This window comes from Perca flavescens, chromosome 7 (genome assembly GCF_004354835.1).
Source record: "Perca flavescens isolate YP-PL-M2 chromosome 7, PFLA_1.0, whole genome shotgun sequence".
Lineage (NCBI taxonomy): Eukaryota > Metazoa > Chordata > Actinopteri > Perciformes > Percidae > Perca > Perca flavescens.
In genome coordinates, this window is record NC_041337.1 from 15,358,715 (window position 1) to 15,502,893 (window position 144,179).

The following is a 144,179-nucleotide window of genomic DNA, read 5'->3' on the forward strand; positions in this document are numbered from 1 at the left end:
GAGGGCAGAGGGCAGCCTAAGGTCTTTTGGGCTGTGCCTATGACCTTCTGCAGAGCCCTCCTGTCTGCCGCCAATCACCCCGCATACCATGCTGTGATGCAAAAAGTGATTACACTTTCAATGATTGACCGGTAAAAGGACACCAGCAGCTACTGTTCAAGATGTTTTTTCCTGAGAACTCTCAGGAAGTGTATTTGCTGCTGGGCCTTCTTAGTTATTTCTTTAGTATTTGTGGAGCAAGAGAGATCTTCAGAAATGTGTACTCCCAGAAATTTTCCACGCAGTCGCCGTTCATCTGCAGTCTATGATGACCTCCTTGTTTTTATTGTGTTCAGCAGTAGGTTGTTTGATGAGCACCAGGTTGACAGTTGCTGGACCTCGTCTCTGTACTCTGTCTCATCTCCACCTGTGACGATATATGCTAAATTTAACATCTCTTTCACATTAGCACGTGACTGACCTATCTTGGTGCCACACACCGTGTGCGTAGCTGTTCGCTTACTGCTACTGTTTACGAAGTTATTGAAAGCAAAACTAATGACAAAAGGCACAACTCTGGGAGGACTTGGTGACACCATCGTCAATGCATTTATGTGAGTGTGCGCACATAGGCATAGCGCATGCATTACATTGCACATTATGGCAAAGGGCAGGGGACATGCAGCTCGTCATACGTTACCCCAATGTATATGCGGCAATAAAAGAAAATAGAAATACATGAATGAATTTAGATTTAAAAAGCAATAATGAAAACAGGTTGTTGATGAGTCTCGAAGCTCGAATCCGAGTCAAGTCTGAAGTCTTTTGGGTCGAGTCGCAAGTCAAGTCTGAAGTCAGCTGTTTGTGCGACTTAAGTGCAACTTGAGTCCGAGTCTCAGACTTGAGTCCCCATCTCTGGAAACCAGAGTATCAACCTGAAAATTAGCATAATATGGGACCTTTAAAACAATTTAAAATGTTAACCTCAAGTTGGCGCTAGATGAAAAGTCAGAAGATCACCGAAGTCAGTAGGCTTCATCCTCTGAGGACCATTAATGGCTGTACCAAATTGCATGGCAATCTACCTGATGGTTGTTGAGATATTTCAGTCTGGACCAAAGTAGTGGACCTACGATTGGACCCATAGCCATCCATAGAGCCGTGCCACTTTCATGGGTTAAAATGAATATATTTAGGTAACATGCAATATCACAGTCCCATCATTGTAATCCTGCCAATCATCTTATTTAAATTATTCCTTTTTCATTGGAAAAAGAATTACAGCCACAACTGAACTAAACTATGTTTCTAAGGTAGTAGCTATTAGACTGATTACTACTAAACTTGTCCAAATAAGGAATTGATGAGAACTGGTAGGTAAATATGGTATCATAGTTCAAATGTGCAAAGGGTTTCTAAGGACTAACAATTATGACTGTGTAATCACATAACAGCACTGACAGATTGAGTTAAGGTATTTCAGGCAACTGCTAAAGAGTTGCAGTACACATTCAGGGGCTATTGAGTATTCAGTAATTGGGTTTTATATTGATTTCTGTTCTTCATTGGGGTCATCCTGTGGCCATGCCATTTGCTGATTCCTATATTTGCTGATATCCTCTTGATGTGTTTCACAGTCATTGGGCCTGTTTGTCTCTGATAAGAAAAGTATTACTCAAGTCACAGAGGCCATTAGAAGCTTTTCTCAGACTAGCATGAGGTCTCCTCAAAAGCTGCGTGTTGACACTATAATGGAATGGCCCAATGCTAATGTCCAATCCCCTGTAATTGTCTTCGGGGTCTCTGATGGACGGTGGATTAATTATGCAGTGTAATTTGTGAATTATCGGCTAGCTTGCCTCAGCAAGACTTTGATGGGATGAATTTACGCTGAGATACAAGTAAATACAAGTACAAGATGAAACTACAAGTCCCAATTTGCTTTTCAATAAGACATAATATTTGGTAAATAATTGTTTTTTGTTACACTGAAGAGAATGTTTTTACAGAGCAGTGGCTTGCTAACAATATAAATTTATTTTAGTATAAACAATCATCAGTGATGATGGAACCTCTTGGAAAACCTTATTTGTGCTGAGCAGCAAGAACAGATAACTGGGGGAAGGCAAAAACAGGAACTTTATCCTGGTCTAGGTGCCATGCTGTAAGGATATCCTCCTTTCTGTTCTATTATCAGCTCAACATAACAAGTGACGGAGTAAGCAGACACCCACTGCAGACCAAAAACTAAACTTAAAAAAAGGGAAATGATGAGTTCCTGAAACATTCTTTGAAGCATTTCGATGGTTATTGCAATGAAATGGCCCTTACTGTAACGCTGTGAGAACAAAAGGTTGTGGGTTAAAAAGAGAGATCCTTGAGCATAACATACATAAAGCAGAATGGGTCTTTCTGTTGTCGTCCCCCCCTCTGCGGTCCAACAGTCCGCACAGAATAACCATTCTAATAAGTCACTTGGAAGAAAATGTGGGGAGTCAGCTGATTTGTAATCCACTCTCTTTCTCGGTCTTTGCTCACACTTCAAGAGTCAGATTGATATGTGCAATCACATGAAAGCCCCTTGGCGCTACGGCTATCATGGTCTAGTAGACCTGCAGGTGTTTTTGTGTATGTGTGTTTTGGCAAAATGAGAGCTGGCTGATGCACTTGCAATGGAAATCCTTCATCCATAATATGTCTCAAGTGTAAACAATGAGATGAGAGAACAGCAACTGCTAGGAAATGTCTCTGCTGACATCAATACAATTTACATATTAAGCTTATGCTGCTGTATTCATTACATTAAGAGACAATTATAAGGTACAACACAATTACAACAAAAGGTTCTCATTACTCTGAATGTGTTATGTAATGTGTGAAAGCAACCTGCGATGCAACATCTATGTGATAATTCATTCTTTACATGTATTTAGAAACTAATATCATGACTTGTGCATGTTTTCTTTGAGTAAAACATTAATTTAGATACTTAATTTCCAATTTATTCTTTCAAATCTACATGCAGATACAGCACATGTGCACTTTGTCCATACTGTCGCCTTGCAGGGGCGATTCAGATGATTGACAGGTCTATGAACTATTACAGACAAGCTCAGTTTTTCCATCTTAAAATCCTAATCAAGCTCGCACAGTGTTTTATTGGTATATAAAGTCTCTTTCTTTGTTGCCATGAATTTTTGTTCCAAGACATTCACACAGTTTATAGTTTATGACAATGTATGATGATGGCATCACATAAATGGTACATATTTCACGCAAATATTTTCTGTGAAGTAAAAGACATCTAATCATTTGTTGGCAAAGTGAATGATTTTTACTGTGCTGCTTCCCTCTTTTTCAACACCAGTTGTCAGTCTGGGAGACGTTCCTCTTTCTTTAAACTTTTCCTTCTTCCTTCAAGTAATGTTCCCAATAGAGCTCATGCCCTATTTAAAAACCATAATAATGCAGGCTAATATAACCAGTCATTCATATTAAGCTCAAAGAGATCTTAACAAAGAAATGTCACCTTCTTCGTGTGTCTGTTTCACCTTTAAATGGGAAGGTAGGTAGTTGTCAAGGTGAAGAAAAGTTATCTCAGGGAATCTTTTGCAGTGCATTTGTGTATTTTACTTAGAAATCATTAATACGTATACTTCAGTAGAGTACTTGGGTAACAGACAGTATTTATGACATGTTATTACTTTTTTTGTTGAGGAGTTAATATATCACATTAACTAAATATACTTTAACAATAACAATATAACATGACAACGCTTCATTTTTGAATGTTTGAACCCTTACACAACCACATGCTTGAATCTTGTGACTAATATCAGAGTTGCCTTCACTCAGCAGCCTGAATGCACTGATGCAAATGCACATAACTGTATGCAACATGGTTGATAAGCCTTCTGTGCTAAGACACCCTACACGCCTTGTCAATAAAACCCCACAATATTCCTCATCCAGCTGATGTTTTTTTCCTCACTCATGACATTTTGAGTATTAATACCAAAGTTAATATAGAACTTTTGTATTAACATAGCAACTTTAATTTGAAAAAAAGTGATGTAGACATGTCTTAAACATAATTTTTAACCTGCACAAACAGAAAATAAGTCACTCTGCTGTTTACTTATTTCAGCACAGTTCTTTGAACAAATATAACCTTTAGAGTGTGAATGGCCCTCATCTTTACTGTGTGACTTTGACTTTAGAAAACATGAGCAAATACAACAAAAATGACATTTGGCCAATCTGAGTCTGTTACAAAAAAAAAAACATGGAAGACACTATGAAGCACAGATACAGTATCAGAGAGATCTCTTCAGGGGTGTATTTAACTTTTGTCACTATAGGACATTAATTTAGGTGTAAATACCTTTGAGTTTGGTGTTTTTAATCATCATAGAGACATATTTTCATAAACACAAAGCAGGCTTTGCAGAAACTTGTCTTCACTGTCTACGTTTATATTGCCTGAAAGGCTATTAGGTTAGATTTTACAATAATTTATGTCTTTCAAACTTGCTGTTGTGTGTCTTGTGCTTTGTGTAATTCACTTTGTTGCATTTATCCTGCATCATTTTATTCTGTGGTGATTTTTTTGTCAGATCAAAGTAGGCCCATTCTCTGTAAAATCATTTCAGATAGTGATGAAAGGCTCAATTAAAAAAGACTTTTGAATGAGATACAATGGATTTTAACATCCCTTGAGAAAGGCCAATACTTAAGTAACATCTACCAGCTTTAAATTGTCAAATATGATAAGAGATGATTATGTCTGCACAACTTTGTACTACATGCTACAAATGTAATGCTTGTAATGCTTCATTGTGAAAATACAAACATAAGAAATCTGTGTGCATGGCAGGAAATAAAGCCATGAAGGTCTTGGCATGTTTGTTGGCTGATAGTTGCTATGCAAAGTCACAGGAGAAGGAAGAAAGGATATGAAACTATTCCATTGTCTAATTGTTTTATTGATAAGATGATGACTTTCTCACAGTCAAAACGTTAACAGAAACACTAGTTTTATATTACATTTTTACAACCTGAAAATGAATAGCTTGCTAATGGATTTTATATGTCAAGGTCCCAAAAGTATAAGCATGCCATTACTAAATTGTGTTGAATGTTCTCAGAAATATGATGAAGCTGTCAACGTGTGTAATGCTACCTGAATATAACTTTTTTTCTACCAAAAAACGAGACAAAAGGTTTTCTCTGTTTACCAGCGAGTAGCATGGTCCAGTCGTCACCTTTCATCTCACTAGTCCACCTGCGTTCATGTCATGACAGTTCAAAAGTATTGCCTTACTCAAAGTTGGAGTAGCCTACTAAATTGTGTAGCCCATATACCTGTGATGTTATTCAGCGCAACTAAAGGCACTGTGCATCTAAACTCTCAATTTAAGTGTCCTCAACAGTTTATCTTTTCACCTGCATGTCTCCAGATAAAAGGGAGGCGGAGTCACGCTGGTACACACGATTGGCCTCAACCTGTAGACCTGTCTGGGAAGAGGACAGAGGCAGCAGGGGAGGGGTTGCTACAGAGCAGTGAACTATCTGTAGATTAAGTAAACCACTGATTGATCTGTTCCCTTGACTGTGCCCAGATCTACTTTCTAAATGCTAGATATGTGTTTGTGGCGTTGAGGGAAAGCGCATGTTTAATGGCATTTTGGAAGTCTCCGCGGCGCTCTCCGGGTAGAAGAGGAGGCATTACAGCGCGAGTTAGCTAACGTTAGCTCGCTAACAAGGTCAGTTTGAATTTTGGGTTCAGTCGCTGTTTTAGCAGTAGCATCGTTAAAAATGCCACCCTCGTCATCTTTGCTAACTCTGCTCATATACAGAATTAGCACGGACTCCCGTCCGCTGACAGGACAGGTAACCAGCTATTTTTGTCTTCAGCATAACGTTACTCTCTTGACGTTACCTTGTTAGTTAGCCTTACTCGGTGGCTATCATCAGTCCATTCGCTCTTATTCGACTTTGAAAGTGATTGAGCTGGCTCATGTTAACACTGCCTTTATGGAGGTTATTGCCGAAAAGCAAGCTTTTGTTAGTAACAGAGCTTCAACAGCCTAACTGAGCTAACGTTGGCTGCAATATTTTGAGAGAGCTGGTGGATGCAGCAGCAGCTCGCTGCTTGTTTCCGCCTAGAATAAAACAGGTGCATCTAGCTAGCTATGCGCTAGCGATGTAGCTAGAGATGCAGGATATCACTTAACACAGCTAGCTAGCTAGCTAGTTATTGGATTTGCAGCTTTTATGGATTCATATTCAGATAAAGACAGGGTTTACTTAGTGTAGGCTGTTAAATGATTATCAAGGTTGAATGCCGTAGGTGGCGTTATCATTAACAAAGGCCTCGTCTACATACTCTAATAGAAACTGGGGCAATGAGACGGGGCCCCGGTAGCTAACGTTTTAGCCAATGTTAGCTGTAAGACAGTACCGTTGGCCACTGGGACACAAATGTCTGTCCTGAAACCTTTGGATTATTATATCAATGTCGGTGATTTTGTTTCATCACAAGATACAAATCATCATTTGCTGTCCTCAACCACCGGTTTATATCGTTGCTCGTGTAAAATTGGTAACGTTAGCGTGAAATTCCCGACGAGTTTGACGTTATCGTTAATTCCAGGAGATTTGCTTTAACCTTATGCTGTCATTTTACGAGTTAGAACGTGTGTAGATAGTGATGTCACAATCATTAGCACTTCGGAACCATAATCAGTTTAAACAAGAATTAAGAAAATCAACCGTTACATATCGTCTAATTTTCAGATGCAAGTGTTACTTGTTGGGAAGCTTTACAAAGCAGAGATTAAGCGTTGGCATTGTTTTGCACTTGAAACTTTACTGTTGCTTCAGAGACCTCTGAATTGATAGAAATACACAAAAGAAATGTGTTGACTTCCAACACTGGGTTTTGACAGCATACAGTAGTTTTTCTGTAGCTTTAAACGAGTTGCTGTCAGGTCATCATGCCAGGTTAGACTTTTACTCAGCCAAGGCAGAGTTTGTTTTCTCACCACATATTTCATTACTTGGTTGAACAGTGTAGAGGGCAACACAAGGGAAACATCCAATTGAAAAGCAAGCTTGTCTTGTGGATATATGTTTGTTATTCAGCTCATGCACTATCTAGATGCTGCTGGATGTGGTACGTCAATTCAATTGGCCCTGAGTGCCACTGTGCATCGGAGCCCTAATTATTTTTGATGGTTTTCAAGTTTTAACTACTGTTGAACTGCGGAAAGCATGGATACCGTGGTTGTAAACGGTTTTGTCCCCCTTGGTAGTGAAGGCGTCATTGTGAAATTGAAAGAAGTCACCTACACTCAAGCCTGTGTCATTGCACTGTTTACCATACATAAAAAAGGGCTTGTCATAGAAACGGTTTGGTTTTAATAGGTGTTAAATAGGGTAAATGAAGTTGTTTCAACTACCAAATCTTTTATAGAACATTTGTATCAGCACTTTAGCTTTTGAAACTACAGGTCTTAAATATTTTAACAAGAGCGCTATAGCTTAGCCCAAATGCTGTTGGAAATTGTCATGATGATAACAATGTGGCAGAGTTAACCCCTCTATTAGCAATGTGAAATGTAATTAAGACAGGTTGTGTTTTTCAACAAATAGGCCTAGGCTTTGTTTGTGCTCTCTTAGAGTGATGGTGATGGAAGTACAGTTTTATTTAAGTTATACTTAATGCTTTTAAGATCAATCCTCTTAATAACAGACATGGTTGGGCTTTTTCTCAAATGACAAATTACATTTTCTATTATGCACATTTCATTTTTATGTTTTCATTTGAACATTGTGTTAGAACACTCTAAATCAACATTTTACAACGTTTCATATTTTTCTTAATGAGATGTTGTTTGAATTGGATTCTGATTTACTTGCACACTGAAATTAGAACGTGATAGAATCTAGGCCACATTGTAGAGAGCTTACTTTGATGCTCAGATGTAGCCTTTTTCCGTGTGTGTGTGGCAATAGCCTGAGGTGTGCTCATTCTGAATTAAGTTTATGTATAAACCCTATTTTCATGTTAATATTCGTGTTTTACATAACCACCAATTGATAGATGAATCATGCAATACGTTCTGCCTTTACAGTTTGCATATTGTAGTCCATTGAAGATTCAGCCTTTTGCTGATAAGGGACTACAGGAGTTTTAAAATGTTAACTGGTTTTAAAATCAGTTTGCACCTCCCACATAAGGACAATCTTCACAGATTTGATCTTTTCTCTTATGTCAAACATTCACACACTACAAGATTTGAAAATAATGGCACATTGCACACTACAGAATATTTAGATAAATATTAAGATTATCGTGCTGGAGGGAGCAATGCACCAACCCCTTGTTATTTCTCTCAAGTTATCTCATGGGGAAACGGATGTAGACAAAACAAAGTCTAAAGTGGGGTTACAACTTGCTGTAGCGTTAATAATACTTTGCAGTGATTTTAAAAAAGAAACGCAGAGGCAAGTCAAATGTGGATTCGAAAGTCGTTGGGGTTTGTGGTCAACATGGGTTGTCTGTTCTCGGTTCTTCAGCAAGAACTGGAGATGAATTTAACTGTTTCCGTCTCCTGTTTACCGTTGCTTGGCAACACTGTCATTTGCCGCAGGACTCATTGGCTATAGTGAAAGTACTGACTTAATCATACAGATTCTAACCAAGGGGGTAAGCTTCGCTTCAGAACTCGAACCTCCTATGGCGCCATTTTGATGCTACAAAGAGATCACCTCCCGTTAGCATTCCACTGACTAGCATTCATTTTGACGTCCCTTGACAGCGAATAACTTTCTGAAGCGTTTAAAGACTCTATTTGTCTGGTTTTTATTTCTAAAGAAACACGACAATGTATAAAAGGCTCCATTACCTTGTACCTCACGTTATGGCTCTGTAGCAGACGTTTTTGTAAAAATAGGCTAATGATTGTTTCACATAGTAGAGGAATTACCGTATAGTATAGGAGAAGCTTGCAGGCAGTTTCGACTTACATGAGCTGTTTAGGTGTAATTACTAATGTTAACTAGCATGTTAGTTAGCAATAATTAGCCTGTGTCTATGTTATCTCCTTACATATACCTATGCTCTTAGTCTCTGTAAGATTGGGAATGATTGAGATTTCTCTTGGCACAGCTACCGGAACACTTGCAACTTTCAGATACGTTGCTTACGTCACATTTACGCTGTCTCTCTCAGTTGGAGGATGCGCAGTAAAGCAAGAGATCACTGGAAAAGTGCTTCTAATAGCCTCCACTGGTCTCCGTCCAGAGCAACGGGCTCTGTTGGTCCATTCTTATATACTTTCTGATTCTAACTCCTAAATATCAAACATTTGAAATTATCGGGGGGCGCCCCCGTTAGGGCTGCAAACTGTTGGTTTAAGATTGGTTCTGTAAACCGCTCCTATTACCAGATAATCTGGGCCAAACATCAGTACCGACCCAGGTCCTGTACCAGATTTCTCCCAGATTATTGTGACAGGTGAATTGGGGATAAAATGGCCCGAATCTCTAGTCTGGCTATCACCAGACCAAGCTCAGTGTTTTAAGATTGAACATCTTCTGGGGAGTCTGCTCTGTATTTTCTCTGCAAAAGAGGCATGTTCAACAGGTATAGTTCAAATGACTCTGTATGCAATTGGATAGTCCTTCAACCAATCGGACCAATGATCCGGGTGACGGGACAGCGGCATCAACGGGTTGCTGCCATGGAGTGCTACGCTTCGGTGGCCGGCTTGTTGAATGTCAACAAAAAGCTGCTTGGTCGCTTCTCTATCGTCATCGTGTTAAACCTGCCAATAGCGTGCCAGGTGGATAAGCCAGTTATTGATTGGTTCCCGCAAAATTGTGAACGGAAGCAGGATAGATAAACGATAAACAGCCTGAGCTGCAGGGCGAAATCAAATCGCCGGCAGATCGGGCGGGGGTTACCCAGTAGAGGTGTTGAAATTAATCAAATAATCGATGCATCGAATCGTGGACATGGACGATGCTACATCGATAATCGGACAGGCCATAATTGATTATTTCTGTTTACAATTTAATGTGTGCCTAACAACAACCTTTCTGTTTACATATTCTGTTATGTTTTGCACATTCAGGAAGTCCCATGTGCTCAGTGTTGTAGTTTTTTTATATCTGATTTATTTAGTATTAGAGCACTGTAGAAGGTTTTGTTTTAGAAGCTTGAAAAGCTGTGAATTATATATATATATATATATATATATATATATATATATATATATATATATATATATATATATATATATATATATATATATATATATATATATATATATATATATATAGATAGAGAGAGATAGATAGAGAGATAGAGAGAGAGATTTAACAGAAACATTTATTTGACGCATCGAGATATCGAATCGCTGACATGATAATCGAATCGGGAGATCATTCAAGATTCACACCTCTTATTACCCAGTCTACCGAAACTCCTGACGCCAGTACTACGAATCCAGATCAACATGCCCTGGATTTATTTCAGTTACCCGGCTTCACCTAACCTAACAACCGCGGTCCCGCATAACCTGTGTCATGATGGTGGTTAACAACTAGTTCAATCAATCCAGGGTTTCCCAATCCAGCGATGCACGCATTCACATAAAAGAGGCGGTGTTTGCACAGCATGACCAATCGCAAACATCTACCAGAGCTGCATATTTTAAATAAGAAGAGCAAACCATAATACTACATAAATATGAAGAACACAGACACGGTTTTACAGGCAAAACACAATACAGTCGCTGCTTCCTAAAACGGGAAGGAAAGCTGGCAAAAAAATGGCCGACGTTGTAAATGTGTAAATCACAGAGCTCATCTGTATCACTTCCCAATCAGTCAGGCACAAGATCTGAATATTCGGCCACTGAAAATTAAAATACTTTTATCACTGAAACAATACGGCCGAAATGTTGTTGTGATGACGCAAACCGAAACCGCGACCTGCACGTGTGTCAGTACCCGTTCCACCTGCAAAGCGTCTCCTAAGCAAATAGGATGAGACGGACCACTGAGTGAAAACAATGAAAAGTACGCTCTTAGTCTGTCAGCACATGTTTCAGTGAGATCTATTTGGATCCTCTGCACTTCATCGCGACTGTACTTGATCCGCGTTATAAAGACCATTACTTGGATGCGGAAATAAAGCAGGGCGCATGAAAAAATGATCCAGGCCGCGATGGATGTGGAGACGGAGCGCGCACGGAGCAGCGCCCAGTGCAGGAGGAGATCAGAGCGCAGAAAAAAAGACTAATCTCTCTGCACCAGATGAGGGGCATACACCCTCGTTGTCTATGTTCAGTGAAATCCTGCAAGAAAGTGCCAATAATAATAATAATAATAATAATAATAATAATAATAATAACAATAATAGGTAAGCTATTCTGTTCTTAGGCTACTATATACTGTATGTGACTATCAGATTGTAGCCATATTTCTGCTAGATATTTTTTAAATTAAACTTTAATATAAATTTATACAATTGCAATGCCTTGATTTTAGTAAAGTTAGTACACAGTCATAGCCATAAATGCAATGGTACTAATAATTGGCATAATTTCTTTTGGTGTTTTGGTTTTCGGTCTTGGTTTCCGATTTTTCGGTTTCGGTCAAGAATTTTCATTTCGGTGCATCCCTAAATTACACTTCTGCTTTCCATAAACTTTCATTGCTTTAGCCTATTATTTCAGTTGCAACCCTGGCAGTGGTAAGTGATTGTGAGAGCAAATAAAAAATATCAAACGCTATGACAACGACCTACACCACATCAGCTGTGCTGTGTGTTTAGCCAGTTTTGTTTAATAATATAATAATATTGATAAATCAAACCGATGTGTGCATTGGCGACACACGGCAAATAGCCTATACGTAATTACCTCCGCTGAAAATCTATATAGCTTTCATAAAAATACCCATCAGGGAATGTTAACGCGGTTGTCGGTCTCTAAATATTTTAACTTGTCTGAGCGCACCTCTCTCTCTCCGCGTGCCGAGCTCCACTGGATCTTCTAAGAACGGTGACACTGTTATCAATCGAGTTTTGATTGGTCAGTAGGCGGTGCTTTTACAACGGTTGATCTCTAATCTCCAACATAACTTGCTCCCCAAGTTACCTTGTTAACGCCAAATCTTGCTTCATAGTACAGGCCTCTGAAGTCTGAGCCTGGCTTAAGTGTTTTATTTTGTCTAGGATCTTAAGAATCTGAGGGTTGGTGGAGTTGGGGTAAATACCCCACTAAACTGACTCAATAGATAAAGATGCCAGATAAGGTACATGTCTCAACCTGGTTAATGGGTTAGGTGAGACTCAGTACACTATTTGTGAGTTAGGTGGCAAAATGTCACATTAGCCAAAGCAGTGTGTCACTACTTTTTCATGTTTCAAAGTGTCTTTTCTTGTTGATACAGCTTATGTTTTGTATTTGTATGTAATGTCTTTTGATAAGTCCATCCAGCATTTCAAACCACATGCAGCATGGTGGAGGGTACAGGAGCCCTGTGGATGAAAATTGATTGTATGTTCTAGTTTTCTCAGCTGGCAGTCTAGTCATAACAATTCACTTCTGTGTCAGAAACAACACACCCTATACCCGCTGTAGATATTCATCATCGTAATTTACACTTGCATACATAGGTTAGTCAATGTGCTCGGAGTTGTTTTGTCTTGCATATAGTAGCCTACGTGTTTTTATTAGTCTCTGACCGTAGATGCTCTACTGACAAAATTGATTTTCCCAGCAAACAAATAACTGACCGTAGCTGCCTTAGTATGTAGGTTTTTGTCCAGTGATGAACCATACATTTTCTAATGCAAAAGCAGTGGGTTGGCCTGTCTCCATAGCACTGGCTGAGCTGTACACCACTATTGAGATACTAGCTTCTTTGAATTGTATGATTAGATCAGAATAAGGTGGGCAGTTATTGTAAAAGCGAGTGAAGGAGAGAGACTGTACTTGAATACATAGAAACCAAAGTTGCAAAAGGAGCTGTTAGTAGTATGAATTTGGCAGGTTAACAGAAGGCTTAATATTGATTGTCAAGAGAGAATTTCAACTACATAATTAATAACTTACTAAAGTAAGAATAAATTGACTGAACATTGAATGTGTCTTTGCATCATTTAAATGTTAAAGTCCACAGTAACACAATTACAGAAGGCTATGTTGTTAAGAACTGTTTGTGCCAGTACCATACGATTTATGTTTTATCAGACAAAATTGTCAATCATGAGGTCTGACACCAATGCCTTTTTTTTTTTTTTTTTTTTTTAAACTACATTTGATATAAAAATGTATGTATGTTTAGAATTTGCAGGGTTTCTGACCACTACCCCCAATTCCCACATATATTCTGATCACTCCCTCCTGCAATGTTTTCTATTAAAAATCGTTCTGCCCCATTCAGCAGGGCAAATACAGCCGCTCAACTGTAGCCTTTTTAGAATGCACAAATTGCAAACGAGCTTGTTAAATGGGTTTTGAAGGAACAAATACAAACCAGATGTTTGAATGTTAGACATCACAGCAGTGGAGTAGAGAGTAGTAGAGGGAAAGCTTGTGGATGAGTGAGAGAAGCAAACTGATCTTCTGAAGCTAAACTTTATTTGCTACAGCATTTGGTGGTATACAGTTTACAGGAAGATGCATGGTTGATTTTAAAGACTTCCTCTCATTAAGTTCATTACATTTTATAGCTTATCCCAAACCAATGAAGGTTAAGCGTCTGTTCATGCCTGCATTAAGGTAAATAAATACATGTACATTTGGTGATTGAAACATTTGTATTGGTTCCCACGAGGGCCCTATCCCATTGCAGTGCAGCCCTCTTTACTGTCTGTTTATTGTATGAATCATCCAAATATTGTGGGGGTGAGTTCAAACAGCATAATATTCTTAGAAAGATGCGTTTTGTATAAATTGACTGATTTCAAGACGCAGGTTGTTGATCAAAATGTTGGCCAGTGAAGGACATGTATTTACTACTTTTGGATTTGGAGACGTTTAGAACAGGCAATATTTTGTTTAAGTTGACGTCACAGCCTTGTGCTAGTCAGGCATTAGGATTCCAGGCAATTGGATGACTCTCCTCTGCCCATTTGAGTGCTACAGGATTGAGGTTAGCTGGGTCAACACAATAGAGACTCTAATTCCAACCCCCAGGGCACCTAATTAAAATTTATAACCAAGACAAACAACCTTTGACACTTGCACATGCATCTCATGAGAATCGCTATTACTGAAAATGCCATGATATATAAGTGAAGATCATAAGGAGATCAATGTGTCCTTTTTCTAATAATGTTTATTACTTTGAAACTACATGTGTAGAATCTAAATTGAAAGTGGAAATATATATCCATGCTATTGGCACAAATAACTAATTGCAAGCATTTTTGGATCAGTGTTTTCGGTTTGCTCTATCCAAAATCGCTCCTTCCTTCACTTATCACTAGTCCTTATATAATGAACTAGACATGGAGGTTCATACAAGGCCATCTCACTCCCTCCTTATCTTGTTTTCTGTCTAATGGAAAAACTAGTTTTGCTCTGTGTTAAGTTGTTACAAAGTTGTTAACACATGAAATGCATAATTAAAAATTTGCTTAAAGTCAGACTTACAGGCATTTATAGACCAGAAAGTGAATTTCACAGTTCAGACAATTTAGTTTGTTACTACTGGCAGGGGAAAAAACAATTGGTAATCGTCTTTTCGATACTTGATAGAATTCCCAATCGGCACAAGCCTAGTAAATATATTGCACTAGATGGTAAACGTGATAGAAATGTATAAAAGTGATTTTAGGACTCAGCAAAGTATAATGCCCTATTAGTTCTTTTAAAGTAATAGAACAATGGAACTGCACCACCATACTCTACAGGGCTCGACAGTAACTGTTGCCCTTGGCAACCAGATTGAGTCAATTGGCAACCATTTCGTGGCCTCTGGTTGCCAACCACCTGTTCATTATTATTTTTATTTTTTTTAACAATAAAAACAAATCAAAACTGGAAAGTCTTATTTCAAAAGAAGTCAATATTTATTTTAATCTGATTAATTATTTGAGCTTGTAAGGACGGGTTTGGGAGGGGAGAGGGAGTGAGGGAGTTTAATTTTGTGTAAAATGTTCTAAATAAAAACCAAAATGAAATTTATTGTTTTGTTATTAAAGAGGGAAAGTACAGAAAAAGGTCCTGTTGGGTACCGGAACCGAATTCCAGGTATTGGTATCGTGGAAAATAGTGAACGGTACCCAACCCTACTGATTACTGATCCGACACAAGTGTTTAATTATTAGGCTGCTTGCCTCAGTGTGTGGAAGTGACTGGGATCATTCTTTAATGTGTAAGGCTTGACTTAAACATTGCTTTCCTAACTTTGTAAAACTAAATGTAATAAATAAATGCATAGATATACATTTACTGAGTTGTTTTTATTATTATTATTAAAATAATAAATTGGATTGGTGCGTCCTTAGTTTAAGTCACTAACAGGGCTCCAGACTAACTTTTTTTTCACTAGGAGCACAGTGGCCCCCAACTGAAAATTTTAGGGGTGCAACCAGAAAATTTAGGGGCACACACCGTAAATCAACATGCTAACCAAATATTCACATTTCTACTAATTTCCACTGTATTACTAATACATACTTTGATAATAGATGCAGAAATTACAATGTGCTGTTTCAAATTCAATGTCACTTTTGAAGATTCAACATAAAAGGTAAACTGAAAGCCCCATAGCTGTCATGACAGTAAAAGAAAAATAATATTTTATTATAAAAGTATATTATTTTTTAGCCTGTTTTATTTTCATCATGACGGTTTTTAATTGGTCTTTAATGTTTCATGTAAAGCACTTTGAATAACCTTGTTGCTGAAAGGTGCTGTAGAAATAAAGTTGCCTTGCCTTACAAGCTCAGCCAACTCAGTCAGTGAGTCACCAGGGCACAGAAACCGCTGTTGTCTCTGAGGAAGTGTAACGTCAACAGCACTGCGACCGCTTTCAGTTCGCCATTAATATTATATTGCAGCAAACGCTGTCTGCGTGAAGTTATGAAAAACTGTAACCACACTTGAAACCACTTTATCGGCATTTCCGTGACTCACTGTGACTTCAACAAAACTTCAGAGCCGACGTAGTCTGCAGCTCTGCATGTGTTTGTGTCAGAGCTCTGCTCTCTGTCAATTTTCAGAGAGGACAGATAACCTCTCAGGTACCGAAATTTCAACATTTAACATGCAAAAAAAAAAGGGGGGCACATGTGTGACTGGATGTAAAATTCAGTTGCACACTCTGAAATTTGCAAATTGCGACCATTTGGTCGCAGTCTGGAGCCCTGACTAAGCATGAATTGTTATCAGTAGAACTTTACAGTGTAAGTGGTTATACTACTTGAATGTTTCACTGTTTTTTTTTGTCACTTTGTCACACTCATGTTTTGTTTTTTTCTTATGTAGCTGGCTGAAATGGCTGTCTAACAGGCTGCCAAAGATCTCTTCATGGATCACCGAGGACAACAAAGAGAAACCACTGCATCTGTGAGCATAGCCAATAATTAGGGAATCTGACCCACAAGCATATCATCAGACTGACGTCCATGCATGTGGCCTCTTAAGTTGTTTATAGACATCTGTTGGGCAGCCCTAAAGCCTATTGCTATGCACTATACACGGAAAGACATGAGCTGTGGGAATGCTGGGAGAAGCAGGCTTCTTTCTTGTAGAACTATCCCTCTAGTAATAGGGCTTCTGGTGACCATGGCCCAGGGCACTGTGCCAGAACAGAAAGAGACACTGGTGGAGATGATATCTGTGGAACTAGAGGCTTCTATGCAGTCATCTGTGCTCTCTGAGCTCCAAGCCGCAGCATCTTTAGTTGGCGAGGGGCCGCCTACAGCTATCCCAGATTCCTCTGCAAAGAATGGGGGAGTGCACACTGGCATTCCTGACTCCTCGGCAATCGTGGGCCAGGTGTTCCAGTTGAAGGTTCCCCCAGGACCTTCCAATGCAACCTGTAATGTCCATGTAAGTAACCTAAAGATTAGACCTACCGGTAGTAGGAAAAATTTAAATCTGTTAATTTTATGTTTGAAATATTTGACATGTAATATTGAATGCCTCATAATGTAATATTAATGTTAGTATTAACAAATACATATCTAAATTCTTCAACAGTAATTTAATGAGATCAGAATTAATCAGTTAATGAGAACAGCATTTTTGTTGAAAAAAGAGATAATAAAGTGGGGTGTATGGGAGGACTTTTTGTATTGTATTTTGTTGTACTGATTGACTGAAGTTTTTTTTTTTTCCCATTTTATATTTGGGAGGTGCCTTTTTTATTAGTTTAAACAGACCCAACCCCAGTATCATTTGTGAACTTTAGTATAATGAAAAATTAATATTAGAGGATGTGTGTAAACATTAACTACCTTTGTGTTCTTCTTTACTGTCCCATATGGGGACACCAGTATTTTTCTTACCTGTAGAAATGCATAATATATATTATTTATCCCATCAGTTTTTATCACTGTATCACTGCAGATTGAAGCTGATTGCTGATTGACTTATGCAATTTGTTCCAGTCTGAGTGTTGATGCAGAATGAGATCCTGCCATACATTAATAACTCAACATGTAGAGTGATAACTCACATATTTATAATGAATACAAGCTCACCTTTCTTCCTGTTCATATGGTGAGACTTTATACACTGAATTGAATATGGAGGGGTTGGGGAGATGGTGAAAGCATTTCTGCTTTTACTCTAGATATTTGAAGGTTTTGCATTCATCTATTCTGTTTGGTTTTTCTAGTTTCTGTTTCACTAGCAACTTGGTCAATACCAAACTGAATTAAATACAGGGTTATTTTTATGTTGCAGTAATTCAGTCACCATCTATCTATAAATTGCAGGAACGTCTGTCTGTCTATCTGTGTTATGCGCATATCTCTCAAACCGTTAGTCTGATGGATTTCAAACTTGACGGGTGTCTTGCCAAGTTTGACGTTGTTTGTATTAGAAATACAAGATATCGTTAAATATATCGGTAAAAGAAGCACACATTGGCTTTTGCCGCTCTAGCCGCTGGCCACTCCCCCTCTCACCCTGAGGACCAGAGACAGAGCAGCAGAGCTTTGGCAGCTAAAATGTGACCTATACCTCGGACCCACAAAAATGTGCAAAGTTGCACTACTGTCTTTGACTTTGAATAAACAAACGACAATTCCCGAATTTAAGGACGTTTCAGAATTCCACACATGCAAAGCACAACCAGCTACAGACAAGTGGCAGCGAGACATATCTGTATGTGTGTGTCCATGTTTGGGTGGAAGGTAACCTGCACATCAGTAGATGCCACATGCAGAACGCTTTAGAACAGCAGGAGGACTCTTTTCCTGCTATTGTATTAAATTGCTGTCAGAACATAACCTAAACTCAGAGATTATTCCTTCAGAGCGCTGTGCAATGCGAGAAAATCTCAGAGTTGAACCGGGCAGACACATTTTCATCAGACTCGCCCTGGGTCGGGTTAATTAAGCCTACTACTAAATAATAACAATTTCCGTCGCCAAAATACCCACGCGGATCAAATCCCCTACTTCACCGTTAACCATCAAGCCACCAAACCTTTATGGAAATGAACACCTCTGCTGAAATGTTAAATTTGTTAACGATCATAGGACACGAGATGGGTCTGTCTGTCTGCAAACACACACACACACACACACACACACACGGTCCAGTTCTGGTGGTTGATTAACGCAGATAGGTGCTGATTAACTCTCATAATGGGCCGGATGGTTAGCGCACTGCCATGAGTCCATGAGGCTAATGTCTGATTACTCAACATTGTGATATTTTGTGATTACATTCTGAATCTGTCCCGTTCTCCGTCAGGTAAATACAGTAGTACAATGTCTTCCTCTGATGTAGCCTACACTGTAAGTCAGTAGTAGGCTATACAGTGGCGGTGCATATTTAAGTGGGTTGGGGTCCTTCTTTAAGAAATTTGGGGTACAATTTGGTTTTGAAACAAACGGGCACTTGCACTAGTTTTAATAATTGCCAAACATTTCCTAGTTACAACTTCACAAATGCCAATATTTACTTGCTTTTCTCTGTTTCATCTTATTTAAAAAATCATAGTCCAACTAATTTTAGGACATCACTTGGGTCCTGGTAACTTGTAATAGTCATTCATAATTATTTTCAAAGTGAATTATCACTTGAATGAAATAAGTAATGACCTTTTCTGACTTAACTTACATCTCAGAAGTATCTTTGCAGTACAAAACAGTAATAGTGTTTATCTTTTTCCTCTTGTAGCTCACTGAGATGGGAAAGGAGACTTTACCCTCCTGGCTATATTGGGACAAAGAAAGCTGCATTCTGAGAGGCTTGGCCCTGGAGAAGGATAAAGGTGTGTATCATATCTTGGTGTCTGGAGAGGAGATAATTGAGAAGACTGGCAGCCAAGTGTTCCCCAGTACGGTCTTCTCCATTGAAGTCTACCCAGAAGAACGGGCAGACACTGAGCCAGCCCTGCTCACTCTACAGTCTGATATCAGCGGCATCCAGCCTTTCACCTGTGGCTCTGAGGAGCTCGTAACGGTCCTTACTGTCATCTTGGATGCTGACTTGACAAAGATGGTTGCTGAACAGAGGGTCAACTTACTGGGCATTATGAGAAAATTCTCTCATGTGCCCCTAGAGCACATGAGGGTTGTCCCTGTTGTCAACAATCGCTTATTTGACATGTCTGCTTTCATGGCTGGACCAGGGAATGCCAAGAAGGTGGTGGAGAATGGGGCCCTACTGTCATGGAAACTTGGATGTGCCCTTGACCAGGGCAGTATTCCTGACATTAACACCGTCCATTCCTCAGCAAAAGATGGGACCATGTCAGCCAGGCTGGGATACCCAGTGGTTGGCTGGCACATTGTCAACAAAAAGCCCCATGGAGTGAAACGGGTCAGACGGCAGTTGTACAATACTCCTACTCCAGTGCCATCCCTGCTTCCTCCGACTACTCACCCAGAGCCCCCTCTACGGGTTGTTCCCACCCCAACCTCGCCTTCTATTGCCCCAGCAACAGACAACTCTGCTCCCCCTGTCCGAGGCCCTTTGCCTCTTCCAGTGAAGCCCACTATGAAGGTCAGAGATCAGATAGCCCACACACCTGTTTTTGGACCTCCCCAACCCACAAGAGTACTAGGAACTACAAGCACCATCCCTATTCAGCCTACCATGACCCGGCCTACATTTGTGGAGGCCACTGCTCTGCCAACACCACCAAGCACCACCAAAAGACCCAAACCCTCTACCACAAGGAAACCCAAGAAACCCAAAACCTCCACCCCAGCTCCCAGGGAACCCAAGTCCACCACTACAAAACCACCCAAACGCACCACTCCTCTCTCTTTGGCTCCAGACTTGAATCAACACCCAGAGATCCGCAACGCCATTGATCAGGTGAATGCATGGGTTGGCACATACTTCGAGGTTAAGATTCCTCCTGATACATTCTTTGACCGGGAGGATGGTACTACTGATAAGCTGCGTTTGACTTTGAAAAGGACCCCCAAAGAAGCAGTGAGTGATACATCCTGGATACAATTCAACAGCACAATCCAGCTCTTGTACGGCCTCCCAGAGGAGCAGCATGAGGGGAAACATGAGTACTTCATGTTGGCCACTGACAAAGGTGGGAAGAGCATCATGGATGCATTTGAGGTTCAAGTCAACCGTTGGTCTACTAATGACAAACCATCAGTTGTGTTTGCTGCTCGTTTCCATGGTGACCCCAAAACGTTAAGCAATGATGTCCATAAGAAGATTCTTTTGACCAAAAAGTTAGCTTATGCCCTTGGTGATCGCAACAGCAGCACAGTAACCCTGGGAAGCATCACTAGAGGCTCCATTGTGGTGGAATGGACGAACAACAGTCTGCAGCAGAGTCCTTGTCCAAAGGACCAGATCACAGTTCTCAGCAACAGGATCTCTGATCCCCAAGGGACACCTAAATTGGCCTTCATCAAAGCTATGGAGCCTGAATTCAAACCCATAAACATCTCCATTCGTGGCACCAATAAATGTCAGAGCTACATATTCATCCCACCAGGAGAGGTGCCTATGCCTGTTCTTCCTACAGCTACACCTTCACCTGGGACAGGTCGTAGGAGCACTGATGATGTTTACCTACACACTGTCATTCCCGCTGTAGTGGTAGCTGCCCTGCTGCTCATAGCTGGGATCATTGCCATGGTCTGCTACCGCAAGAAGCGCAGAGGGAAGATGACCATAGAGGAGCAGGCCACTTTCATCAAGAAAGGTGTTCCCATAATATTTGCAGATGAGTTGGATGATTCCAAGTCACCACCGTCCTCCAGCATCCCTCTTATCCTTCAGGAGGAAAAGCCCCCACTTCCCCCTCCAGAGTACCCTAACATGGCTGGCCCCCACAGTACCCTGCTTAACCAGGATCTACTGGAGGAGTATTCCATCTATCAAGATGATGATCCTAATGCACCTCCTTACCAACCCCCACCACCATTTACTGTCCCCATAGAGGGCAAAGGCTCTCGCCCCAAGAACATGACCTCATACAGGTCCCCACCTCCCTATGTGCCTCCCTAACGCATGCTAGAGCTTTCAGTTCGGAAAGCAGGTGCAATGTAGGGATGCTTGTTGAAAACTACTACAGGAGTAATTTTACGTGTGTTTGATGAAATGGCTTTGACTTTGTAGAGGAGCAGTCAACCATACCCACATATTTGACCATCATGGATAAGACACTGTATCGTACAATTCTACAACTGGCACAGGGCAAATGGATGGGGAACAGTTTATAATTCCAGCACTTTTTTTTTTTTTTTTTTTTTTTTTTTTTTGTGTTGTCCTTCAGATCTGCTTTTGACTTCTTGCATATTCTTTGTCTGTTTTTTGCCAAGAAGAGTCAGTTTTATCTTCAATGATGTACTATTTCTATTGTATAGAAAATAATAAAGAAGCCGGAGAGACTGAAGCCCACAGGGCCATTGAGCAGATGTCACCATGACAACTGACTTGAGGCTCTCCCTCACAATGTTAATCTTTATGAGTTATATCACTCTTATCTGTCCTTCGGCTAGGTTTACTAAGATTTTGCACCTGTTATTTCTAGAGGGGAATGAGATACAAGAAGCCAAACTGAAAGCATGAAAAACTTTATTTACACAAAAATCTGTTTGTTTCCTAGACTTTGATTCCTGTTTTTTCCTCTGCTTTGCTCCCTCTTGACAATAACATGCAAACCTTGCACTTATGCAACTTCTTGTTAAACCTTGCACTATGTGTCTTGCGCATAATTGAACGCAGGAAAGTGGTAGTCCAATAAGGAAAAAATATTTTCTTTTTGTATCCTTGAACTTACCACATGACTGAGATTTCTCTGGTACTTGATCACAAAGGACATCACACTGATCATGCCTGTTGTAGATGTAGCCTAATTAAGTTAGAAAACAAATAATTCTTATTTTTTCCTCCTTTTTGTTAATGTGTGTGCCACTGAACCTGCCTATGAGATGATTGGTTTTGCTGTTGCCAAGGTGATGTCTGTGGTCTCACAGAAAACCATGTGGGGTTGTTACAACAATAATGAAGGGGCCAATGGAATGCTGTGGTTCATAGCGGGGTGAGAATGGTGACATCGAGCTGGATCCACTGTCTTATTTCAGTTAGTTTTGTTAGTATGAGCGGTGTGTGGGCTTAGAGTACTGTATTATCACTGCTCTGCCTCTAGGTGTTGCACTGTTATGTTAAGTGCACTGCCTGTTGTCAGGTCAGATGAGGCATGGGGACAAGGGGATGTACATAATTGTGTGCCTGTGAAATTAAACAACTCCATAATGTTAGTGTTTTATCAGTAAACCTAGTAGGGAAAGGGAGGGCTGGGGTGGGAAATAATTTTATTTTTTAATTGTAGGTCTAGATTTATGATCACAATCATGGGGGAAAAAAATGACTTCATAGTTTGTAAGGGTACAAATAATCGTTGACCTGCCCATCACAAAAAAGAATGCATTATATCAATATGATGGGGAACAAAGAAACTACAACAATATGTGAATTATGTACATTTCATATCTGAAATCACCATAAGAAAAAATGGTTAAAAATCTAATGTTTTTACTGAGTTTTTGATACAGTCTTAAACTTGTTTTATGAAAATATATTAATAAAATGTAATACTATTTGTAAAGCCTCAAAGATGGTGTATAGTCACTTTTTTATTTGAGAAAATGGAACTGGATTAAACATTTTCAATATATATGTATGTGCATACGTGTATTGAAGGGCTGACTAACACAATTCAAAGAAATTAGAATGCAAAATACGTTAAATTCAAAATGTGATAATATAAAATACATCTTATATTTACATGGTCAAAATCAGTAATGGGCTTTGTTACAAGTGGGAGAATTAAGTGCAAACTATGAGATATGTTAGGGTTAGCATTTTTAAGTTAAATAAGTAGGTTTGAAATAACACACCCCACTTTGCTTTCCAAATTTATTTTGTCATTAAATATAATTCCTGTGGTCATTCGTAGCCTTGCTTTACAGTATGTTGTCACATTGTTGTTCATAGAAGCTACGATGGGGTCCAATGGTTAGCTGGTTTTGGCTATAACATGAGCTGTACACTTGTTGTAATAAACCAAATACACAGCAGGCAGCCCCTGTGAATGCGATATTTTAAGAGAAGCGCTCCCTTTCTGTGGCATTATAGGTGGGCAGTTTTTATTTTTTTTGGCTCTGTGCTCCTACATCTCTTGGAGAAATATCAATAACGATGACTAATATCTGCTCTCAAATTCTTTTAGTACAGAGCTTGTGTAATGATGGCTTATTCGGGAGAGGTCAGAAACAGTTTCACTGGTTGGTGACCCGTGCTGCTGTGACAAATGTACATTTTCAGTACAAGTTGCAATACAAGACATTTTGATTGTTTTTTTTTTTGTGTGTAGTGCTAGAAATAAATCCTTCAACTGCTATGAAGGCTTCTGGATGGAATTGTAGCAATAATGTATATGTGAAAAGTTGCTTTAGGAATTAATCAAGGCATTAAATATTGTTTCTTTTGTATATTTAAAGAGCATTCAAACTGACACCCAAGCATGTTATTTTACCTTTTTAAGAGCATACAGAATCACAGATTATTTCCAGACCCGTCTTCTCTAGACAATGACTGACTGCAAAGAGAGAACAATCTGTTATTTTTTACACATACCCATAACTTCATACATGCCAGATGTGGCGGTAGTTGTATGTAGAATGTGTACTGTACCTTTTTTTTTATTTCTTCATTGTCAGTGCTGTAATTATGTTATCTGCCCTTCTCTCATTTGTTCAGTCTTACCAGTTATTGGGACACATAATTGGTGATTATGAGGTGGGTTATGTTGCAAATTGAATGTAATAATCATTTATCAACAAGCCAACAATCCTCTAACTGTGGGCGACTTACTCATTTACATATTTTCATAGATATATACAGTATTCGTGACACTGGATTTAAAGGCCCTGTTTCTTACAAACACTGATAAATACAGTTTTTACTGTTCAAAAATATACAGACTGAATAACGTTAAAGACATTTCAACCCTTGTTGCATAAATAACAGACATGATTTCAGATTTGTATTGCCATGGTTACATGTCATGGTTACAAAATAATATATACAATACAGAATTGACAAAACAATGCAACTCGGCACCAAAGTAGTTAAAATGAGGAACATTCTTCAAGAAGGCACCTAATTTACACATACCTTTTTGTAATTTTTTAACCTACATATACAGTACTGTGCAAAAGTCTTAGATGTGGAAGAAATGCTGTAAATTAAGAATGCTTTCAAAAATATAAATGATTGTTTATTTTTATCAATTTACAAAATGCAAAGTGAGCGACCAAAAAAACATCTATGTCACATCAATATTTGGTGTTACTACCCTTTGCCTTCAAACCAGCATCAATTGTTATAGGTACACTTGCAAAAAGTCAGGGAACGTTGAGGATCGTAGACGCAGTGGTCGACCAAGGAAACTTAGTGCAGCAGATGAAAAACACATTAAGCTTATTTCCCTTCGAAATCGGAAGTTGTCCAGCTGTGCCATCAGCTCAGAACTGGCAGAAACCAGTGGGACCCAGGTACACCCATCTACTGTCCGGAGAAGTCTGGCCATGAAGTGGTCTTCATGGAAGAGTTGCAGCCAAAAAGCCATACCTCCGACGTAGAAACAAGGCCAAGCAATTCAACTATACACGAAAACATAGGAACCGGGGTGCAGAAAAATGGCAGCAGGTGCTCTGGACTGATGAGTCAAAATTTGAAATATTTGGCTGTAGCATAAGGCAGGTTGTTCACCGAAAGGCTGTAGAGCGGTACAATAATGAGTGTCTGCAGGCAACAGTGAAGCATGGTGGAGGTTCCTTTTGGTTAGTTTGGGGCTGCATTTCTGCAAATGGAGTTGGATATTTGGTCAGGATTAATGGTGTCCTCAATGCTGAGAAATACAGGCAGATACTTATCCATCATACAGTACCATCAGGGAGGCGAATGATTGGCCCCAAATTTATTCTGCAGCAGGACAACAACCCCAAACATACAGCCAAGGTCATGAAGAACTATATTCAGCGTAAAGAAGAACAAGAAGTCCTGGAAGTGATGGCATGGCCCCCACAGAGCCCTGATCTCAGCATCATCGAGTCTGTCTGGGATTACATGAAGAGACAGGATTTGAGGAAGCCTACATCCACAGAAGATCTCCAAGATGTTTGGAACAACCTACCAGCCGAGTTCCTTCAATAACTTTGTGCAAGTGTACCTAGAAGAATTGATGCTGTCTTGAAGGCAAAGGGTGGGCACACCAAATATTGATTTGATTTAAATTTCTCTTCTGTTAATTGACGAAAATAAACTATTAACACTTCCATTTTTGAAAGCATTCTTAATTTACAGCCTTTTTTCATACCTGCCTAAAACTTTTGCACAGTACTGTACCTCTGAAAGCGTACTGTAAAATATAGCAGGCGTCAGCAACTGCCGGAATGATTGCCTCTGGCTGTCTTTGTTTGACACCTTTGACACACAGAATATGCTGTTGTAGGATAATGTTTTATTCTGGGAGCACATGATGGAGTCATTGACCACTGACAGACCGGAGTTACATCCGATGCTGACACCAACTTGATGGGACTGAGGTTGGACGAAGGCACAAAACTGCTCACTAATATTACTAAGCACAGTTGGGATTATAAACACTGCCTTATTCATGCAGTGACCTACTGTAAGCTTAAACTTTTAAAACAGCACATTGCTAGGTAAAATGCACCAATCACCTTCAATTTGGCGGCATGGTGACTCAGTGGTTAGCCCTGCTGCCTCACAGCAGGTAGGCACTGCTGAGTGCTAGGTTCGAGGGCCTTTCTGTCTGAAGTTTGCATGTTCTCGCGTGGGTTTCCTCCCACCATGAAGACATGCGTGCTAGGTAACTCCTGCCATTGTCCTTGACATAGGCACTGGCATTACAGCTGGAGGTGGTCTCCAGGCGCCAGACTAAGGCTGCCCACTGCTCCTAATTAGTTTTGATAGTCTCACAGCACAAGTTTCATACACCTTTCTGCAAAAGTACACAACCGACAGCACATTTACTGCAAGAAGGTATATGTTTTTTATTAATACTCTCCATAAAGGATCAGATAGCTGCTACAACAGCAGTTGAGTAGTTTGAATCTACAAATGTAGTTGACCTAATCGGTAACAGCAGCCAGTAGTAGGTAATGAGGGTGTATCAGAAAGTAGAGTTGAGGCTATTTTATGCTCTGTTATTCTATCACTCCCCCATTAATAATGTATTGAGAATGAAAGTTAATGTATATGATGAAAAATGTATAACCTCGTGAAAACCTACTGACCTTTCAGTTGTTGATGTGTGTGAAGCACTGCACTTGAAAACCGGCTGTGGATGCTTTGCAGCTCTGCACACCAACCGTCTTATCTGTTTTAATTACTGAAATAAGAGTATACCGAACGCAAATGCTTTGCTTTATAGTTGTTTGAAATAGTTTCACAGATTTCTATATATCCACAATCAGTGTTTATAAAACACCTGCTGTATCTTTTTATTTTATTTCAGACAGTGGCAGAACACTAATCAAAACGGGTGTTTTGTAAGCGTGTTTATAATACCTGGGGGTCATAACAAATTCTAATTAGGCCTGTAGCCATGTCAAGCAAGGCTCTCGTTGCAAACAGGAGGCTAATTATTTCCACTGCACAGTATTATTGACAAACTTTTCTCTTGATTAAAAAATGAAAAAGTAATCAGCCTTTGTATGCACCCTAGCGCTTGAGGAGGCGGTAAGGTGATCTGCTACTTAGCCGTGGAAAAAACAGAAAGGATATGATGGTGGGCAGCACCAGATGATATGGACAACTCAGTAATTGGCCTCATTAGATGCCCAAAGCCCATGAAATGTGGCACTCTGTTTCCCATTAGGCTGAAAGCGCAATGATAAAAGAAAACATCATATTGATGAAGGATAATTGTTAGGGAAGCAAGGAGTATATATTTCATATTTTATAATGGGTAATCCAAAAAAATCATATTATACATAGATCATAAGGAGTGCTCTTGCAGTACTGTGCAAACAGACTTTACCCTTGACTTAATAATATAAAGACATACTCCCATAATAATAAAAAAAATGAAAGCTCAATGCCATTTTCATTTTGCATAATCCAGAAATGTAGCTATGGTCTATACCAATTTTACTTTTTGTATAACATTTAATGTTTACAAGACCAATCGTGTGACATTTTAAGCAACAAATGTGTCGGTAACGTTACTGTTCTGAGTATAGCACGTATTCCAGTTTTTTCCCAATTGGTTACACGTTTGCTGAATCCTTGGCTCATTTTCCCGAAACAGTAAACACAAAATGGTAACCTGTGCCTCAACCTGTGATCGGAGAAGTGAGCTTCAATGGTGAGTAAGAATATGACATCCACTTCACTTTTGTAGGGTTTACAAGTGTAGCTAAAGTTACACAGGAGGGTTGGAAGCGCTGTGCTACCGGTAACGTTAGCTGCTTGGTAATGTTTTTTCACGTTTTTTTCCGTTGACATGCTGTGTGTGTTGCTGTGTAGTTCGGACAACAACCTGTTCAGGGCAAAATGCGGAAGAAGGTCATTTAGGTTACTGTAAGACTAAGATCAGGTATAACTAGAGTTGGGTATGTGTACATTTAGGTTTAGTATCCGGGAAATTAACCTAATCCAATGCATTGTCCTCCAAGGTGAAAGTGTGTGATTACAATCTCTCTTTGCAGCACTGGAAATGATCAAAATGAAGTTAAATCCTCACCTCATCTGCAGGCTGCATCTTGCCCTCTCACCAACAATGACCGCAGCGCCATCTTGTGAAAGAATAAAGTAAGTTCATTTGAATGCGTTCTAATGCCGACACAATGAGCTGCCTTGCCCTGAGTGCTGAACAGGAAGTCTATTCGGAAGTACATTTTGTAATCTGTCGGGACTGGTTGTACAGATCATATATTCTGAGACAGGGTCGTGAGAATACAAGATACAGAGGGAAAGCTGGAGATCGCTGCGGTTATCAGTAGATGGCAGTAGCATTACACCATGGCAAATGTACTGACTGATAACCTTTGCATGAGATCATAATATCTTTTGTAGACGAAAAAAAAGTAGCCTTAAGCTTTGGTAAACAAAATACAGAACTGCAATTATCATTTATCAGATACTGTGTGTATAGGCAACAAGATCCCATTATAAGATACTTGAGTTTATTTAAATTCATTACTTTAAAAGTTACCATAACGCCACATGTAAATCAGTGATTGTATCACTGATGGCTGTAAACAGTGCATCAGCAAAGAAGTGATCTTCGGTTAATTCCCCCTGATAACAAAATGGGTCGGCTCTCTCTTAAGTCACACTCATAATTAGAAAGTGAGATAAGTTATAACAACTGCGAGACTCCCATAATTCAGTCACAGATTTAGAAAGTGTAGACTAATTGCATTTTGCTTCTTATCTCATAAATTGGATCCATTCCAGAGCTAGGATGGAAATCCTCGTCTTCAGTCATGGAAGAAGCCCGCTCCCGTGGATGCGGCGGATTTTCGCAGGCATGACAAAGCTAAGAAGTTGGGAGAGTTTCATAAGGGCAGATGACAGATGCTGCCTCGTGCTGGCTGCTTGCACTGGCTTTAATGGTGTGAGCAGCATTTTAAGCTTGCTGCAGGGGCTGAGGGCAGCGGTGGAACACTTGGCATTTGAGAGGTTATTAGAAACATTTACATGGCTGTGCATTGTAGTGTAGAGGAGAAACCGCAGCACTGAGGTCAGGTTAACTAATGTCATGTTGAACCAACCTCTGCATGACTTGCGAAGATCACAGCTCAGTCAACATGTTGTTTTTGCTCTAAATTATACACAACACAGTAGGAGAATCGCTGTCACTTTATGCACCATACAGCATATTCCTCTTGGCAGTGTGCGTTTAGCTGGAAACTCTTTGCCCTCTCTCCTTATATGCAGTTCAGACAACACGCAGGATCTCAAAATAAAACATGAAGGTTGCTCAGTATGTGGTTGCTGTACACCATGTCTACCTTTTACTGGCATTGTGTGATCCGCCAGTCTCATGTTAGCACAGGATGTTTGTGCAGAGCTTTGGTCTCTGCATCCTGCGTGCTCCCCGCTGGCCTGTTGGCCAGATGGGTCAGTGACTGTGTAGTCGGGGCTTGGCAGGCCCCTTCTGTTCTCTGCGAGGGCCCACTCAAGAGACCTGAAACCCCAGAGATCAGAATTATAGAAGCTGGATCCCAAGGTAGATGGATTGCAAGCTGAGCGGAGACATTCACACATATATGCATTCGGTGCACACACACACAGGTACATTAAGGAATATACACCGCCTCTTGCGTGGCAGAAAGTGTATGTTGCACACACGCACACATCGACATGTGTGCTACATTGAACACTCTCCTGGAGGAAACCGATCTGTCAGAGGGTGTAATGTCTTACTGGCTACTGGAACAGGGAAATTAACACAAGAAAATGTGATTTTATTTAATAAGCTAGAAGCAAGCCTGATCTTTTATTATTTCAGACAAGCTGTTCAGGAGGGTTACTGTACATTACTCAAGTGAGATTCTTCTTGCCATGTCATCTGGAAATTTAGTCAAGTCATCTTCAACTGTTATTGCAGTCCATTAACTCCATTGTGAAGATACATAATTGATGCAGCCTTTGGGTAGAGTTTAATCAAATGGAGAGTGCTCCACACTCCACCGACAACTGAAAAATGAGACACGCAATCTTTAGCGATGTAGTTTGCGTGGTAAGACTATAATTCACACTTTGAATTGATTTATTATCATTTGACAGTACACTTCTTGCACAATGCCCACAGCAAAACTTGTAGCTTTTAAGTGTTTAAAGGTGGATTCATGTGGAGGATTTATGTGCCTGAATTAGATCAGTTTTAAGAAGAAAGACTAAATAAAAGCGCAACACCAGACAGCTGATTCTAATCTACTCCTTAACAAGCGAACAAGTGTGGTATGTGATTCATTCTCTGTACCTTTCAGGTTTATCTTTGTTTGATGTTGATTTCTATCACTCTTCCTCAACTATTTATTTCCATTTCAGTATTTTGCTTTCTCTTTAGGCATTTACTTTTCTTTGAAATAACAACGATCTGTGTGGGATGTGGAAATGCATTGTTTTTGCCATGCTCCTTGAAATCAAGGGCTTAGCTTTCCAGTTAAATTCCACAGCCAGCAAGCACTTATCTCTGTCAACTCCTGTTTAAGCCACAGGTGAACTGTCTTGCTTTAAATGCTGTTGGCTTTTGTTTGTGCCGTGAACCTGAGCTGAGCACTACTTTATTTTAAACAATCTTATAAAAGTGAGTTGGATCTTCATGCAGACAAAGCATAACAATTATGCAACATATTCACAATATGTATGCCGGTTCTTCTTTTCTCCATGAATGCATTTTTCTGACAGGGGAAATTGGGGGAAAGCAGCAGATTAGTGCACCTACTCAGCTGCAAATACTGAAGAGCATTCGTCTCAGTCAGCCGTCTTAATAACACAGCAGTCAATTAAAATCCATGAAGTCAGATATGTAATTTTCAAATAAGCATTAGCTGGGGGAAAGATGGAATTAGAAGTTTGGATATCGAAGAGATGGGAGAGGAAGACAGAGAGGGAGACAGCGAGAGAGGTATAACAATTATTACAGGAGAGGCAACACGTACTAAATCCCTCAGCCAAAGATGAGTGAAGATAAAGGAGGTGACTGAGCTAATTGTGTACTGTCAAAATCCATATCTCTAATGACTGTCAAATGAGCAAATTTCAAATGTATTCTCTCCACCCACCCAACTCCCCCCAGGAGTAAAAGTGGTGAGAGAGAGAGAGAGAGAGAGAGAGAGAGAGGAATAAATACCAGGAGACACTAATGTGATGAGAATGATGCCTGGTCTCTTCCGCTGATTAAAAATGCAATAATGCTGTGGCAAGCACACTGACGCACACACTCGCTGTGCAGCCGAAGCAAAGAAGCAAGGTGTAGGTCTATAGACCCAGGGATAAGAAATGACACCAAGTGAGCCTACACTAATTTATTCACATAGAATAAGACGCCGTATCTTTTCTCATAGAAAAACAAACAGCATCTCAGCTGCAGAGCCTGTTCAGATGTACTTTTTAGATGGTAATTAGTGGCTACGAGGAGATGTGGATGTTATGATTCATGTCTAACCAAGGGCTATCTTACTGTACAACTAATTATAAAATCTTGGTGTCACCATGTGCTGGTAACAGTAACTGGCCTGATTTCTTCTTCAGAGCAGAGCAGATGGAGGAAGAAAAAAAGATGCTGGTAAACAAAAAGCATCATAAGGAGGTTTTGAGTACAAGGTGTGTGTGTGTGGACGGGGGGTGGGGGGAATAGGCGTGTAGTGAATAGTGTCTTTATCCACCCCACGTTATATCAGGCCTCCGTTGGTCACTGACGGGAAGCAGATAAGGTTTCACTCTGGCTGGAGTTGGATAATTGGACATTTATGGAGAGATAGGAGAGCCCAGGGCCCAGGAGCCATGAAACAGAGCTAATCTAGACTCCACATCAGTAAATTGTCTGTGAAAGAGCACATCAGGAGTTCTGACAAGATAAGGCAGGCTTTCTTCAAAGGTGGAGCTGGACCAAAGTGACATGAAAACTCTAGAACCCTGAGCGTTTGGTGCTGAGACTTCTACACATCACACGAGGCGCACGCTGAAATGTACTTTTCGTATAGCAGCGGTGTCACCTTGTCATCCAAATTGGGTCACGCAGACTTGTAATTCCTACACAATGAGGACACTTTTGACAACTTTATAACTAGACAGCTCTTAAGAATCAGAACTTGTGGCAAGTCTGTGTACTATTGTTCAACTTCAAATGTTCCACCCATAATAATCTGCGATTGACAGCGCTTAGAGTTTGAAACATTTAAATCCTCCTGGAGGAGTGTGCCTTGCTCTCGGTCCACCATGATTAGTTTCCTCCCTTTGATGTTTTCCCAGGAAACTGCTGCCTACGGAGCAGGTGCATACTGAGCAGGTGGGCTCTTACGTACGAGCCTTGAGAGTTTGGAGCTGGAGTAAACCATACTTCACACTATTTTAGGTAAGTGGGAAAAAAAAGCGACCTTCCTGAACATGTTTTCATAGTTATGTTTAAATATTTTCTGCATATCAAAGATTGCGTCTCTCAAAGTTTTGTCAAGATCCCAAATAGTATTGCTTGAGCGGTTTACTATTTATTTTCTTTTTGCTGAGCTGCAGATCCAAACTCTGTTCAGGCCCGACTGATTACTTGCACACAGACACTGAAACAGGCAATTAATTTGGTGGGGGAGAGGCTAGTCTTAATTGGGCATAAGTGGGATTTTGCCTGGCTGTGTGCAACAGAAAATGACAGACTGTGTGTATGAGAATAAAGACCATCTGGTCCCACAGGAGCTGAGAGAGATGCAAGACAAATGGAAAGAGAAACAAAAGAGAACCTGTGTGGGTAAGGACCTCATTCCCTCTCTTTCCCACTATCTCGCTCTTTCTTTCTCTCTCACACATACACACATATACACACACACACACAGAGAATAGAGGAATCAGCATCTCTTGGTCATATATCATTTGCCCATGTAACAGCCTAGAGGGAGATGCTTACCGGGTGAAGAAACAGAAGTCTCTCATGCGTGGCCTATTCATGTTTTTATATTATAATCGATATTGAAAATAGTAACATTATGCTTGCGGGCAGGCACAGGAATAAAGAGCGGTAAGCTCGTAAAGCTCGGCCATCAGCAGGACAAATTGATCTGACATGTTATATTATTCATGTAGGGTGTTGGTGGTGGGACTTGGAAGGAGCAACAGTGAGAGAGAAACAACGGATGAGACAGAAAAGAGCAAACGGTGAGTAAAGGAGTCAGCTAGTGGACATCCTCTCCTCTCGCAGGGTCTCCTCTCTTTGCATGACAGCACTGCTCAGTGAGCTCACTAATGTAAATGAGCACATGACATTTCCATTGGTTTACAGAAAACCCATAACACAGTGATTAATTTCACTTATTCATACAGCAGTTTAAATACGCCAAACTCCCTTGCGCTACAAAACACAAACATGCCCACTCATACGCACGCACAAGCAAAGAAATAACTATGATATCCTGTCTGGTTAATTGTATAAAAGATAACAAAATGATTTTATTACATGTTCATAATTTGACGGACATCACAACATACTTGCATGATTGCTCTGATATGAATGTTGCCCACACCATAATTAGGCATAATATACCCAGTACGAAACTATATAAAACAAACATGCTTGCAGATACAGGGGGAGGTGGGGGGGTCAATTCAATTCAATTCTGAAGCGTATTATCATTTTCAGAATTTATTTCTTTTTTTGTTGTTTACATCAAATAGAACAAACATACATTGGCACATGCAAAGTGAACACTTTGTGGTGCTTTTCATTACCATCCAAATCCAATTGAACAAAGACTGGATATCTATTTTTGTACTCCAAACATGAAAATACTCTCAAATATTTACAAAAAAAAAAAAAAAAAAAACATACTTACAATGCCCATCACTCTGACATAATAATAATAATCATCTGGGACTGATTTGAGTTGGTTTCAGTAAAACAAAGTATACTCTATGTGGCAGAGCTTGCTGTTCAAGGTAATTAAATCAACTGCAAGAAAAAGAGGCACAGAAGAAAATCACTGAAACAATACAAAACAAAAAATCTGATAATGGGAACCCCAAGAGAATATGGCTTTATGACATTTCAAAAGAAAATATCTTGAAAGCAGATCCACTGTCCTTTTTATTTTGCGGTATGTCCTCGTTCACAGTGACCCCTTTTAGCAGGCAAGTTGTTCTCGGTCAGAGAGAAAAGGGGCCACAACACAAGTTTAAAACCTACAGTTTGGTTGGTTATGCCAACCCAGCCACACTGGCCTACAGCTGTGCTAGTCTCTGTCAGTACTCATGTATCATGTCTGGATGAAGGTTGGATGCTATCCACAGTCCTGGAGTGCATAGGTACTGCAGGTGGTGCTGTGATGCCTGCGCTCGCCCTCCTGTCTCTCTTTCTCTGTTCCTCTAGAGCTGCCCTCCCTTTTCAAATCACAGATAAAAGGACAAACAGCATTCATTTTCAGCAGATCAGATCCTGAGGTTGTTGTAACTCACATATGTTTTCTTGGTTGCTTGACCTGAGAACAGAGTAAAACAAGATTAGGATTTACTTTGAGGACTGCTTAAAACAAAAGAGGCAAATGCATCTTAAACCAACTGCTTTTGGAAACTCGTCCTACTGTGCATTCTTGCCACCAGATGTGTGCAATCAGTTGCAATATTTTCTGGCCTAGTGTATAATTTCAACTCACAATGCCCCCGCGTACAGCCTTAGTTTCTATTTTCAGATGTTGACTAGTGATAAAAAACACAAACGCCACACAAGTGAGCACCGAACAAATGCTAGGGCATGCAATGTGATCCCAGCCTGGATTGCCATGGAAACCTATCAGAATGTGGCTGAGTGCCTAGGTGCTGTGTGTGTTTGTGTGTGTCCTTCTGTGTATCTATCATTGTGAGAACCAATTGGAGGTTCAAACCTTCAGAGTGAAGGCATTTCTGGCTCGTCATGACTTCTGTAAAAGGCTGTTTTAGGGTGGGCATTGTTGTGGTGGTTAACATGAAGTCAAATGTGAATGGAGTCAGTGAACCAACATCAAGGATGTGTGTGTTGTCCTTTCTGTGCGGAGAAGAAGGACCATGTACATTTTCTTAATCACAGACATTGCTATAAATTGTCATTCTGTTGCTTTAATCTTGCTATAGCGACCAGCTCCAATGAGCTATGCAATTAAAGTTGCACCATTTCTTTACAGCTGCACTTTGTAGTCTTGGCCAGCAAGTAATGATGAATAAAACATAAGTAAACGTAGAACAGATTATTGCTTTTAACCACATCTTCAGGAAGATCAGTTTTTCGTGTGCGTGTGTGTTGTGTCGTGTCATCTGGGATCTAGATCTCTTCCTACGCTATCATCTAATTTTTAATATGGATAGCTTATTATTCATCTCATCTCATCTCAACTTTTCTTATATTTTGTTCTGCGGTTTTTGTTAGGTTCAGTTTTCTTCCCACAGTACTCATTGTTCATGAAATGAAATTGATCTGAAAAGTCATCCACACATGCCCGTTTTGATTGATCTATATTTGAAACAAAAAAAAACAGTACAGGATAGTGAAGCATTTCATCATCTCTGATTTGCAAAGTCTTTTAGAGGCGTAATCATGAAGATATTACACCGTATCAATACCAATGTAAAACTGCAGAACTGCTAATGCTCTTAATGCTATAAATCACTCTGAGTCATCTCATACAGGCCTGATGGGCCCTGAAAGGGAGGTATTTGGCGCTCTGATGGTTACAGGACTTGACGGACAGTCTCCAGGGATGGTCGAGGCACAGTTCAGGTTTCGGAGCGGTCATGCACATAAATTCGCCATTAATAAATGTCACTTCTTCTGCCGCTAAAAAAGAAGGGCAAGAGGAGAGAGGGTGCTCGGAGGTGAGACGAGGTGTGAAGATATTCATGTAGGAGAGACAGAAGGTGAGAGACACACAGAGCAAATGACACGGCACACTTTTGGGAGGGCCTCGCAGAGACCACATGTCCTGCTTGGGGACTTTTGATGTGCGGCTGCGACAGATGTTAAGGCTTCACTCTCAATGCAGAGTGAATTAGCTCATTGAGCCACATGTGTGACTGGGAAGGATTTGTTCCCCATCCCCTGATACAATTGCATCAGCTATCTGATTTATATGTGAGTAACTCACACATTCAGTCACACACAGATACACACATTGAAAACCACACGCTCACAGTTGTACACATACACACATACACAAAGCTTATTCATCTCCTGACAGATGAGTGTGACAACTGTTTGGGGTTTTGGAGAAACTCCCAGGAAAATCTGTCATCTCGTAGGCATAATTCAAAGAGGGGTTGAGGGGCTGGTGCACCTGTGGGTGCCATGATCGCTCTGTGTGATTAGATGCGTTGCGGGAGAGGAGGCCTTTGGAGACTGTGATGTGTGATTTGCATGAGCTGTCAATCCTCTCTGTCTTCATCCTGACAACTAGAGACGAGCAAAGAGCTTCCATGGCAACGATGGTCTAAATTCCACTTTAAAAAAAAATCCAAAACCCTTTTGAGATTTGTTGTTTCTCACCCCAGACAAAACGCTCTATCACCTAACTGTGGAAGTATGTAGGCTTCCCCACTCACGTACTAATATCCAGTATTATCTTTGCTAACAGGATCACACTTGCTGTTTCAGATGAAGGGTGGTATGAGTAACACACAGTCACAGAGACAGATTATCTCTTTCCATTCCTGGCGACAAAGCCCTGCTTCTTCAAATCTCTTGACAGAGCAAGTCCCCCCCGCCCCCACCCCCCCATCTTCTTTCATGCTCACTGCTGTGCACTTGAGCTAAAGGTCTAACCATTTATCAGGAACCCGAGATAACTGGGTCCATTCTATAGGACATTATGCATACTTTTTACCCAAGTAGCCACCCAATTAAATTGCTGGAATGGGACTTTCTAGTACAAGAAAGGAAATATGAGAAAGACTAGAAAGACATTTCATTCGCCCCTTTTTGGGAAAATAAGATTTAAAACCTAGAAACCTCCAAAGCACAGATGTTAATAGATCTCAACTCCTGGCTCTCTGTGGTCTGTATAACATCCTGATTTGTATATAAGTTTTATTAACTCATTGTAGACTAAATGGACAGACTGAGCATGAATGTGTTAATAGATTTTATGATGGCCATTTTGAGACAAACGCTGGTGCATAGATTGGCATAGAAAAGCATTCATGTTGTGTTTTACAAATTACTTAATATTGCATTCTGGGCTTTAAAGCAGTAGATTACATTGAATAAACATGAAATGTGGTCTAATGTAAAGTTAAAGTGCTCGGTTCTTGGTGCATACGTATGAGGCTTTGTGATTCTCTCACCGGGCTACTTACTCATGGGGTCAGCAGCAGGGTTCTCACACAGCTCAGTCTTAGCCTCTCCATTGGGCCTCTCGTTGGGCTTCTGGGACAGACGTGATGACATTGTGGCAGCTGTGACCACAGCCTTGAAGCTACGCTTCCTCTTCTGTACGTTCATCTCAGGGTGGAAGATAATGATGTACACCTTGGGCATGTAGAGCATGCCCAGTGCTACTGAGGCACTGAGGTTCATGGAGATGGTCAGGGTGGTTGTCTGAATGTATAGCTGGAAGAAAGCACAGACAGGTAAAAAATTATTTTAATACAGACTAGAATAGCAATCGAAAAAAAAAAAACAGTTCTATGAAGCGGATAAATTAGTCACTTTAAAACCTTGTCAAGACAAATAAGAGGCAAGACAGCTACGATGGCTTAACATCTATGGCCAATTACAGAACAGTCACACTGTTGAGCACAGGAAGAGGCAAAACCTAATAATAACCATCGCCTGATAACAGAATATGAGCATCCAGCGAATAAAGTTCATTACTCGTACTTTTTTCATTCCTGGAGTGTAGAGAAGCTCCTCTAAAAAGGGCCCACGTCATTAGATGGTTGTTTGACTAATTTAATACACAACCTGATAATTCTATTCAATAGCAAAATTGTCTCTCTTTTATAATCTAACAATATTATCAGATACGTACAGTAGGTGGTGTGGATATTTGCTATGTGTAGATGTGGGGAAAAGAGCAGTCATGCGTACGGTAACATATTCCAGCAGCATTTATTAAAGCCTGACCTGCAGCTACTCCGTCAAGTCCAAGTCAGTTCAAGCGTATTAATGACAATAGGAGAAGCATCCCCATGACTTTGTCAAAATGTCCTCACATGGCCTCCTTTCTACCAGTCCGTCCACTCGGAACCTTGACTAGACTGATAGAATCTGCTGTCCGTGAAATGTTGCAGTCACCTTTCCTTTCCCCTCATATCAGAACCTTTATCTTACCACTCAAGCATTCATTAGACCAATCTACAGCCGCGGAGCTACTTCTTCCTCCACTAACAATTCCTGTTAGCCCCCCGCAATTCAATGTAAATTCCTCTTCAAATAGAGCATGGACCAAGAACACTGCATCTCGCTGCAGGTTCACATTTGTTTTTCTGCAGCTTTGCACGCAGTGGAGTGCAGCCTGTGAAAGGCTCTCACTGCATTAAGTGGTAAAATCATTCACAAGATTTCCATTCATGTGAGCCCAACACACATAAGCTTTAAACGTTTTCTCCTTAACATTCATTTTCAGAGGCAACATAACACCCTTCACATGTGGTAATTACAAGCCTACATAACCCAGATCACGCTAACATTTAGGTTAACACAGTTATTTCATCAAAAGGTGGTGATTTCATTAAGAGGTAGTGAAGACAGTAATTCAGCACTCAAGAGCCTCTTTTTATTTAAGGAGGAGAGAATCGCTTCAAGAGGGGACATCATTGTTTCAAGAGCAGATCACCAAAGCCCTCTCATTAACGTACTGCTCTTGAAAGCATCGGATGTCAGTTGTATGCTGCCAGCCACTGGTAATGTGAACGGGGAGAGGATACATTTGTAAACACATTAGCCACCACAGTGTATCTGCAGAGCAGCGAAATGCTCACTGAATCAGTGAGAGGAAGAAATGAAATGTCGCGATTTGCACATAGTTTTTCGTGGTAAATAGCACAACTAATGGTTATATATTTCATACAAGATACTTATTTACATGGCAGTCATGCCTTTGTCATCCAATCTCCACCAATCATTCAGATGCCTGATACCATCAACATGCCAATACACTCAGCTGCCTCTTTCTCTCTCCATCCCCTCCCGTTTCTGTGTGTGTGTGGAGCAGCATCAGACGCAGTGATCTGGCCATGCATAAATAACTGTATGAATATCACAATGCTCTCGGTGCCCTCTGTTCTGAATCGCTTCAAGCCAGGGGAGAACGGAAATGTTGTGCTTTCTCTCACGTCTGAGCTGTGAATTTACAGTGTTTGTCATTAGATAGATATATATTGGGGCGACAGATCAAAGCATTGCGAGGAGTACACATGGCGTCGAACATAATCACCAGAGAATCTCCGCCCTGTGCTGCGTTTCCATGTTTGGTTGTTGGTAACCTGTCTGGTATCCATAGCAACACTACAGTTTGGTGCGAGCAACTAAACACGGTTGGAATAAGCTTTTAATGAGCTTCTGATACCTTAGACGCTGCAATGCTGACCCTATCAGAACTGATTTATTGACCATGCAGAATAGTTGATTCGGGAGCAGGCGCACAATGAGTATTAGGTGCTTACTCATACTCATCACACACAAGAAAAACACACACACACACACACACACACACACACACACCATAACAAATCCTTTTTCTTACGGCCTCTAATCACACCGAGACAGGGTTTTTCATTGTGCCTCTCGATGAGCTTGACCCAAATTCATAGCCCCTCTCACCCACCACTTGAATGTTTAGCTTGTCAAAGAACATTCATAATTAATTCCTATTGCTTTAACATAAATAAATACATGAAGTCATTTTCACAACTGCTTGGCAACTCTCTATTTTTAGCCACATTAATGATTTATTAACGTCCTCGTCAAGAATCAAATCAAACGGTTGCTTTTGAGTTCGACATCTCATTGACAAGCCAAATGCCAACATCCAGCCACAACAAGCGCCATGTCTTCCATTTAAACAAATAGCTGTTGAGGGTAATCCTCATAATTATACCCACTAGGGATATACTTACTTCAAAGGCAATTTAGTTGGGTATGGTTGAGTACTATAAATGCACACAGCAATAAGGACTTGATTCAGTAAGTGACGATTAGGATTCTCTCTGCCCTGTTAGAGAATGACTTCAATAATGGATCCAGGGGATTTGCGGTCTCCTCTCAACTACCTGGATGTGTCTCTTGTTGTTTTGGGTGGCCTACTTTCTAGCCGGGCTCATGTCATGAATAACTCTCTGGCTTTGTGCCGCAAAGTCCTATTCCACATTGGAGACACTGCTTTCTGTGTGGACGGTCTTCCCACTCATTTTGACTCTGTGCAGGAGGTCCCAATTTCTGGGTTTCAAGATAAAGAGGTTGTGACACATACTGTATAAGCCACTCTGCATTGGTTAGAGCAGGTTATTAATAGTCAAAACAATCGGAGGATGGCGCTATTCCTTGACAAGATGTTTTTGTAATAAGTTGTTAACATCTGTCTGATGATATATTGCTAACTAAGGCCTGTAGTCAAGCGTCTCAAAGTTGGAAATCAGAACAGGCACATCTTGGGCCAACCTTTTAGCACTAAAGGTAAATGTGCATTATATTTTTTTTTACTTAAATAACTCAGGCAATATTTAGGAGAGGAGAGATGTTTTGGTAATGCTTGATGACAATGAGCTTAGAAAAAAAAGATACCATTTTAACAAAACCAGCATTTTTTGTTACTTTCTGCAGAAATAGCTGTCCTCACAACCTTAGGCTTTTGTGTGGCTTTGATCGCTCAAATCAAACTTTAAAAATATCTTCATGAGGCAAGGTAATATATAATACGGGGTCTTATATGTTATTTATTATTTATTTTTTCAAATTATAGCAGAGCTACAATAATTGAGAGATGTGTTTACGGTTCATTTCCTAAGACTGGGTTGCATTACAGAAATATATTTTCTCCCAACTGTAAAGAACATAAAGTGGAAGATTTGTGTTCTCAGTGGAGAGACATGCCACAGCCCACAGAGGGTTTCCAACATCATTGCTGAACAATAGATGCAGATTGTGTGTGGCATGTTTTGTAAAAAGATGTGGTTGGATAGGGCTGATATGATAATTTCACGCAGCTGAGTCAAATTTCCTGCTACTGTAATTTGCATACTTTTTAAAAAAGCCAAACAGGTGTTTACTTAAAACCAGCTAAGTAAATGGTGTTTAGGTTAATATCATTATGGGATTTATGCTATTTATTTATTTTGGCATCATCTTTTTGCAAACATTACTATGGCAATTAACCTTGTCTAATACTCCAAACTGCAAGTGCAATACGTTATAATCATTTCTACTTTGGGACTCTTGGAGTGATGTAAAACCGCAACATCAACCACTTCAGCTCTTCATCCTAAGGCTGGGCGTTAATCCAATATGATAATTAATAATTTTTTATGGAATGGTATCTTGATTTTATCATATATTGATATATCGTGATATACAATTACATTGTCTAAATTGATAATTACAAGCACATACTAACTCAAATTTCTCAGAAAATCTGATGGGAAATATTTTCAGGGTATATCATTTGAAGATTGCGTTTTGTTATTTTTACATCAAATTATTTGTGTGCATGCATGTAAACATAGTCAGTGTATAGTTGGAAAAAGCATTTCTTTCTCTATAATTTCACTTGAAACTTCTTCTGAAAGTTCTTAATAAAGGACAGTACTTTTTATTTGTCAAGTATTTCATTCACACAGGAGTATAAAAACACAGGCTTTAACATGTGTTTTTGAAAATGAAAATGAAATTACCAGAAAACATGCTGTATTGTGATATATAGTCATCGAGAGAGGAAATGATCTATATCAGCATTTAAGATTTTGGCCATATTGCCAAGCCATATCATGAAAGATGTTAAACATCTCTTTTCAAAGTTCCATTTTTCTTTCCATTACACTTGACCAATTTTACCTTTTGCCTGCAGTCTGCACAGGGTTTCAAGCATAAAATAACTGATAGGCAGGAGAATTTCACATATTTTTTGAAAGACATCTCTGCAGTAAGTGTCAAGTACCAATCCTGTCAAGTGCAGTTGTTTTTCGAGAGAGAGAGACAGGAGGATTAGAAGTTGCAATTTTCATTTTACTTTCTGAAAGCGGGATGGGAGAGTTTTTGCCAAGTATAGTTAGTCATTACTAATGATACGTGGCAGCACAGTCTCTCTTGTGTGAAGGCTTGTGGGTACAGGATATATCTTACAAGAGCCTAAGTGGTTTCCATACACGTTTTGAGGTATGTTAGTTTTCATGACATGAAGTTCTCCTTTAATCGTGACTGAATCTTGTGGGTGTTTCACTAGAAAGTTTCTATCTAGACCGTTAAACTTTAAGAAACATTCTGTTTTGTGGTCAAAGAGTTACGGAATAAGAGGCTTCTTGTGTTCAGTGACAGCATCACTTAAATGTTTTTGCTAGTTCCTTTACTCAAAAAAATTGCAGACAGTTTTTGTGACTTTGGCGCTATTTTGTACATTTCTAAGTCATCTAGTTTGTTCAAATGGTCTATTCAAACAGTGGCTTGCAGGCCTGGGGCCTCATGTATAAACATTGTGTACGCACAAAAAGCTTTTGTACGCCGGTCTCGGTGTGATTTATAAAAATTAACTTGATGTGAGAATGTGCGGGCCGTCACACAATCTTTTGAGCAGACGTGAGAATGGGCGGGCCCTCGGCAAAGTCTTGTCTGGCTCTGTAACTTGGCGAATTCTAAGTGAAAAGTGCCGACACTCACCAATGTTACAAAATAAAGTTTCCACTTCACTTACTGGCATACGTCTGTGACGTTGTCTATGAAAAAACATAATTATATGCGCTGATACTCCATAAAAGTTTGATCATTTATGTGGATAATGTTTCACATCTTTCACACTATTAACTGTTTAATTCGCAGGCTACTTAACCTCTGTTAAACATGAGGACGGGAAATGAATGAAAATCTACTTATAAAATACTTTCAGTCATCCTCTGTACTTCCCATAGATGAAATATCTTACTCACTGTGCAACAAAAAGATCGGCACTATAAAAATGCAATAGTGTCTGTGAGTCTGTAGTTGGCTGAGGCTCAGACATCCATTGCGCACAGGATGCGGGACGCACAAATCCATCTCCCCAGGAACAAACGGTATGTCGGGTGGGCAAACTCATGTGATGCGTAATTGATCCCGTGGATGATTTGTAGGCTATTAAGTGAACAAGGTTTACCCGGTCCACCAAACACTGGGCCTTAATTCTGCACATATTTCTGTTACTGTAGTCCTATTTACTATTTCATTATTTCATCCATGTGTGGCGCAGCAGATCCGTGCGCACTGTCACCTGCCATGGAGACGCTGGCCTCACTAACCTCTCCTCTGAATCGGATCTCCCTCGCGCTGGATTCAGTTTTACTTAGCATACTAACACTTAGAAAATAAATGGCATTATATCAGTGAGTTCATACTGCTTATTGTGCGTAATTTGGACTGACACTGATAACCCGTTGTGATTGGACAAACAATGATGTTGGGGGCGCATTTATAGTAATTTCCATATTAATTTATGGGAGGAGGCAAGGCGGGGTTGTCGCTCGTTCATGTGCGCTCAATTTCACGTTGATTGTGATGTATAAAGGAAAGGTGCGCAGGATCTGGCATACGCCCGGTTTTATACATGTAAATATTTCTGTGCGTAGGTACTTTTCAAGTTTTGGCCGTATGCCATCTTCTGGTATGAAAGCTGCACAGTCTTTTATACACGAGGCCCCTGGAGTTTGTTTCAAAAGTCAGTTGATCTCCAGACCTGAGGACAGCTGAATTTGGATGCTGGTGACTCTCACACAGTCATTAACTTGGGACTGTTGAGTAATTGACTGAGCAAGTGCACAGGAGAAGGGGGATGCTCTGTGATCTTTTGTCACCGTTTTTGCATGGCTTCCCTCAACATGAGACCAAATGGGCCAAACAGAGGGGAGGGGGAGGGAGTCACAGGTGTGGAAAATAAGGGCATCTCAATGGTGTTGAGTTAAAACCATTCCACTGAGTGCACAGTCACAACTTCTGCTCCACTACTATACAACATAAGGTCACACAGCCATCTGAAATGTGTTTTTCTTAAATGTTTTGGATATTGCAAAACCTGGGCTGATTATTCAAATCTGCATGAGTGTTTAGCCACATCTGCACTTAAAAACACAACAGTTCATGGTACTTATAAAGTGAGGATATAGCCATGCATCACATTGGATCCCATTTAGCCTCCCAGTTCATTCACATGCACGCACACACACGGAATGTGTGTTCATACTGAAAACGTTAAGGCCTCCTCCAGACACGTTTTAAAGTATGTAAAAAATACTCTGCTATGATTAATATTTTGTTTAACTTGATTTTCCGACATACAAAGTAAAAAAAATAAACTCTTAAAAGTGGCTAGAAGCACATCTGCTCTTTCTCATTCATTGAGAAATTCTGTAAATGGTCTCGCACCCCATCCATCACCTTTGCTTGCCCTAGGTTGACAAGTAAAAGAGCAGTGTGCATCAAAATGGCTAAAAACATTGGAGAGATTCATGTTTGAGCCTGACGCCGGGTCCAGACCATTGACATATATAAAATGGACCAATAGATCCCGTTGCTCTGGACGGAGACCAGTGAAGGATTGAATTAGAAGCACTTTCCCGGTGATAGCTGAGCGTTACTGCGCAGCCTCCAACTGAGCTCGAAGACGTAGATGTGACGTGAGCAACCTGTCTGAAAGTTGTAAGTCTTCTGGTAGCTGTGCCAAGAGAAATCTCAATCATTCCCAATCTTGCACACTGAGAGCGTAGGTATATGTAAGGAGATAACATAGGCACAGGCTAATTATTGCTAACTAAAATGCTAGTTAACATTAGTAATTAAACTTAAACAGCTAATGTGAGTCAAAAGCCTGCGAGCTTCTCCTGTACTGTACGGTAATTTCTCTACTGTGCGACAGTAAGTCGCGTGGTTATGACACAATCGTTAGCCTATTTTTACAAAAACGTCTGCTACGGAGCCATAACGTGAGGTACAAGGTAATGGAGCCTTTTATACATTGTTGTGTTTCTTTAGAAATAAACAATGGACAACTAGAGTCTTTAAACGCTTCAGATGTAAAGTTATTCGCTGTCAAAGTGGCGCCAAAATGAATGGCAGTCAATGGAATGCTAACGGGAGGTCAAAATGGCGCAATAGGTGCTACGCATTCCAAGGAGAAGCTTACCCCCTTGGTTCAGACAGGAGGGGGAAGTGCCATGAAAAACCAGGAAGCGCTGTCCGCTTCCTTTTGGCACCCATGCTAACCAAATGGGCTGTTTAGACAGAACGGGCCGCGGGGCAGATCAGGAGGCAGATGCGGCCAGCTCCCGATCTGCAGTGATAGTTTCAGCGCCCTGTCTGAGCCCTGCGATAGTCAGATCCAGATTTAGATGAGGAGTCTGTTGTGCACCAAAAATGACATATCAGAATGGTAAGTGTAGTTAGCAACAAGTGACAACTCCGCTCTGCACCTGAGGTTTCAGGTTTTTTTTCCACCTGCATTTGTATATTAGACAGCGATTGGCTTTCAAATCTGTGACATACCAAAATCTAGCTTGCTCTGGGTACATTTCTCATATTCTCAGATTTCAGGGAAGTGCACAGACATCTCCTCCTTTAGTCGAGGAATGTGAAAACACCTCTCTAGTGACGAACTTTGCCAGTATACAGTATATTTGTCAGTATAGTCAAGGTCAGACATTTTATGGGACATAAACATTAAGAAAAACATTTTGAGGGGATCTTTAAGATTAAGTAAGGTAAAATAATGGATGGGATGGCTTCACTTTACCTTAACTACACTGCAGCTTCTGCAAAGGATGTTATCAAGACATGCAAAGGCACTTCTCACTTGCAGTGGCAAGGGAGTAAGCAGAAATGCTCCCAAGAAGGCCATTACACCAGGATGCTGTGGTGTGAACTGGAGGTGAGTGTAAGGCAGGAGCTGACGTTAAGGGGTTGACTGCATAAAGGGGAAAGATAAACACATTACTGCCTCACTAGTCGCCGCGAGTAACATAATGAACTCCTAATTGCTGCTGAGGGTGTAATTCATCTATGAAATCAGCAGCAAATTGAGATGAGGAAAATCAGTTTCTGATCCATCTCATGTGGTAGCTTAGCAGGAAGGATGTGCCTCTCAAAAGGTTAGGAGTAACACTTTCCTGTCAGCATTGATATTCTGTCAGTGGAAAACTTCCCCTTCTGCTCTGTCTCATGCACACGGCCTGCCAAGCAGAATGCGCAGCCCTTGAGTCCAGCCGACGAATGCATCTGTATTCTGCCCAGTGCTGGCCAGATAAGCAATGACTAGGGCGTCAGGTCAAAATGTCGTATTCTCAATCAACTCCAGTGGCAGCCAATGTCAAATGCTTTGTTGAGTAGAGCGCAGCTGTCAAGGGATGGAATGTGTTGAATCAAACTTCTATTCACCCAACATTTCTCCCTGCCCTCCTCCAGCCCCCCCCCCTCCTCCTCTATTTTCTCCACCTGCTCAACCTGCTTGTCTCCCTTTCCAAAATAAGGCATAATAGTACATGTTGAGCCCAAGGCGTGAGAGCTAAGATAATGGCATCTGGAGCTGCCGGCACCCCCGTCCCTATCACTCCTCAGGCTTTTCAGGATTTGGTTACTTAACATCAACACCTCCTCCGCCTTCCTATGCCTATTTTTGTCCGTGGTGGTCCTAGTGTGGGTTTCCATGCATATCAAAGCCATGTGAATGTGAAATCAAAAGAAAATGAACCCATAACTTATACAGTCACTAAATGTATGTGTGTGTGTGTGTGTGTGTGCTCCCTTTATGTACTGTTTCTGTTTTCATTTTGTGTTTGTACAAATAGGCATGTGTGCGTGTGTTTGGACAAGATAAAAACAGGGCAGAAGGAATGAAAGGGAAATTTGTAAGAGGAGGGAGAGAGACAAAGAGAACGGTTGTGACAAAGAGAGAGAGAAAGCAAAAGAGAAAGAAATGACTCACCTTCTCTGCTGACTGGGCTGTGCCAAAGAAAATTGGGATGAAGGCCAGCCAGACTATGCAAGTGGTGTACATAGTGAAGCCAATGGGCTTGGCTTCATTGAAGTCTTCTGGTACATCCCTTGTCTTGATGGCGTAGATGGTGCAGGTCACCATCAACAGGATGCTGTAGCCCAACGAGCAGATTATCTGTAGGTCTGTGATGTCACACTTCAGCACGCCACGGGCCAGCATGGGGTTAATGGTTTTCTGCTCATCGTAGTCGACGATGGTGTTCGGAGGGTCCACGGCGAACCACACCAGCACGCCCAACAGCTGCACACAGATCAGACTGGAAGTGATGGCAATCTGGGAGGTGGGACTGATGAAGCGCGGGGCTGTGACTGTCTGCTTGCCCTGCTCGAAGATCCGATAGATACGGTTGGTCTTGGTGAGCAGCGCGGCGTAGCTGATGCACATGCCCAGGCCCAGGAAGATCCGCCTGAAAGCGCACACGGCTACGTCAGGTTTGGCAATCATGAGGAAGGTTATGATGTAACACAGAAAGATGCCAGTTAGCAGCACGTAGCTCAGCTCTCGGCCCGACGCCCGCACAATGGGTGTGTCATTGTAGCGTACGAAGGTCGCCATGACAAAGATGGTGGCAATGATACCGAGCATGGCCAGGAAGACGGGGATAATTGCCCAAGGGGAGTGCCACTCCAGCTTGACAATGGGGATGGGCTGACAGGCGGTCCTGTTAGGGTTGGGCCTCATGTTGTAGGCACACAGTCTGCAGGAAGTCTCGTCGTACTGGTACTGGTAGCCATCACAAAGCTCACAGTGCCAGCAGCACGGCATGCCCTTTACTCTCTTCTTCCTCTCTCCAGTTTTGCAGGGCAGACTGCACACAGAGATAGGGACCTCCTGCTCCCCATCTGGCCATTGAAGCTCCTCCAGCTGGTAGAGAGATTACACACAGCACAGGAAGATAGGGTCAGCAACGGAGCGATAAGCCTGAGTTACCGCTGAATGTGAAAAACCATGTGGATCGTGAAAAGTACCTGAATTTTGTGCATGACTCAATATTCATAAGTGGCCACTAATTACTATAATATGCTTCTCAGGAAGTTACCTTCTTTCTAAAAACGAATGCAATCTTTGCAAACAGATGAAGAAATGTAAACAAAGTCGAAAAACAATTGACCCAATACAGTACGTCTTTCTTGCCACTTTCTGAGAGGGATTGTTTTTTTCTAATACTTGAAAGTAATTGAAATCACCATGGCAACAGAGCTTACCTTTGTTCAGTGAAATAAAAATAAAGAAATATGAAATGCAAAAGACATTATGTTTTAATACAGAAGGCAGTGAGGTATAAAACATGTGATGATAAGGAAGGAAAATGGGATTTTGGGATTGCAAAATGCCTCTTTTAGAGCTTTTTTACTATTTGTCATCAAAATGAAAAGTGGGGCGCCTGGGTAGCTCACCTGGTAGAGCGTGCGCCCAAATATAGAGGTTCACTCCTCGAAGCAGCGGCCGCAGGTTCGACTCCGACCTACGGCCCTTTGCTGCGTGTCATTCCCCCTCTCTCCCTTTTCATGTCTTCAGCTGTCCTATAAAAATAAAGGCCTAAAATGCCCAAAAAAATTATCTTTAAAAAAAAAAAAAAAGAGACGTGCAGTATACAGACACACTGACGAACTATCTAAAACTCCAATCCAAAAAGGCCCTGAGGTGTTTTATGGTTTAAACTCAAACTATAATCTCAATGTACAAGTTGGGCTTAAAAAAGCCATGAAGAAATGGAATTTTTTAGGGCTCTACCATATTTTGTTAGGGTGTTAAATACGCTTTCATAATACTCTGAGCAATTCTTTTGATTTATTATAAAAGTGTACTGATCCAGGGCTTTAAAAGACCTAGAAGATTAAAGATTCTTCAACATGGTAGTTTCACAGCAATATACGGTATGATCAAAGTAAACAAAATAAATCAGTTGGAGTTCAATAAAAAAAAAAAAAAACATAGCAAACTACATATTCTAGTGATATGATGGTTACAAGATTTTAATTGCCTTCTAAAACTGTTCAAATGACAGATTTAAAAAGGTGATTTGAGACAATGAGTGTGAAACTGACAGAATGACATAGCGTAAAACTATATTGGAAATGAATAGGATTAATTTCAGGGACCTTTTTTGTAATGAGCATTATTTCCTCAATGTGAACGATACCTGAATTTTAACTTTGATAAAATACTGTTATAAAACGATGCCTCAATAGTAACAACATTCAAACAGTGCTGGTACAGAAAAAAATCCCTGAGCAAATACACATTTATAATAATGTTAATAGTAATTAACAATATTATTACAATTCTTAAATGTTTTCCCTACCTTGTAGGCCTATTCTTTTTGTTATTATTTTTTTTTCTTCTCTCTCTTATGTTTATAGCCATGGTTGTTTCGATACTATTGAATGTATAGTAAACGTATCGTAACAACACTTTGACAACCTTAATACACAGTCCTGCCAATGGTTTCACACTATTGCACTGATCTACAGGTGGCAGTAAGGTGCCAAGAAACACAGCAACGTGCCAAGCAAGGCAGGGAAGAAGAAGACTGCAGGATTTGAAATACTTAATTGGCTTTGCAAATGTTTTACAAGTAAGGACACGTTGTTAGACCTCAAGGATACACAAAAAGCATTTTAGTGAGTAACACTTAATATAAACATAACTTTTTTTTGTTTACAAGAAAATTCCACAGGAAACTTTTAAAGGAATTTTGGGAAATACACATACTCGTTTTCCTGCTGAGAGTTACATGAAATGATTGATACCACTCTCATGTCTGTCTGTTTAAAGGTATAGTGGAGGATTTTTCCGAATTTTAGAAAAGAACCGCCCTCTGTACTTTTTGAAAAAATGCACATGCACAACACAACCATAGACAGTTTTTTTTTTTTTTTTTTTTTTTTTTTTTGCAAAACTTTACAAAACAAGTTATACATTTTCTGAACAATATGGCATCATATACATAACTAAACAATTTACCAGGGAACATCATAAATCTTTGATAAAAAAAGAAGATAAATATCAGTAAAATAAAATATAAAAATAAAAGATATGTATATATAGAATCGAGATGGGCACTTAATACATGATGAGAAAAAAAATAGATATAAACATAGAAAACAATATAATGGCAATATGATGAGGAATCAAGGCTATAGATCACATTTCCTTGAAAAATTCTTGCAGTAGATCAGTTATATAAATAGTTTTCTTATTATTAATAATTTGGATAGACTCAAAAAAGTTCCGGAATTCAATTCTGAAGTGAGCAAAAGCTGGTCGAGATTTAGAAAATTTTGCTTTATGGATATGAAATTTACCTTGTAGAATCAAAAGGTTGACAATTCTGTGTATTGTTTTGTTTTTGTTGTCATAATTAAAAATAACATCTTTTGCTTCCAATTTAATTTCATGGTTCTGTTGAATATTTAAATAGTTTTCAACTTTTTTCCAGAACACCACAGAATATTGACACTCCCAGAATAGATGTATAATAGTTTCTTCTTCAATTTTACAAAATTCACATTTATTATCCACAGCCACAAATCTTGAAACAAATTTGTTTGTGGGATAAATATTATGCAGTATTTTAAAATGTAATTCTTTCATTTTATTGGGGATAACAAATTTATACGGTAGAAGCAATGTTGATTCCCATTGAATGTTAGAATATAAAGAGTTCCAAACAAATTTCCCCCTTGGAACCATAGACTGTTAATATTAATGGACAGAGCATGTGTGACGTCACCCATTGGTTTGTGGAGAGCTGATATGAGTCGTCGAGTTTGCGTTTATGGGCGCAGCCATCGTGGTTGCGGATGTGACGTTTTTAGACGAGAAGGAGGAGTGAGGGAGGAGCCGTAGACAGTTGGGCGGTATCTGACTGTATTTTAATTTTTTTTGAGTTAGCAACGCTGCTTACACCCTTCGTTACGTTACACACGTTCACTGGTAATCTGGATGCAACTTCTGCTGAAAGCTAGCATACATAATTCAAGGTAAGATTTAGCTTTGCTAGGTTTTTAATATATCTTTGTCCCATAGTCATATAAGAGGAATCACATTGTAAAGTAAATGTATCTGACGTTACCATGTAAATTGTCTGTAACGTTAGCTAGCCACTTATGGTAAAACATGCTAACATTAATTTTCTGCAAATTGAAGTTTAGCTACGTTTTCCTAATTTAAACGTAGTGTCAGCGAAATGCAAAACGGTGATTGTCAATGCTTATTATTATCTAACGCTAACTATTAGCAAATGTTTAACCAGGTTTCTTAGAACGTTTGGCTAACTGTAATAACCATAAAGCACCAATAAAGTCTTGCAACTGTTAGCAAGTATCATCAGTCTATGGTTGGCGCATTTAGCCTTTACATGCTTTTAAGAGCTAACGTTAGCAGAAATAAGATCATTTAACTGAGTTACACTAAAGAACAATACACTGTTGTTAATTCATCTGTATTCTCCTAGATAATTAATAAAGTACATTTACATGCTAGTGTGTATATATATTTAACTATGAGGGGCTCAAATGGAAATTGATGACTCTTTTTCTTTCTTTCAGAAATAGGAGTGTGGAGAGCAACGATGGCATGTGCACCCAACCCAATGCCTCAGAATTAAGTATTAGTTACTTTTCTTTTTCCACTGTGCATTACAGACAACCAACAGACTGTCACACTATGCTCACTGTAATTGTAAATGCAGCTTTTATTTCTTTACCCAGGCATTTGGACTTGACTGAACAGTGTTGCACAAGTGCTTTAAGCTTTATATGTTAAGCTATATTTTTATATTGTGGTTTGTAATGTCAACCATTTCTACTGTAATTAACAATGTGACACTAGTGATTCAACTACCTCTTTTTATTATGCAGAATTCACTTGTGACAGTGAAGTTTGCCTTTACCTTGACCCACAGCAGTGATTTATGTGTGGAATACACTGGATTGTAAAAGGTGAACTACATTATTTAATTCATCACTTTAAACATAATGTTAAAAATATTGCCAGTGTTTGTGGTTTATGTAGTTTTTGAAGTTAATGCCCATTTCAATGTGAAATAAAGGTCTTTCTAAAGCTACATTTGTTGTTTTTCTGAAGTAAGTATAGGAACATACAGTATTGTAGTCATACAAGACATTGGTAATTTGATAGAATTTGTAATTGATTAAAAGTGTCTGTTTGGGCTTTAATCAACATAAATGATTTCTTAAATGTTACCATACTTACTTGAATGTAGACAAAGGATCAGCAAAATGTAGTTTGTGCTTTTTTTTGTGTGTCTTTATGTACTTGTCAATTTTAATCACCATGAAAACACTTCACCAAAATCCTTTTAGATTAATTTATATATTTGAATATATTTCAAATACGTAGTCAAGTGTTTAGTAGGTAATTGAAAATGCACTAGGTGCTGTTTAATCTGTGTAGGGTTATTGTAAATTCATTATAACAAAAGTATGATCACAAATTGCAAAAAAAAAAATGTCAGTGTCAGTGTATTGGCCGTGCAGTGGCTGCTTGTGCTTTGTCTTCAATCGTGTGTTGAACATGATCGAAGAATGCTCCCACGTCAGAGCGGCCAAAGCGTCAAACAGCTTCCCCGGACTTTTTGACAAGCGTCCTCGACAGGGCGGCCAGAGCTTCTTTGCAGCTCAAGTCGGCGGCGGTGCGTACGTACAGTTATGCATACCTACTGTATACGACTGTAACGTTAAATATATATTTGAATCCGTTTATACGGTCTGCATAATGTTAGCCCGCTAGCTTGGTTAGCAAGGTGCAATCTAGCTAGCAAACTGATATTAATTGGGATACTAACATTCGCTAACGAAAAACAGTATTTAAAAAAATGTAACGTTACTTACCAGAAAAACTGAACTGCCGACTCCTTTGAGTGTCTTGTCGTCCAACCGAACGCTGAACAAGATATTATTAGGCAACCAAAGTGTCACAGTGACTACGAAGAAAGCTGGTCAAACTCCAAAATGAAGTTGACGTGCCTTGGATAAGCTTTGCTAAACCTCTTGTCATGATTGACAGGCCGCGAACTGTCAATCACATCATAGCCACGCCCTAAAACACCCTCTGCTTTATCACCGATTTTAAAATCAACGAGACCATAATTCAAAAAATGAACATCATTCTGTGTGACTTAAAACTAGCGATTGAGACCATAAACTCATTATGAAAAGGTTTACTGAGGTAATAAATCAAGTGAGAAGTGGGTCACTTTCTCATAGACTTCTACAGAAACCGACCTCCTTTTGCAACGGCACGTGTCTCCCCCTGCTGGAATTCAGATAGAATGCAGCTTTAAGGCACTTCCGCATTTGCAGCACTTTGCGAAACCGGATGGGCTGTCCACTAATAATATACAGTCTATGTGCGCAACACTCTGCCTGCTCCCGAAAGGGAACGCCTATTAAACGTGTGCACGAGAGTGCACTGTTTACAAGTTGCTGTTGGCATGGCTCATACAAGCCTACTTTCCAAAAGAAGATTTGCACTTTTTCACAAATTGAGATGTTTACCGTGTGTGCGCGGTGCGTGACTTGTGCCAGGGCTAGCATCACTAATCATAGCTTACATCAACTTTTACTAGCAGTGATTTTAAATGGATTTCTCCAAATAGCATGCCAAACTTTACCTGTGGAGTAAAAACTTCACGACTGAAGCATCAGTGGGAAGCCCAACCTGTGCTTTTAGCGCACGCCAGCGTGTGAAATATTCTCCCAAAAGCTTCAATGCTTCAATGAATGGCTGAAACCGTAGCTCAAGCTCACCACACATATACACCTGAAAGGGACGTGCACGTACAACGGCCTTACGTAAACATATCACCAGAATGATTGACAACTAGGAGGACCAATAGTCTTGATGATCCACCCGGAAAAAGAAAATCCTCCACTATACCTTTAATATGAAGCTATTGAGCAGCCAGTTACCTCAACTTAGCTCATTTTTGCACTTCAGTGCTTTTTGAGGATCTGGTAGGCCGATTCTTTGTTAAACTAAGCTTGGTCATATTTAGCGTACAGCCACGAGAGTGGCATCAATCTTCTCATCTAACTCTCGGCAAAAAAGGGAATAGACATATTCCCCAACATGTCAAAATATCCCTTTAAAAATTGACAATTTTTCTTCATTGCTCATCTTTTAATTTCTGTGGTGTGAAATGGAATTTAAACCGATGTGAGCACATAAAACATTCTCACAAACTAACCACTAACACTGTGCTCACATAACTCATGTTACTCTGTAACATAAACGTCAGCCGATAAAAATCTCCACTAGGTACAAATATCATACAACAGGACTCCAGCTAAGGATACTAAAAGCATTACCTCCTCCAAATGTGGCAACTGCCAATAATTACACACACACACACACACACACACACACACACACACACACACACACACACACACACACACACACACATTACAAATGTGTTGTTTCTGTGTGGTGTCTGGATAGATTATCATCTGCCATTTATCTGGGGGCATGAAGGTGCCATTTGTTATTTGGACAATGAATGGTGCTCTCCTGAAAACTTCCCGATTACACACAGTGTGAAAACAGTAATGAGACCAACAGCTCTGTTTCTATGGAGACCAGAAGCAAGACACTTTGGACTCATACGGCTGCCATAGTTTTCATTTGGGTTTTTTCTTTTGTTGTTAATTTTACAATTTTAATTTCTGTGAGCTGGAACAGCATTATGACATTGATTATTGAAAAATCTATCAGGATGCTGATTCCAGGATAACCTAGGTTACTCCTTATGTGTTACTCAATGAAGTGATAGCCATTGCATTGGAATATAATTGCATTGTAACAGCATTTAGTTTGTAACCACACTAAAACAAAATGAAGCGCAAATCTCCAGCAACATCCCCCCTGTGCCATCCACTCCATTCAGTTGAGTTTCATTCTTGTGAACCAGAGCCATTATGCAAATGTTAACTCATCAGTATGTAAATGTCATGTTTTTGTGTGTAATCTGAGTTACATAGAAACACAGAAATGTTCAGCTCAGGCTTCATCCTATCATACAGCATGGGCAATTTTCAAACCATGTTTGCCTTGAAATCAAAATACAACTCATCAGTTTCTTTATTGTCCACATGACCCATTCCTGTGTTATGACAGTAAGGTCTATCATAGTAGCTGCAAACCAACACCTTGCATCTATAAAAGCAGCACGGCAGCTGTCTCCATCTCTACACCTATCCTGATAGCAGTATTAGACAGTAGTTTTTTGAAGGTAGTTATTAAACCACACGTGTAATGAAAAATGCCCAATCTATGTTGTGATCCCATGGTTCCACTGTCTTTTTAATGTGCATAAAAAAAATCAAATACATTGCATTTTTACATATTTTCCAGTTCAAATCCTTCAGTTTGCCTGTAAAGTACCCAGAGCTTTCATATGATTCATCTTGCTGGGTGCACCTTAAATTCCATCTGATAAAATGTGATAATAGATTTAGAGTTTCATCATGTATAGTAAAACCTGCAGGAAAAGCTACTGAGCGGTTACCGGAGTAACATGGGAGTTGTTTTTTTAGAGGTCAGTCTCCAACAACATCAGCATCTTGGCGAGCTCTCTGCTGCCAAACACTGAAAAAATATTATATGGTTTGACACATGGGTTAAAAAAATGTTTTTCTTCCTCCCACTCACTCCTCCAAACCTATGCAGTCGGAGCAGAGTGATCTCCAACAATGGAGTAAAGTCTGTTGTTAATTGCCTGTTTTAGTTCTACTTCTTTGCTTTATTCTTTGTAATATTGAACTATCAAATCAAGCCCTCATTGATGTTTTAGTCCTACATCCTTTTACAGGTAGAAACAATCAAATCCCCTTTTAACAGCGTACAAAATGTGACAGACTAAAATTACCAACATTGTATCACTCTTCACACACTGATCTTTACATCTTTTCTTGGTTTAATTGGATTTTTTTTTTCTGTCACTTTGTAAAAGCAGCTGTTTTGATAATCTTTGATAAAACCTATGTTTCAATTATGAATTCAACATTTAATTTAATAAAGTCATAAAAGTAGCTTTCTGTAGGACTTCAAAATAACAGGTAGTTCATCAACTAACGTGTGTGAACATATTTCTCTATTCATTGTTGAAGGAAAATATTACACTTAAACATTTTGTTTTTCTTGCTAAATTGCACACACAGATTTATTTCTTGCACCTAAAATACACCAATTAGACTGAAAGTAAAACATGAGCCTGAGCTCTGTCTGTATTTGAGATGCAAATAATGGGCACCCCCTTTTCACGTTAGAGATTTCAATTTTCGGAAAACACAAAGTCTTCACGCTTGTAAATGTTCACTGAGCATCCTGTTTAAATACATGCATTTAAATCACATTTTGAAATTGCGTGTCTGTCATCTGTGTTACCAGTATCAGTAAATGATCATACCCTGAGCTGGAGGTTCTCCACCCACTGTCCTACCACCTTATATTCTGGGGTAGAGGAGTTGGTCATCTGGAACTGGAACAGGTCATAGCGTCCTGGAGCATCGCCGTTCTTGTTGAACACAACAGAGGTGCCAGCACTGCCTGTACAGAGCGAGAGAGAGAAAATGCAGCAAAAGGACAGCAAGATAGAAAAGTGTTAGATGCTGGTGTGACAGGGCACAGCACATTTTCTAATAAGAGAAAAACATGAACTTTTAACCCAGTGTGGTGGCCTACATGGACCAAACAAAGGTCCACAGAGTGTTTGAGTTTGTTACTCCCAGTTAAAACCTCCAAACACAATGACCTATATCTTCAACCTTCATGATAATCACATACAGTGAAGCAAGCTCCCTACTGACCAATATAGCACTTCCTCACCTGCTACCTATGCATCATCATGGCTGCACAATGGCCTCTGGAGGAATATATTTTCATATTCAAAACCTGCTTAGATACAGTATATACTCTCAGCTGTGCTCTCATATCAGAAATTCAAATTAACGCACACTTTCTCAGGTTAAAAGTAATGCATTTCAATCACACAGTGGACAACAACAGGAGATGTAGGGAGGATAAAGGGGTCAGCCAAAGCATCATACGGTCCCCATCTGCTCTCAGTGTGCTGCAGCCTGTCTCAAGCAGAGCCCTGAAGATTTCACTAATTAGCTCAGAGAGGACTGCGGACACCTGAAACATTACGCTTGAGGAAAATTAGGTTTTTGAATTTGTATTGTACAGCTCTCAAGCCTGTCAGTTGTGTATATGTGTGTATATCACTCAATTATGACTGCAGAGTGTGTGCCAGATAGTGTGTTAACGCAGATGTCAGTCAAAATGATATCTCCCTCGCAGCAGTGAATGTTGAATGGCATTAATCGGAGAAAACTGTTGTACTTTATTTTATACATGAGGTCTCCATTGTTGATGAGGTCATTTTTACCATCCCACAATGCTGAGAGAGAATGAACTGCTACATTTTACAAGTCTATTCACCTTGCCACTGCATATAGTAGCCTGTAAGCACGAATGGAGATACCATTTCTGAAATGGGACAGGGGGAGTCTGATGACACTTGGCATGGGAATTAAGTACTTTAATAGCTCTGGCTATAAAAAATAAATAAATAAAAAAGTGTAGAGAAAGGACCAGGAGCATGTGTCCAAAACACTTTTGGGAACATGTTGTCTTTTGTATCTAGAGCAGAGCTTGTGGCTTTTGGATGGAAGGCCACTGCACCTTTTCCTTAGTTTTCAGCCAGAAGGGAATTTCATCTCCCTCTAGTTTTTCTACCAAGGACATTTGTCATTGAACATTCTACAAAAGTTTCAGGCCAAAAGACTCTTGTAAAACAAGAAAGGCAGAGGTAGCAAGAGAAAAAGCCCATTCCAGGCAACAATGTATGGGGCCATTTTAATAAAATACTGTGGACAAGCACCCAAATGTTCCTTTTTGACTTTGTGACACCATTAAGCATTACAAATGTCAGTTTATAAGACCTTTGGTGTCCATTTTCATTTTGATGCAGAGCCACAAACTCTTCACTATCTGCTGTTTTGCAAAGTGACAGCACATATATTTTCCATTAACAATGCAGAAATGGCGCCACTGGAGTCATTTGACCCATCAGTCTTTCTGTTTAAAAGTAGATTATTAATTCATAGGTATCCATGTGTCGGCACAGAAAATGAAGCAGGACAGGAGTTCAGAATGACTTCAAGTGTGTTTCTGAAGAATCGTGAAAACTCTCGGCCCATATGTGAAAACCAAATCAAAACTCGGTGGGTGGCAGTCACCGTCCTGTCATTTTTGCTTCCACCAGACAGACAGTAGACTTGATGACACAGTGAATAAAGAAAGATTTTGACAAGGTATTGACAAAAGCTATGACAGGGATACCATTCTTACTCTACACCCCAGCGTAAACATACAAACAAACACAAAGTCATTCAGTAAAGTGACATGAGTGATTGGGCACTTGGCGCTCTTTCAGCTTTAGAGCAAATAATTAAGTGGTGTCTCTGTGTGTGCAGATAAAAAGGCATTAGAAATTCCTTTCTGTTTTCTATTCCCTGATATTTTCAAGGGAGTAAAATGGTCTGTGTAGGCTCCTTAGTGAGAACGCTGTCTAAGATGAAAGATTTATGCATTTGCATGTGGCTCTGAACTAAGACATGACAAAAGTGCACTGCTGCTGTGCCGAGCAGTGTGGGTGGACTGGGGATCCACTGCTGTGTTTCTCTCGCATCATTATTCTCTCTTTTTTTTCTGCCTCTCACTCTTCTGCTCTGTGTCTCCAGCGCAGTGGGGAGATCAACAAAGGAGGCTTACACTCCGCTCTCAAACATACATTAGCAGTGGCACATACAGAAGATAATGTGCATGGTTCCATTCTTTAAATGCAATAAGGGGCAGTAAGATATGCCTGATGGAGCCACAACAGAACAACCTCTGCTTGCCAGTAAAAATGTTTGAGAATATAAATGCATGACAGGAAGAAGTAGAGGAGGTGAAGGTGTGATCTTATTTTTGGCTCAGGAGAAATGAACTGCTTTCTTTGTCAGTGGCACGCTATGGTAAATGTTTTTCGGAAGCTGAAAATACCCCCAAAAAAGTCAGCACAACCCCAGATGGTTATTGAGATTGGACAGCAGATTCTCGATCCCATGCATGCTGAGTTAAGGTCTCCTTGAAATTTAAGCACTGCATATATTCTGTTTCTTTAGTTCCACCTTAAAATCTGAGGGCTTCTCGCCTGCTGGAACTCTGCACTGCTGCCATAGCGACGAAGAAAGGCAGGCAGCTATTTAGCCTTTAGCTGAATGACAGAAGTTTATTTTCACATGCTTTTGTATATAAGTAAGTGTAAAGATTTTTTTGCCCTGTTAAACATGATCAATGTGTCTCTTACACTGATAAAAAAAATACAAAATGTGCATAGGAACAAACTTTGAATAGATAAATATTTTTAGAGCTTGATGTTGCCTGGTTTCTTGCTAACACTAAAATCACTTGCGGGTAGACAAATGGCACTTGATTTAAATTGCAGAGATATGTGAAATTGGCAAACTTTTATTTCTGTTTTTAATTTCAGCTGTAACTGTAACGTTTTAAGATATATAGTTAAACATGGTGGTCCGACCTATCTGACATTTCTGCTGTGCTGCTTCGCTAGCGTCATGTGATAAACCAAATCAAGTGTTACAAACAGCAACATATCACCGCCGGTCAGACTGGTCGGAATAAAATGAAATGAAACATCAGTATCTTTAGCAAATCTTTAGTACAATGTGTCTATCCCAGTAAAGTACATACAAGTATTATATTTTCCCACATATAAAACATTACTATAGAGTGTTATTTGAAAATAGACAAAATTTACTAGGCCAGTTTGGTGAGAAGATGACGCTGATTTCTTACATTAAACAGCTAAATCTCATCTAGAACATTTTGTGAAGACACAATGTTCGTCAGAAGATCACTGGCTGACATACAAGCCACTGCATTTGTAATGACAAAGGTTTGTCTTGTTTTAAACTCATCTCCCATTTGGCTCTCTTCCTGCACTCTTCCTTGCATTTCAGAGCAGTTGTCATTAATAGCTATTTGCCATTAATTGTTAAGTATCTTCCTCATCACTTTCTGTACAGGGCTGAATAATGTAGAGGTTCAAGTACTGGCAAAACCATAATATGTCATATTGGCTCAAAAAAATCACACAGATCCAGATAATGTTGTGGTGCTTTGAGCTATGAATGAAATTGTATGTAAATTGAAATTGTAGCCAGTCCACAAGCAACCGCATACAGTGCATAAAACAGAGGAGATGGTATTAACTTATTACCCATTTGCCTATTGTTATAGCCTGAAACTAAGACGACTCACTCTGGCTTAATTTTTCTCTGAATTGCTTTTTAAATTGACACTGTGGATTAGTGTAGACACAGCTGCGTTGAGTAAATACTTGGGAGGATGAAGTAGTAGTTGATGGAATAGTTCAACATTTTAAGAAATTTGCTTTCTTGCCAAGAGTTAGATGAGAGTATTCATGCAAGTCCAAGCCTATATTTTGAGTTTAAAGCCAACATGTTAGCTTGCTGAAATATGCATATTTGGAGCAATTGGATGTGTGCCGGCAATTTTAAAGCACTTGTTCGATATTTTGGGAAATAAGCTTATTTGCTTTCTTGCTGAGAGTTAGATGAGATCATCTAACTAACTGTTCAATGGAGGGTTATATCCCAAACTGTGTCTGGCAACAGCTCCCTGCCAGAGACGGTTTAGAACCGAGACGCCCCAACTCAGAGTAGTTTCCTGTATCTGTGTCACGTGGGCTCCACCACGGCCACGCCTCTTTAGGAGACTAGCGACTGGTCCTGAGTGTATTGATTCCAATGGGAGAAGTGAACGTGGACACAGTAAGTGTGTACCATTTCATACCATTGGTGCTGCTTGAAATGCGCTATCTTTAGAGGACCTTTGTCCCCGCCAAGAAACACTCTGTAGAGTCAGTAGGCTTATTTAAACTAATTTGTGATTAAGCAACTTGGTTTACCTCATTATGTTTATAGGTAGTTCATCGTTAAGGCTGTTTTATGGTTCTGCGGAGGCTCCACGCAGAGCTTTCGCCGTAGCCTACGTAAGTGGCCTGATGTTTATACTTGTGCGCTGGTGTGTGCGTCGAGCCGGCATATGTGTGTGTGTGTGTGTGTGGGGGGGGGGTGTGGTAGAGCGAGGGAGAAGTGAGAGAGTGACGGTGATTAGCTTTTGGAGCGAGTAGCATGTCTCCCCTGTGTTTTCTGACCAAGGTGGGAAATCTTTATCAGGAAAAGTTAACCCTCTCCTTGATTTCATGTTGTTTAATGGAGAAAGAGAACCAGGAAATGAGACAGGGGAAATGCAACGCTACAAAGCCACGGCCGGGCGACGTGCGTCGCGACGTATAGTTACATTTTTCGAGAGGTGCATGTCAGGCTACGCCTTAGGGTCCGGCGTAGACGCAGAGGGGTCTGCCGGGGTACGCTGTCGATTCAACACAGAAGCATAAAACGGCCTTAAAGGTCATCAGTGTTTATACAGTACCAGTCAAAGGTTTTGACACACTTTCCCATTCACTTGAATGACAAAGTGTGTCAAAAATTTTGGCTGGTACTGTACATTTTTTTAATCAAGAATATTATTCTAATTTACAGTTTATTCTATTAAAAATCCTCCAAAACTCTGCATAAAGGAATAACAACCAATTTGACTTTTCGTATCCACACATTGTGTAAGCATCTGATGACTTTTACAATGTGTGACTCACCGTTGAAGCTGGTGTTTCGTATGTACTTCAGCAGAGTCTTTCCCTCAGCAGACTCCATTTGTGGACAAACACCAGGGTGATCAGGACATAAGTCCTTGTGCATGCTGTGGAGAGCGTGGGCCATGGCGTAAACCGCGTCAATCACAAACTGCACCTTCCCTTCCTGTTCATACTTGGAGTCGTTCCCGATGCGCTCCTTGCCTGAGTGAAGAAAAGGAAAGAGGAGGACTTACAGGCAAATACACCACAAGCCATTAGACATTACATCTTCTCAGCACTCCCCATCATCCCCAAATTCATTTTTATTGATTTGTCTACTATTTGCTACCAGTGACTTCAATTGTGATTTTGTAAGAATTACACCTAAATGGCCGACGTGGCGTTTCAAATAAGAAGACACATATAATTCCTACATGGAAAATATCAAGCTGAGCTGTGAGACAAAGTGTTTGTGACAAAAACAGCAGGCTGAGATTGAATTACTGCGGTGTATTACAAAGTAATAAGCTGCTAAGAATGGACCTCACTTGTCTCATCTGCAAGGTGATGAAGAGCACCATGAACTTTAGTAACATACTCCGCTACAGTAGCTTCCTGCTCTTTTATATCCTCTTCCCAGTGCACTGCCCTTTCGCTATGGGCTGCTGTAAAGGTTTTGCATCACACTGCTGATTCTCTGCTTGAATATGTAATGTACAACCTCTGCTGGAATTCTGTTTTTGTTACAAACTGAATGAGCTATTTTATTCTACTGGTAGATAAAAGCTACATTTCAAAGAGTGAATGAAAATTATAACAACAAAAATACTACTTTTACTTTGAATAATAATCATCATCATAATTTAAATATCCAAGCTCCCACTTAACAAAAATGCACCATCAAGGAAATTACTCTGAATACTAAAACACAATTTTCTTCTCAGTGATAAGTGCTCATAGCTCACGTGGAGAGCTCAGTGGAGGGGCAGATGATGTCAATAGGACACATATAATAATGTGGGAGATTTGCATTATATGAAGAAAAAGCAATCGTTGCTGACATTTCAGACCATTTCTCAGACTTTAACATACATTTCAACCCACACATAACCTTCTTGCTTTTGAGAGCACTGTATAGGGAGCTAAATGGACAGTCTTTGAATGCAAACGCCTCCTGTTTTTTTTAAATTCATAAATATCAGCTTGGCTTGAGGTATAAAAAAAGAAAATATTGAGACAGTTGTATAGAGCCGGAAAAAAAGATAAAAGACATTTACAGGAATTACAGTGAGGGTTTGTGGGGCTCACTGAGTTGAGCATCTCGTCTTTGACGGATGATAAAAGACGCCAAACAGAAGATTATAAAGGAAGCAAAATCATTTGTGTCACACTGTCATTACCATTATCATGTACGCAAGCAAGACTAATACAGCATCCCACATCACAGACATCATCCTCGTAGCTAATGAATGCAGTGCAATGCCTGTCATACCGTTGACAGGCAGAGTTTAGGTAATACGAGAAGGCATCACTGTTAACAACACTATCATTAATGTGACCACAAAGATAGTAATAAAGCAGAATGGGGGCAGGAGCAGTATGCACCTGTCTTTCTCTCATTTTGCCTGTAATTTCAACCTAAATAAACTGTACTCTGGCTCTATGCAGTTAGTACCCACGGCACGACTCTGCTGAGCTGTCAAGGTGACTGGGTTAGGGGGAAAGAGAGGGAATATGGGATTTAAGAGTTACAGGACATTAGCCACGGGAGCAGACAGTCTGTAACTGTAGTATGACTAAGATACGTGGTGCATTATTATTCTAATAATAAACTCTGTCTGTCCTGCACCCGCTGGGTGGAAACACCTGGTGTTAAGACTTTCTAGTTGCGCCGCAGACAAGAGGGGCTGAATTAAAACCCCAACAGTTGATCTGTAGCTACTAATGTAAACAAAAGGTCGAGTTCACATCAACCTGACAAGGGAGGGTAGAAATATGCATCGTCTATTAATAATTCATAAATGTTGCTGCTTTGTTCGCGTCAAAACTTGTGTACCTGTGCATTTACGGCTGGTATCCTCTCTCTTCGAGGCACTGAGGAGCCTGCAGTCAAAGTTTTCCTCCCAGAACTCAGCAAACCACACGTTCCTGCGGTTGTTCTCGAGGGTGAGCCCAGTAAAGTATTCATCAAACCCTGGGAGTAGAGGAAAGAGGAGAATGGCTCAGTTCCGGACCAATTATCAGCCAATTCAAACCTGTAGGAAACGAAGCGAAACTTGCTGCAGTGGTGTTGTGGTGGGGGTGTGGTGCTGGCTGCTAGGTGTTGGAAGAACACCAGCAAGCACTACTTCATCAAAATTTGACCACGGTGGTTCCTCTTCCTCTCAAGCCCCATGGAACTTTAATCATTTCTTTCATCTAGGAAATTACATTAATTAAAAAACAGGATGCATAATAAATAACGCAGGGATTTTAAGTGGTGCCGCAGCCTGTTGCCTTAGGCTGTAAGTCCTGCAGGTGCTGAGCAGGTTTTCTTCCCTTCATTAAATCCATTACAATAGAAATGGACTGAAGGCATGGTGTATTAGCTTAACACTTATTTTAACAGGCATTATGTGCCTGTATGACGCATTAGCTTGAGGAGGGGTAACTTGCTGCAACAAAGGAAAAATAGCTTGTATGCTAAATTTTGTTCTCTTGTTTGTGCAACTTTACTCCCCAATGTGGGTCAGGGAACTGAGCTGGGACAAAACTTAATTGTGAGATTCCTGGTTGATTTTTTTTTTTTTTTACCTTTTGTTTCACAATTTTCTTGAGAATAATCTGAATTTAACATGTTAAAGTCACACTGAGAAACACAAGTCTTTCAGTGTCTCCACTTTCTGTTATCCAGTCATATCAGATGAGCCATGGGTAAAGGTAATAATGGCTAATCATTGCTGAATGACTCAGCTGATTTTCTTTTCTAAAGACCATCAATGGTGCTTGGTGGATTAATAATATTCTCGCTGCCTCCAGAGTGTACATTTGTCTTCACTAGACCTTCCCTAATTATGGGTAGCTTCATAAAACTCAGACTTTCAAATTTCCTTGATTGAAATGATGAATGGTTATCAGGATTGTGACACTGGACAGAACTTGCTGTGAATATTCTATTTCTATGGTGAATTTGTACATTGTACAGTATAATGTCCTCCTTTTTATTGTGGGTGAACTTTAAGCTACAGTTATCAATACAAATACACACTAAAAGCACTAAAAAACAAATGATAATATCTTTTGGATTTTATTGACAGAAAATGTAAAAAAAAAAAAAAAAAACATCAATGCTTCTAGCCTTTTCTCAGACCCAATCTTTTGTGTCCCTTCCCAGAATTATACAGCAGAGACCAAAGGTACCAATTTCCCAACAGACATACTGATAAATTTGTCTGTGATGACAGCAAAAGGGGAAAAAGTTTACATTTGTTGGTTTTAGTATCTAATAAAATCATATCCAATTTGTCCAAACTGACTTTAATCCGGTCATGTACAACCCACGGCCAAATCCAACAACAAGGTCACACTTGTCCTCTGAGGATTGTCGAAAGTCATTGTGAGAAATTTAGAAAATTGTCAACTGAAGAAGAAATAGGTAAGGCGGCCGCGATTGTGCGTACACCAAATGTATGTGTAATGTGAAAGGGCTCGCTCAAAGTGATGAAACCTAAATTGATGGTAGTAGGCAGCACTTTGCCTACACATTCTTCATATCAACTTTATACGGTCTGCACTGTCACAAATTTTGGGCTGCACATCCACATAGGGATCCGTGTGAACCCTCGTGGACATGGGCGGATAACAACATTTACGTCACCCTGACGGATGCAGAAAGTATGAAGCAAGCTTTCAAATTGGACTTACATTTGCCTGGTGGTTAAAAACATGACTCCATGTTGCTCCATAATGGCTAGATATGTAAATAGACAATTGCTAACTTAATGGTGTGTTCCCAGCTTGTTTCACTGGCCAAAAGTGACCCCAAAAAACAAACAAATATATAATATATAATAGAACTTTAGATTAGAATTAGAATTAGACACACTTACGAAACAAAAAGACTACAGAAGGCAATTACTCCTTACAAAATTAAAAGTAAAATAGAAAACAATACAATACAGTAACACAACATGCAGTGTGAGTCTGTGTATGTGCATCATTGTGTGCATACCTTCAATTGAGGAGCGTTTGGGCAGTATAGTGACTGCTCCCACGGCTACATCATCGAGCTGGTGGATCGGGCTGCTCTTAGCCCCCCAGCTGTCAGATCCAATCCACAGGAAATGGCCCACCTGATTCGCCCTTTTGGTGGCATTGAGAACTCCCCTGCAAGGACGTCCACGTTTGAGTTAGGAGAGAGCACAGGAGGTGTGTGCAATCTAATCTCAATTACACAAAGACACAGCTAGCTTTAAGGAGTTGTCTGGACATTACAGCTCTGCCATGTACAGTTAATCTCATATTGTAAAAAGTGAGATAGCCATGTTTTTTTATTTATTTATTATAAAGCAGTTCTAGGTGCTATATACTGTGAAAGTATCAAAACCCTCAATCCACAGAGAAATGCACACAGCCCGTATTCAGAAACAGCGCCTTTGAACAAAAATGTCAGGACTTCCTGTACGGTTGTAATGTCACAACTATAGATAGAAAGTGCCGCTACAGTGCCGTCACAGTCATTCCACGGCTGCAGTGACGGTGCAGAGACTCCCAAGAGCACAGATGCGCAAGACCCAGAAACGCTGACCGATCAGAGCAGACTGGGCTTTTTCAAGAGGGGGGCTTAAAGAGACAGGCGCTAAAACTGAGCGTTTCAGACAGAGGCTGAATTCAGGTATATTCAGACAGATAGTATGAGAAAAATAATGTGTTTTTGAACATTAAAACATGTAAGCATGTTCTAGTAAAAACCCCAAATACAAGTTTGAACTGGAAAATGAGCATATGGGACCTTTAAAGGCGAGAGGGAAAGGAGGTTAATGATTATTTTGTCCATTATGTTTATATGTTTGGTAAAGCTTTACTTGAAGGTATCTACATAAGAGTGACATGACACATGAACCCTAACCCTAACTCTAACTTGTCATGTCAAAAACCAAATGACAGAAGCGTTATGTCACAAACGTTTATGACTTGTTTATAATGTTTATGACACGTTCATGACAGTGTCATGTCACTCTTATGTAGATACTTTCAAGTGTAACCATATGTTTTGTGTTTTATTAAAAGATAACAGGGAGTTAAAATCATAAATCTCCCACTCATCTTTTCTTTTCAATTTCACTAGCATTCATTTTGAATTAACAGGTACTGAATGTTGGAGTATTTGTTTCTTTACATAAATATTTCCCATGGGGCATTGTAAGTTAAACAATTTCTCTCTGTTGCTTTGTTGTGATCTGTATTTCCACTTCTCCTCCAAGGCATGGTTGTGTTTGTGTTGTTGGAGGTATGTTTGTGTAGCAGACATTCTGTACGCATGGTAATTCTGTGCCTCTAGCCTGTCTTCAGGAGCTGCTTCTCAGAGATTAAAGACCTTAACATAGCAAGCCATTAAGGCGCCTGAACAACATGGGTGAAGCCAGAATGTGCGGCGCTCCTCACCGTATGTCTTCTTCACTGGCAAAGATGATGACTGCCCGTGAGTGCTGCGTTTCCAGCAGTTGTTGGATGGCTTTGTCATAATCCTCCAGCTTGGGGTTGTGGGGAATTTTCAAAGACTGGGCGATACAGATTCCACCTTTTTAATGGGAGAGGAGTAAGAAATGATAAGACTTCAGGGATTAGCTCACCCATTAACTCACTCACTCTTACAAACAGATGTACACACACTCACACACAAAAGCCTGGGGTCACAATAGCGGGTTGTTGTTTTTTACTATATGGAAATCTCATCCATATGGAAATGGAAAGAGCTGAACACAATAGTGAGATTCTGATGATGTTGTCATGCTTGCTATAGAGTCTAAATGATAGTCTTACAGTGTATACATTTACATTTTGGCAATGATCTGAAAACCGCAGCAGCATGCAATCTAACTCTCAAATTGCGCCTTCTGACTGAGCACCAGAGTCATTTCACAGAGTGAGAGAGATATAAACATATCTGCTGTAACAAATCCAATAATCCACAGCAACAGGGACATAAAGCTACAGGTTTCATATGGATTTGAGAAAATCCAAGAGCTTGCCATTGACTTTTCATTTAAAGTCATTATCAAACATCGCTTGTTGGACCCTGAACCAATGAGATAGCACAGCCGGCAATAACAAACAAAGAGGATATTAATACTGACAATAAATCATTCTCAGACAGGTTACCACTAATGAGTTTGTACATGAATGAAGGGTACTGATTGCTTCCGTGCGTTGCTAAATAGTTGCTACATATTTGGCACAGTATATTATGTTTGCTAGATATTGTTGTCTTCAGGGTTATATTCAACAGCTCATTATCAGGTGGTAAAGCAAAATTATATAATTCATAAAAGAGTTTTGCCTTACTCTGGTGTGGTAATTACAGGTGCGGAGGACAAACTAACCTTTGAGGCACTTTAGATGAACAGAGAATATGATCATCTGTGCGAAAGAACTGTAGGTCTAGATTTGAGGCAACAGTCAGTGTCCTGAGTCAACAGCAAAGCTCTATTAAAATTTCTCCCACTCAAGCATTTTAAAAGCCTACCCAATAACCTTTCAGTTTTAGTTTCCCTGAGTCAACAGAGAAATGGAAGGAATCTTTTAATTGCTAGTCTCCTCAGGCTCATTACTTTGATATAAACAGCTTTTAGCTGGCAGATCACACATCTCCAGTCACATTTACTGTGTCTCTTTTCTAAAGGCAGAATATAGAAATGACAACTGCTGAACCTCCACTTACAGTAACTATTCATTTTTCAAGTATCAGCAGACAGACTTAGAAAACATTTGTATGTGCCAAAAGACCTCTGGGATGGCTGCTGTTATCCTCCCTAAGTGGACTAAACATAAAATGGAGATTCCACAAATGGTCTAGCTGTTACTTAAGGGTTTGTGGTATACTGTCACAGTGAAACGTGCTTGGTGTCATTTGTGCATAGCAGCCAGCGTTTTAGGTCTCCAAGGGACGACACTAAAAATTTCAGTTGATTTCAGCCAGAAAGCCTACAGTTTGACACTGCACTTCTATGTTTCTGTTTTAGGATTTTTTAGCATCCTTAAAATATCTGATTCTGGCATATTAGCGGCGCCTTTCAGTTCCAGGGTTTTTTTCTGCAGGTACAGTAGGTATCACACATGCATTAATTTGAGAGAGGAAAAGAACTTTAGTCTCATGAAAATGCATTAACTCCATTATGACAAAAAAAGAACCTTTTGGGCTTGTGTGAAGAGTTATAACGGTATATTGAAAAGAGACAAAGTATAGGTCTCAACAGTCAATAATACAGACAGAGACCACAGGAGCCACTGATGAAGATAAGAAGCATTTGGAGCAAATCCCATCTTCAGAGAGGGCAAAGAGCTGCCCTAAAGGCTGCGGACCGGCGGTTGTGCAGCAGTGGCTAAATTATTGAATGCCTGCAGAATACTTCATCCGTCAGTCAGTCAGATGGTCAGTCAGTTAGTTATTCAGAGGGGCGGGCATGATGGAAATTCAAGTATCGTATCTGTACTTCCAGAGTGATGTGCTGTGGGTTGGAACGCCTCCACCTGTCACTGGAAGGCACTGTGTGGACTTGAAAGAGTCCTCGACTCAAACAGTGAGTTTAAAAAAGAGCTGCATGTCTGTCTTGGCTGGAGATGTGTGATGAGAGACAGATAAATGCCAGGCTCTGGGAGAAGAGAGTGTTTTACTCAAATTCATTGAAGTCTCACAAGAAGGATTGTGTAGCAATACTGTACCTTCTGGCTGCCAGTATACGTCATCGGAACTGTTTGTCGTATGGTCAAAGAGCTTTGGAAACCCCCTCCCACCAATTGACATTAGTTAATGCAGCGATTTGCCAGGGAATGGAGGTGAAGGAGGTCAAGCTCTCTTTGTTCTTACGCAACTATTTCTGGTACTTTCTGTGTGTACAACCGAGTGCAACACTATGAATGTTGTACAAACTAGGTTGTTTCAAGCATATCCCGGCCTTTACAATGAGTAAGGAGGGTGACGAGAAAGGGTAAGCCGGTCTTAAATCTATCTCAACAATGAAGAATAAAGAATGTTCAATTTTTGCTTGCATTAGAAGTGGGTTTGAGACACTGACATTTTTAGCTAAACTTGAATAATTTACCTATGATCCTACAACCGAATATCAAAACTATATGCACCGTAAACCCCTACCCTCTGCTCCACATTTGATTAATATATCAAAGAGAGCTAAACGATCGCGATGACCAAATTCATCAGGCCCTTGGAAGTTCTCCGCTTATCTGTCTAAGTGTCAAAGTCATGCACTGCATTAACTACTTCAATTATTCATCCTCAATGCCCTCAGTTCTGAATGTGCACTCCGGGGCGAGGAATCCAGCTTCCCTATTTTGCTTAGTGAAATACAAATCCTTTTAAATTAGAGGCTCTTGATGGTTTCGACCCCCCTCCCGCCTACTGAACACCCTTCAAACCCACACCTCCAGGGGATCCATAATGCTGCTATTACATTTATCACCTCAGCAGTCAAAAGGCAGACCTGCTCTCTCCAGTCTCCCCGCCTGAACATGTGGGAGCACATCAAAATGGGCTGACATAAGGCTGACAGTTACGTTCTACATCTGTGTGCCCTTCCACTGCTGGTCTGGGACTTGGCAATGTCTAAGGTTCATGCAGAAGTATCGTGGTCTATTTTACGCAGTTTTCAGATGCATCAGGCTTCCTCCCCAGTCCTCTCTGAGTGCTAAATATAAGTGCTATACTTAACTGGCAGATTTTGTTCCCCCATCCCTCACAGCTCAGACTAGATCTAAGAACGCATTGTGTTGGCAACTCGCTGTAATCAATTCCACAGTGATACTTTGTGGGAGGCTTTCCTCAAATGCGAGTCTTTTTATGAAATGGGAAAACTGAACTCCATTGCTCTGGCCTGAGTCCAGACAGACACAGAAAAATACAAACAAGATTAATCTCTGCCAGCTTCACCAGGAGCCAGGATGAAGGTGCACAATGGGAACAGTGCCTAAACAGGGGGAGAGAAAGTGCAGCGAAAACAGAAGAAGAAAAAAACAGGAGAGATCAATACAGGCTGACCATCACTCCAGTCTCAGCTTGGGGTAATGGGTAGCCATATTGCATTAGTCCGCTAGATGGATCTCCTTGAAGTGGTGAAGCGAGAATCCTACTAATGCATCTGACATTTCAGTGCAACCAAACAGGGCAGCCACAAAAAGTCTCAAGGCTTCACAGATCAGCTTGCAGGGATGCTGCAACAAACAACATCCACCCAAAAATGCTGTTGTTTTACAGTTTAACAATTTCTATAATCTACTCACATAAGTATTTTCCAGATATTCTCTCTTTCCATATTCACTAAGATGTTTGCTTGTTATTCATTTCAATCCATTCCACTCTGTTCTGGTGCAGAGCCAGTGCCTTTGAATGAATCCTGTGAATGTGCAGTCATGCTATAACATAATTAATGTGTTTATTAAAGATATGATGCCTTGGGTACTGGAGGCTTTTTCTTTAGACAAAATAATTCCCATTTGTATATGAATACAAAATATTGCAAAGTGACTGCAGCTCAGTTGCAAAAGGATGAGTCAACAACAACAATGGGCTTATAATTTCATACTCTTTGTGTAGCTGTTCAAGAGTCATAATAATAGCTGTGTGTTTACTGCATAAGAAAAAAAAGAAAACATTGGTGGAAAATGCATCTGAGAAAACCAGCTGGAAGAAACTGTCTTTATCCACAGGATATAGTCGATGAATTGAAACTTCAAAAATAAGCCTTAAATCGAGACGTTTCCTTATTTGTTCTGATAGAGACTACTTTTTCTCTGCCTGTGGATGCAAATTACACAGGCACAAACAGCTTCTAAAAGTTCTAATGAGTGATCACACTGGACACATATGCACACAGATAAAATATTCATGCATGCTGGTCTTGTGATCAGAGCCTGTGGGATATCATTAGCTTTAGAAGAGACAGAGATCACTCCCTGCAGATTTACAGGAAATGGATTGGGATCCATAGAAGGTCGAGGTAAGAAGCGGCAAAACACTTGCTCCTGTTGTCGGGAGTTGTGTGGATGTGCTGTCATGAATCATGGAGGGGGATTTTTCCAGCCTTAAAGTGATTATTTCACAAATATGGAAAAGGGATTAGAGTTCTAAACACACAGCTACTGCCAATGGTTATGCATTTACAACATTGTTGCAATCATGGTCAGTCAGTTCAAACTCACTATATTGTAATTTAAAAATGCATCCTCGTCCTCATCTTGCAGAAATACCACAGCAGATTGTAAACCACATGATTTGACATAGATAGCCGACCCATTGTACCATAATCTGTGACAGCAGTGACTGCTGATTCACATGTACCACCACATGCCAACAACAGCATCAATGTGGAAAAAGCAGGTGAGTCAAGCATATGCACAATTTTCAGCCCAGATCCAGGCATAACCACAACACCTTGTCTGAATGCAAATTTCAGTTGTAAATACTCTTCAACATCCTTATTCTAACCTCCCAAAACCCAAAGTTAAAGTCAGCTGTTAAACCTGAAAAACAGTCATTGCTGCTTTATACAATCACCATTAATGTTACATTACAGAACCCAACGTACAAGACTGATTCTAATAGCTCCATTCGAGCCCATTCAGTGGTTCAGCTCTCTGTGTTTAATCACATGGTTTCCGAGAGAAATGCCTGGAGATGTTACCAAAAGAAGGCAGGTTTATTTTCTACAAAAAAACAACTAAATATTCAAAACCTTGCTTTATGCACACAACCAGACCAGAGTGGTTTGAACGACTGACCACATAGATTACTGACCACGATTACCATTGTCAGAGCCCTGTACTCTCGATAGCAGGGATAAAAAATGAGGTAGAGTTAAACAGAAAAGGCAGAGTGTAAAACTCATGTCTCCCAAATGAGCAGTAGCCAGACCATTCTCTCTCCTTTCTGCTGGCTAAAGAGAAGACATTAGACATTTTCAAACAATTCCTCTTCTGAATGTGCACCCAGCAAATAAGCTGAAATGGTTACATTTTGTCACAGTGACATGGGTACAGGGCTTGCTTATTATTGGGACATGGCATTTGCTCTACTTTTTTCTGTCTACATTTCCAGTAACACTCCACAACTCACTGGGGGACTAAATGAGAGGTTGCCAAACAGATCAATAATTCATCCACCCAAAACAGATTTTACGCTGAATTGCAAACACAAAACTGATCTTACTGTGGGAAAAGAAATGCAAGTTTAAATCAGAGAAATACATTTAAAAAAAAAAAATAAAGATTATAATTTTTTTTTGTGCCCATCACTGATCATCTTTCCTTACCTGCTTCTTTAGAGAGTTGTGTGAAGGCCTCCACTCCCTTCTCTCCATAGCTGCCCTCTGAGGCGATGGTGGAGACGTAAGTCCAGCCCAGGGCTCGGATAATGTCCACCATGGCCTGGGCCTGGAATGAGTCTGGAGGAACCACCCGTGAGAAGAAATCATAGCGCCTGTCATCGCTCAACTCCGGGGCTGTTGACGCATAGCTGATCTGCGGGATCTTGAAGAGAACAAGTGGGGTTGGGGAGAGGAAGGGAACATTTACTCATGTGTTGGTGCTATTTTGGTGCAGTATCATTGGTGTTTGCTATGGTGACTGTTCTGACAAGTCCCATTTTTGAATGGCTGTGTCCGAAATCACTCGCAATGTACTATAAGGTGCACTATATTTACTGTCTGCCATTTTATTTGAGTGCCTGATGAATACTGAATGTGAACTTTATGGACAATATGCCCTTAGCGCAGTGCTCACAATGAAACAAAAAGTCCATGGCATGCAAGGTACATTCCTGCTAGAAATCCCACAGTGCAATGTGTGACGTGATAGATGGGAAAATTACAGCGCTTGCCAGGGTCAGATATATTTTGAGCTTCAGGGAAAAGTTCAACACTTTGGGAAACATATTGGCTTTCTTACCAAGATTTAGATTAGAAGATCAAAGATTGATAGCACTCTAATTACCATACGCTACATAGCAGTTGGTTGGCTTAGATTAGAAGAAAGAAGTGCCTTTGTGCAAAGCTAAGTTAACTTTATTTTGAATGTACAGACATGAGAGTGGTATCAATGTTCCCATCTAACTCAGCAAGAAAGCGAATAACCATATTTTCCATAATACCAAACTATTCCCTCCAACTCCAATATTAACGTGTCTCACTCACAGTTTAATATTTTCATATTAGCGTCAGTTTAATGTGTGCCGGCAAAATATAATTTAGGTTTACAACTTTCAGATGTATTGTTTATAAAGTAAAGTAACTGTGTGTACTGTGAGAGAATATTGTTTTATTTACAAATACATCCCGTCAGAAAGACTTACAATATGAGTAGATATAGCAATGTTATATTTTATATACATCTTATATACAGGCGCTGTATATCATACACTTCTTTTGCCGCTCACACAGGCAGATGACATCTCGTGAGCGATACATTTTCATATATTTCAGATTATCTTGTCAAAAGATACTCACATTATGAAATGTACTATTTTACAGAGCCTATATTAGGTCTGTTACCTGGGCAACATACTGTGATATCACTTTCTTCTCTTAACATATCAATGAAGACTTACTGCAGAAAGGTCTTTGCAGCACTTTTATATAAACTCCAGCTCTCTTTCACTTCTCTCCCGGTGAGACCTCGGTCTGTCTTCACCACCCTACAGCATATCTAAATATTCAAATAAAGGAATTCAGCCTCCAATTGCATCTCACAATCTTAATCAGCTTTCATTATGTTATAAAGTTCACAGGATGATAACTGAGCAAACTGTCTGAGACAGACAGTGAGATGTGGTTGAAAGCTCAAGAAAAGGCTAGTGAGTAAAGCTTGAGTTAATGATGAGGAATGATATTTTATTTATGTGTCATACCACTAAGTGGCCCATCCCACACGGAATTACATAACAAAAGACATTTCATTCCACATACAACAACAAACTCTACTTTGCACAAAATAAAGAATAAAGAAAACATATTACAACAGCCACAACATGATAGTGTAACCCATAAATTGTCCAACTAGAACTAAACATTTCATCTATCTATGAATTGCAGGAACGTACGTCTGTCAGTGTGCGTGCGTGTGTGTAAGTACACGAGTAAGTACAGTACCAAGTTTGACGTTGTTTGGATTAGAAATGCAAAATATATCATTAAATAGATCGGTAAAAGAAGCACACATTGGCTTTTGCCGCTCTAGCCGCTGGCCACTCCCCCTCTCACCCTGAGGACCAGACACAGAGAGCAGTGGAGCTTTGGCAACTAAAATGTGATATACACCTTAGACCCAAAAGAATTTGCAAAGTTGCACTACTTTGGACTGTCTTTGACTTTGAATAAACAAACAACAATTCACGAATTTAAGGGTGGGGGGAGACACTCTTTTCAAGAATTCTTTTGAAGAATTCTACAAGCAGCAATACACAGGCCAAGCAATCGCCCGTTCCAAACAGGCACATTTTCAACAGGCTCTGCACTAGTACATAAAACTACAGCCATTGAGTTTTTTTCAGAGTTTTTTTATTCATTAAATCTATCAAGTGCTTTTTGTTACATGGAAATAGTAAGTGGACCTTGAGACAAGATTTATTTGTCATTTCATGTCTTTCATGCTCACTTGTTTCATATTTTTGTGGGGAATATGTGAATTAAGGGTTACAAATGTTAACAAATACTTGCATACTATGTTCCCTCCTTAAAGGAAGCAGCGTTGTCACACTTGATGATCACTATCTACTACTGTGACAACAGACATACCATCAACTGAACAGCATACATGTAGATAACTTAGAGTATCTCATAAGGATATACAACCGGCTATATCAATCACGTTCTTTAGATAGATGCAAGGTAGTCACTTTTCCTAATGTTCAGGAAACCACTTAATGGTCTGCAGATGTTCTCTAACCCCCAAACACTTCTTTAAATTGCTCAGATTTTTGGCCAAACTAGCGGCATTAATCTGAAGATGGAAATGTCGATCTGCGAGTCGGTCTGTCCGTCCACTTCTCCTCTAGCGCCACCATGAGGTTCACATTTATGGTTTTGAGGGGAAATGTTTCAACAATTATTGAATGGATTGCCATGAAACTAGTACACACATTCATGTCCCCTAAGGATGAATTGGTGATCCTTTAACTTTTCTTTTAGCGCTATCGTCCGCTCAAAAATGTTTATAATACTTTGGATTTATGACTAAATACTTAGTTTGTTTTTAGTGCTAATTAGCAGAGGTTAGCAAGCTAAGATGGTTATCATGGTAAACATTATACATGCTTATTATATAAGCTAAAACCGTATCTATCTGACTGCATTCATCATCAAAAACCCAGTTCAAAGTAAATCAGTTGACAGAGATCTAGTATGAGGTTGTTCCTAATGCTGCCTGATAAAGGACGAAACATCTAATCAGCAACTGTGTGCGAGATTTTGAAGCTGCAATCACACCTGGTGGCATGTCTGGGGTCAAACTGGCTACCTCCCATTAGACGGGTGGATGCACAAACAGGGACATGCTTCATTTTCTCTTGAACCCAGTGCAGTACCTCATCACACAGTGTAATCTAAGCACTGTATGAATGCCATCCATTTCTGTTAGAGTGATCAAAAGCAGCCGGACACTGAGGAAACACAGGAATGAGGACACAGCGGCTCTCTGATGGGATTGCTTCAACTCACAGAATGTGAGTTATAGCTTTGACCCACAACTCAAAGGGGGTCAACCACACAAAGCTGACAAATTGAGGAGTCAAGCTCAAGACGACTCAATGGGACCTATTTTAACGATCTAAGCGCACGGCTTGAAGCGCCTGGCGCAGTTACATTTAGGGTGTGTACCAATCCACTTTTGCTAGTTTCATGGCGGAAAAAGGGTCCGTGCGCCAGGCGCATCGTTCAAAAGGGTTATACTTATTAATCATAGGTGTGTTTTGGGTGTAACATGCAAAAAAACAGATATCAGAGTGTCATCTCCCATTCCAATTAGTGTGCGTGCGCGCAATGCACGAGCCTAGGAACATTTTACTAACGTGCTGTTAAAATAACAATAAATGCTGCTTTATTGACTTTAGACCAGGTTTTTGTTGGTCAATGGCGCAATCACTCCGCTGCCTCAAGTTAACAATACGCCAAGAATGCACCTGAACACACCTCCCTGTAAGACGAGCACGCCCATGGGCGCACAGATGGGCGCAGGTGCATTTGCTACTTAATCGATGTGGGCGCTGGACGGGAAATTGACAACTGCGTCGGTCTTTAACCAGCAAAGACACTTGCGTCACGCTTTGCGCTGCGCCAGGTGCAAGATAGAGCTAATTATGTTTCAACTTAGTTGCTCATAATAAAAAAAATACCAACTACAAAACCAGCGAACACAAAATCAGTGATGCAATTAAACAAATTCACAGGTGGGAATGCTGCTGCGATGTCACATGTTAAATCACTGCAGGGCTGCCTAAATTGAGTGTAGTGGGTCAAAAAGAGAGCTCAGCAAAGTAATGAAAAGGAACACCAGCAGTGATTTGCATTTAAAAAGACTGTTCTTTCCAAAAAAGGTGAAGCATCTATTTGAAACATTTGGTAGGGGATGTATTTTTAACAGAGCTGCTGTAGTATTACTATGCAGCAAAAAGGTGTTAAAGGTTTGTTGAATCACGTCCCATCTTCACCCCAGCTGGGACAGAAAGCTGCTTCAACATTTGCCTCTCTGGAGCTTTTTGCTGCAGGGGAACAATTTAAGATGGTGATGTCTTTTTACTTTGTCCCAGGCTTGTACCCTGTTGATATAATTTCTTAACTCCTTATTCCCCAGGAATCTAAAATCTCTCTGTGCTTTTTTAATTACCACTTTGACGTCCAGGTAACAAAAGTGCTAAACCTTGATTGAGAAAATGCAGAGGTGTGAGGATTAAACCTGCTGGAATTACGATACAAGGAGATGCTGACTAATACTGATTAGAATCTAACGCTTATGTATTTTTCTCTCTGGTAGATAATGAGCTACAAATCAAGTGGAAGTCAAAGTTAGTAATTTAACCTTCTTTATGAAATAAGTGAATTGAATCAAAACCTTCTGAACTTGATTATGTCTTCATGTCTTTATCTGCCGCAGATTTAAAATGCAGCGATAATAAGAATTAGAATCAGAAAAAGGTTTATTGCCAAGTATGTTTTTTACACATACAAGGAATTTGTTTTGGTGTTGTAGGTGCATGTCACACATTCTCTAAATATAAGGTGGTTAAGAAAATCAAGTATTAGAATATAAAACAATATATATATATATACACAGTATGTATTAAAAGTAAAAATAAAAAGAGCAGTACAGCAGAGTAAGTACAGTGGCATGTAGAGCCAGAGGTGGAGTGTGGAGAGAGTCAGGGTGGGTTCCGGGCCTTTTTGATAAGACTAGTAGTGGATGGGAAAAAACTGTTCTTGTGGCGTGAGGTTTTGTTCCTAATGGACCTCAGCCTCCTGCCAGAGGGGAGTGACTCAAAGAGTTTGTGGCCGGGGTGGGAGGGATCAGTCACAATCTTTCCAGCACGCTTCAGAGTCCTGGTGGCGTAAAGGTCCTGGAGCAGATTGCAGCCAATCACCTTCTCTGCAGACTGAATGACACGCTGCAGTCTGCCCTTGTCCTTGGCAGTGGCAGCAGCATACCAGATGGTGATGGAGGATGTGAGGATGGACTCGATGATGGTTGCGTAGAAGTGCACCATCATTGTCTTTGGCAGGTTGAATTTCTTCAGCTGCCGCAGGAAGTACATCCTCTGTTGTGCTTTCTTGATGAGGGAGCTGATGTTCATCGTCTCCATCAGAGGTGAGTCCGATGAGGGAGGTGTTGTCCGCGAACTTCAGAAGCTTGACAAACTGGTGACTGGAGGTGCAGCGGTTAGTGTACAGGGAGAAGAGCAGAGGAGAAAGAACGCAGCCCTGGGGGGATCCGGTGCTGATGGTCTGCAAGTAGGAGACGTGGTTCCCCAGCTTCACATGCTCCTTCCTGTCAGACAGGAAGTCAGTGATCCACCTGCAGGTGGAGTCAGGCACACCAAGCTGGGAGAGCTTCTCCTGAAGCAGAGCCGGGATGATGGTGTTAAAGGCAGAGCTGAAATCCACAAACAGGATCCTGGCGTAGGTTCCTGCGGAGTCCAGGTGCTGGAGGATGTAGTGGAGGGCCAAGTTGACTGCATCGTCTACAGACCTGTTGGCTCTGTAGGCAAACTGCAGGGGGTCCAGGAGGGGGTCGGTGATGTCTTTGAGGTGTGAAAACACAAGGCGCTCAAAGGACTTCATAACCACAGAGGTCAGGGCGACGGGTCTTAAGTCCTGTGGACCTTGACTTCTTGGGAACAGGGATGATAGTTGAGGAGTTGAAGCAGGCTGGCACATGACATGTCTTCAGTGAGGTGTTGAAAATGTTTGTGATAATAATAAGGCAAGGAGAATAGATATTTTATCAACATTTTAGAATAATTTTCTGTAAATAATTAGCTTGGAATGAGCAAAGGATTATTTTCTCTTAATCCTTCATCTATATTAGGAATTTGCCCGTTTCAAGGTTGCACTTGATACTGCTTGCAATTCTCATTAATTCACTAGGACACTTTAAATCTATAATATCAATTTTGTATCACACATGACAATATGGTCTGTGCTCCAGTTGCAACAAGGTGAAAGGGTGACGGCGATGCCTGCAAGCAGTCTGCATCGACAACGACTACAATAACTGCGAGCCAATCATGAGCAACTAAGTTCAGGCCAAGAAAGAATGATTAACGATGCCCCCTTTCAGTACCACAATTACCCAAAGCTGATGTCTGGCACCTGTCATCTGCTGTATACATCAAAGTTAGGATTGCTGAGGATAATCGCCTAGCTTGCTCTTGATGTAGCTGGGCTGAAAGGATCGATGGAAGGAAAACACAGAGGTCTGTTATGGGGGACACTGTTCTATTGATTTACTACCACAAAGTGGTGCGGCTGCCCTGAATAAAAATCTGTTGCTGAAGTCTACAGAAGGTTAAAAAAAACAAGAAGGGAAAGGTGGGAAGTGGTATGTGTGTGTGTGTGTGTGTGTGTGTGTGTGTGTGGGGGGGGGGGGGGGTGCAGTAATCTGCTTACTGACATTAAATGAGAATTTCAACCTGGGTGTTTAAGAAGAGAGGTGACTAAGCGAGGTTGTATAAAGGTTAGACACGTTCACAGTAAGTGAGAATGCCAGTTGAAGTTAATTAGAGTGCCTTGGCCTTTCTGTTGCATTTTCACATACAGCAGCCCACAAGCACCACTGGCAGCTCTAAAGGAAGGTGAGAGACTGTAATGTTTGTGGTTTAAACGTCCTGCTCTGCTAATGCGGAGGTGATGATTCTGACGAGCTGAGGGCAATACTCAGCTGCTCTGCTCCGTCATTCTCTCTCATACGCTCGATGCAGAAAGATAGGAGAAAAATATGCAGCATATGGCATAACACGACTCTCAGTTGGGGTAATGGCAACCATCTATCCTTGCCATCTGAGAGGAGGGAAATCTGCAGATATGAAAAGACAGGCTGTCTCCACAGAAAACAGAGGTATGACAGTCCATGGGTTCTTAAACAAAAACTTTTTAAACAAAGGCCATCTCTCAAACACAGGAGGTTTTCCCTACAAAAGGCAGCACTGAATAGACACCATCAGTGTCAAAAAATTAGACACAGAGAACTAGAGTATTGTCCAAACTGGGTTTGGTATCCATTCATTTGAGAGCAACACTCAAAAACATGGCTGTAAACGAACTGTGAGTGGCAGAGCTGAAATGTTTCCCATGAATGGCTGTAACTGGGGCGATTGCAGCCAGGCAGTTTCTTTTGCAGGAATCCCTGTGCCTCCATTTGCTGCATGATTAGCTTCTAAGTATATCTTGACATCAGTCAGCTCCACTCGGTTGTTTGCAACAATCTCCACGGCGACGGCGGAAATGACAGCGGGTTCTGACAGACCCGACTCCCCACGCTGTCTGTGGCCGGATGCCAATGCACAGATTGTCTACAAACAAAACACACACACACACACACACACACACACACACAGTAAGTATGGTACTATGGACTGACCAAGGAGCCATTTTGAAAGCAATTCAAAAACTACACACACTACCCATGATGGGATAAATATTTGCTTACAAAAAACATCCCTAGTCTGAAGATTTATTTGTAGCTCCACTGCACGGCATTGTAAAACAGCAACGGTCGATATCCTATAAACAAAATAATACAGTACAATAAACAGGCCTATAAAGATACTGAGCAGTTATTAAGTTTTCATCTTTCCTGCTAAATCAAGGTTCAGTGCAACTCTGTGACATAGGGGCATCAGACAGTCATTGGTTTGTATCCAGACAGCAGTGCCATTTGTTAGCAGGGCAGAGGTAATGACTGTGTCCATACATGCAACCTCAGGCTGGGCTTTGGTAATCTCTCTTCACCAGAGCATGGCACTGACAACTCAGCCGAAGAGGCAGGGAGGAAGGGTGGGGGAAACCGACAGCTTTCCCTCCCTCTCTCTGTCACTCTCTCCCCCTCTCTTCCTGCCCATCTGTGTCTCTCACTCAAACTCTCCTTTTGTGAAGGCTGTGTTTCATCATTGTGCCCTCACACAACCTGTGACTTTCAGCCTTGCTCTGCTGTTCTCCGCCCCTCTGTATGTTTCAGCCCCGCCGGAGAGAAAGACAAGTGGGTCTCATCTTCCTGTGCGTCTCTCCCTCCCTCCCTGTCATCTGTCTGCATGCAGACACGCCCACACAGATGATCAGCAGACACTTCCTGCCCTGAGAGGTCCTCGGCCTGCCAGTTTCCCCCCAAACCGAGACAATCTGCCCTCAGTCATTTGCTTGTATGCCACCCAACTTTCCCCTCTTCGCTGTTTCTCAAGAATTTTCATCTAAACCCTTGCTCCTAATATCTGCAGTATGCTCAGATACTACTAATTTGCATTAGCAAATACGTTTGTCAGAAACGTAAAGCCTTTGGGATTATTTTTTCACAGTTTTCATCAACAATGTGTTTGCAAACTGTTCCTTGCCAGTGCAAAATCATATCTCTAGGCTTATTGTCAGTGCATTTAACTGATTTCCCCAGCAATATCCGCTTGTGGCAACTAAAGCATGATTATTATTTTTATTGTAACTCAAAGCATTTGGTTAAACCTGCATTAAACTATCTTATAGCAACATGGTGGCAGCACAACAACCTGAAAACACAACTTTGACATTATCACTTTATAAAGTTGATTTGGCGAACGTGTTGACAAACAGTTGCTTATTCACAATCTCTTCTTCTGGTCCCCAGCAACTCTTGAGTGAAATATCTGGCTGACTTGCTCTTTAGCTGCTGAATGCTCCACTATTTTCACTAGCTAGTCACTGACATTGTCTGTCTGCCATTTGGTGCTGGGCAAGTAGTGTACACTAGGTTTCTAGAATCCTTTGGCTGAAAATAGCTGCCAGCGGACGAGATTGATGAGAGTGAACATAAATACTGATGTGGAGTGGGCTGAAAGATGCTAAAACACTCCGTAAAGCTTAGGGAAACTGCAGAGTAGGGTGATATTTCTCCTAGGAGAGTACTTCATGACTCTTCATTACTACAAGCAACACCTTGCACATAGTCATGTGATCCATTGTTAAAATATTGATTATAGCAGCTTTAAGGTTAGGTGTCTAAACCTAACAATATGAGGGGTGCAGGATGTGAACTCCACTCTTCTGCTTTGAACACCCTGTCATCCACCACAACGTCCTCTGCTGTATAGGAATGTCACACTTCCTGGATTGGAGAAAGTGTTGCTGGTGAATATAAACCAGGCAGCAATTCTGTTTCCTCCATATCGTCTTTAGCAAACTTAGATGTTAATATAGGGATTCTGCTTTTTAATTGCCTCTCCTCCACGCTCCTCACCAAGGCCAGCCTCACATCACACTCCTACTACAGAACATCCCTCTGCCATTTTCCCAGCCAATTATTCTACAAGGACCTTCCCTGAATACTGTTTAACCAGTCTGGGTGTTTACTGTGCCTTGCAGCAGCTTTTTGCTACAGGACTCACAAACACAACGTTTTCACAGTTGCCCACACCGCTGAACTAGACTTTGTGTTACATGACAGAAAGTTAGGCTTTTATAATCCTTTATCCAACACGACCTTCCACCGTCTCCTTCTTTACGCCCACTTCCCCTTTTCAGTCGATTCCCTCACCCTCTGTCTCTCCTGCTCGCACCATGCCAGTCCCCTGGGCAGCTCCAGTGCTCTGTGCCGGGCCTGAGCTCCTGCATGGCTGCCCTGCCAGAGTGTATTTTAAGACAACCAGCGTGTTTCTTCATGGGTACAGAGGCTAGGTATGACTCACAAATCAGATATTTGACCAGGAGAGCCACACAGAGTAGAGCCGAGACGTGGGTGGAAAGTGTGGATAGCTCACAAAGGGAACCTGACCAACCTTTTTCTTTCCCTCTGGTAAACAGATTGCTATTTCAACTCTATGGTGTTTCAAAGAAATAATAATTTCCTGCACACAAAATATCTTTCAAAGCCTCATCGGTGTAAATGTTTAGAGTTGCTGTTACGAACACGTCAGAAATGGAGCCTACGGCCATGACTTAAGGGTCTTGCCTTTAAAGCTGACAGTAACTCTTGCTGTCACTCGTGATAGTTATTTTGTAAAGATACTGTATCTCTTCAAGTCATTTTGTAAAGCTTCTTTTGACTTAGGCTTCACACAAAGCGAGGCCCTGCAGAGAACAATGCAGTTCAACACAACAGCCTTGATCATCGTGGATGTGCTGTGTGCTCTCTCCAGGTGCCACAGAAACTCGGCTCACGGTAGGCATAAAACAGCCTGCAGGTTTATAACTAAGTGTTATGAAATGTATTCCTTTATATCCACAGGGTATATTACAGATGGCTGTATTGATTTTTTTCCCGACTGCAAAGTGCACTGGACGCAGCTTTGTTTTTCTATGTTCATCATGATAACTTTATTTTTTATAATAATATAAATAAACCAATAGTGAACTATACATGCCATTCTGTCTTAGGTTGGAGGAAAAACAAGAACATTCTTTTATGAGAAACATACGAATACAAAAGTCTGTGTTTGCGTTTTGGGAATTGTTGGTGCGTGCAACATCTTTATATCTCTGCTCTGCCTCATTGCTCTGTCCAGTACTAATCTGGCTCTGACATATTATTCATCAAAGAGCGAGCATAGGTGCATTTTCCCCCCACCTCTGACCTGCATCCCAATGACTCCCTCTGTACTATTCCCCATCTCTCCCTGTATAGCTCTCTCTCTTAAGACACAACAGAGCATCATCACCAGGCCCATTTCTCCCCTAACAGCGCAGACAATGTGAGTGAGCCCTCTTCGATCATATCTTTCCTCTCTGTCTGCTCCTCACAAAGAATTATTTGGCAGGGCCATGTAATTACGCACTGATCACAGCAGTGGAAAATATCACAGATATCCTATTCCTTCTGTTAATGTGTCTGAACCCCTACTTGCCATGATGTACTTGAGATATACTGGTTTAGAACAGAACACTTTAATAGGCCGTTATTTGCAATCTTGGCATTGCCTGCAGTGCTGCCTTAAACCCAGGGTTTAGATTATAATATCCTATCAGCAACACCTGCAATCACAACACACGCCAAATCCACTGTCAGCCTGTATGGAAGAGAAGTTGCAAATTTTAAGAATGCATAGATGAATACAGTTTCCTGCAAAAGCTTCACACAAATAGCTAAAAGTGATGTAATGCCAACTGTTTTGTGGGCTACTATACATTGTAGTTACTAGAATGATTTTCACAGGAGGTGTTTGGAGATGAACGTTTGCAGTCGTAGCGTAATTTACGCAGAGCTGATATTGTTATGTTACAGGAAATAGTCAGAATTAGCTGCTTAAACTGCCATTCACAACAAGATATGTCCACTCATTGAGCAGGGATTTACAAAACTGGCATAACAACAAAGAACATCCAAATCTATAAAAAAATAAAAATAAAAAATAATAAAGGCAATAAAGAAGAAGAAACACATTAACAAGAAAAGTAGTTAAATGAAATGGATATGAAGGAATAAATGGAAAAACAAACACAGAAACAGATAAAACATTTAAAATAGTGCAGCATAAAACTACAAGTAGCAAAAATCCTGAGTACACCAGAGTGTAAAGTTGATAATAAAAGCAATTTGAAAGGCAACCCTGAGCGTGGCAAAAAAAAAAGAAAAGAAAAGAAAAGTCTTCAAGGTAGGGCATTTCACAGTCAAATATAGGGTTTTATTGTTTAGCTGCAGAGGCAGACCTTCTTCCAAGGCTTTATACAAATCTCGCCTCCTTTGCTGGGATTGGCAGACTAAATGGCCATCACATAACTATCTATGACCTGAAGTGTTTGATTGGTAGATGCTGTTGGTGTCGGTTCCTCACTCTCTGGGGCGTCATTATGGATCCCACGTAACTTCTAGGTAAGTCCCGCCATAAGAAGCAGGCCGATTGGTTGGGGTTAGGCATTGACCTTGAGCGGTTAAGGTTAGAATAGCCGATTGTTCAGGGGATAGGACCTGAACAAATCGGGTTACATTACCTAGTAGCGTGTGAATGCACGGGTCTTGCCTAAAAGTTGCGTAGGTTCCACAATAACGAATCTCTGGGTCCTAATGGCAAAAGCACAGTCACCTTTCCTCTTATGTTAAGACATGTATTGCCATTAAATTTTGCAGAGACAATCATGATGCCCAAAGGATGGAGCCTATACTGCCTTGGTAATCCCTTAACATTTTATCTAGCTCCACCAGCAGGTCAAGGTTTTCACTTAGCTTTCCAGTGAAATATCTCAAAATCTACTTCATTCAGCAGCTACTGGATAGCTTGCCATGAAATAAGGTAGGCCTACAGACATGTATGTCCCTCCTCAGGATGAATTGTAATCACTTTACAATCCCGTTTTTTTATCTAGCACCATCATTAGGTCAACATTTTTCTGTAATTTGTCAAATGCATTGGTTTATGACTAAATGTCATAAATGACTTGAAATGGCCCGCAAAATGAATGACACTGGCATCAGCTTCAGCTGTTCTTTGTGTTTAGTGCTAATTAGAAATGTTAGAATGTTAACTCGCTAAACTAAGATGGTGAACTTGCTAAACATCACAATGTTAGCATGTTGGCTTGCTAAGATTAGCATTTAGTTCAAAGTAGTACAGCCTCACAGAACCGCTAGCATGACTATAGATGCTTAGTCTTGTTAGACACGTATCTGTTTTTTTAGGCTTAACTTTATTAACTACCATTGATTAATGACATTTAAGCTGCTCATTACTTTCTTTTAATCATTGCACTTTAAAGAAGCATATAAGGTTTTGCATGTTTTAGCCCGTTTGCTATTAATCATGTGCACTTTATATCACAGCTAACAGTTTTGCAGAAAAGGCTGCTGTGTTTTAGACATTTAAAAGCATGTTTTTTTTTTACAATTACGAACATCCATTGTCTTCTATAAATTTCTGTACATTATAAAAATATATTGATGACTGAGCCATCATATGGTGAACATCGGGTTTGCACTCATTTATGTCAAAGTCACATTGTAGTTTTGTGGTAACGCAGTACAGACTCTCTAAATCAATCTGCACTTCACCCCAAAATGATAATATAACACTAAGCAAACACACTGGTATGGTCATTTAACCTTTGAAAAATTGAGTTACACTTCTCCTACAACTAATACTACTACTAGTATAGCCAACATTATATTGTTATGTGAGCAGAGAGGTATGAAGAAAGGTAGCGGTTATATAATTGAAAAACCTTTATGTAAAGCTTAATACATTCTCTGCATGTGTGATATCTTCCCTGCGGCTCACTTTGATGAAAATTATCCTGTGTCTAGTTGTGACCTGGCCACTCGTGGACTCTCCGCTCTGCCCTGTGCTGCAGGTTTAGTGAATCACTGAGGTCATCTGACCAGGTAGTCAGCTGTCAGCAACACACCAACTCCACTGCACAGCCAGAACAATGGACAATTGTTCACTTAGTGAGCACAAGAAGCTTTTTCCAGTGCCATACTGAACAACCTGCCAACAAAGACTGTGTCCAGTTCTTTCAGATAGAGATATTCTGTGTACTCTCATTCTTACTGAGATCATGATTCATCAGAGCAAGTGTCTCGACTAACGGACCGAGAAGATTTATGTGGAATGTGTTTTTGTGACACGCACATTTCACATAACTTCCACTCGCAGTGAGACAAAGTGTCAGAAGGCTCCACACTGACATGTATTTCAGAGCCAGAATCAGAGATGCGCAACAGACGCCAGATCAGACAATTACCCTCAGACAAGTTAACCAGCCGAAACAGGAATAAGCCTAGTCAAATACAATGGAACTGTCACACTCCGCTACTGAAGGCTTATCTTTATTTTCAACAAGAGCGCTAACATGCATCTTTTCCAAAACAACTCATGTGTATCTCTGGAAGTCTGCTCATAACACAATCTGTCAAATGAGCTGAAATAAGACAAATGCAATAGGCCTACCTTAAAAGATCTGAAACCTAGACTTTAAAACGTGTTCATTGATCATCCAAAATAAAAAATGTATGACATGTTCTGATTTATTTCACTAAGTATTTCCTTTGTGAGTTCCATCAAGAAGAGATTTTACAGGGGAGTCACGTGGGATCACGGAGGGAGATGGTTGCCTAGAACTTTCCTCCCGATTAAAATTCTACTATTTTCATGTACATTTGATAATTAAAGCCTATATTTTAAGTTACAACGAAGTGTAAAGTGTGTGTGTCTATTCGCGTCTTTTCCCTCTCCTCATAGCAAATACGTCAGAGAGTAGAACGGCTAAGCAAGGAATAAACTATGCTAGCATGGCTAGCGGTGCTACATCCAAGACAGGATCCAATTCAGCCAGTGTTCCCAGTCTTTCAACAGATGCTATAGACTTCAGGCTACTTTGGAGAAAACAATGTATGAGATGGCTCAGGTTAGTGGGATACTTAAAAGAGCTACAAGCGGAGGTTTCCCAAGTTTAGAGAGTACAAGCTAAAACTAGCATGGACATTACAGCCATATATGAAAGACTGGACGAGGCAGACGGTCGAATTATGGACTTGGAAACAGAAAATACCAGGCTGGCCACTGAATTACAGAAAAGATCAAAGCATCGTGCAGAAAATAAGGATAGACAACTGAATTTGCAGCTGGTTGGATTAAAGGAAAAGGAAGGTGAACATTTGAGGGTGCTAACTCGTCAGCTCCTTGATGACGTTCTGGGAGTGAAGCTAGCTGACAATGTGCTACAGCGGGTGTTTCGACCAGGGCCATTTCGGACGGATGAGGAGTCCCCCCCGCGACCAGTCGTTAATGAGATTTAATTCTCTACTGGAGAGGGATCGAGTGATGGCCGCCGCTAAGGAGAAATACAAGAGCAAGACTACGCGGAAATGGGAAGAGGCCAAGATCTCGATCTTTCCGGACGCGACAAAAGCCGTGGCTGAGAAAAGGAGGACATTCACTGACGTTCGGAAGAAACTTCACGTGATGGACATTCGAGTTACACTCGCCTACCCAGCAAAACCTTTCTTTAGTTGGAAGGGGAAGAAAATGACTTTTGAAGACCACAAGAATGCACTACAATTCCTTAACAAGGAGACAGAAAGCCCGGAGTGACTGTGGGTAGGCTTGTTTTCTTAATGCAAACGTGCAGTCTGTGGATGACAGCTCTTTCAATAGCCTAGGGATAATACACAACTGCATCAGTGCTAGTTGGTCAGTGCTATTGGCTATTTCTTTTCTTTTCTGTTTTTACTTTATCTAATGCAAGCCACTTGATAATTTTCATAGAGTTTTCATAGATTTGCTGCTATTATCATTTGTAATTACTTAGTAGCTAACAAGAATATGACTAAAGATTAAAGGGGGGGTGACTGGTTTCGCTTTACATGTGCAAACCATTACTGTTGATATAGGCTAGGGCTTAAATATTTGGGTTAGGAGGGTTGAAAGGTAGCCATTGGATAAGCGCCTCTTGGACCAGATCAAGGGAGGAGTTTCCCCCATGGAGCTGGATGGAAAGATTTCATGGGGGACTGTGGGCGAAGTTAGGGTGGTTTGTTTTTTACCCTAGGTTCAAGGGTATATTTTTCCCTTTGGACCTTCTGGTGGGTGGTGGCAGTATGCCATAAGGGAGCATTATGTCTATGACTACACAGGGTAATATTAACAGTCATATTAGAGTAATTTCCTGGAATGTAAATGTGACACAGAATCCTACCAAGCTGAAAAAATGTCTCTCTTACAAAACACAGTATTTAAACAGTCACTCTCAGAAGATCTTACAAACTTCTTTCAGATTAATACTGGTTCTGTCTCAAAACTGGGCACAGTATGGGAGGCTTCAAAGGCATTTATCAGAGTCAAATTAATTGCTGAAGCATCAAAAAGGAAGAAACAAGATAGGGTGACAGTCAGTCAGCTGGAGGATAAGATAAAACAAAAAAAGAGAGAACTGTCAGAAAGCTATAGTGAAGATTTGTTGAAACAGGTGCGTGAACTGAAGTATAGCCTAAATTATATATACTACAAGAAGGTGGAGTATGCAATGTTCAGGCTTAAGGCCAGCTTCTACAAAAGAGTCTTTTTTTCAATATATCAAGAGGCATAAAACAAGAAGACACTATTTCCACACTTTTGTTTATTTTATTTATTGAGCCACTTGCAATGGCAATCAGATCAGACACACGTAAGAGCGGGAGGAAGGGAGCATAACTTGTTTCTTTATGCAGACGACATCCTTTCGCTGTCTGTTGATCCTGTCTCCTCAGCCCCCAGGCTCTTGGAGATTATGGGAACCTTTTCTGAAATATCAGGTTACAAGATTAATTGGCATAAGTCTGAAGTAATGCCAGTGTCTAGAACCTGTCTACCAACAATAAATAATGCACTTCAATTTAAGTGGATAGATTCAGGTATGCAGTATCTTGGGATTGACATTTCTTTCCATTGCTTCAGCTTATGAAAGGCGAACCTGGATAAGTGGATCAACTTTAGTTTATGGGGAAAAGTAAACACTATTAAAATGATAGTTGCTCCACAGGTGAAATACATATCCATGATGGTGCCATTGACTGTCCCAGAATCTTTTTTTACAGTTTTTTCCGATTGCTAAACGACAAACTACAAACTACAGTCTGCACTACCAACAGTCACCTGAGCTAAACAGTTCACATCACCTGCAAAACAGGCTCAGTGCAGCCAAACACTATGCACAATCCTCACTGAGATAACACACACTGTCACTCAGAACACACCGAGAGTAAAAACACTAGCATCAAACAACAATACAGAAATTACAAACTTTCTCATCTTTACAGTTTGAATAATTTGAGTGACTTGACACTACTCAATAGTTTATTTAAGGAAAAGATATAGATTGTATAATATACCAATTTTACGTAAGGTAAACAAGAATAATGAAAATCAGCAGTTTTCTTCAATATAGAATTTTATCTCTAGTAATTTATGGAATTACTGGGAAAAAAACTAAAGGTACATACGTAACAGTACCAAAGAATAGTGTGACTAATCCTGCCTCTCTCCAGCATCATGTGGCAAGTTTTCTTCATCACATTAGATGTCTGCATCATCTCTAAATACTAACAAATGTGGTGTTTCTATTGCTTTCACCTCCATTACTTTCTGAAAAACAGTAAGAACACAGTTTTACTATTGTAAAGATATAGTGTTTTTTCACTTTTTTTATAGCTGTGTACATAACCTCAGACTTCTTACCTGGACATATTGGTATCTTTGCTCTTTTACCTGTTTATCTCAAACGGTACAGTGTATAATTGTTTCATTCTTATTTGGTGTTTGTATACAAAAAAGGCTTTCTGAGCTTTCTCTATATAAATACCATATATGTTCACTAACTAGTCTAAAACAAGACACCTACTTAGGCTTTCAGCTAAAATTGCAATCAGCAGTGTTTGATAGGCACCAGACTGAAATCTATTCTGTTTTGAATGTGTGGTTAACAGTTTTGACAGCAGTGTGTTAGCCTTTGAACAAAGTGCTGTAAATCTACAGTGTTGTGCACGTTGTGGTTAAAGTCATGGGATGAGTGTGTAGAGTTTTGAAAACTGTGTTCAAGCAATGAAAAACGAACTAGAGTTTGGTCCACATGAACTGCTGCTGTGTAGACTGTAGTTAGAGTTTTGCACATGTGACTCCAGTTGTGCCCACTGTCGTTTAGCAATCAAAAAAAACTGTAAGCAGTATAATAACATAATGGAACGGCAAGAAGTCACGTATAAAGCTTGAAAAGTTATATACAACCAGAAACAAGGGAGGGTTGGCTTTGCCTAATATGGAGCTATACAGAACAGCTTTTGAGATATCTAAAATTGCTAAGCACTGGTGTGGTGAGAGTTCAGCTCTGAGTTGGTTGGATATAGAGAGGGAACTGGTGTCTCCATTTGGGACTATTGACGCTTTGTCACAAGCTTTTAAGAAGAAGAGGCATCCAAACCCAATTTTGCAGTATTACAGGGAGACTTGGGCAAAAGTGTATAAGAAACTGCATATATCTCAATATAAACAAATGTATTCATCCATATGGAATAACCCCTCAATCAAAGTAGGAAGGGAACCTTTTGTATGGACCACCTGGCTGAATAAAAGCATCAATAGGATTAGTGACTTGTATGTTGCTGGCCTGTTCCAGTCATTTGAAGAACTCAAACAAAAGTTCTATTTGACGGATGAAGCAGACTTCTGGAAATACTTACAGCTCAGGAGCTGTGTAACTAGTCTTAAAATCTCACTTGATAATGACACAAATAAGCTTCTCTGCTATTTGAAGTTGCCTGAGCTTGTCCGTAATGCTTCTGTTTTTTATAAAATCATGGCAGATAGTTTTTATGGTCATTCTAATCACTTGAGGATAATATGGGAGGGACTTGAACTCAAACACACTGAGGAAGAGGCATGGGAAAAGGTGTTTCCAATGCAGGGTGGCCGGTGAGGGATGCGATTAGCAAATTCACACATTATAAGGTTATTCACAATTATTATACACAAGCTTCATAAAATGGGATTAATGAAGGACAATCTGTGTTGCAAGTGTATGAATGTCACAGGCTCCTACCATCTTTTGGAAACAAATCATTAAAACAATTGCTGATTGGTTAGCCATACCATTGCCAGAGTCTTCCCAGCTGTGTCTACTTAGAGATGGGTCCATTTTGCCACCAGAGATTTCCTAATCAGAGTCTGCTCTGACACTAGCTGGGTTTAGGCCTAGTTTTACAGACTGGCTGAAGCTAATGACAGACACAGCCTCATTTGAAGATCTTTTTGCAAGACTGAATGATGGTAGGGGTCTCAGGTCTGGTCTCATCTCAATTTGAACTGACTAGTGCTCCATAATTAATATTATTATCAAGCCTAATTCGAGCTCAGCCAACATTATTTTTTCTTCCTATTTCACTGATTATTTATGTGTATGCGTTTTAATTGTGAATTTGTGTTGCTGTTTTTCTGTCTTTCTTGCCCAGATTGCTGTACATGTTGTTAAATGTGATGTGTTTCTCACATGGAAAAACAATAAAAAAAACTTTGATTACAAAAGAAGATATTTTACATACAGATTGTGTGCTTTCAAGAAATTCTAGCCTTCAAATGATGAGGAGTTCAGAAGAGGAAAATTCCTCTATAGGGGTTTATTGAAGCTAAACTTATGAAAACAGTAGCAACAAAGTATTACTGGAACTGCATGTGGCCTGAACAGATACAACGTTAATATTATCATCGCAGTGTGACTGTACAGAAAAATGCATCAAAGTCAAAGATAAAGGTAAACTACACTACTCAAAGCTACTTGTGCTAAGACCAGCAGAGTGGGTGAAGTTAAGTGCCATGTATTTATATATATATATATATTTATTTATTTTATGTTCATTAGAGCATATTCAAAATTATAACCTTTGTGTGGATGGTTTCTCCAAAAAAAAGGTGTGATGTGTTCCCAACTGCGCACAGAAACTGGAAAATTGTGAGAGCACAGGTTTATTGCCACCCTAAAACACACACACACACACACACACACACACACACACACACACAAGCACACACACGGTGGTTAATGAGGACTATTGTTGACTGCTCCTCAGATCTCTGTAGGGTAAATTGAGACAGCTAGCTAGACTATCTGTCCAATCTGAGTTTTCTCTCACACGACTATTTTGCAGCGGCTCTGTAAGGAGCGTAGCACCGCCCATGATGATTCTTATTGGTTTAAAGTAATGCCATTAAACCAGAGCACATTTTCCCCCCATCCCCGAATGCTATGTGGAGTAGCCAGACCCTCCTTCAACGCGCGTTGGAAGAGGGTCTGGCAAAGCGAGACTACCCCATCCCCAACCTTAACCTACTATATGGAGACCACAATAACTGTGATAGGTCAGTTTGGGCTTGGGTCTAGTAAAGACGTCTCTACTGCAAACCTTCTGCTCACCGCAACCCCTTCTCTCTATCACAGCAAATGAATGAACGCTAACACGGGGACTGCACAGGGCGTAGTCCCCTGTTAGTATAAGACAAGGCGAAAGAGGCATTTAACCTGGATGTAACTTCAGCTCTACTGTGTACGTGTTGGCATAGCCCACTGTCGCCCTATATCACAAAGAGAATGAAAGAATGTAAACAGCAGTTGCTGTGGGGAATACAAATAAAGCAAGATCTTGCCTGATCATGTAAAATACATTTGTCTAGTGTTGCAGTGGTGTCAAAAACGAGTGAAATCTGACCTGCGCCAGAGGTATCTACAGCGGGGCTCCTGTTAACCCTTTGTCAAGCATAAATCTGGCTTTAAATTAATTCTCTGGAGACTTGACCTAATCTGAACCACTATATGCCTAGCCCAACACTTACTCTCGCCTTAACCAGAAACCAAATCATAGCCCTGAAATGTACTGGTTAACCTTGTAAGGTCAAGTCCCCATAATGTGTGTGTGTGTGTGTTTGTGTGTGTGAATATTTTAACATATTTTTGTCCAAACAACATAACACAAATGAACACCTTTATCTATAATATGAAAACTGGACCAAACTGACGGAGGTATTTAATCAGTATTGTACAATAGTAATCTTACAACAAAACAGATTTATTCCTCAGAAATATCATATACATCTTCAAATTGTATCCACTGGCAAGAGTGCAGGGAGAATGATGTTTGAATGGCTGATGCAACATACAGATGGTTTTCTTTTCCAAAGGCCTGAGGATATTTACTGGCAAATATCATCATTTGATTGCCCTACGACAGAGAGTACCTCCTCCAATCCATTGATAAATGACATGCTATTAATCCTCATAGGCTCGTTGAAGGCCACATGTAATAGTCGGGACACACTTAGCTGATTATTGGCCGTTAGACAGTCTGGCGAGGTAAGTGACGCGAATCTGTTCGGTGTGTCCCGAGCCGTCGTCAGTCTGGGGGGCTGTCGGCGTTCATTTTGGCTGACCTGAATGAGGTGACTAGAGTCTCTCAAAATCTGACGAAAATCTTTTAAACTGACCTTTGTGGAGCTGAAATGAAAACAGATTCAGCAACTGCATGGCCTATTTCTCGCTTCAAATGTTCCTAGAAACATGTTTCAGTGAACTATTTTAGTACAATATGAGATCGTATTCTGAACGGCCGCCATGACAGTCTGGCTTTGAATTTCCGGAGAAAACAAACCCATGTGACGTGTTTGTCCAATCAGCTGCCGGTTTTCATTTCCTGGGCAACAATACAGATTAGTGCAGCCTGCTGTTATAGAGATGTATTACGTCTCGTCTCGTCTCGTCGGTGTGTTCTGTGGCACTTTTTAATAAGGCAGTTAAAAAACACTATATTCTGTCAGCAATAGCTCCCGTCAGCTAGTTAACTGTAGTTTAAGCAACCCTATTTGAAAGGAAAGAGCTTCCCTAATTTGTAAAACGTCAATGGTGATTGAGGTATTCCCCTAAATCAATGTAATTGTCACATGCAGGCACTTCAGAGAGCACTTGAAATCCTACGGGATTTGCATCTGAAAACAGTTATTCTGTCAACTGATTTTTTTATGTATGCTCTGGCTGCTGCGGCACGGTATACTTTTAAGCTCAAAAGAGCAGAGACACACATATGTTCAAACAGAACTCACACACCACTGCACAGCCAGCCAGAGAAAAAAAAAACACTTGCCAAAACATTATCTCAAGGGAAATACAGACAAAATGAAATTGAAGCTAATGAAACACCAAAGTTCCACTCTTTAATTTCCAAATGTAAAATCAACAGGTAATTTAGCATAACTACCCGAGGCCCATGCTGCACTCTAATAATTTACTTTCCCTAGAAAAGGTCCACACTGGGCTGTCTGATATAATGGTTATATATTACTATCCGTTGTTAGCAACCGTTCTGATGCACCCTCAGGCCCTGCTGTAATAACAAAACTCAAGGACAAGGAATGAATCCTGATGACAGTTTTTAATGTATACTGTGAGAGAGCACACTGCACCCTGACATCCCTGAGATCCAGCAGTACACACACACACACACACACACACACACACACACACACACACACACACACACACAAGCACATATAAACACAGATGTTGAAATTAACATAAATGGATTAGTTCACTTACCTCGAGCGGTATCTCGCCATGACGAATTTGGTCAGGTTTAAAAAACATCCTAACTCAGTACATGTGCTACAATTGCTATTACTTACAATTTTGAGCTACTCCTTCATTTTATGCTACTTAATCAGTCAACTTCACTACATTTCAGAGGGAAATATTTTAAGTTTTACTTAAATGATAAATATTTTAAACACAAACAATATAATCAGCTTATTATTATTTGTTTTGTCAGCTAAATATAAACTATAAAATACTATAAAAACTGTTTGATTGTTTACTACGTGTATGAATTCTTATGATCCTGTAAGTACATTTTGCTGATAATACTGTGCTTTTTGAAGATTTTGAATGCAGGATTTTTACTTGTGAAGGATTTTTATTTTGCATTGAGTATTGGATATTGCTGCTTTTACTAAAGGTAAAGGATGTGATGAATACTTCTTCCACCAATATTTGTCACTAAGATTTGTGCCTTCACCCCAAAACAATGGCAGGGGTTGGGATTTTGATTGTGGTACTGACTGCATTAAACAATCACTTAAAATGCTGCTGACCTAATGACCTCATGTCAGGCGCAATGGCAACTTGTTTGACACAGGGATATTTTATTCATTCTATTAATATTACATCAGTTTCTCACTATGTGTGTGTGTGTGTGTGTGTGTGTGTGTGTGTGTGTGTGTGTGTGAATATACACATGCTTGACTGAACATGAGAGCAACAGCACTCTTCTCCCAAAAGGGCCAAAACATTTAAAAAAATATGGCTCTCAGGAAACATTTCTCTGTGTGGTTATCAGTTTAATTATTGCCTTCACCCCAAAACAATGGCGGGGAATGGGATTTTGATTGTGGTGCTGACTGCATTACACTATCACTTCTTTAAAATAGTCAACAACAAATAAAAAGCCGAGGCACATGAATGTAAAACAACTGTATCTGCATGGCTCAATACCACTAGAGAGGTAACTGAAAAAATATAAATACAGCAGAAGAAGGACCATTGTGTTTTCTCTTCCCTCTCTTGCAGCTCAAGCTGGCGTGCGGTGACTCCATGTCTCCTTCTTACTGTTCTTCAGTGGCATGCCTATCTACATTAGAGCCCTCACAGAGCCTCGTGCCACCAGCCTCCAGGGACAGCAAGACAGCCATGTGAGCAGTGCACCTCCTGCTCCTTTTAAGTTGGCAGCACATTGCACAAAGTTTATTGTGCTTTAAGCGTATTGTTGCATTAGTTCTTTTGTGGCTGTTGCCCTTAACTGTGTGAACTGCATGATTGAGACACTGAAAATGTGTGTATCCATGTGCAGAGCTTGAATATGAAGCTGTTGTTTTATTAGCTGTGCTAGTGGCGTGGCTGTAAGGATGGCAATGTTGGTCCGTTTGTCTACTACCAGAGCCCATATACGGAGAGCCTGTTCACTCCCTATTAAGCCCCATTGTACTGAATTTGGTTGCAGTTCCATCAGAGTTCCACCGGGGGTGATCGCGGGCAAGTGCAAAACGAATGGGAGTCTACGGAGCTAGGCGGCTAAATTTGTCTCTTTCGCCTGATTGTCGTTGAGAAATCTCAGATTTGATTGTAGTTTTTGCAAGTTCAATGTTGATTATAGGTCGAGAGTTGTAAGCCGGATGTTTCCCGACAGTGGAAGTTCTCCCCTTATTAGACATTCTCTGCTACTACTTTGGTCCAGACTGAAATATTTCAACAGTTTTTCGATCAATTGCCATGGAATGTTGTACAGATATTCATGATGCCCAAAGGATAGAGCCTACTGACTTTGGTGATATCCTGACTTTTCATCTAGCGCCACCTTGAGGTTGACATTTGTTTTGAGAAAAAATGTCACGACAGCTATTAGATGGATTACCATGAAATTTGTTACACATATTTGTGTTCCCCACAGAATTCTAGACCCAAGACTTCTACATTGGCATTGTGAGCATGTTAGCATGCTGACATTAGCATTCAGCTCATCCCCATGTAGTGAAGCCACAAAAAGCCGCCAGCATGGCTGTAAACTCTTTGTCTTGTTTCCTTCTGTTTACTCCTCTTTTCCTTAAAAATGCAACATCTTTCATGTGCTGCGAAGGGATTCTCCCTGACAAGTAGATCCACAGGATTAGATTGCAATATAATTTCTAAGTGCAATGTGATTACAGAGACGGGTAAAGTGTTGAGAAAGCCATGAAAATAGAGAACAAAGCATAGATCCCAGGTCTAAGAGGAACCACAACAACATGACTCCTTTTGAAGCAGCAGACACTCAGAGGCAGCACTAAAGGCAGCCGTTTAACAAATTCACTTAACTTATTTAGCAGGATTTGAGGAACAGTGAGAAGAGAGGAATTTCCTGGTAAAAAGAGATCATATTTAAAAGGCAAATTTCTTATTGATCTATACAGACGTTCTGTGCTCGTATGAGGTTTCCTACCACGAAAACATTTTATCATACAGCACAGAAGTCTACTATGACTGAGTGACTTTGTCATTCAGGCTCTGTCTAGAATGTTGCATTGATCACAGACCAGTGCATTGAAACTACAAAAACTACAATTAGCCTAAATGTCTTTAAGCCCCACTGGATCGTTTTCTTCTGAAGCAACGGGGTCATTTTTTCTTTTTTGGAAGGATGAGTGAGATGCTGACCAGAAGCCAGCAGAGACTTCCTCATGCTTCTGCACTCATCCCCGTAAGAGGATCGGACGTAATGGGGTTTCCTTTTCTCTGGCTCCAACTGCTCACCAGATAAACTCCAACAAAGTCTAAGAGTGCTATTCTTGTCACATTTTACAGTCATACCGACAATATGTTTCGATGGAACACTGGTGTGACCTCAATGTGAGCAGAGCTAAGCTTTTAAGCAGGTGCCTCTTCCCCCGCCTCCCATGCAGCGGGAGAAAATGGGGTACTAGTCTGACGGGAAGAGTCAAGCCGCTGCAATCGCCAAGCAAAGACATCAAACCCGTGTATAAATGAGCGCACCTCATTAAAGATACTGAAACAATATTTACCAGCTATAAGTGCAATCCTAACACAAACTAGAATATGTCTGAAAACAAATGACTCTACCAGCTTGAGAAACATGTATTCTTATAGCATGTCACTAAATAATAAAGTGAACCATCCTCCCAAGGCCTGTGGGAATAGCTGACCTAATGACCTCATGTCAGGCACAATGACAACTTGTTTGACACAGGGATATTTTAATCATTCTATTAATATTACATCAGTTGCTCACACTGTCGTGTTTGTGTGTGTGAATATACACATGCTTCACTGAACATGAGAACAGCCCTCTCTCACAACATGGTTTCTCCCCAAAAGGCCAAAAGGATGGAAATTTGAAAAATATGGCTCTCAGGAAACTCTTTGTGTGGTTATCAGTTTACTTATTGCCTTTTTCAGGTCTGAAATTTCCTGGAGGACAGTTCATGCTCTGAAACAATTACCAGTTCCAGACTCTCATTTTGCAAATATCGCAACTCAAATACAAAAATAATGGCGTTTTTTTTTGTCTGTATTTCATCCAATTCCAACATCCGACATGTTATCACTTAATCCCTGTGCTCAGCCTCTGAGCTCTGAGCGCTGCTGTCATTCTGTCCCACCAGATCACTTCAGTTAAATGCATTCATCTGCATCCCAGTTTTACTGACGTGTTCACACCAAAATTCGTTCCCTGTCATTTCAGTGACACAGGTGAGACACATTCGTTTCTTGTCATAAATTGATATAGCCTTGTGCACTTCTCGCCGAGATAGCGAGAGTCATCAGCTGGCAGCTAATTTGAAAGAGGAGTTGGGATTGACCTCTCCTTAATTGTGTATTGATTGTTTCCTTGTTTCTACAACTGCATGCTTAAAGAACACAAGCAGCAGAAGCACAAGGTTCATGCTTTGTGGCTGCCCCTTAGTCCAAGGCCAGAGATAGTTAAAAAAAAAATTATAATATATTATATATAAAAATATTCTATAAACCAGTATATATTTCTCATCTTGTCAAATGCTATTCTTCTTCTATACTTATTCTATTATCATCCATACTATATTACTAGGCAGTATTATATAAACGCTATTACACTTTTATAAAGTATTATATAAAAAGGTTTAATTATTTTATACTTCAATTTCATATGCAATTCTGTAGTTTTGTAGGTTTTTACTAGTTATACATTTGTATGTATAATTGTGATGAACAAGATCAATTGTTGTGATCATTGTTATGTGTAACTGATGACTCATCAACCCTTTCAAGTCTATCAGGAATTTTTCGTTATTTTTGAGAAAAGAACACTTATTTTACCTTAAATCAAATGTGTTCAATGTTTTGAGAGAGTAGACCTTTTAGCAGTTTTGTATTCAATGTTTGGTTTTTGTGTTCTGCATGAAAACACTGAAAAACACCTGCAGAGTGCTATCTTGTTCTTTTTTTTTTATTCTACAAGGATGCGACAATGGTTTAAACACAAATTGTCTCCCTCTGGGCCTCAGGTGCTGATGTGATATTCACATAGGATCTGGTGTAATCCTTTCTACGGATTTAATTATTGGGCATATTCTCCTCAAGTAGAGTGAAGTGTCATCACACCTCATTTATAAATACAGTCATGTAAAATAAAAGGAAAATTGGGAACATGATAGTGTGTGGGTCATTTTGTCACAGCTTGTTCTTTGAATGTGCGTGTGCCTGTAACACAAAAACAATTCATTAAATAGTTGTCTTCCATTTGAGTATAGGGACAATATCAAACATAAATCAAAACCTTATGGAAAGCCAGACGGATGACTCATATTCTAATATTCAGTAATTCTCTTATTCTATTGTGAATATTTCACAACTCCAGAGAGATGGATATGGAGGCTTGACGGTTTATTAACATTCAGCCAAGCTTTCAATTTCCTCTTACTAGATAAATCACACTGAGCCTTTTTTCAACCGGTCTTTCTCCGTTCTTCTATGCTATGGGTTATATGGTCAAATACCTTTTGTGTTCAACTTTTAGCCTACCTGATTTTTCACTCTACCAGAAACAGAGTTATCTAACTAACTGCTCAAGCCCAAAAACAAAGTCTTAACAACCACAAGTTGCAAAATGTAATAAGAAATATATAAAATAACTCTGGGAACCATCACCTTATTGTGGTGGAGAGGTTTGTGTGTCCCTATGAACCTGAGGGGTGTGGGAGAAGTTCGGAGAAGACATGGAGAAGTACTTTCGGTCGGCACCAAGGTGCTTCTGGAAAACCATTCGCCACCTCAGGAGGGGGAAGCGGGGAACCATCCAAGCTGTGTACAGTAAGTATGGGACGCTGTTGACCTCAACTGAGAAGATAATAGGGTGGTGGAAGGAGCACTTTGAGGAACTCCTAAATCCAACTAATTGGCCAAAGGACTGGCAGACTGGGGTGGTGGTTCCCCTGTTTAAAAAGGGGGACCAGAGGGTGTGTGCCAATGACAGGGGTATCACACTTCTCTGCCTCCCTGGTAAAGTCTACTCCAAGGTGCTTGGAGTAGGCTGAGAGTCGAACCTCGGGTTGTAGAGGAACAATGCGGATTTCGTCCTGGTCGTGGAACAACGGACAAGATCTTCACTCACGCAAAGATCCTGGAGGGAGCCTGGGAGTATGCCTATCCGGTCTACATGTGTTTTGTGAATCTGGAGAAGGCGTATGACCGAGTCCCCCGGGAGATACTGTGGGAGGTGCTGCGGGAGTATGGGGTGAGGGGGTCCCTTTTCAGGGCCATCCAATCTCTGTATGACTAAAGCGAGAGCTCGATCTACCGGTCAGTTTACGTTCCTACCCTCACCTATGGTCATGAATGCTGAGTCATGACCGAAAGAACGAGATCCAGGGTACAAGCGGCCAAAATGGGTTTCCTCAGGAGGGTGGTCCCTTAGAGATAGGGTGAGAAGCTCAAGTCATCCGTGAGGAGCTCGGAGTAGAGCCACTGCTCCTTTGCGTCGAAAGGAGCCAGTTGAGGTGGTTCAGGCATCTGGTAAGGATGCCCCCTGGGCGCCTCCCTAGGGAGTTGTCCCAGGCACGTCCAGCTGGGAAGAGGCTTCGGGCAAGACCCAGGACTAGGTGGAGGGATTTTATCTCCAACCTGGCCTGGGAACGCCTTGGGTTCCCCGTGACCCGACCCCGGATAAGCGGACGAAGATGGATGGATGGATGGATCAAATAACTAATAGCACTTACATGATTTTAGTAATGTGTTAACCAAGATGCTGAACCATAGTGTGAGTAAAAGTGTCAAGTTAATTGTAATTCCATGGTTATAAAGTTATAATGTCCTGAGTGGGGTATCTGTGTCTAACTCTGAATAAAGGCCAATTAGCAAGTGATGGAGAGAAAATACAAGAGCCAGAACCATTGGTGTGAATCATGAAATATCCATGAGACAATTGTGTTTTCATTCATTCAGCAATGGTAAAAGAGCTCTGTGTGTGTGTGTGTGTGTGTGTGTGTGTGATATATATATATATATATATATATATATATATATATATATATATATATATATATATATATATATATATATATATGCGCGCCACGTATTTCCATGACCATTGAACACTGCACGCAAGATTTAGACTCAATTCTCTCCCGATAGTGCATAGTGTTTTTTTCAAATTGTGCATCACTTCCTGTGTCCACTATGTGGCGCTAGAGAACACACTATTTATACGTCATGTTGCTGTATATCATTTTTCAAATTTCAGGTCAATCGATTTTCGTCAGTGCTTACTTCCTGTTGCCAGTAGGTGGAGTTATGACTATAACTCCTTATTGACTTGCAGATGCTCTTAGGCCTGTTCTCTAATGGAGCTTAAAAAACTGGGGCAGATTGGACAATGTACACTCGAATTACAAACAACTTCCTTTTTTGCGGGCATGCCCACACCGTTGAAAGCAAGTGCAAAAGCTTTGCAATTTAGCTTTGTCAAGGTCTTTAGATTGTACTGACCAATTTTGAAGTCGATCAGGTTTAATCTGTAGGAGGAGTATGTTAAAGAATTCTGCAAAAATGTCAAAATCATCCATAATTTGCACATTCATTTTAATATAGCTGACGTCTTGTTGGGTTTAGAGTATGGCCTCAAGGGGCTTTGGACAAGTTTGGACATGATACATATGCTTCGCCGACCGACGATGACGGTGCTCGGGCCCTAATTAACCTTTGCCATTGTGTGTCACTTTGAGAGTTTGTAACATCACACACACACACACACACACACACACACACACACACACACCCTTCATATTCATTCGGTGTCAGTCTTTACCACTGTCAGCTGAATAGATCCACTGCAAGGCTTCAATCTCCTTCAAATCAATCACAGTGATGATTCTGTGAAAAAAGGAGAGATAAAAAAACGACCAAGGCCTGTCAGGGCTATGAGAGCAGAGGACGTCAATGCCTCACTTAGACAGCTAGTCTGAAGGGGCCGCTTCCCCAGACAGGAGGACAAGACGGAGTTCACCTGCATTCAATACCAAGTTTTGCCTCGGTCTTTGAGAAAAGAGATGCGACAGAGAATTGCGAGCTACACTCCCTGATGTAAATGTCATCTGGATGAAAATCAATTTCATGATTCATTCAAGAGGCCAAGACTTACAAATGGACAAAGTTGTCCAGCTTTTTCAACTACAGTGTCATCTTCCCCGAGAATGACTGGGTGCTCATGAGCTACACAGTAAGGATTGGAGGATTTTTCAAAAGGTGCACAACATCCTAACTCCTGGTAACAATTCAGAAGTTTGGCTGATAGATTTTTGCTCCTCCTGTGGCATTGTTGCTTCTCATTTCCAACACAGCATGAAAGTCAGTGAAATAAAAACATCTTAGCAGCAAATCGGCCTCACCATGGCAACAGTATTGATCAACCCTCCTAGGTCCTCAGAAAAATCTATCCCTCATGTCAATTTCCCAGCATTAACAGTTCAGCAGCTACTCATGTCCTAAATAGACAGCCATGATATTTAGCGTATGGCAATAAAATCTACAATCACTATTTAACTGCCCTGATGATTCATTTATCACAGGGGTGAGATGCACAATGCCCTGATGATATTCAATGAGAACAAAGGGGTAAGTAGGCTAGGAGGACAGCTCAGGGAGAGGTCATCGACCAAAAGCTCAGTGTAAAGATTAAGACCACTTCAAAGTCCATTAGATTGCTTAGTTATGGACCACATCCCATAATCAAATGTACTTTAAATCAACAAGGACAAGAAATTACTTTCTACAGAGCCCTCTTTGGCTTTGATTTGAGAAAAAAAAAACTGCTTTGCTTCATTAATCATAACTGAACAGGTGTTGTATCAAGCTTTTGACTGGAATCATTTGATAGTTGATGGATTGCAGTTGCAAACAATCTCAGAAACTTGTAATGGCTGCCACACACTAATCAAATGCTGTAAAGCTAATGAGGGTAAATGGGCTGGGAGCTCTGATTTCCGTTAAGTATTGATTATACAGTATCATGTGGCCTCACATTTAATTTATCATCGTTAATAATCAGTGCTATCATCACCACTTGTACCACCGGAAATAAAAAAGAATGTGCTGAAGGGCAAACAGGTTCAGACTAAATTAATCATGTGTGCAGATTTGACCGTGGTGATTAAATGCACCTTTCTGGCAACACTTTAGGGAAATGAGAAGAGATAGAGTTTTGGACTGAAACTCACGACAACTGCTGTTCAATCCACAGATTTGTCAAGCTCAAGCTCCAGTGAAACATCCCACATGGACTACACCTACACTCCCACAGCTTTACACTTACAGACATGCTGGTACACCTGGTGTAAGGAGGAAATTATAAAAGCATCTCTCTGCCTTTAAATCCTCTAAATTTCCCAAATGCATAATGTTGCATTAAAAACATAAAAAGTCTTACAACCCTCGCACTCTGCAACAAATAACAACTGTATTGAGGATGCTTCAAAGTATCACTGGAGGGCTTTACCAACTTGGATAATAAAAAATGTATTTGTTAACTCAGCCTACAAAGAGGGAATAGGAAGCAAAGCCAGGCTGAAGGTTGCGGTTGGGACCATCAGTCTAATTGTCCAGCCAATGGAAGCAAAAGCCCCAGAGGATGAATGCTGTAAAAAAAAAAGAATGTTGCATGTGTAAGTGTGTGTGTAAAGAAAAGCAAGAGGGGGGCTAAAAGCATGTTAAGTACTTTGACGGTCTTACAGTTGCAGTTAGACAGTTACTTACAGTCAGGCCCCATGGTTTGTCTAATTGAACTGAAACAAAACACAAGACGACAAGACTGTATAATTACAATCTACAACCACAAATCATTAGCACTAACACTGCAGCTCTAATGAGCCATACCACTGTCCTCACACGGAAATAAAACTGCATATATGTCTGCACATTAGCAAAAGCATCCACATAGTAATTAGATATTTTGCTATAGAGATGCCTTTTAAATAATTAATCTGCTGTATTGCTGCCCTGCTGTGTTTCCCATTCCACTGCAGCACCAGCAGTGGGCAAACACTATCAGTCGACTCAACAGGAATAGAGATGTGTTCCCATAAACCCAAGCTAACTCATTTAGAAATTAGTGGTGCAAATTAATTTCATTTACTCAAAGCCATCGAGCTCAATTAGGGTGCAAAGAGTTTGAAACAAGCTCATCTCGAAGAAGAGCCCCCTGTAGATAAAAGCAAGCCAACTGCACCATAAATCAAAGCTTTCAGGTTCAAAACAACTCATAAAAAGGCCTGCAGTCTCTCCGTACAAGAGGCTCATAGCCTAATCATGTGCAATCACATGAAGCAGGCCTGTTATTCTCAGGAGAGGGTTGTTGAGTTTGGGTGTGATTGTGTCAGGCTGTCAGTGCCCACTCATCCAGACTCTGGAGTGAGACTGGAACAGACGGGAGCTGTTCTTTCAGCACCACCGGGGACAAGCAACAGCACACTCAGCTGTCTCATCCACACAGCGTACTGAAGGGGAAAAAAAAAAATCACCCAAACTCACTTCGCCTTCCCTTTGTTAAAATATTTTAAGATGAAGAGACGTCTAGGTGAAAATGAGCCATAACATGCATCAATCGAAAAAAAAAGCATGCCCATTATATGATATCACCTGGAAATAGTAGATTTTTGTTAAACTATTTGATATTTTCCCTGTGATAAAATGCTTTTTGTTGTTACTACTTATATGGAATTCCTGTTCTCATCTGCTTCCCGGTAGGCTACTGGGTAGCAATGAGGCGCAACACTTTCACTCCTCCCTAAAAAGCGGAGCAGCTTACACACACACTGTAGCCGTGAAAACACTATTTTAAAGCCACAAAACTATCGCTCACGCTCAAAGACTTGCCTGAAAGAGGCGTAGGATGTTGGCAACCATAATCGATACCGAGCTCGCGGAGGCTCCGATGACTCCCACCACTTTTTCAGGCTTGACAAACACCGGTGGCTCCCCATTAGTGCATCTCACGTCGGAAGTGTCCTTCGTGATCAGGGCTTGGACGAAAGTTAAAGATTGCTCCAGCGCGTAGGTATCCCTCGAACAAGTGTCCAGCACCCGGGCGCCTAAGGTGATGTTGGGTAAGAGAGTCTCGTCCTGGTTAATTTGGTCCAAAGCGTACATCATGGCCTCAAGCCGCTGGATGCCGTTCTCCTTCTTGAGGTCCCCGCACGGCGTGCCGTCGGCCCCTCTAGCGTGCACCGGGAAGAGTCCACCGAGGGTCAGGTGCCCCTCAGTCCGTATTGAATGGGGCGCATAAGTCTCTTGAGGGAGCGCAAAATCTACCACAGTCCTCATGAGCCAAAACACTCTCCATATAGTGCTCAGTTTCACACACAAACCAGCACTAGCCATGGTCAACTTTTAGGAAAGATGGAGTCTGCAATCCGCCGAAGATAGAACCAGAGAGGCGAAGAAGTTTGTTAAAACGAACCCATTCTTGTCAGCAAGGAGATTCAACAAGCTGGGCTGAGGAACCAAGACGCAGTAAATGGCTCAGACAAACTGCGCCCATCGCTTTGTTACCAGGAGTGAGCGGTGCAGCTTGTTGAATCGTGAAGCTCCTGACGGTAATTTAGTTCCCTCGGAGAGAGAGAGGCTACATCCATTCGACAGAAAATATCAGCAAAAGACGATGATCACCCGCCGCTGATGAACTGGCCTAATTTTGTCTATGTATTCTGAATCCAAAGAGCGAAACGTAATGAAGCCGCTGCTGAGAATCTTCACAATCTAAAGCGCCAATTCTACCAAATAACATTTGGTGAATTTTAAGGAATTAGCTCTCAAAATCAATACTTAGATGTTAGGACCGGCAGAAGTGGGTGACATTCTTCTTGCTCTGACCAACTCCACGGGAGCGCAGGAATGGCTCGGTCGGTGTGATGTCTGTCTCCCAGGGGTGCATATCATCTCCACAGTCTCAAAAAAAGAAGGAAAGAAAACGAGTAGTAGGCTATGCGCTCAAATGTGCGTTCACTGAGCAGAGGACTAAGAAAAACCCAGCTAATTAACGCCCCGGCTCTTTTTCGGTCTCCGCAACCGCTCGCATTTATACAAAATGAATGAGTCACAGCAAGGGATTCACTGTGTGCGCCGAGTTTTCAGCCCCCTTTCCCTGCGAGACGTCATTCAGCTGGCTAGAAAAGAAAAGAAAAAAAAAAAGAAAAAAGAGTAGCATCACTTCATGGCAAGGTTTTCAGGAAGTTGTCAACGAGAAGGTAAACAAGGCGAACCAATGCACTTATTGACTTGAATCGTAAGACAATTGTTCCTTTGAGTGTCTCTCAGTGCGCATTCCTAATCTCTTTCTCTCTATATACCTCCCCCTTTATCCCACTCTCACACACACACACACACACACACACACACACACACACACACACACACACACACACACACACACACACACAACAGTATGAGAGTGTTTTTTCCTCTTTTCTTTTGATGTTGGCGGTGGGAGGCATGAAACAGATCTGTGGCATTATGAAAACACAGCAAAGCTGTAAGTATGGAGGGCTGTACCCACCGACTAAAAAGTGCTTTTCCTGAAATAGTTTTGATTCATTACTGATGCACCTTTAAAACGGAGGAGACAGGGAGAGAGAGAGAGAGAGAGAGAGAGAGAGAGAGAGAGAGAGAGAGAGAGAGAGAGAGAGAGAGAGAGAGAGAGAGATGAAGAGAACAGACACGTTTGGAGGGGTCCAGGCTGGTCTCCCAGGCAACCCTTCTTCAGAAGACACTCCGGATTCATCCTGTGCGTGCGTACACACACACACACACACACACACACCTCATGCTGGCACACACGCTGGGGCACACAGACTGGTGAGAATTAACCACACCTTTAGGAACAAGGAGCCCTCACATCTTCCTAACAAAATACTATCATCACCAAACTATTTAATTGCACAGACGGTGCTTTTACAAACAAGCAGATTATGATAATTTGCTTTTTGTGGGCATGCATTAGCCAGGGACTCACTTGGCAATTTGTGGCATTAATTAAAAAAGGTAGTTTGTGTAATTCAAATCTCATATTAAAATTATTTTATTGTTAGGCTCTACTAATGCTGTATTCATTCAGTGGGTTTCAGTGTGAGAAAAGGTGTCGACTGAGCACTCTGTAGATACATAATTCATGTATAGGCCCTTGTTTTCAAGTAACCTTAAAAATGGACCACTTCTAAACCAGCCACCACACACCCAGCAATGGCATCCACAGGGCTGCGGTTGAGAAATCACAGCAGCACCTTGGGAAACCACAAACAGGAAACAATGAATGGATTATAGGATGAGTCAGCTAAGTTGCTTGATCATTGAGTAATAAACAGCCTCTGAGAGTTGCTTTATCATGAAAATGATTACGAGGCATAGAATCCCATTTTATGAACATGTGCGTTCCATTCATTTCTGTTCAATTAAAAGTTGAGAAAAGGCAATGCAGCTCTAATTGAAACATGTCCTATTGACATTACAGGCTTGGGTGGACAAATTTCTAATTAATTAAATTGAATAGAGATTAATTCAAGCCTAATCCTGCCATGTAGTGTATTTATCTCCATTAGCTGCACTGATTTTGCATGAATATCTTTCAAGAGGCAAATCATGCATGTCCAACTCCAAGCATGTCAATGTGGGTTTGGGTGCACAAATTGCACGTCAAGGCCAACATTCATGAGCTGCACCGAAAATACATTTAAGGACGCTGTGTGGGAACTGCTGGGAAGAGACTGCTGAGAAAAGAAATGAGGGATGTGAGACGGGATGGGGGCAGATGGCCTCCTCCGCTGTGAGGACACTGAGACAGGCAGACAGGCCTGGAAAAATGCTGCAACAGTCCCTACAAATGACACCCTGAGAGACTGGTGTCACTATGCACGACACTAATTCCACTGCTCGGAGTCTGCGGTAAGAGCCTGACTCCCACTTACACTGTCAACGAAAAGGTTACTTTTGAAAAATGGGGCCCTCACCGTGATTTAATTCACTGACTAACCCCAGGAAGAGGGGTCTTTTCCCCCGGGGAGGCTGTGTGATTTAGACTTAGATTGCACTTTGGTTTGGATCTTCCCTCTTTCTTCTTCCTCATTTTCACACAGACACTCAGTCACACAAACACACAGTCCGATAAATTCCATTTCACCATAGGATGAAGTAGGAAGCAACAAGCAAGGAGGGGAGTGAATGTATCCTAGAAGAGGTTTATGTTCAATATATAGCTGACCAAACAAACAAACACAGCCACGGTTTCCATATGCCAGGGGTGCACTGCATTTCAATGCATCCCACTAGATAAATGATGGGCTCCTATGAGAGACCAGAGCTTTTGTTTTAAGCATTCAATAACACGTCTGCTCGATGCAGTCTTCTTCAAGTCAATTATAGGGCTGGCACTGTGTGCCCTTTTAAAGAATGAAGAATCAAAGAACAATAAAAAGTCAACCTTCAGGACAAGAGACAATAAGGTTTCCTTTTGGGCTGACACTAGGCACAACGAGGTCTGTCTGTCAAATTAATTAACCTGGAAACCTGTTTAATTCCCAGACTCAAATGAAAGGGCCGTCGTATCCACAGGAAAAGAAATAACTCCAGAGCGGGGAGGTAATTGCATGTCGAGGTGATTTGTTCGAAAGCAAGCAGGCCACCGGCCCCGTTTGGAGTCATGCATATTCTGTGAGGGGTGAGGTGTTAATGTTAGATCAATGTAGGGGCAATGTTAGATTAGCAACATGAAGGTCACTGAGCTGCAGGTCTCATTTTGCACCATCTGCTTTGGAATAATAAAATCAGGCTATCTACGCTTTTCTTCATCACTGTAAGCAGATATTGTAATTCTACAGGCATGCTGTATGGGAAGACAAATTTGTACCTCTTCTGCTGTTTATGCCAAAGATAAAGCAGGTGCAGTGCAGCTAGGACAATAGAATCTCCACGCTCTCAATTATGATTGTAATCCAATTCCCTTCTAATTATGTCCCTGTAAAGTTGCTGCTGTGAGCTCAGTACACATTCACACTCTGAAATGTGAAACATAGACAGATAATGCACAAGTGGCCACCGGAATGCATAACTGCAGGGGCAGCTTGGTAACAGGAAGTTTCTCTGAAACTCATGTGTTATATGGCGATAAGTCTGCTTCAATGGTACACAGAGGTGTGGCTTTTAAGACGAGCAAAAAGTTAAAGTGAAAAAAGTTAAAGTGAGAAAAAGGAAAGCTAAAGGAATATTAACTGAGGACTGCTGTAGGGTTCTTGCAGGTTTTAGTAAGTCAAATTTAAGACCTTTTTAAGACATTTTAAGACCATAAAGATTGAAATTTAAGATCTACACGACGCATTACCAAAAAAATATTCAAATCAAAGAAATTCTGAAAAAATCATTTTATTTCAATGAATTCAGTCATTGCAGCGCCTTCACACCCAGAGTCCCTAATTGAAGATTTTTTTTTACAAAGTTTGCAGCGAGCCTCGTACCTGGAGCTGGGTACTGCTTGTAACCAACAGCGGAAATCGCTGTGATCTAGCCATGTCTCGTTAAAAGTACACTTTCCCATTTTCCACACGTAGGCCTAGCCGGACGTTAACAAACTGACGAGACGCAGACGTATTTCATGGACAGGTATTGCATTCATCACGGGATTTGTAGTTTTATCACCGCGTACGTACCAACACCAATATCCCCCAGAAAGAACTACAACACACCAGCGTTCTGAGAGCAGCGTTCTGCTGGTTTTGTTACAGAGCAAAGACTCTAGTGCTCCGCTTTGTATGCTACGACTCAATACTTTTTCTTTTCTGGAAATGAACGAGGGTAGAACCTTTTTTTGAGACGTTTTAAGGCCTTAAATTTAAAGTTCAGAATTTTAGACTTTTTAAAGACCCCGTGGCTGCCGTTTTTCTTTCTTACAGACGCTACAAGTATGTCCTCCTGATTGGGAGGACATACTCCTCCCAACATACTCTCTTCATTATCCAGGCGATAATGATGAGAGGTATTATACAGTCTGTAGGCTACAGTCCCCTGCATCACTGAGGTTCTGGGGAATTGAGAAAATCACACCCCCATCCAGTGGTAGTGATATCATTAATAAACTCCTATGCAGGGAAGCGTTTTGGAAACATACACTCGGCACTTTAGAACCTCTAGGTTAAAATGAAGAATTTAATCTGACTTGCTTTCTCTAATGTCAAAGTATGTTAAAGTATAGTATTTAAGATGAATACTTTTATTCCCATTGTATTGTTAACATTTTATGTTTGTTTTCAATCACTTTTGACCTGTTTGTGGGCATTTGCCTTTTAATGACTGATTAATGAGTGTAACACCTTGGTTGAGATGAGTGTATCTTCAGGTAGCCTACGTCCCTCTTACGCACAATCACACATGTTGATGATTCTTATTAAGGGCTTCATTGCCCATTCTCTCCAAGGACTCTGATGAAGATGTAACCTTCCATCGAAACGTTAGTCACTGTTATGCACCTTAAGAAATAAAACTATTAAGTAAGAAGACATTGTGTTGCACCGGCAATGCTTTGTTATTTTATACTGTTGTGTCCTGCCTTGGTTGCACCGGATTGTTGTGGTCTGCAGAAGCACAGAGAACTCTCCTTTTTTACAGGTATTATACAGTATATGGCATTAACGGACCCGTAGGTGCTGACCTCCCACCCACACAGTCCTGGAATCTTCCAGAAACCCTATTAGTGGGTGACTGGGCCTTTGCTTTGATGGCTAACCGGATGATCCACTGGATTTATGTGATAAGTCGGTGCAGCTGTGTTAGTTAGCCAGGAGGTCTTCAGCCAAAAATTTGATTGTGATAGCAAATGCCTCTTGTCTTGTGTCTGTTAATTAGCTGACCTTTTGAGTAGCTCTCTAAATTTATTTGATCACAAGTGTCTTCATGGTGCACTGTGATGGAGGAGATTTTATCCACAGTCTTTGTGAATGACTCATAACCACCGTGTGTGTTTGTGTGTGGGTGGAGGGGTGATGTGACGTGCCAGCATGACGATAGAAAGACAGGTACAGATGACCACCTTTCATAACTGTTTATCTTCCAAAAAAAAGGAAACGGAACCATTATAAAAATAAATTAAGTAGGTTTCCATTGCAAATAATTGTTTTGTTGGTAACATTTTTACAATAGGGTACAGTTACCAAGAAACTAGTGAGGAACGAATCAGGAACTAAATGATTTGAAAATATATAAGTAGTTATAATTACTTACATTATAGTTACTATTTCCATGCCCTCTCAAGTAAAGCGGTGAATCATTCAGTTGTGTTTCTTTACGTCATGATTTATCTGTTTTTCTATTTTTGTGTCCCCCTCAAGTAAAGTAAACAATTATTCTTTTTACTGGGAATCCACGGTTAGTTCCTTCACAACACAGACAGAATTTAGGAAAAAGATAAAAACCTGCACTGTAAGAAAAATTAGGGTACGTTTTCTCAGTACAATGTGTGCAGCTGAAGCTATGATTACTATTTTTATTCGACAATGGTTTGTTCTTGTTTTTAATTGATTTCTGTCTCAGTGTTAAAACGTTGCTCAGAAATATTTTGTTCAAATACAGACTGTAGCTCCAAATACATTTCAGCTACAGTATGCACTGGTGATGTGACACAAAGGAGAGTTACACTGAGAAGAGGCACAAGTGCCAAGTGTCAGCGTGGTTAAACTGACCAATTTGGGCAGATTAAAACAATCTTGATTTTAATGAGGACGCTAACACAGAGACACTGCACATACTGCAGATGGGCATCATAACCTCATCATCCCTTTTCACTTTGGCAGGCAAGCCTGCTAGTCTGTTATTCCTTTCAATTTATGTGCTGGCAGCTGGTCACATGCCACCACAGTGACATAGCGGTTGACGTAGTTGCATTCCACAAGCCTCACATTAAAGTATTTGATTTCTCTAAGATGCTCATTGTATCATTGCAACGCAAATGAGCCCATTCGTCCATTTTTGAACTTTACACTTAAAAAATGTTAAAAAGTGTGTGAGTAAAATATGCCAATGCTGCTTGAATTAACTGCAGTGCTGTTTGTGTTGCAAATAACACATTTTCTTCATCTTACACAGCTCATTACCATATGGAGCTGCTAGTGAGGACTGCGGTGGAGGGCAGGCCTACTTATTTCAGATAAGTGCCCCTGCAGTCTATACCACAGTATGAAAAGCATTCACAAAAGGTACACACACACACACACACACACACACACACACACACACACACACACACAAACACACACACACACACACACAAGAATTTGCTCAGCCTGACTGCTTGCTGCTGCGTAATTCATCATGCACATGAATTAATCTCTCACTCATTAGGTGGAAATTACAAAATACCGCACATAGCTATCACATAAGGTGGAACAATAAATCACTACCTTTATGTATAAAAGCCATCCACATGAATTGACACTTATGGCCGCTGCCTCATACACTGTACTGTATGTCACCTCCTTTAGCTGGAGGACGTACTCAATTAAAAGAGGTTCAAGTTAAACTGCTTCCCATTTCGACTATGTGCAAGCCGGAGGAGCATGCAGTCTGACAGTAATCCCCTGGGTTTATCTGTTCAGTGAGCTCAGTGCTTCCACGGTCCCCCAGTATCCCTCCTGCCTCTCAGCCACGGTTTGTATCCCTTTGGACTCCCCATGGCCCGGTGCTCCCCTAGGAGCACAGCAGCTGGAACTGTGGGTCACAAAAGCTGCCGTTTCCCCTGGGCCGCCCCACTGTCGGCACACTGAGTGCCTTTTTGAGTGTTCCCAGCTGATCTCTTGCATATAGAGGGAGAGTCAAGGTGAGGAAATGCATATATTCATACCTACTTGGTTTATAGTCATGGCTTGTTTTGGATGCACTATGGAGTCACGGTCAAATCAGGGTGCCTGTCCCTAAGTGACATCTCCTGCTGAGAAATCACTGCTCAAAGTGAAAGAGAGCAACAAAAAGCACTCCGTGTTTACAGAGTTTGGAGGGAGGAATGATTGTGTATTGTAGAATTTAATGGGTGCCCGACAGTATCGAGTGAAAGTGAGTCCTGTCGACACAGAGCACAGCACAATACAGACAGAGCAGAATGGGCCTTCTTATGGTTGCTCGGGGATGGAATAAAGCCCAGTTCATTTGCTACATATCACGTTTTGTAACATGATTTCCGACAATTCCTCATATTTCATCCGTGGAGCAGGCAATGGGCATTTTATATCCCTCCTATTTCCTCCACCTTTCAGCTCGCTTTAAGCTCCTCCATGTCATGATGGTGTTTTTTTCCCCCTTTTGGAATTTCTCCCTTTTGGCTTTCAAGCTGAAAATCAAATCTATAAATCAAAGCCAATGGGAGAAAGACACGGGGACTGAAGGGCATTTAAATCCTTTCAGAGTTCCCAAAGCTTCAGAGAGTGAAATAAACAGGAAATTAAAATGGAGCTGGAAATGGTAGCAATCCCTCTTTTCTGGGGATTGAATCCAGGTGTATTTCTTTAATGCTTCTTCCTGCTTTATATTCTACTCTGTTGGGAATGAATCCTCCTCTCCCTTATTAATTTCCCTGAAAAAGGAAAGGAATTATAGTCTTTGAGAACACTAAAAATGCCTGATTCTTTTCGCTTAGATTTATTTCAGTTTTTTTGTATTCTGTCACCAAACGAAGACGCCATGCTTAATGTGCAAAACCCTTCCAGTGCCAAGGTGCTCTTAAATTGTTTCCCATATGGGCTGAGTCTTTCTACTGTATGTCATCAGCTTGAACATCCCCTACAACTGTGTCTGCTCACCTGGCTGTGTGTTTTACTGAAATACTGCTGCCAAACAAAGTTGCACTGACCACAAGCATGAATGAGTGATAGCTCAAACCTGTGAGAGTCTATAGCGTCTGTGAGGCTGTACTTGGACACAGCAGTGCTTAATGTAAACATACTCACAATAACAATGATAACATGCAGATTATTTTTTACAGTGTAAGCATGCTAACTTTGGCTTATTAGCACTAAACACAAAGTACAGCTGAGGCTGATTAGAATGTCAGAATTAGTTAAGCAGGCATTTGGTCATAAACCAAGTAGAGATGCACCGATTATTACAACTTTCAGATTTCCAATTTTTCATTGAGTTTGACCAGCCGATACCAATTTTAGCCGATTACAATTTCATATTTTCTAACCACTTTACAGCACACACAAATATTTATTTTCTATCTTTTCTTTAATAGAACATTTAACATTTTGCATAGAACAAATTTTGAATAGATAATTGATCGCTAAAAAACAGAACTATATAAATTACTCCTGGTGTGGGAAATTCACACACCTCTAAAGTGCAATGTTATGGAAGAATCATTTCCTTCTTTTCACATCCAATATCCAACCAAAAAAAATAATAATGTTATATATATATATATATATATATATATATATATATATATCTCAAATAAAAATAAGTATAAAGATATTTCTCAAAACACACACACAGTCCTGTTTGAACGTCAAGAGTACCTGAAAACTTAAACGTCACCGCACAGTTTAGCAACAAACTAAACGCTGAGGGAAGATTACTACGTTTTTAAGGTTGGTTTTGAGCGGTATGCATCCCCACTAACCTGGAAAGTTTTTTTTTTTTTTTTTTTTTTTTTTTTTTTCACACAGCGTCTCTAGTATGGAGGAAATATTTATTCATAAAGTCCAAAGAGAAATTGAAAGTCCAAAGGGAAAACAAAGCGAGATCAAATTAAAAATATTATTATTTTTAAAATTTTCCATTTGGCTTTGGCTTTTGAATTTAATAAAATTTCAATTTATCATTGGCTTTTAATTTTCATTTAATATTTGGCTTTTGAATTTCAATTTAACATTGGATTTTAATTTTCATTTAATATTTGGCTTTTGAATTTCAATTTAACATTGGATTTTAATTTTAATTTGGCTTTTGAATTTCAATTTAACATTGGATTTTTAATTTTCATTTAATATTTGGCTTTTGAATTTCCATTTAACATTGCCTTTTCATTTGGACTTGACACATGTCAAATAAATGATTAGGCTGGTGGGAGGGTCTGAAATCAAAGGGGTGCAGAGGCACCTTATGAGCAACAAGCTTACTGCTGAGGAGAGCACTGTTAAGCATCTGTCTGCAGATTCACCACTAAATGATGAAAATGATGATGTAAGCTAAACACAAACCACATTTAATGCAACAACCGTGAAGTTTTCATGTAGTTACTATAATTGGGCCCGTGTTAGTGAGGACTAGATTAGGACTGGATTTAAAGCTGATTCTGGTTCCCAACTTCACCCCAGGTGTGTCTGTTTGAAACAACTTCTCTCTTTTGATGTTATATTTAATTAAGCAACAGTAGAAACATGGGTGTGGGTAGCTCCTACGTGTGTGGTCAGATCTCGAGGGGCGCACACACACAATCTCAACCGGATAGTCAGACTGCGACCTCTCCTTTTTCTTTCTCTTACTTTTTCTCCGGGTGGTTGCAGCGGTGTGAGGTGCGTGTCCGCGCTATTCTCCAACATATAGCCTACTCACAACTATCCACTCCTGATTGACGGCCTTTTGTACAGCCCGTGTAGGCTACTTTTTCAGACTTCCAGCTAACAGCTGAGAGCATCACTGGCCGGCCAGCAGGGAGGCGATCCCGCCGCCACCAGCTGGCTGTCCCTCAGACTGAAGCTTCCGACAACATCGGAGAAAATTGCAGTTGGCCATCAACGTTTGTAAACTGCCCATATTCAAACTCTACACAATTAATTTATCGCATAAAAAAGTCTCAATAGTGAATTTAGTGGTGGAATAGCAGATGAAAATTGTAAAAAGTTTCCAGTTGTTTGCTGCTAATACGGCAAACTCCGGATCTAGATTATAGAATCGATTGCTTTTTTATGATAGTTGTGAGTAGGCTACATGTTGGAGAAACGCACCACCCGGAGAAAAAGTGAGAGAAAGAAAAAGGAGAGGTCGCCGGACGATGACTATCCGGTTGAGTGTCCTCGAGATCTGACCACACACAAACACACGTAGCAGAGCTACCCACACCCATGTTTCTACTGTTGCTTAATTAAATATAACATCAAAAGAGAGAAGTTGTCTCAGTCGTGTTTTAAACAGACACACCTGGGACGAAGTTGGGAACCAGAATCAGCTTTAAATCCAGTCCTAATCTAGTCCTCACTAACACGGGCCCAATTATAGTAACTACATGAAAACTTCACGGTTGTTGCATTAAATGTGGTTTGTGTTTAGCTTACATCATCATTTTCTATCATGTGAAACAAGAGCCAGCCTAGTGGTGAATCTGCAGACAGATGCTTAACAGTGCTCTCCTCAGCAGTAAGCTCCCCCTGCTGCTCATAAGGTGCCTCTGCACCCCTTTGGTTTCAGACCCTCCCACCAGCCTTTGGGCCACGCCTCCTCATTTACATTGACATGTGTCAAGTCCAAATGAAAAGGCAATGTTAAATGGAAATTCAAAAGCCAAATATCAAATGAAAATTAAAATCCAATGTTAAATTGAAATTCAAAAGCCAAATGAAAATTAAAATCCAATGTTAAATTGAAATTCAAAAGCCAAATATTAAATGAAAATTAAAATCCAATGTTAAATTGAAATTCAAAAGCCAAATGCCAAATGAAAATTAAAATCCAATGTTAAATTGAAATTCAAAAGCCAAATATTAAATGAAAATTAAAATCCAATGTTAAATTGAAATTCAAAAGCCAAATATTAAATGAAAATTAAAATCCAATGTTAAATTGAAATTCAAAAGCCAAATATTAAATGAAAATTAAAAGCCAATGATAAATTGAAATTCAAAAGCCAAATATTAAATTCAAAAGCCAAAGCCAAATGGAAAATTTAAAAAATAATAATATTTTTAATTTGATCTCACTTTGTTTTCCCTTTGGACTTTCAATTTCTCTTTGGACTTTCAATTTGAATTATGAATAAATATTTCCTCCATACTCTAGCAGCCGGGCGTCAAAGGCAGAGGGACCGTCAGCACAGCATTCACTAACGTTAGCTTCTTGTCTCATCTGGGGTCTGATAAACAGTGTGCCCAACACTATTCTCCATTATGGGACCCACGTGAGTGCGGTTTTCATGTTCCAGTTCTCCAGCCTCAGAGGGGAGAGAGAGCGGCTGACTGTTTGCCTGAGATCAGTAGAGCAGACTGCTCTGCAGAGCCGTGTATAATTACGACTTTATAACATTTCATAAACAGCTGATTGAGCGGCGGTGCGCTGATGTTGCGCAATGGTAATCATGCGGAGCCCGAGTGCATTTGACCGGCATAAAATCTGCATATGTCAGACTGACCTGCCGGTCGCCAGTCATGGCCGATCATGTGAAAATCGGCCAAGTTCCTTCCCGAGGCTATTTTGCAGAGGCGCCGTTGCTCTGTGCAGTGTTTAGCGCCGCCCAAGACGATTGTGATTGGTTAAAAGAAATGCCAATAAACCAGAACACATTTTTCTCCTATACCAGAATGCTGTGTGGGCTCACCAGACCCTCCTCCTCAGCGCTGTGGAAGAAGGTGTGGCAATGCAAGACTATATACCAAGGTATTGGACAACTGGAAATTTTGACGTAACCAAAAAGTCAGGGGATCACCAAAGTTCTTAAAATCCATGCTAACGAGGACATGAATGTCTGTATTCATGGCAAGCCATCCAATAGTTGTTGAGACATTCACTTAAAACCACAAATGTCAACCACATGGTGGTGCTAGAGCAAATGTCAGGGGATCACCAGAATAAGTGGGATACATTGTCTGGGAACCATGAATAGCTGTATAAAATTTCATGACAATCCATCCAATAGTTGTTGAGATATTTCAGTCTGGACCAAAGTGATGGACCAACTGATTTTGCCTCCCTAGAGCCGCTAGCATGGCTAGAAATGACACGACTCAAAGTCGAGTTGCCTTTAGACTTTGCACTTCTATCCAAGCATCTGAAGTCCAGAGTCCTATGGTTTTTATTTTTCCTCTCAGAAAGGCATTAAATTGAATCCACTGGGACATTTAGTTGAGTGACACATTCAGATGAAATATACGACTCTCACTTCCACGTGTTGAGAAAGAGAAGCTATCACAGGAAAACATTATGAGACACGTAATTCTTGACAGCCTCTTTGCAGAATTGTAATGAAATCTGAGCCTAATGCCGACACATACATCACACTTTCTTTGATCACCTACTGTATGTAATACTATTGATTAACATCCTAGATCTTTTCACATTATGGCAGGACTAGTGTTGATATTGACCATTATTTTCAGGCGCAGTTTCTTAATCAAAGACAAGAGCCAGGGGCCCAGCGCTGCACAAATACAAATAGATTTACTGCTTGTGGTGCATAGATCAATATTTTCTTTCTTCATTGTCTTGAGTTGATGTGTGAAGGAGAAATCTGAAACTCAAACATAATCACATCAAAATGACTGTTGTATGAAAAATGATACGTCTGGTGCTTTTCTTCAATAGACTCCTATACAATAAATTGCACACCATCAAACTGAAGTTATAAATCACAGCACTCTGAGGCAAAGGCAGGAATGAGAGGCATGCTTTCTTTTTAAGTGGAGGCTTACAATTGAACCTCAGGCACTAGAGTCCATAAATCGCAGCATCAATTATTAACCCAAATCTGTTTTAATGTGCCAAAAGAAACCCCAGTGGGCAAGCTAATGCAACTAGCAGGAAACGAGAACAGATAAAATGACCAGTGTGCCCAGAGTTGGCCCCTTTTTACGTCGGGCCTAGTCTAGAGTGCAGGAAACCCATCCTGTCGGACTTTAGGGACCATCAGGAGCCATATTAGCAGCTAAATAATAGAGAATTCCATTCATTTGAGAGTGGAAATATGCTGGTAGATTGAGCCTTGAGGACATAATTGATGAAGGCCTCAGAGACACAATGGTGCACAAAGGAGATGCCAGGTCTAGCAAAGCAACTACATCCTCGGTTAGCTCTCCGGATGCTTTTAGAAAAAATGTGTGTCTAAGTTCACAAGGTGATACAAGTGATTTGAAGGTGCACTGAAAGCAAACAGCAAACCATTAGGAGATGACCTCAGCAATCACAACGTAGCTGCAGGGATGTAGATATATCATGATCACAGACGGAGACCAAAAGCAAATAGAAATGTATTCCCTTCAGGGTCAATCATTTTCTGCGTGGATCATTTTGCAGTAAATGTTTTTTTCAGCGTTTTATTTGCATTTTTTTTCGATTGCTAAACAACAGTGGGCACAACTGGAGTCACGTGCAAAACTCAAACTACAGTCTGCACAGCAGTTCATGTGGACCAAACTCTAGTTCGTTTTTTCATTGATTGAACACAGTTTTCAAAACTCTACACACTTATCCCATGACTTTAACCACAACGTGCACAACACTGTAGATTTACAGCACTTTTTTCAAATGCTAACATACTGTTGTCAAAACTGTTAACCACACATTCAAAACAGAATGGAGTTCAGTCTGGTGATTGGAATTTTAGCTGAAAGCCTAAGCAGGTGTCTAGTTTTAGACTAGTTAGTGAACATATACGGTATTTATATAGAGAAAGCTCACTTGCTAACTTGCAACATGATGCTGGAGAGAGGCAGGATTAGTCACACTATTCTTTGTTACTGTTATGTACCTTTAAATTACTAGAGACAAAATACTATATTGAAGAAAACTGCTGATTTTCATTCCTTCTTGTTTACCTTACGTACAAATTGGTATATTATACAATCTATATATTTTCCTTAAAGAAACTATTGAGTAATGTAAAGTCACTCAAATTGTTCAAACTGTAAAGATGAGAAAGTTTGTAATTTCTGTATTGGTGTTTGATGCTAGTGTTTTTACTCTCAGTGTGTTCTGAGTGACAGTGTGTTATCTAGATGAGGATTGTTCATAGTGTTTGGCTGCACTGAGCCTGTTTTGAGATGTGTGTTAAGAGTTGTGTTGCATCATGTTTTCTGTGGGGGGAAAAAAAAAAGAGCAAGTCCTAATTTTGAAAAGTGGGTGCTTGCCAGCATGCAGCAAATCAAAATGTTTTAGATTTTTCACACATTCAAACATTGATAGGGCTAAATCTTCCGCTGCAACACATCAAGGCAGTCAATCAGTGGTGGTTGTTCTTATTTATTTATGCAATCGGCTTTATTTCTACACAGTGATCACTAGGGGAGGCTCTCCACGACGCGCTCAGATCTCTTCCTTCATCTGACAGAGGAGAGGAGGGGAGTGTGCGAAATGAACACTGAAGCTGTCTTATTAGTGCTTAACTCTCCTGCTCAGGCCGTCAGATTGACGGGGTAAAAAAAGAAAAAAAGTGTTCATGCAGGCTGCGCCATAAACAGTGGCAGTGATAAATATCTGCTGTCACTTCCAACATGACTCACTTGTCTGAGTCTCAGCTTTACTGCACACAAAGGAAGCTGGAGCAGAGCAACCATACACTGCTGCTAAATCTTCATCACATTACAGATAATAGACGCACTATGAAATAGCTTGTATTACCAGGGAGTGAGTTGAAGCCGAACACAGTTCAGCACAAAATAGTGAATAATGAGCGGAATTCTATAAAAGCACACAGGCATTGATATAGGAAAAAAAGCCACACAAGCCCTCATTACTCTTCGAATGGATGGCCCGTTCATGTCGTTTTAGGTAGGCTTTGGTTTCTTCCTCCTGTCTTTGAAGTGGCCACTCCAGATCATGAGTAACAACTGACCTGCCTGTGAGTCAGAAAAGTTTTTAGGTTTGCAGTGAAGGAGGTCAGTCCTGCAAAGAACTGAGCAGAGACTAAAGAACAGCTAAAGAAAATTAATAAAATTATTCCGAAGAAACACATTTTTACAGACATTATATAGGCAACTGGCTTTGTTACACATCAAATCTGCAATATATAAATATTCATTGCAAGTGAAAGTCCCGCATTGAAATTTTTTCTCAAATTTTTGCACAAATTTGTTTAAATCTGTGTCAATGAGACTCTTTGCCAAGATAATCCATCCCCCTGACAGGTGTGGCATATCAAGATGCTGCTTAAATAGCACGATTATTACACAGGTGTGCCTTGGGCTGGTCTATATAAATGGCCACTACAAAATGTGCCGTTTTATCTTGAAAAAAGACATTTGTTAGGCCCTCTGAACTATTGATTCCACATGGCTACAGATATGCATTTTATGATAACACAGGATTCTTCTGTGAAGAGAATATTTGCTAGACGTCCTCGGAGGGGCGCATTTACTCAAGTCAATTACAATGCGGGCTGCAGTCAGGTCAAAATCCCTGCTGAGGATGACAAACACACAGATGAGCTCTCAGACGGTTTCTGCAGAAATTTTTTGATTGTGCAAACCAACTGTTGTATCAGCTGTCCGGGTGGCTGGTCTCAAACGATCATCCAGGTGAAGAAGCTGGATGTGGAGGTACTGAGTTGGCGTGGTTACATGTGGTTTGCAGTTGTGAGGCCGGTTGGATGTACTGCCAAATTCTCTGGAAGGAAATTGGAGACTGCTCATGGTAATGAAATGAATATTCAATTCATGGGCAGCAGCTCTGGTGGACAATCCTGCAGTGAGCATGCCAATAGCACGCGCCCTCTAAACTTCTGTGGCATTGACCTTTTTCACAGCAGACATTTTGACTTGTCATAGTAGGAAAATCACAGCTGGAATTGATAACCTTAACGATGGCTCAATTCCATTAAGTGTCCCAGTAAGCTATTTCAGTGAGTCAGCATGCACAATACCAGGGCCTCTCCTAAGTGGAATGCAGTCATCATTTGAATACACCTGTGCTTTTCCTACAATGGTATGTCAACATTTCTGCCGTGAAAAAGGTCTAGCCAGTTGTGCACTACATACGCCGTGGTAACTGGAAAACGTAACATTTACCCATTAAATCAATTGCAGCTAAGACCCATCACATTGTGTGTCTATTGTGTTGTGTAATAAAACGGCACATTTTGTAGTGGCCTTTTATTGTGACCAGCCCAAGGCACACCTGTGTAATAATCGTGCTATTTAAGCAGAATCTTGATATGCCACACCTGTCAGGGGAATGGATTATCTTGGCAAAGGAGAATCTCACCAACACAGATTTTAACATTTGTGCTCAAAATCTAAGAGAAATAAGCCTTTTGTGTGCATAGAAAAAGTCTTCTCGTGAAAAAAGCAAAAACAAAAGCGTTTAGGTTTTTGTTCTGTGTATTATTGGATTATTAGTGATGCATTAAGTAGCATTTTACTGTTGTAGTCGGTTGAGGTGGAGCTCATCTTAACTATTTTATATTGTGTTAACTAGTTTAATAGCAACGCATCATATTTTATTAACTCGTATGTTCTGTATGTAAAATCTTAATCTGTAAAGTAACTATTAAGTTATTAAAGCTGTCAGAGAAATGTAGTGGAGTAAAGAGCACAGTATTCCCCTCTGAATTGTCGAGTTTAGAATCTCTAAAAGGTGCTTTTATAAGCGCCTATCCATGACCTGATTCACACCTGAGACTCTCACCTGTTGCTGTTGATAACTGATTAATTAATCATTCCTCCCACGGTCTAAACACATGCAAATCAGAAGGATTAATGACACTAAATTGCCCATAGGTGTAAGTGTGACCTATACTAAAAATCCGTAATTGCTCTGTGATAAATTAGCAGCCTGTCAAGGTTGTTTTCCTGCCTCTATATCCAGTGTATGCTGTGAAAGACTCTTCTGGCTCCTGAATAAGAATGATAAATTGATGACAATGAATGAATTCTGTGCATTAAGTTTCCTATTAACGCAGCAGCAGAATAAAAGACAGCATCCCTATTGTCGCAAATTACTGCCAAGCTAAAATCAGTACAATAAAGTCTTTGAGCCTTTAAATTAGGCTACATTACATTAGATAACATTCATTTAGCAGAAAGGGGGGTTCAAACTCAAAAGGAACAATAGCAAGCATGTCATCAACATGATTCATGACTAAACTGCTAGTAGCAGTTCATACTTTCTGATGAGGCCTATTTTAATAGGGTAATAAGCCAAAAAATAATAATAACAGTAATAACAGTAATAAGTAAGAACACTTTCTTGATTACCAGGCTGTAAAAAAAAACTTTTGGCTGGTGCACATCCTACCTGCTTTGTCACATAGCTCTTTTAAATTAATTTGCAAGACCCTTTCAATGGACAATTTGACCACTTACTTTCTATAAAGAAAGAGCTAAATAATGCAAAATCAATTTATGACCCTTGTATTAACATTTACAACACCAGACTTGATAGCTTATAATAGTGGACATGCGGTAACCTATAAAGTGAGAGACTAATGACCATGTGCAGTATTAATGACTTATTCCCTGCAGAAGTATGGCTCTACATATATAACAAAAGGTCAGTAGAGATTTTTTAACTTGCTGAGTCCTTTTTCCTGGAGCCCCAGCTAAATGAAGGATTAGTTGGTGCGTTTTGGCAATATAAGGATTCTTAATAATCAATGTGCTTTATTTAAATCTTGTTTACTCACAGCTATAAGCATGATAATCTATATTTTGTTGTAAAAGATGCAGTGCTTTTTAACCACAGGATGTGCCAGATTAAGTTTACCGCTGGGTAAATTAGATTGACTACCTCTCATAAATGCCAGACACACCGGGATTGAAGTGGGATTGGAGGCAGCCCAACAATTCCTCCATCTATATTTCCCAGCACAGCGACACATGCAGAGCACATATGCTGTCAAACAGCCTTTGCAACAACAAAAATCTTAAGAATCCTCCAACCTGCACACAAACATTTCCTCTATTTCAATGCATCAAGCAGCAGTGGAAACAGCATAATAGTCCTATAATCTTACAGCTTTTAAAAAGCTAATGTGAGCAATAATCCACTTTGTTTGTTGAAAACTCGCCAAGTGGCAAAAAGCAGCTGCTATCTCTGCAGTCTCAAGGCTCTAGTTAATTTTAGAAAGATAATCTCCTGCAATATGCTGAGGGATTAAGACGTTAAAAGTCCCAGCATGGGAAGACGATAAGGCTGTATAGTCATGGATTGCAAGAAGCATCCAGTGCATTTTAGGAACAGAGAAGTATGTTAGTTATCATGCTAATTAGCATGCAGATCAGGAAAAATAAACACCAGTTGTTCAATGACATGTCTATGTAATTTGTGACCACCCCCTATGTGTGTGAGACGCAAATGATGATCGTGATGACGGCAGTTCATCTTTGGCTATTAGCATTGTCTCCCAAGGCTGTATTGCAGTTCTTTCTCAAGAGAATATCTGCAGGAGAGGAATGCCACGCTGAAGCAGGGGAAGTACTGTCTATGGCTTTATCAATGTCATTTGCATATGCAGGATAAAACTAATCATCATCAGGGGGTGGTTCTCCACCTGAGGCCCTTTCTTGTCCTTTCCAAGCAATCCTTCTCTTATTAAATGATCCCTTGACGATATTCACCTTGCCAGAGAGAACAAAGCATGCAAACAGAGGGAGGGAACTCAACAGGGCTGTTTGGACTCAGAATAAAAGTCTGATGTGATATAAAGAATAAAGACCTGAGCTAGGCTGAGCTGAATGTTGGGGTAGTGCAGAGCAGACCTGCTATACTGCTGTTTGGGTCTGGAAGTCGACCAAACTGCAAGATCCAGGTGAATAATAATGTGTGGATTTGCAGGAATCAGGTTCAAAGACTGCATGAGCATAGTGAGTTTGGTCTGGCCTGGCCAACCGCTTACTTCTTGGGCAGCTGCCAATGGTTTTTACAGTTTTTTTCAATTGCTAAACGACAGTGGGCACAACTGGAGTCCCGTGCAAAACTCAAACTACAGTCTGCATTACTAACAGTCACCTAAACAGTTCTCATCACCTGCAAAACTCATTCAAAGCAACACAACTCTTAACACATCTCAAAACAGGCTCAGTGCAGCCAAACACTCAGAACAATCCTCATCTAGAACACAGTAAGTAAAAACACAAGCATCAAACACCACTACAGAAATTACAAACTTTCTCATCTTTACAGTTTGAACAATTTGAGTGACTTGACACTACTCAATAGTTTCTTTAAGGAAAAGATATAGATTTTATAATATACCAATTTTTACATAAGGTAAACAAGAAGGAATGAAAATCAGCAGTTTGCTTCAATATAGTATTTTTTCTCTAGTAATTTATGGAATCACTGGGAAAAAAACTAAAAAGGTACATAACAAAAAACTTGTATCCAAGCACAAACATCGATCAACACACGTTTTGAATTGATCCAATATAATTGGATAATGAGAACATACATAACGCCTGAAAAGTTAAATAGATTCAATCCTAATATCCCAGATATCTGTGGAAAATGTACAACTCATAAAGGAACATTATTTCATTGCATTGGGCAATGTGAGCACTTACAATCCTTTTGGAAAGAAGTAATTGGTGTATTATCTAAAATTATTTATAAAGAAATCCCTGTTTGCCCCAAGATTTGTATACTTGGTCTACTTCGACCTGCCTTATCTTTGGAAATACATGAACAGAAGCTTATAAATCTGTGTTTATTGCAAGCAAAATGCCTGATTGCCATACACTGGAAAAATACTTGTTGCCCATCTTTATCACTCTGGATCAAAGAATTGTCTTCTTGTATAGCAATGGAAAGACTGACTTACTCAATCAAACGAAAAAAACATATTTTACAGGATCTGGGACTCCTTCCTTCATTTCTTAGAACAGAATGGAATGACTCTTGAGTAATACTAATAATGTGATCTTGGGTTTTTATTTTTATTTTTTTATAAAGGGTGTGAATATACCTGTATGGCTCTCCTGTTGGGGCAGGGAGGGTATTTTGTCTCTCTTTTTATGAAAATTCTGTATTGTACATGTATTATTAAAGTAAAAAATAAAATAAAAAAGATGTTCAAAAAAACAAAAAGGTACATAACCGTAACAAAGAATAGTGTGACTAATCCTGTGTGGTGGTTGGAGTCCGGCTGGCTGTGAGTTCCTGTTTTTCTTTTCCTTTTCCTTTTCCTTTTTCATTCACTTTCCCACTTTTCCTAATAAAGTGATTTGTGCTGAGTTCTGCATTTGGGTCCGTTCTGTCCTAACCGTAACATCCTGCCTCTCTCCAGCATCATGGGGCACGTTTTCTTCACATTGGATGTCTGCATCATCTCTAAATACAAATGAATGTGGTGTTTCCATTGCTTTCACCTTGTTACTTTCTGAAAAACAGTTTTACTATTGTAAAGATATAGTGTTTTTCACACTTCTTTTTATAGCTGTGTATATAACCTCAGACATCTTACCTGGACATGTTGGTATCTTTGCTCTTTTACCCATTTCTCTCAAACGGTACGGTGTATAATTGTTTCATTCTTATTTGGTGTTTGAATACAAAAATCTTTCTGAGCATTCTCTATATAAATACCATATATGTTCACTAACTAGTCTAAAACAAGACACCTGCTTAGGCTTTCAGCTAAAATTCCAATCAGCAGTGTTTGATAGGCACCAGACTGAAATCCATTCTGTTTTGAATGTGTGGTTTACAGTTTTGACAGCAGTGTGTTAGCATTTGAAAAAAGTGCTGTAAATCTACCGTGTTGTGCACGTTGTGGTTAAAGTCATGGGATAAGTGTGTAGAGATGTGAAAACTGTGTTCAATCAATGAAAAACGAACTAGAGTTTGGTCCACATGAACTGCTGCTGTGCAGACTAGTAGCTAGTTTTGCACGTGACTCCAGTTGTGCCCACTGTCGTTTAGCAATCGAAAAAAAACTGTAAACACCCAGCCAGGGGTAACTGTCGAGGTTCCCCTGTTGTTTCTCCGCTGTGCTTGAACACAACACATAACATACAGGGCAAAAAATACAACTAATGTACCTGAAGCAACCTGAGAATGGAGACATTATTCTACTGTTGGAGGGATTTGTGTCACATTAGAGGAATGCTGAGCAGAAAAGAACTGGGTTTCAAAGGATCCCTTAAGGCCCCTGCTCTGTGGAGACAACCTATTCCCTCTCACAGAGTCCTTTCAGTATAAGATAAGCAAATATACACTGGCAGACAAATGTGACATTTTCCTCGTGCAGGAGCCGCTTAAGAGGAGGCTTCATAGGTGGGCAAGGCTGATAAGACGACAGCCGGGATTGGAGGGACTGAAAAACCAGCGTGAAACGGAAAACAGAAATCAGCAAGAGTGGAATTTCTGCCACCCTTTCATTTTCAAACATCCTTTATCCAAAGATCCACCAACAGGGAGAGGTTCAAGCAGTGGTGACCTACCCACACTAGACCGGTGCTCCTCTTCATGCTTATTTCTTTATGGCAAGGTCTACCTCAGGGGGCTGTTTGGCTGCCTTTTCTGGCTGAGGCTCATAAGAATCTCACCCTGTTTAGAGGCTATCAAATGGATTACAGACTCATTATCAACAGTGCCGTGTGGCCATAGAAGCCTGTTATTTACACCACATTTCTACTGTGTCAGCCACCAAAATCCATGGCAGGAGAGTGTCGAGGTGTGTGTTTTTTGTGTATGCGAGAGAGTAAAGTGCCTGCGCTAAAGGCAAGGCTGATCCGGTTTTACGCTGTGTCTCATTTCTGAAGTTGGAGCCAAGTGACTGGCCATTGAGTTTACTGACAAACTTAAAAAATGAACAGATATTACCGCTTTCTTTTTCTGCTCTATTTTCCTTTTTACTACCCTGACTGCAGTGTTGCACTAAACCCACGTATCCATGGCGGCTGCAGAGTGCGATAGGTGTGGCATGTTGGTGTGATGTAATGCGATGTGAAGCTCTCTGGAGGTCTAGGCTCAGCGACGCCATACATGAGACAGTTTAACATCACTAGCCATCATGAATTTACCTGTGAAAGGTGACAGAAGAAGAAACTAGTATTATTCAGCTTGGAAATTACAGCATTGGCCAGAGTCTCTCTAAGTCAGATTGATGATCCATTTGCCCTGTCCCGGGGCCACAGTAATGTAAGGGCCTGGGATCCACAGAGGCTGCACAGAGACAGATGGGACCTTGTCTGCTATGACCTTGCTGAGCTAATATTTCTCCCAGGCCTTGTCTGTTGCCTCATCATTAAAGGTGCCATGGCTATTAACATTGGGGGAATACTTCAAAGACACTGTTTACTTGGACAGGACACAATCCACGTGGAGAAAAATCACAGCACTAGAGTAACAAGGCAAAGAGTAATTGTTTGGCAAATGGGAAGAGTGCCATGTGTTTGCATGTGTTTTCACAGATGCCTGTACAGTCTTTGAAAGCCATGCAGTGCTATGCATATGCAGTATACTGTACAAGTATTTAGCTGCTCATTTTCAAAATGCAAAGCAAATTATAAAGTATAAAGCAAATTGTTTTTTATAATACATAGTACAGCTGAAATAATTAGCCGATCGACAATTTTTTTTATCTGCAACTATTCTGATAACCAATTGATTGTTTCAGTGATTCTTCAATGACAAAAGCCAAACCGAGAATGTTCTGCTTTTCTTTGTCATATATGAATATCTTTGGGGCTTTGGATTGTTGGTCTGATTAAACAAGTAATATGAATAGGTCACCTTGGAAATTACAATGGGCATTTTTTTTTCACACAATTTTCGGAGATTTTGTAGACAATATGATTAATCAAGAAAATAATTGTCAGATTAATCCGTAATGAAAATAATCATTAGTTGCAGCCCTAAGTGAGAGACGAACAAATGCACATAAAAGTGGGATTTGTTTAAGCCTTTCGCCAATTTATGTTTTTTCCATATTTTATAATGCCTTTTAGGCCTCTTCTTGTAGATCGTTTGTGATAATAACATCTTTGAATTATTCTCTTTTTGTTTGTAGTAAAATGAGACACTCCCTATGAAGCTGTTTTGCAGCCGCCTGGCAGTTTTGATAGTACCAACTGAGGGTGCCAAAAACTGAAGTTATGAAATTTTAGACACAGTGGCTTCAAAGTTTTATGACCAGTTTCACAAACATATTAGATTAGTCGGTAGTGTTAGGCCAGACTTAATTTTGCTCTTAGATTAGTCTACTGCAAGTTATTTTAAGTCTAAAAAGTAAGCCACACTACCCCTCAGCTAACTAAGAGCCATGTTTCCAGTCAGTGACATCTGCTGACCAGTGTTTCCATGGTAACAATCAGTGACATCTGCTGACCAATGGCACCAAATGATAAAAAAAGAGGAAAACATGGCTCATAATTTTGGGTTTGGTAGTAATGAGAAAGGAGAGAGTTTTTAAGACACTGCAGTGTGAAATGTACAGCAGTGAGGACATCGCCAGTCATTTGACCAAGAAAACTATCAGTCTGACTGAAGAGTTAGCAGAAGTACTGAGTCCTTCATGTCAAATTAATCTAAAGATAGTCAAGAACAAGACCGCTTTGTGCAATGGATGAATTTAGAGTCTTCTGAAGTCTATTAGTTAGATCTAAGCCACAGTCAAAGTCTATCTTTGCGATACCAATCCCAGGTGTCAAGTATTGTGTCAGGTATGTGTTTTTATTTCCCATTTTCATCATTATCGCCATTCACATTTGGCCTTCCCATAGCTGGATGTTAGCTACATGTTCAACATGGCAGTTTATTTTATATTTTTTTCTTTATTGGTAAGTCATTCTTTTGCTGCTTTGTGGTATTTCAAGCCTGAGAATAAATCCACTTACATTAGGAATGAATTGCGATGCAGGAGTCAGACTAGGAAATATGGTCTAGGAAGCAATCCAGCAGGTCCCTGTTACTCAACACGAGCCTTTAAGAGAGAGATAAGGAAATAATCAAAACAAAGAGGCGAGGGCCAACTTCAGCCAGACTGCACTGACAGATGGGCTCCTACTTTTATTCTTTGGAACCCCTTCCCTCTTATTTTCTCCAAACCAACCACCTCTCTTAGGTGATATGTGCTGGCTGATGGAAACTGTTTAGTCTTGTATAACCTTTCTGCACAATAAAGCAAAATAACACCCTGCAAGCCCAAACTCCCTTATCTCTAGTTTCTTATCTCTCATTAGCTTTGGCCTGTGATGAGTGTTGAGGCTTTGCAGGGATGGGGGTGGTGGGGGGTTATCTATTGAAATATGGGTTCATTTTGGATAGACTTTATCAGCAAAACAATTTAAATTTTGATAATGAAGAACACTGTAAATCCCCCAAGTGCCCTTGTACCGCAGCGTACATACAGCACAACAGTACGCTGGGGAGGTAATCATTGTGTAATCACTCAAACAACACTGCACATCCAAGCCCCAGAGCCTGCAGCCACTCCCCAGGCAGACCAGCCCCTGATATTTGCTGGGCTTATGATTTGTTCTGGGATCTAAGCAATAAGTAAAGCCTCCTTGTGGCCTTGTAGCCAGATTGAATTGCAAAAACATGTTGCACCAGGTGCAGCTGCAACAGGAAGGAGAAGCAGCAACACTGTCTGCATTCACTATCTGATGGCTGCAACCTTATTGAAAATCTGATAATGATATTTGGTGAGCTTAATGGTTGCCCTCTGCAGGCTACAATCAGTCTCACTCAATCCTGTTGTTGTACCCACCACCCCCATCCCCCCCCCCTTCTCTTTTTCATCTTCTGCCTCACTTTCACAGTATGCGGCCGACAGCAAGAAGCATGATATACGGCTGCTTCGCTCGGTTTTAAAACCCGCAGCACCACATAATTTTTTTCATTGCATTTTGTTTTCAAATAGAATTAGTGTCTGTGTTAGTGAATAATCAATGAGAATCACTGCAAGTGATCAACATGTGCCTGTCCACTTGTGTTTATTCTATTCCATTATTCTCCGGTTCAGCTGCAGAACAGCTGGTAGGAATTATGTGTCCTGCTCACCACACACTTCAGAAGGAAAGATGTTAATGGGACAGAGGCTTGAACCTGGACTTTATGGTCATTAAAAGGTAAGTATTTTTCCTCATTACACCCCCTGTTCCTTAATAGTAAATGTAAGATGCCAATACATGGTATATGTTCAGAGCTTCACTATAACATGAAGGTGTAATGACCCAATTTGCCCACAGGAAACATTAAAGTTTCATCCATGTGTTCTAATGGAGAATGTGTACATCTAAAGCAATCTATCTGCTGTTGTAGCTGACTTTTTACATTTTATTAGGAGTTCTTCCAGCGCGGACAATACATCACTTCCTCTGAAATACCTAGAGGCTTTCAAGCTACATTGGCATTTTCATTCTAACACATTTGCAATAATTAACAGAGCTAACTTTTTTATTGTGATTAATAATAGAGTAGAAGATAGTATTATTGAGCCACACATTAAACTGCACTCATTAAATTAACTTTCCTGAATGCACCAACTCAGACTACTAAGTAGGTCTGTGGAAAGGTCAACGTGATCATTATATAATTTAGCTGGAGAACAATTATGACACAGTCTAATACGACTAATTTTTAATGCAGTGGGAGAGTGGCATGTCCTTCTCTGTGGAGCTAATTGTTAAAATGTGAAGTTCCATTTCAGAGCCTGAATGCATGTAACTTGACCTGTTCCAAAATCCAATGCTGCTGAATTAAAGTACAAATTTAAGGTACTTATTTTTTTGCTACTTAATATTTCTACTCCACTACATCTGAGGTTATATTTTTTATACAGATTAACATTTTAAATAATAATAAATATATGATCATTTATAAAATACAATGCATTGTTAGAGATTAAACCAGTGTTTCTCAACCTTTTAAAAATAAGTGTATAATTGGGGCCCCTTGTCACGTTTCAAATGTTTATGAATTGTAAGAAGTTACACCAAAGAGATTTCCCCTCTAAATTTTTAAATGGTTTAATTTTAATAGCTTGAAGACTAACAAAAAAAAGCCAATAGGCCTATTAGCAAAAGTAAAAATACAAATTTGTGTTGCAGAACTTAGATTTTTTATCACCTCTCTACACCATTAATAATGAACAATAACATCAAAACTAGAGCCCAACCAGTATGGGATTTTTTGGGATAGATATCGATACCTATTATAGAGGGGGGAAGTTCACAGATTACCGATATGCTGGCAAATTTTTTATCTGGAATAAAAATAGACCTATGTGGATTGTGCTTTCTTAAACAAATAACTTTATTAACAAATGTAGCACAAACGATTGAGACCACTTTGGGGAGATTTGTACATTAATGAGGGGCTGGGTGAGGTCACTGGCCAGAAAATGTAAAGTTGAATTACTTAAAACCCTTAACAGCACAAACGATATTTTTTACGACACAAACGTAGCACAAACGAATTTTAATTATTTTTGGATGACATGGGGGAGCCAACTTCACGCAGGTGAATTTCTGCATGCGAAAGTCACAACACGGGTCTTCTGAACATAGCCATACTGAGAAATACAGAGAGAGTTGTGTGGAGCCGATAGTCTTAATTAGCTTTGTAGCAATTCATTTGGCAATGGCTTGAATGTAACGGATGTTCATTAATATAAAAAAGTTACACACTAAAGTTACACACTAAAGCTAACACTTAACCTACCTAACTGAATATAAAAATATATAACACTAGCTCCACCTTGTTGATAATACTTTTACTTAAGTAGGATTTTGAATGCAGGACATTTTCTTGTATTTTACATTGCTGTATTGCTACTTTGACTTAAGTAAAAGAAGTAAACTAATACCAACTCACATACAGATCTTTTTTACACATCATTTTAGAAAAGAAGCGATTCATTTCTGCGTGGAGTACAAAGTTGAATAGAAAAATATATTTTGAAAGTTTTAGCCCTTCATCGGTTAGCTACAAATTCAGTCCCAATACAGCATTTTCCCTCCTGTGCAATGGTTCCAGAAGACCAACTCTCCATTTTGCTAGCTTCAGCACTCAATAGCTTCATGATTAAAGCCAGTCTATTTTATTGATTGAAAAGGAAGGAAAGAAAACCTAGAGCCTTTCTACTCTTCAGTCTCCGCTTCTCTATCTGTAAAAGTGGTAGAAAAGCCTCCCTTGACCATGTCCAGGCAATTTGGGTGGAGCGGGCCTCTCCTGTTGCACTCAGTGACTCTGGCCATGCTCGGTTACCTCATCTCATCAGCTGGGAAAGTATTTGAGCTTGTAGCTCCGGAGAAGGCGGCCACGAGTTAAATTGAGTTACCTGTTCAGAGATGGTTTCATTTTCCACGGATGGCCCCGGAGATCCTTGATGGAACCGCTAACTGCTAATCACCCCTCATGTCCCCCAGTGTCTGTCTGAGCAGAGAGCGGCGACAGCAACCTTGCTCAGGTAGAGAAGACAGCTGGCTGCAGGATCCATCACACTATCTCAACAGTGGAGTGCAGTCAGATAAGCCTGCTATGCATAAGCCGTTGCGTTTCTTTTTTTTTTTAAATCTCTTATATTTGTGTTCCGTTTCTCCACCTGCCTTCCCTGTTTTTAACGTGTATAGATCATAAACTAATGCTAGCTACTTCCTGGTGTGTTCGCTGATTCTCTCAACTTCACTTATTCTTTACAGAATAGCCCAGCAGAGGTAAAACCAATTGTCTGCATGCATGGCCATGCACAGGGACACGCACCAAGGGCAATCACGCATATCGGGTAATACATGGGCAATGAATTCCCTGAGTAATAAGATAATGATTAATTTTATGGTTGTGATTTGTATGAAATCTCTATATTATGTACATTAATCCTTATTGATTAGGACATAATGGATTTTCTAAGATATGTCAATCTACCATACAGTGAGTGATCTGGAAGGGGAAGAGGCTAGAGGCTTGGCTCATGTCCTGTCTGTCTCTGTTGATAACCACAGGGCAGACGATGAAAGGCGGAGAGGAGAGGGGTAAAAAAAAGTGATGCGGGGAGATAAGAGTTGAGAGGATAAACGAAAGGAGAGGAGTAGAAGAAAAACAAGAGATGACAAAATGGGGAAAAGAAGAGGAATGAGATGAGAGGATAACAGATAAAAGAGCAGGGGAAGAGCAGACAGCCTGACACCCCACAGTCACGTCACACGATTTACTATGTTCTGGCCCATAATGTTTTATAGCACAATCGCTGATAGCACAGTAGTCAGTAGTGATCTCATTTCACAACCCATATCCTTCGGTAATGTGAACACAAAGGGAGAAGCAGAGCCATTAGCAGTGTCCAGTTCTCATCTACTGCTACTCATGCATAATTGGCTTCCATGGTAGGAAGCAAAAAAGGGTAAACAGCAAGCAATCATATTAACTCCTGTGAGTCCTAATTGAAATCCGTTAACAATCAGCGCGGATGATTCATACCCCGAGCCCTCTTTCCTGCACGCTGCTCTCTGTATATTGACACGCGTGAAGACGTGGGTTTGCATTATAATCAAGAGTTATGCTTGATTTCTGTGCTCATGGGTAGCGTAAACAGAGCAGCTTAACATCCGCACATCATATGTGAGCATTTTACCTCAGTCAGAGATTTGCTTCAAATTAAAAATCAGTTCTGGTTTCTGTCCCCCACCCCCCCATACATGGTGTAAATCAGGTGGATATGAAACAGAAACATTTCAAGGGGTGTCAATGTTATTATGAAGGCAATCAATTTATAATGAAGGAATTAATTTTAAAGGAATGGTATGACATTGTGGGAAATACTTTTTTTCACCTTCTTGCTGAGAGTTAGATGAGAAGATCGATATCACTCTCATGGCTCATGTCTATTAAAGATGAAGCTACAGCCAGCAGCCGGTTAGCTTAGCTTACCATAAATACTGGAAGCAGGGGTACACAGCTAGCCTGGCCCTGTGTATTAAGTAAAAAAATAAATAAATAAATAAATACTTACACCTCCTAAAGCTCACTAATTAATACGTTATATCATGTTTAATGTTTAATCCATAAAAAAACCTGAGTGTAAAAATGTGCTCCCAGGCAAGAAATCTCTTCTTAAGGTGCTTAAGGACTCAATTCTCCAGTAAAACCACAACTTGTCATTTTTACACTACTTTGAGCAGAGCCATGCTAGCTGTTTCCCCCTGCTTCATGTCTTTTTTATGCTAAAATAAGCTAACCCGCTGCTGGCTGTAGCTTCCTACTGTATTTCACCCACAAATATGCGAGTATCCAACTCTTGCCAAGAAAGCTTGAGCTTTTTTAAGTGTGTGTTCTGAGAATATCCTTCAGTTCTGACTATGCAATTATTCAAGTAGTCGTTTAGGTTTCATTTTAGATTATTATACTTACGCTTATTATTATTCATTATTAGCTCCATGTATCAATATGTCATAGTATTTCTTTACACCTGTTCTCTCAGGTCATCTTCCTCCATCCAGCTCATCCTCCCACCTGCTTGTCTGGTTAACATGGGGTCTAGAGCTTTCAGTCATTCAGCCCCCCCCACCTCTGGAACTCTCTGCCCCACTACATTCAACACTCCACGTCCATAACCACTTTCAAATCTCACCTAAAAACTAATCTTTTCAGACAGGCTTACTCTCTTTAATTCTCTCTTTTTTTCCATTTTTGCTTTGACTGTATATGACCCCACCCTTTTTCTTGTTCTTTTATTAATAGTATTATCATGATATTTTATTGCCTGTTTCTCGGATTGCTTTTTAATGGATTGAATGTTTTATTGCTGATTTTGTAAGGTGACCTTGAGTGTTTAGAAAGGCGCCTATAAAAATAAAATGCATTATTATTATTATTAGTATTTGTATTCTATTTAGCCCTATTCCTTATGTAGAACTAGTAATAGTGATGGGGAAAGGAAAGAGTGCATTGGATGTTTCATCATTCCAGTTGAGTCTTAAACCACTAGATGGTGTGCTTGTCGCTTCACACTTACAGTATACTACATGCACCAGATGGGTTGCATGGAGAAAAGCTCTCTGGAGAAGATATATAATCATATTGTCTAACCCTAGCATTATGCAACATAAAACCAGGTCTCTCTCAACAGGTTTCGGAGGTTTTGAGTAAGACATTCTCAAATAATGCACTACAATCACTGTGAATACGCAACATATGGAGCAGCCGAGCCGCTCCTCGTGACAAACAAACAATCCTGCACGGTCTGAAACTCATTTTCAACAGAGAGCTCATCTGCACTGTAAATTCACCCGCGGAGAGAAAAGAAATAAAACTCAATCCTCCAAATCTTTATCCAGGCACTGACTCATTCATATTTGAGAGTCTGGCTGTCAGCCATGCTAACAAAAAGCTGTTGAAAGGCAGAATGAACACTGAACAATGGGTGTGTATGTTCAGGTTCAGGGTTTCAGAAGTGGCAGACAGAGGTTATGGAAACACTTCAGCTGCAGTGTTTACAGAGTTACTTTTAGTAGTTTTGGATATTTCAGTGCATGCCCTGTCACTTTGTCAAAAAAATATTTCACTAATTAACAAAGCGCTTGTGTATTTAACCATCTTAAGTTTCAATTTATCTTTAAAATCACAATACAGTATGCTATTGAAGGAAGATATTAAGCAGCTAGTTGGTATTAAGATAATGCTCTTTATGGGCCTAGCATTATTCTGAAGTATAGAGGAGGAATAATAACATAATACATGTCTGCATTCCTCCATTCCAGTGCTTTAACGTAAAAAAAATAGAATAATCATCTTCTTGCATCTGAGAATATAAAGCTTTATATCATCGACTCTTAGTGAGCTTCAATGCTTCTCAAGGGCAAGATAAGAGCAGACATGTTCTGTTTTTTTTCTTCTCCTCTGCAGCAGATGGTAAAGAGAAAATCACTTTCTGCTGGGGGCAGGATGCATCAGGGTCGGGGTTTAAGCTTTGAGGTCCACTCTAAACCTGGCCGATTTGTCAGGACTGTTTTGCATACGCCGATTCTAATCAAATGTATGCGGAAGAAGAAGGTGGGATTTGCAAAGCAGCTTGATACAGAGATACTGATTAGATTAGGGATTTTACAGAACAGCAGGCTGGAGCCACACTGTCCAGTCTGACAACAGCATGCAGAAACAAAATGAGACTCACAAAGATTTTCAGTCCCCACTGACTGGAAAAAGGGGGAGATGTTAATATTGGGTGGTAATATTGACATTCCAGAGGTCCTCCTTCTGTTGAAACCACATAGACTAATACTGTATGATGAGAGGCAATCAGCAGTAAAAGGCAAAAAATAATTGTCTTGCACAGAAAATCCATTTGTTTACCTGTTCATGCTTTGATTGAATTGATCGGAGGACAATGACACATGATTGGACTCGAAAATTAAGGATTCTTTACTGAATGAAAGTCAATAGCGAAACTATTGAGGCACTCAAAAGTATTTCATTATGTCAACAGCAACAAAACAAGGGCTGGCTGAGAAAAAGAACATGTTCCCCGTACAATTATACGGTAGCTAAAAACAAATGCAGCCACTGACATGCTGGCACGATGGTGCACCTAATTCAAATGCTTCATGTGCTACTATTCTTCTGAGCGCACCAAACCATGAATCATTACCAGCTTATGCAGATGAAGCCACTGGTGTATAAGTCTTCTGTGATCCATTTACAATTAGGGACTTACATAGAAAAGCACTACATACATGATTGGAGCAGCCCATTGAACAAATAGCAGTGTTACATAACAACTTAAATCAATGAAACATGTATATTTAAAAAGCTACTCGAAGCTACTAAACCTATGAAGGTTTTCTTTGCAGTAGGACAAAGTTCAATTTGTAGGAAAAGAGACAAATTACTTTGAGGCCATTTGAGCCATGATATAAGCCCACATAAACATAACACCTACAAAGAGGGCCTGTTTAGAATCATTTTCTAACATATCTCAAATGTACATGTGTGGGTGTATATATTTCTTACATGTTTCAGCCAAGCTGATGACTTGCCTACGGACAAGATTGTGCACGAAGCCACAATGCCAAAGATGGTGATGCCGTGTTAATTTCAACACAAATACATCCATATGTGTTTTCTTATCCTTAATCCTATTCTTAAACACTAAGGAGGAATATGTTAAACTGATCTCAGACTGAAGCCTTCCACCTTCAGTTTCCTGTATCCATCATCCTGTGGACGCCACATCTGCCCACCTTTTCAGAAGTGAACCTCATCCAGCAAGTCTGAATCCACGGGGAATCGGCTATGTGCCTCGGCAGAGTGACTGAGTGAGTGGGAGTCAGTCAAAGCCCCAAGCACTTATAGGGAGGGGGTGGAGGTTTGGGGGTAGCAGTGAGGAGGTGGCTGCTGGCAGGCAAAGCTAATTCACTGTGACAGAAATCAGAGCTGTCAGGGCCACCATAACCAAGCAGCATGGACAGCATATATCCAGTCAAACCCACAGCCAAGAGGAAGAAAGGATGTCAGGGACTCAGAAAGAAAGGGGGGATGTACTGATTAAAGCACTTAAGAGACTGTGTGTGTGTGTGTGTGTGTGTGTGTGTGTGTGTGTGTGTGTGTGTGTGTGTGTCTGTCACACACTGGGCAGGGGAGGCAGGCAACATCCATCCACTCAAAAACCACTAAAATAGACACGACAAAGTAAAGAGGCACACAGGTAGGAAGAGCCTTCACAGTCATGAAGACTTTTAACACAGGAGCTGACAAAATACACAGAGAGATGAAGAGAGGTGGACAGGACTTTCCAAATTCAAGAACTCACAAAAACAAGTGTATTTACAACAATAAGTAAAGCAACATCCAGACAGAGTTGCACACACAAAGAAATAATAAAATACAGTAGGCAAAGCTAAATTCCAGTCCTCTGGGATTATTGGTGAAAGGTAACCAGATTAATGCATGTAATATTTATGAGGAAGGCTCCTAGATTTTACTAATCTGGTATTATGCGAAATACTAAAAGTTTAATGGAAAAGTATATTAATAGAATATTGTGAGAAAACTGATATCGTTGATCGACGGAATAAGAAAGATGAGAGAAGGAAGGGCATCATCATGACTTAATGATGAGAGAGGGAGACACAAGGTTGGTCTCTAAAATACACAGAGGAGGAGGAGGGGATTGTGGGAGATTAAGTGAGCTATGTGCTGTTTGTTATACACTGCAAATCACTGCAGGATGTTTGTTGAGCGGCACTCTCATTTGGGACGAGGAGAAAGCCGGTAGGGGCACCTTAAACATTGTCACTCGGGCGTCTCGGGATGAGGATCTGAGAAGAAGATAAGGATTAGACAGCAATGTTTTGGGTCTTCATTGATGGGATACAACTTTGAAGAAGAAAAAAAATCAGGAAAGTTGGAGACTCATGTTGTCGCTAAGCAGTTCACTTTGGAGTCGTGGTCTCAAGTGGAGTTTCCTTCTCATTTTTTTGGAGGGGAGAATAGGATTAAGTAAGTGAGCCAAATTGCTCACTCCTCTGGAAGTGGTATGAACTTTTCCCCTCTGCCTTCAAATTCATACAGACTTACAAGTCAGTAGCAGTGTTAGTGTTAGAACTGATCTCTAAAAAATTTCAACTTCAAGTAGGCTAGACTGATAATAACTGAGAAGAAACGTCTTTTTAAGGTGTAAGTATTTCACTCTGTGTGTTTGACTGTAAAACGCATTAGCAAATATGTTTAAGGTTTCCTATTTAGTCGAGCCACAAGAAATTTATTGGCAACTATGTTGATGATTAAACTAATCATGTTGAATCACAAAAAATGCCAAAAGGTCTCTGGTACCGCTCCTTACATGTGAATATTTTCTGTTTGTTTGTTGTCTTCTATGATAGTGAACTGAATATCTTTAGGTCCTTGAATGTTTAGTGTTTCAAGATGCCACAGTAGTCTTTAGGAATATCTGAGGAGCATTTTTCACGACTTTCTAACATTTGAGACCAAATGATCCATTAATTAAAATAAATGATTAATTCATAATGAAAAGTATTGCTCATTGCAGCCATACAATGATTACCGCACCAAAAAAGAAACTATTTTATTACTATATTTTATACATTATTTCTGTATACATAGAAAGATCTCTAAATAGTCTAAAAGGCATTTGTGATTCAAAAGCTGAAAATATATTCCTGGGGCAAAAGGGACATTTGAACGATTTTTCATCTTCTGCCATAGCTACTGAGGCTTCCTGCATGACACTAACCTTGTAGTCATATTACTGTATGGGTCTGTAGAACAGCTCAAAACAGCAGGTGGGTTGAAACGGAATAGCTTTTTAATACATTGTATGGTTTCTCATTTTAATCTTATCTGACCAGGGAGAGCCAGAGGGATTAGAAAGCTCGAAGGATCCGACTTCCAGAAACATGACCTCCAGACTGTATCAAGGCCCTCTCCTGGTGCTGCTCTGTCTCATCCACGGCACTGAGGAGTCCTGTCCCTCTGTGTGCCTCTGTGTATCTGACACCGTGAGCTGTAGCTCCAGTGGTCTGGCCAAGTTACCCTTGTCCCTGCCCTCCTTCTCGGTCACCCTTGACATCAGCCACAACCATCTGTCCTGGCTGGGTGCGGGCAGTTTCAAAAGGATGCCTAGATTGGAAAACCTCCGGATGACCCACAACCAGCTGGGCTCCCTGGGCCATGGGGTATTTCGCAACGCCTCCGGCCTCAGGCACCTTGACCTGTCCTCCAACAAGCTGCATGTGGTGGAGCAACACTACTTCCAGGGGCTGTGGAGGCTGGAGGAGCTTCTTCTCTTCAATAATAAGATCACACAGGTGGAGGCCGGCACATTGAGCGGCCTGAGCAGCTTGAAAAAGGCCTACTTCAGCCTCAACCAGATCACACACTTCCCGTTCTTCTCCATCCAAGACCACACTCACCCTTTCCTGACCATGCTGGACCTCTCGTCCAACCGTCTGAGCCGTCTGCCATGGGAGGATGTGAAAGCTTTGCCCGGGTTGGTGCAGCGGGGGCTGTACCTCCACAACAACTCTCTGATCTGTGACTGCTCCATGTACAGCGTTTTCTGGCATTGGGATCTCAGGGGTTACGACGCACTGAAGGACTTTACTGAGGAGCACACTTGCACCACCTATGGGAACCCACGAGCGTCCATCCGGTTTCTGCAACAGTCCCGCTTCTTCCACAACTGCACTGTGGAAAGCGCTGTCTCACTGCCAGTGACCGTGCTCCTCTCCAACGTGTTGGTTTCAGAGGGAGAAGGAGTGCGTCTGGACTGCCAAACGTCCCTGAGTAGCACAGACCTCTCATTTACATGGCTCTCCCCCAGCAAGGGGTACATCACCCAGACTACCATTAATGACACGCTAATTAGCCTATTTCCTAATGGTACCTTGGAGATCCAAGCAACCAAGGTCAATGACTCAGGTTTGTACGTGTGCACAGCTGTGGATATTAAACAGGCACTGAACGCGACCCGGGAGGTGAACGTGACGGTGTTGCTGCCTGCAGCAGAGTCATTCAACACTGGCTACACAACGTTGCTGGGCTGTTTGGTGACCACGATCTGCATCCTCATATACCTCTACATGACTCCGTGTCGCTGCAGCTGCTGTAAACAGCCCATACCGCCAGCTATCCCAATTGCGACTTACGACCCCAGCACCCTAACTTCCGTTTTCTCCCCCTCCACTAGATCCCAGCACAAAATCCAAACTGACAAGCATGTAGCATTCGTGGAGCCAATAATAAGTGAAGAAGGAACAGAATGGATACCTGAAGGTTGATACTGAACAGGGTTTTCTATTTTCCTTATTTTGAAACAAAAAGACCTTTGGACAATGCAAAACTCCTTACTCAAGAATTAGCGGTGAGATGCAATGAGAAGTGAGTGTTAATGCTTTATAGGAAAAAAAGAACATCATGTCTCTTTCCTGACTGCCAGATGCACTAAAAAAAGGCCTCCTAAACAAAAAGCTGTATCTCCTGTTCCAATTCTGCTCTTCCCTGTCATCTGGCCCAGTAGTCGAAATGAAAGTTTCAACTTTGGTTTATTACCCTCAGGTGTACTGACATTGCTAAATCACAGTAGAGCTATTATCAGCCCTAAAAATCGGCTAATAACTTCTCTGTGTACTGAGGTACGACACTAGGGGGAATATTTCTCGTGGGATCAGAGAGTGAATCTGGCTCACTTTTCACAGAAAGTGTTTAACGAGGATTAAAAGCCCCGGAAAAACGCTGCAAGTTCATGACTGTGATGGACTGCAAGAAGTGAGTTCAGCCCGTGCATCTTGGTTGAGTTGAGGTGCTAAATAATTATTGTGGTAGAGCTAGGCACTGCGCCAGCTGAAGATACAGCCCATATTTCTTATAATATTTTGCTTAAAACATCAAACACTCTATCCACCTCCTGAAAACTTCTGTTCCCTTTGTTCCTAATAAAGAAGTTGTTCCCTTTAGATCAATTGCCTGCTCTGCTGATTTGGTTTTGAAGGCAATTTAGGAAAATCCATTACTTTCATAT

The 144,179-nt window shown here is 40.4% G+C and overlaps 3 protein-coding genes across 4 annotated transcripts; 2 read left to right on the forward strand and 1 right to left on the reverse strand.

Annotated features, from left to right (window-relative positions):
* The first annotated feature begins 5,462 nt into the window (after nucleotides 1–5,462).
* On the forward strand, nucleotides 5,463–23,288 carry LOC114559384 (dystroglycan). 2 transcript variants are annotated; one of them, XM_028583981.1, is made up of 3 exons: nucleotides 5,463–5,744; nucleotides 16,497–17,063; nucleotides 19,368–23,288. In XM_028583981.1, exons 2-3 carry the CDS (start codon nucleotides 16,641–16,643, stop codon nucleotides 21,675–21,677), a joined length of 2,733 nt encoding a protein of 910 aa, XP_028439782.1. In that variant the 5' UTR covers nucleotides 5,463–5,744; nucleotides 16,497–16,640; the 3' UTR covers nucleotides 21,678–23,288. The 2 variants fall into 2 exon arrangements, with proteins under 2 accessions (XP_028439782.1, XP_028439783.1); XM_028583982.1 differs by lacking the exon at nucleotides 5,463–5,744 and adding an exon at nucleotides 5,754–5,871.
* Nucleotides 23,289–34,243: 10,955 nt separating this feature from the next.
* Nucleotides 34,244–79,900, reverse strand: LOC114558515 (metabotropic glutamate receptor 7). The gene is made up of 10 exons (XM_028582574.1): nucleotides 79,486–79,900; nucleotides 73,889–74,149; nucleotides 68,013–68,148; nucleotides 66,580–66,734; nucleotides 64,426–64,563; nucleotides 62,391–62,591; nucleotides 57,048–57,187; nucleotides 47,540–48,475; nucleotides 37,743–37,995; nucleotides 34,244–34,802 (listed from the first exon to the last, which is right to left on the reverse strand). The coding sequence occupies exons 1-10, from the start codon at nucleotides 79,898–79,900 to the stop codon at nucleotides 34,672–34,674; spliced, it is 2,766 nt and encodes a 921-aa protein (XP_028438375.1). The 3' UTR covers nucleotides 34,244–34,671.
* Nucleotides 79,901–142,056: 62,156 nt separating this feature from the next.
* Nucleotides 142,057–143,439, forward strand: LOC114558516 (amphoterin-induced protein 3). Its single transcript, XM_028582576.1, has one exon. The coding sequence runs from the start codon at nucleotides 142,057–142,059 to the stop codon at nucleotides 143,437–143,439; it is 1,383 nt and encodes a 460-aa protein (XP_028438377.1).
* The last annotated feature ends 740 nt before the right edge of the window (nucleotides 143,440–144,179 follow it).

Bases quoted from the DNA above. Each gene is read 5' to 3' on its own strand.
- LOC114559384 (XM_028583981.1), top strand. From the start codon at position 16,641: ATGTGGCCTCTTAAGTTGTTTATAGACATCTGTTGGGCAGCCCTAAAG. The intron at 17,064-19,367 runs GTAAGTAACCTA...TTCCTCTTGTAG, and splicing joins ATGCAACCTGTAATGTCCAT to CTCACTGAGATGGGAAAGGA.
- LOC114558515 (XM_028582574.1), bottom strand. From the start codon at position 79,900: ATGAAGTCCTTTGAGCGCCTTGTGTTTTCACACCTCAAAGACATCACC. The intron at 74,150-79,485 runs GTCACCAGTTTG...CCAACACATGAG, and splicing joins CACTAACCGCTGCACCTCCA to TAAATGTTCCCTTCCTCTCC. The intron at 64,564-66,579 runs GTATGCACACAA...CTCTACTCCCAG, and splicing joins CAAACGCTCCTCAATTGAAG to GGTTTGATGAATACTTTACT.
- LOC114558516 (XM_028582576.1), top strand. From the start codon at position 142,057: ATGACCTCCAGACTGTATCAAGGCCCTCTCCTGGTGCTGCTCTGTCTC.